Below are 131532 nucleotides of genomic sequence, written 5' to 3'. Positions count from 1 at the left end.
TCCTAAATGTAATCATTCGATTTACATTTCTGAAGCTGTGAAATGTCAAAAAGCTGGGGTATAGATGTTAAAACAGCATTATATGTGAAGGACAGATGGTGTTGAAGGCCCCACCAACCCTGTTCAATAATGGTTGTTCCAGTTTAACGAAGATTACCTGTATTATGCCCCTCGTGAACCAGTTGTCCTCTCTGTTCAAAATGTACACCTTACTATCCTCAAAAGCGTGTCCCTTTTTCTCCAGGTGTAGGAAATCCACCAGTCTTGGCCTGTAGAACTTTCCCTCCTATGTTGGGCCTTTCATTTGTTGAGAGGTGTTTCTGTGCCCAATGTACAGGTGTTTGCATTCTTTTGGCACTTTTCCACTGCAAGTACCGGCTCGGCTCTACTCGGCCCTGCTTGGCCCGGTTTGCTTTTCCACTGCATGGTACAGCATGGTACGGTGTTGGAAGGGTTCGGTACGGTTTGGTATGGTTTGCTTTTCCACTAAAGTAGTACTAAAGTTAAGTGGGTGGGATAACAACGATTCTCTGACCAATCAGTGGCTAGTAGTGACTGCACGCAAAGGATTGTGGGATATGGTACCGGTATGGTACCTCTTGGAACCAAAATCGAGGTGGTACTGTTTTAGAGAGCCGTACCGTTCGGTTCCATGTATTGGAAAAGCGCCGCCGTACCGTACCATACCGAACCGTTCCTACACCATACCATGCGGTACCAGCAGTGGAAAAGCACAAAAGCGAGCCGAACCGTTCGGTTCCATGCAGTGGAAAAGCCCCATTAGACTGCACTTCATATACCAAGTTACTATGCTTGTGTTTGGGTGTTAGGTCTTTGTGATGTATAAGCTTCTGTAGCAGGTGTTGCTGGGTGTGAAAGACATAGGGATGGAATGTTTGTTAAAGATCCTTTTGAGTTTTCTGACACTCCAGCTACATATGGTGTGGGCAGCCTATTGCATTAGGGTGCGCACCCCAAAGCTCAAGCATAGGAAAGGATTTTGCAGCAAATCGCACCTCGCAAATTTACAAGAAGCTTGTCACACAAAAAGGAGCTTCTTTTGCAGCAAAATACATGCATGGGGCAGCCCATTCAAGTAAATGGGCTGCCCTATGTGACACACAGAATCGTGAGAATCATGCTGTCAAAATCGCATGGTAGGAACACTACGTGATAATGTGAACGGGGCCTTAGACTGCCCCCAGTATCTGGTGAAATTCCCACAAGAAGATCTGTCTCCCCACCTTCCTTAGCAAGGAATTGTGGCCATCGCAGACTGAAGCTCCATTAATTTTCATTGCACTCCTACCCCTTCGCACTATATTTCCCCTAATCCTTTGCGAAACATCATCCAGAAGGAAGGGAGGAGTGCTACACTCTGTTCTCTCCACTGTGTAACACTGCCACCATCGGGAGAGATGGGAGGAGGGAGCAGACACGTATGCTGCCCTCTGTGTCCCGCGGTAAGAGCACCGGAGCTCAGCCTGCTCTCCAACAACACAGCTGTAGGAGGGGAGGGGGCACAGCCCAAAAACAGCCACTCTGTACAGCATACATGGCCGTGGCACCTGGTTCGGCTACACTAATGCGCACATGATGATTAGGGTGTTCCCAGGCACGTCTGGCTCACCCTGGGCGCATGCCTATGTGGGCTGTCTATATTCATTTGGTGCTCTTGCTTTACCTTTTGGATGTTTTTGAGAAAATCCCAGTGTCTGGGCAGTCACAAACTTTCAATGCACTTCTGAGATGTCTATGTTTTTTGCACTTTTGAGATGTCTATATTCTTTGCACTTTTGAGATGTCTATGTTCTTTGTCCTTAGGCTCTGTGTTTGTTGTTACCATATCGGCCAGATACTGCAGAGTTCTAGTAACCCTCAGTTTATGGGGAGTAAAAAAACAAAACAAATACTGGTCTGTGTGGCTGGTTTACTGTAGTCTTCATATAGTAGAAAATCTAAAGACAAGATGTGTAAAGTTTTATCTTTTTATTTGTTCAAAAACACCAATGAGCTTTGAAAATTATAACATGCCCCCCCTTCTTTGGTAGGTAAAGTTTGCAACCTGCCCAGAAGACACATCTGGTTCATATTCATCTGGCTGAACACCAGTTAATGCAAACAGGAGTGCAATCCTGCTGTTGGCATACTCATTCAACCCAATTTCAGCCCGATCCATGCCAAATGCAACCCACTATCTTTTTGATCTTGGTGAGGGTGGAGGATACAAGATTGTGGTGCCCCTGTTATTTACCCTTGGCATCCCATACATATACAATATGCTCATCTTTTTGATCTTCATTAAGTGAACTTGGAACAGGTCCTGCTCCTGAGGTTCACAGGGCATACTTACTGTACACTATCTGCCAGTAGGTGAAAGGCCTATTTCTGTTTACAAGAAAGTTGTCTAAGCTTTAACTACGAGTTCTTTTAAAAGGCTAAACTGAATAAAGTGCATTTCCTGATGAGCTGACATTTTCTCATTAGCTTTACAGTACTTCCTACTAGTGTAGGGTAGTAACATTATCTGATATAGTAACTGAAGCTGCTGAAGACTCTAGGGAAGGTAAGCTAAGCAAATTTACAATTGTGTCGGAAACTGCATTCCTTGGTAACATTTTCTTTGACCTTGAGTAGATGAGCTCATCCAGCTGTCTTGATGCATTGGTGATAGAGGTTAAAAATCTTACAGTCATGGAGAAAACCATCATTTACTGTATGGGTCCAACCAGGCCATCATACAACATAGTGTTCTCACTGCATTATGGATGCCTACATCCCAACCAAGCCTGGATTTTGCAGGATTATCCAGCAGTTTAATCCTACACGCCAGTGCTTTAAGTGGCCCAAAAGAGGTGCCGGTACTCTATTATAGCCTATAAATTTTGTCTCCCCCACCCCACATCAGGGTCCCCACAGAGCACCCCCCCTGGCCTGGGCTGGGACTCCGAAGCAGGGGGACTCACTGGCGGTGACTGGTCTGGCTCTGGAGTGGAAAATATTCTTGGTTGGGGCAATTGAGGGGGCGCAGATGTCCAAAATGAGCATACTGGTACGCTAAGGCGCACGGAGAGGTGGCGGTATGCTCATGAGCCATATTTGGAAGTGGGGTACTGAGTACCAGTGCATAACGGCCCACTTAAAGCACTGCTACTCGCCCTGTCCTGTGTACAGGGCTGTGTATTTCAAAAACTGTACCCTTGCACACTGCGGCCACAACTCATATGCAAATTACCCCATGATTTGAATATGAATTAGTGTGTGATTTGCGTGTGAATGATTATTTGGCATGATTTGTATATAAATGCACGTCACCAGCAAATTTAAATGCCAATCCTCCCTGCTACTCATTCCTAAGGATAGCTCCTCCTCGGCTCCATTCACATTGCACAGTGGACAGGAGGATCTCATGTTGCTGCTGCATCTCTGTGTGGAATCTGTTATGCACTCCTGAGCCCTGCACGATACATACTATGTTGTGCATAAATACTCCTGACCCCTGCCTGATACGCACTGTTGTGCATATACTACTACAGACACCTGCGCCCTGTGTGTTATGCACTCCTGAGCCCTGCACGATACACACTATGTTGTGCATATACTACTACAGACACCTGCGCCCTGTGTGTTATGCACTCCTGAGCCCTGCACGATACACACTATGTTGTGCATATACTACTACAGACACCTGCGCCCTGTGTGTTATGCACTCCTGAGCCCTGCACGATACACACTATGTTGTGCATATAATATTCCTGGCCCCTATGTGTTATGCATTCCAGAGTCCTACTCACTATGTTGTGCATTTAATGCTTCTGACAACTGCACTCCCTACGCTTGGCTTTTTATGACATACTTTTGACCGCTTTATTCAAAGGACGTTACTCCTGTAGTTTTTCTTGAAGGTAGACTGTCTGCAAGATCATCTGTAATGGCACAATTTGTTTTTTTTTTTATATGTAACATTACAAAATGGATGTGTTTCCATGAAATGATTTATGTTTGATGAGAGTTAAAGCGTGCTACAACTGCTCTACAATGGAAAGTGACAGAATAAACTAATTTTAAGGCACCGCAACTGCCTGCTAGTGCATTTGAGAAGCATTACCATAGACATTGCAGCTCTCATTTAGATCAGTGGTCTCCACACGGTGGCCTGGGGGGCCAAAAGTGGCTCTTTGATTGCCTTTATCTGGCCCTTGGGGCACTATTCCATCAACTGACACCAATGATGGGGCACATTTTGCCTACTGACACCATCAATAGCACACTATTCTTCCCATTGATACCAACAATAGGGCCTTATTTCTCCCATTAAAACCATGATGGGGCAATTTTTACCCCCACTGGCCACCTAAAGCCTGAAGGACAGTAAAATGGCCCTTCGCTTAGGAAGTTTGGCGACCCCCTGGTTTAGATCATCACATTTGATATAGCTGCTCACAAAATCATAATTGTTTTTGCAGAGAGTAAGGGGGTTTCTGCCTCATGCTGGCAGGGAAAAGGCTTTTCTACTCAGACTATGGATGCTTTCTAAAGAAAATTAACTGTAACACTTTAACCACCTCCCACCCGGGCCATTGTAAATATACGGCCAGGTGGGAGTCTCCTCCTTCTGATCGGACGTTCCGGAACGTCCTTCAGAAGGAGAGAGATCGCGCCGCCGCGGGCACGCGCAGCGGCTCAATCTCAATGTGCCTGTGTCCCTAGGACACAGAGCAACAAGACTCGGCAGGAGGGCCCTGTGATTGGCCCTCCTGATCACATGACGGCTGTGTCCAATCACAACCGTCATGTAATGTCAATACAGCCGTTGTAACGGCTTCGATCTCTTCTCCTCCTGACAGATCCTGTCAGTGAGGAGAAGAGAAGAGGATCGATTCTGCAGCCGGGGTGATCAGTGAGTATTTCTAATTACTCACTGATCACAGGGGGGGTCTGTGCTGGTAATCAGATGATTGATTACCAGTGCAGCCCTGGGGGGAGGGGGTGCCACTAGAGCCACCAGGGATGCCCACCCATGACCACCAGGGATGCCCACCATGGCCGGCAAACAGGGCTCAGAGAGCCTGCCAGTGGTGCCCCCCTATCAGTGCTGCCCACCAATGACATTATCAGTGATGCCCACCAGTGCCCGTTATTGCCATCTATCAGTGCCACCCACCAGTGCCCATTATTGCCGACCAGTGCTGCCTATCAGTGCCCATCAGTGCCCCCCATCAGTGCCGATCAGTGCCGCCCATCAGTGCCACCTATCAGTGCCCATCAGTGCCGCCGATCAGTCCCCATCAGTGCTGCCTATCAGTGCCCATCAGCGCTGCATATCAGTGCTATCTATCAGTGCCACATATCAGTGCTGCATATCAGTGCCCATCAGTGCTGCATATCAGTGCCACCCCATCAGTGTCTCCTCATCAGTGCCTGTCAGTGCGGCGTCATCAGTGCAGGAAAAAACTTATCTATTTACAAAATTTTATAACCTAAACAGAAAAACTTTTTTTTTTTTTCAAACTTTTCGGTCTTTTTTTATTTGTGCACCAAAAAAGAAAAAACCTGGCGGTGATCAAATACCACCAAAAGAAAGTTCTATTTGTGGGGAAAAAATTACATAAATTTGGTTTAGGTACAGTGTTGCATGACCGGGCAATTGTCATTCAAAATGCAACAGCGCTAAAAGCTGAAAAAGGTGGTTAAACACCTAATTTGATGCACCTGGAACATATTTAGTGGATTTAAACTAAAAGTTCAATTCGGATTTTTAAACGGTCTAAGCAAATGAAATGCAGCATATCCTAAAAATACGCTGAAATTACCTTAAAACTGTAATGCTAGTTATAAGTGGACTAAGCAGAATGCTGTATGCCAAGCTGGGGCTTTGCACTGTGCATATACATTTTGATGGCGAACCTTTTTGAGTCTGAGTGCCCAAACTGCAACACAAAACCAACGTATTTATTTCAAATTGCCAACACTGCAATTAAACCTGAATAGAAACATAGAATGTGTCGGCAGATAAGAACCATTTGGCCCATCTAGTCTGCCCAATCTGGCCCTATCTTATATGAAGGATAGCCTTATGCCTATCCCATGCATGCTTAAACTCCTTCACTGTATTTGCAGCTACCACTTCTGCAGGAAGGTTATTCCATGCATCCACTACTCTCTCAGTAAAGTAATACTTCCTCATATTACTTTTAAACCTTTGCCCCTCTAATTTAAAACGGTGTCCTCTTGTGGTAGTTTTTCTTCTTTTAAATATGCTCTCCTCCTTTACCAAGTTGATTCCCTTTATGTATTTAAAAGTTTCTATCATATCCCCTCTGTCTCTTCTTTCTTCCAAGCTATACATGTTAAGGTCCTTTACTGAGGCTTTGTTTTTTAAAACTGTTTTGTAAAACCATCTTTGGTTATGCTGTGCGTATTTGACTGTTGAACGCATGTGTATGGTGCCTGGGCCCTTGAGTGTGTTTTATAGGGTGACAACATTGTCTATCCTTTTTTTTATGGTGTTTGGAGGACTGTCATAATACAGAGCTGTAAGGCTAGGTTCACACTACGTCGCTCCGACTTCGGGGGCGACCTGTGAAGTAGCGTGCACCGCGAATTTGGCACAATTTGCACGGACTTCATAAAATGAATGTCTATGCAAGTCGCCTCCAGGTCGCCCCGAAGTAGTACAGGACCCTTTTTCTAAGTCGGAGCGACTTGTGTCGCTCCTATTAGAACGGCTCCTGCACCGCACAATGGGAGCGTGACGGACCGCGACTTGTCAGGCTGACAAGTCGCGGTCCAAGTCGGACTAGTGTGAATGCGGTCTTATCCTATCACTGCTCCTCATCATGATACAGCCCACTGATTTCTGATGTGTCCCATGTTCATCCCCACACATCACCGCACACTCTAATCTGTTTATTTTCCTCTTACTGTTCCTGATGCAGACACCCAGCCACCCCGGGTAATGATCGCCCACCCCAGTAGGAATTGCAGTAAGTTCATCTCTCACCCGGCTCCATCTCCTTTTGGTGGTGCTTGTGATCGCCCTCTTCCTACTGCTGCCCCTCACCAGATCCCAGCACAGAGGGACCCCAGAACCCCCCTACAGCCCTGTGTCCTGCTAACAGAGCAAGTGGCATTGGCCATGGGGTAACTCCATCTACATTTATCTGCTCTTCTTGCCCCTGTGCTATGGTACTATTGATGGAGGTCAGATGCATTCTATTATAGATGGTCCACCAGACCTCAGTACCCCCCTATAGCCGTGTTTGCAGGTATTATATCATGGCAGCACCAGGGTGTCCAGTCCATGTGGCCCACAGTGGGAGGGCCCCCAGTGAGAAGACCCAATGCTGGGCCCCTATTGAGATACTCACTAGGAGTCCAGCAAAAATTGGCAGCCTCCTCGGGGCTGTTGGTTAAAGTTGTATCCAGCGCTCCCTCTAGGCGTCCAGCTCCAGCACATCGTCCTCCATGTCCTCCTCCACCTCTTCACTGAGCATCCAGCTGGGGGCGCAGGAGGACATGAAGAGGTGAGAGCACAGGGCGAGACTGACATAAAGGGTTACTCATGTATAGGATTAGGGAGATGTGAAAGAGATGACCAGTCAGTGTGCGCTCACGTGGCCACAGAGAGGGCTCTGCGTGCCATGGGTTCGCCATCACTAACATAGGATAACACGATATGCCCAAATAATTATTTATTTTTACAATCCAGGCAATCCTGATATTTTGCTGGTGTTATTGTTCTGTAATGATATTAGGAGCAGAGTTTGTAGATTCAGCTATGAAAAGGGCAGAGTGTCAAACTAAATCCACTAAACATATAAATAGATTTTCCCAACATATGTAGATCCTCGTTGAGCCATCCTTCCATTAGCCTCAATATTAGAGAGCATTCCTTGTGGCAGCTCCATGCAAAGTATCTCAGCACAGAGGAAAGGTTTACAGCAGAAACCTAAATGCCTGACATTTTACCTTAAACTCTATACGGACCTCTGGGGAAAAGCCGTGAGTTAATCACACAGGCGGAGAATTGAGATGTCTGGGAGCATTCCGAGCACAATATATAAGATCCCACTGTTTCCATGGTTGCAAGCAAGAAAGATTTGGAATTTTTGCCAGTTTTAGAAACCATTACCAGGTGCAGATTGGTGGGGGGAAAAAAAAATGAAAGTGGAGATCTCCTTAAAGCTTTGTTTCTATATATGCTACAAGGGCAACTATAGAGGCGAACGATTCTACAGTAGACCTCATTCACACATTGCTTAAGGGGAATGCTGGCTCCCCCTCGTAATTTAAAAAGGGCGATTCACCTGAGGAAATGCGTGTTGCGCGTAGGGAAACCCATTCACTTGCAATTTTTTGGGATTTTTATATGTGCGTTTTGTTGCGCGGCAAAATCACACTGCATTTGGGGTGTCCTTCAGGATGAAATGGCACCCAAGCATACGTCTTGCCAAGTTTTGGAATCCCAAATCACCTGTATGTGAACGGAGTCTTAAAATGTATTTCCACTTTTGTAGCCAAATTGGAATAACACCTACTTTACATTTGTTACATTTTATATAGTAGAACTAAAAAAATAAATAAAATTGCAGCTTACCTTTTCAAGAGGCCCTATTCTGGAAACCCAACTTTGTTCTCCATGTTTATGAGGGAGCTGAGGGGCTGTGGTTACCTTGATTAAAGTATACGTTACCCCAACAATTTTATATTTTCTCTGTACTTAGGTTAAAAAGTATCCTGTTCTCGTTTGCATGGCTTCTTTGTGTGAAATAACTGGTGATCCTGCCAGTACCCTTGAGATCCTATTTTGAACTGATCACACTAGGCATGAGAGCACATCCATCTCAGTGTGGTCACTTTTCTGGCTGTCCTGGAAGAACAGCCTTCCTGTCCTCCAATGATCAGACTGTTGCTGACACACCCTCCTGCAAAGCCATTTACTGGAAGATAAATGTCCGGCTGTTTCTCCACCCCCAGCTCCCTTATGCAGGTTAGAAGAGAGGTCATGTGATCACTTCTAAATAATTAAAAAAAAAAAGTATTTATAATTTTTTTGTCTGTACTGTGCTGGCTGATCCTATCTAGTTGTAAACTAGATTTGAACATGGTCTTTCCTAACAAAGAGTTAAGCCTTGTACACACTAGTTTTTCTTTTTTTTTTTGTTCAACGTAGCGGGTTTGAACGAAAAAAAAAAAAAAAACTGACAGCCCAGGTCGGAGTTGCTGTACTAAAATTCCAAAGCTAGTACAGCGACCTCCCCTGCTGCACTTTTGTCTTCGGACAGGGGGATTGGCCGCTGTTGATCGGGTGCTGGTCAAAAGACCTTTTTCAGTCATGTCCCTATCGGCCTGTCGAACCGGCTGTCATTAACAACGGGCCGAATGTGGGCCAGCTTCTATTGAACCGGCCGATGCCGCTCAACATTCAGCCCCTGTGTGCTAGGCTTTAAACATCTGGAAGATGGGCTTCTCCGTTTTATGTTAAGGAAAGGAAGCTCAGCCAGTACTTCGCTTTTCTAATAGGGTAGATCACACTTAACTTGAGAAATGCTTACAGTCACCCATGACACATTCTCCAAAGAAACAACTAAAAAGAAATATGTAAAAAAAAAAAAAAAAAAAATAGGCATGTTGTGTAAAAGGAAACACAAACATAAAACAGGGGCTTCTCAAAATAAATATACACTTAAAGTGAACTAGTACTTTGCCCATGCAGACAAAAGTAGCAAGTTCACCTAACTGCTGCCCTCTCCAGGATCACATACTTATCTTACCTTTTCCTATTAAATGGTTACTGAATCCACAGCAGTAAAATCAGTCTGTATACGCCGTAAAGCATGCTCGTTATACTCACTGTGGAACCTAAGGTGTTAGTCATCTGCATTGTGTAAAAAGGCTGTTTGATCCTGTCTTCTCTGATCCTCCACTTCTTCCACTGTCCCCATTCCATCTCCTGATAGAACAGAACTTCACATGCTCAGTTTGGTGTGTTTTGATAGAGTTTTTTTTGCCCCTTCTTTGGAGTGCATGTGATCAGCACGGAGCCAATCAGCACTGTCCAGACAGCCTTATAGGACAATCAGGGGAGAATGAAAGCTCCTCCTACAAGCTTTACCAGTACTCTGCTGGACACTGATGGAAGTCACAAGACTGCTATATACTGCTGATGAGAAAAGGTATTTAGCAGTTTATAATTACTAAAATAATTGCATTTCCATGTTCTGTGTACGGTGGGAGACCAGATATAGTGAATGCAGGGTCCTGGGTTTAGTAACACTTTAAAGGATTATGGTACTCCAAAAAAAAAAAACATGTAATGAGACACTTTGTATGTTTCTTTTTTCTTCACTTTAACTACTTCCCGCAAACTGACCTACCTGTACATCAGCTTGAAGAAGTGGTTGTACCGGGGTGATGCCTGCAGCTAGAGGAATAACCCCGGTACCCTTTTTTTAGAGCTGGTGCACGGCTCCCTGGCGATAACTCCCACCGTGGGACCCGAGTGACCAGCCAGCTCGTCCGCTGGCTGGTCAGAGTCCCGAATGAAGTCAAATTCGGCTTTCATCGAGTCTCCAATTAAGTAACCTGGAAGCGATGACACGTCACTTCTGGTTTACTCGGCTGGCAATGGCGCAGATTTTAAAAAAGTTTTAGTATTCAAAAATGCTGACTTTTAAGTGCAAAGGAGGGGTATGGGGTCTTTTAGATCCCATATCTCTTCATAAAGAGTACCTGTCACTGCCTATTACTGTCACATGGGATGTTTACATTCCTCGTGACAGCAATAAATTATCAGATTAATTTTTATTTTTTTAAGGAAAAAAATCAATAGGAAAAAAAAATAAAAATTAATATCGGCCCATCCCCCGTGTGCTCACGCACCAAAGAAAACGCATACGTAAGTCGCGCCTGCAAATGTAAACTACAGGCATACCCTGTTTTACGTACACTCACTTTACGTACACAGCCTGGTCAGCTTGGCATGGCACTATTCCCAGTTTTTAACATTGGCGTCTATGGGAAATCTTGGTCAGTTTGACATGGCACTGCTCCCAAACCATAAGTGACAGGGATACCAAACTTAGGGAGCACTGAGAGGGGACCCAGGACTACAACATTTTCTATTTGTGGCCAGCCAGCTTGCCTAGGTATTCTACCATGTCATAGTCCTAGATCCCCTTAACATGCTCCCCAAGCTTGGTGTCCTTGTCACTTATGGTTTGGGAGCAGTGCCATGTCAAGCTGTATTGCTTCACTTTAAGTACATTTTCGTTTTACATACATGCTCTGGTCCCATTGTGTACTTAAAAGTGGGGTATGCCTGTATGTTCAAATCATGCATGTGAGGTATTGCCGCAATTGCCAAAGCAAGAGCAATAATTATAGCAAAAGACCTCCTCTGTAACTCTAAACTGGTAACCGTAAGATTTTTTAAATCGTCGCAGATGGAAATTTTTAAATACCGTAATTTGTCGCCATTCCACGAGTGTGTGCAATTTTAAACTGTAACATGTTAGGTATCCATTTACTCAGCGTGACTTCATCTTTCACAATGTACAAAAAAAATTGGGCAAACTTTACGGTTTATTTTTCTTTTTTAATTCAGTGACGTGAATTTTTTCCGTAGTCTAAATAATCCTTCAGATGTTTCGGCCTGGGACACAGGGAAGCACCAAATTGAGGTCCCAAGGCGGCATTGGGGACCGCACTGGAGGAAACAAATGTCGGACACCCAAGAAAGGTGCGCAGCAGGGAGTGTGTGGCCAAAGGTCATTGGAAGAAGACCGCCAAAGCCAAAACCTGGGCCTTGATGGTACTCCAGGCCAATTTCGTTCAACCCCCCGTTGAAGGAAAATCAAAAATCGGAGCCACTGAGAAGGAGCGAGGATGAACCCCAAGAGACTCTCACACCATGCAATGTACGTCTTCCACGTATGATGGTACATCTTCCTAGAAGTAGATTTCCTAGCTTTTAACCACTTCTGGAAGAAGGATTTCCCCCGTTAATGACCTGGCCATTTTTTGCGATTCGGCACTGCGTTATTTTAACGAACAATTGCACGGTCATGTGACGCTGTACCTAAATACAATTGATGTCCTTTTTTTTCCAACAAATAGAACTTTCTTTTGGTGGTATTCGATCACCTCTGCGATTTTTATTTTTTGCGCTATAAACAAAAAAAGAGCGACAATTTTGGAAAAAAAAAACAATATTTTTCACTTTCTGCTATATAACGATCCCAAAAAAATTAAAAAAAATCTAATATTTTTTAACATTTTAGGCCAATTTGTTTTCTGCTACATATTTTTGGTAAAAAAAAAAAATCGCAATAAGCGTATTTTGATTGGTTTGCGCAAAAGTTATTGCGTCTACTAACTACGAGAAAGATTTAGGTCATTTTTATTGTTTTTTTTTACTAGTAATGGCGATGATCTGCAATTTTTAGTGGGACTGCGACATTGTGGCAGACAGATCGGACTCCTAACTGACATTTTTGACACATTTGGGGGGGACCAGTGACATTGCTACAGTAATCAGTGCTAAAAATATGCACTGTTAGTGTAATAACATTGGCAGGGAAGGGGTTAACACTGTGGGTGATCAAGGGGTTAAATGTGAGCCTAGGGGAGTGATTCTAACTGTATTGGGGCGGGGCTTGTTAAATGATCACAGAGACCTTTGATCCTATATAGCAGGATCACAGGAGCTCTGTGATCATTCCAGAGAGAAGAATGGTCAGCTGTGTTTACAACTACTGACCGTTCTCTTTCAGCGGGGAATGATCGCGGGTGTCAGGCGGCAATCGGAGCCACCTGCCCCGTGCATCGGAGCCCCCTAGCTGCAGGCGCGTGAGCGAAGTATACCTACGTGGGTTTGCGCAGGAGGGGCTGCCTGCCGCAGTATAACTGCAGCTGGTGGTCCTTAAGTGGTTAACAGCGTTGGAATCACCGACTTAGATAAACCTCTATCCATCAGCACCTGGCATTCAACAGCCAAGCCAGCGACTGTAAAGCAGGATAGAAGATTGATCCTTGGGACAGCAGAACCTCGCTGAGACCAGCCGCACCAGATCGGCGTACCAAGCCTGGCGAGGCCAGTCCAGAGCCACTAAGATGACCTCGATCTTGCATAGAAGTCTTGGCAGAAGCTTGAGAGGAGGGAAGGCATAAATCAAACGATACTGACCCCAAGGGGCCACCAGCACGTCTGTGGCATCTGCCAGAGGATCCCATGACCGAGCCACAAACCCCTGCACCTTTCTGTTGAGCTGACAGATCCACCTCAGGAATGCCCCACCGGAGACACAACTAATGAAATACCTCCCGATGAAGGGACCACTCCCCCTGGTCCAACGCCTGCCGACTGAGGTAATCCACCTGCTAGTTTTCCACCCAGGGAATGTATATGGCGGAGAGGGCTGGAACGAATCGTTCTGCCCACCTTAGAATGCTGGCTACCTCCTGAGTCGCTAGGACACTTCTTGTGCCCCCTTGGTGATTGACATAAGCCACGGCCGTGGCATTTTCGTTTGAATGCGCACTGGACATCCCTGAAGACGATCCATCCAATGGTTTAGGCACAGTCTGATCACTCGGAGTTTCAAGACATTGATCGGTAGTCTGGACTCTTCCAGTGTCCAGATCCCCTTAGCAGAATTTAGCCCCGAGGGTGCCTCCCCAGCCAGGCAGGCTGGCATCCGTGGTGACCACTGTCCAATAGAAGGGGAGGAAGGATTTGCTCAGCCAAAGCGCCGGAGAACGAAGCCCCCATATCAGGGACTCCTTAGTTCCCTGGCTCAGCCGGATCAAATTGTCTAGAGACTGCGGCGTTTTGTCATATTTGACCAGAATCTCCCTTTGCTGGGACCTCGTATGAAACTGTGCAAACGGAACCACCACGAAGGTAGACACCTATAGGCCCAGCACCCGCATGCAAGTCCGGAGGGATGACTTGCAGCACTCTGGCTAAGGTCGAGTCCAGAGTCAGACCAAGATAGTCCAGCGTTGTGGATGGAACCAGAGCAGACTCCTGAAAATTCAGAATCCAACCGAACTTCCTCAGAGTTCGTATGGTGATTTCCAGGTTTTCCACCAGAGCAGTAGGGGACTCTGCTTGCAGAAGGAGGTTGTCCAAGTAGCCCAGTACCGCGATCCCCCCTTGGCGTAACAACTCTAGCACCAGGGCTAACACTTTTGGGAAGAGCAGAGACGTGACCAAAGAGTAACGCCACAAACTGATAATGCTCCTCTCCCACGGAAAAGCGGAGGAAGCGCTGGTGACCGGCACATATTGGAATGTGAAGGTAAGCATCCTTGATGTTGATAGAATCCCAAAAATCCCCCTGAAACAGGTATGCCACCACCGTGCGAATGAACTGCATCCTGAACTTCTACACCCGCACCAAGCAGTTCAGCGCCTTGAGGTCCAAGGTCGGACGCACCTTGCGCCTTCCTTCCTTCTTGGGAATTGTAAACAGGTTAGAATAAAAACCCTGAAAACTTTCCGAATTCGGAACCGGGACAATCATCCAATAATAGGTCAATAGGTCTTGTACAGCCCCAAACAGACCCTGTCCAAGGACAGATGCAAGTTAAGTTGGAAGGAAAGAACCTTGCCAGTGGACAAGAGTTAAACTTGATCTTGTACCAGGGAAGTCCTCGGGTCCGGAAACCAAGGAAGACATCCCCCCACCCCTGATATGGGTAAGGGCGCATCTTCATGCTGAAGAGCACTGTCTGAAGAAGCCCACTCTCGGCTTGCCAGACCAGGCTCATTTGGATCCTCCAGAAGAGGCCCTGAAAGGCTTCAAGCCCTTGTCAGTTGACTCTGGGGGATGAAAAAACTTCTTATGAACCGAGGCAGGGGGCCCACATCCACAACGGGGTTCCTTGCCCTTAGTAGCCTGCAGAAGAAAAGTACTCTTTCCCCCCTGTGAGACCTTTAATGATGCCATCCAGGGTAGCCCCAAACAGCTGATCCCCTTGAAAGGGGAGATTAGAGTCAAGGCCTTTTTAGTCTGATCCGCAGATCAGCATTTAAACCAAAAGACACGCCAAAAGACCACTGCCAAAAACAGAGAGCCGAGCCACTAGGGGAGCCGCATCCAAAGAGGAATCGCAGATAAAACTGCAGCCCCTGGACCAGCTGGTCTGCCAGCTCAGCAAAGACAGGGGGGAGCTGTTCTCCCTCCAGGTCACGGAGTAAAAGCTTAGCCCCCTCGGTCAGAGTTAGCGACACCAGTGCAATGGTGACTACCGGCCTCCTTAAAGGCTGGGGACTCTTCAAACTGAATCATGGTTTCCTTGTTCAATCTGGAAACCGGAGGGTTCACCAACGGTGGAACAGTCCACTTCTTAATAAGGGACTCCTCATAGGGGTAACGCATAGTAAATCGCTTAGGGACCCCAAGGGGATGCTTTGGTCGTCCCCACTCCTTAGAGACAATTCTGTCAACCCGGGACACAAAGGACTCCAGGACTGCTGTCGGTGCATCGATGGTGGTTGGGACCTGGAGGGCCCGCAGCCTCAGAGAGGGGGTCAGGTGGGGAGATGTGCTCCAAAGTCTCCATGAGTAACCAGGGTGACCCCACAAAAAGTGTAAAACACTGCAAAGGGACTGCTCTGGCAGTACCACCAGGTCACTGATTGTGATGTGTTTTAACTATTTTGGTTTAATTTAATTTCTTTGACTAAGCGCAGCACTTAATATCTATGTACTACTGTGGTTTTGTCTTTAAGACTGTGCTAGCAGCAGTCACATTAGTTTTGTATTTTAGCGCAGATTATTGCACTTTGCTTAGCACCACCCGGTCCCCAGGCACAAGCACTAAGGGATCCTCAGCAGAGAGGGAGAGAACCCCACCAGACCCACCACCCAGCAGAAACAGGCACCTGAGGTCACCAGGATAATCTGCACTCTATGTGTGACGATCAGGAAGTGAAAAGAACTCACAGGCCAGCCCCCGGTGGGGCTATGTCACAGCCGACCTAGCGCGGAGCTGAGGTCTGCATGGGCTCGCTGGCCAGACTTAGGTGAGCACTAGATCTAGATTATCCAGCCCATTGCCCAGTCCCGCAGTTGATTGTAGATCGCACAGGAAAAACCCAGGAGAAAAAAAAATTTGCCAGGACCAGAGATCCTAGCAAGGAACTAGGTCCTTACTCCTGACTAGGCAGAATAAAAACTGAATACCTATAGCAGTGAGAGGGAGTATACCCCCTTGGTCTGCCCATTGGCATAGCCAGATTCTTTTTCTGCCTAGCGTCCTACTCCTGTAAGGGGCACTATAATCCAATGGTTATAAAGATCAGGAGATGTGTGTCAATTAACGAAAGAGAAATACTGATTTTAACTTGTAAACACCATGTGTCAGAAATAGGCCTGGTCCTTAAAGCGGAGTTCCGACCACAAAATCGACATTGTCGATTTTGGGCCATCCGCTTGCTATAGCTCACCTGAAAAAGAAATGGGTAGTTACGATTTTTTTTTTTTTACTTACCTTGTAATTGCAGAAAAATATACTCACCTTTCTTGCACTTCATCCCTCGGCGGCCGCGGCCCGCACCGTCACTTCCGCTTTGCAATGATTCCTGGGAGCTGAATGTCATCGCTCCCAGGAATCAATGCGCCTGCACCGGCCCCGACGTCAGTTCCGGTGTAGGCACGTCATACCTTGCTAAACAGCTTCTGGGCATGCCCAGAAGCTGTGCAGGGATGACGCTGCAGACCCAGAAGTGACGGCGGGGCCGGCATAGTGCATTGTGGGACCGAAGAGGACGCAGAAGAGGATCGCGCTGGCTTCAGCTGCCCACACCTGAGATGGCAGCGCTGGAGAAGAAATTGTAAAAGTAAGTATTTCTTCTAAAAGGTAAGTGCGAACCGGGACAGATCAGAGGCTATCCATTGTGGAATCTACTAGCCCTGACTGTCCCGGGGTATGTTCATTTAAATTTTTTTTCTGTGGCCGGAACTCCGCTTTAAGTGGTTAAAGACAACACTTTAAAAATACATGACAACCTCTTTTTAAATAAAATAAAGGACAATTTATACCCCCTACTATCCTTTTCCTCTATGCAGTATGCATACCACTGATGTGCAATTGGGTATTTAAATGCACTAAAAAGAAATCTACCCTGTTTGTGAAAGCTTACTAGCAAAAATTTCTAAGTAACAAAGTGAAGTTTCCAAAAGAAATAAAGAAAAAACAACAGAGATACAAGCAGCTCTTTTGGTCTTCATATATTTGACCACAGCATTAAAGGTGAAATATAAGACCTTATGTCACAGAGTAATTTTACATGTGAAAGATTCTATGGCAGAACAACAGACTAAGTCAAGCACCTACCAAGCACACGTCTGAAAAAAGTGAAGATCACTCACACAACTCTTCTCACAAACACAAGCACCAGCACCCGTCTTCCTCTACACTCAGTAAGTGCTAGGTGTACGTCAGACATTAAAACACAAAGGCAAAGCCCTTTTCTTTTTTTTTTTTTACATAGACTCAGTACAAATGGTGCATGCAGTTCCCTTCCTTTAACAGATGTACAAAAAATAAATTATGATCAGACAACACAGTTGGCGTTACATTACAAGTGGTCTGAAAAAATGTAAATGATCTCCAGTAACAGCTACTGGTGAACATGCAAATGTGATAGCATCATGTAGGAAAATATTTGCACCTTGGATTTAAAGTACACACAATCTCCGACACTAAAACATATTGAAGGCATCCTTTTTATGAGCTGAACCAGTAACCTCATCGCTAGCATCATCATTTATATATGACATTGCCCTTATTCATCAAACCGCCTGAAACAACAAATTGCTGATTACCCCATAAGCCAGGTCTTCTTTCAAACACTTAAACTGCACCTGATTATCTTTAACGTTATCTGTTTAATCTCTGACGTAATAAGTTATTTTTAAATGTTAGGCTGCATTCACACGGTGAATATGAACAGAGAGTGGATTCCTGTGGCAGGAATCACAGGTACACTATATTACCAAAAGTCTTAGCACGTAGGGTTCAATATTCAGTTGGCCCACCCTTTGCAGCTATAACAGCTTCAACTCTCCCGGGAAGGCTCTCCACAAGGTGTGTCTATGGGAATGTTTGACCATTCTTCCAGAAGCGCATATGTGAGGTCAGGGGCTGATGTGGACAAGAAGGTCTGGCTCGCAATCTCAACTCTAATTCATCCCAAAGGTGTTCTATCGGGTTGAGGTCAGGACTCTGTGCAGGCCAGTCAAGTTCCTCCACCCCAAACTCGCTCATCCATGTCTTTATGGACCTTGCTTTGTGCCATGGTCCAAATATGGTGTGGGGTTGTTTTTCAGGGGTTGGGCTTGGCCCCTTAGCTCCAGTGAAGGGAAGGTTTAAGGCGTCAGCATACCAAGACATTTTGGACCATTTCATGCTCCCAACTTTGTGGGAACAGTTTGAGGATGGCCCTTCCTTTTCCAACATGACTGCACACCAGTGCACGAACCAGGTCTATAAAGACACGGATGCGCGAGTCTGGGGTTGAGGAACTTGATTGGCCTGCACAGAGTCCTGACCTCAACCCGATAGAACACCTTTGGGATGAATTTGAGTGGAGACTGCGAGCCAGGCTCTCTTGTCCACATCAGTGCCTGAGCTCACAAATGTGCTTCTGAAAGAATTGTCAAACAGTCCCATAGACACACTCCTAAACCTTGTGGACAGCCTTCCCAGAAGAGTTGAAGCGTGTTCTAGCGTGTTCTAGCTACAAAGGGTGGGCCAACCCAATAATGAACCCTACGGACGAAGACGCATGGTCATATGCGTGTAAGGTCATATGCTTGTTCTAGCTACAAAGGGTGGGCCAACTCAATAATGAACCCTATGGACGAAGACGCATGGTCATATGCGTGTAAAGGCAGGCGTCCCAATACTTTTGGTAATATAGTGTATATAATTACAGCTGCAGACAGGAAACCTGTGCAAATAAATGACAGACAGCGGCTTCACTGGTAATCTCACATGGAGCAACCTGCAGGCAGGGACAGATGAAAGTTTATGGATGAAGAAAGATTGCATACACTCAGGACTGATCATCTGTCCCAAATTGCACATATTTGATCTGTGTGTGCGGCCGCTGTCAGCCTGTCATACATTTGTACAGGCTTCTCCGGCATAGCTGTTCGCCTATACCTTTGATGCCGGTCACTGAAATCTGCTGCCTGTTCATATTTATCTGTGTGAATGTAAACTGGCCACACAGCTTATGATCTGATTGAACGATCTACTGTAATAGGATTAAGTTACAAGACATGAAACTATCTCAGTCATCAAAACCTTAGAAAATGTGATCAAATGAAATGTTTTAAATGTGTGTATAGTGATTTATACCAGGTTTAGGTGAACCTAGGCTGGCCATACATGGCGTGTATTTCTATTCTGCAACGAAAGAAATTCACATGATTCCCCCATGAACACAGACAGGAATGACAGGGGAATGCCTCCTGCTGAGCAATTGTCTTCTCCTGGCGGGGGAAGGCACCCTCGCCTGGAGAAGACAGTGATTATCGCTAGCGGCCTTAGCAGTCGCAAGAGAGAGTTTATTATCGATCAACTTGATACATTGAGCCTGCTCATTAATGGTTCAAATCTAGTATCTGGCCGGCCTTACTCAATGGAGTCTCATACAAAGTTTATGAAAAGAGTGGATCATAGGCGAGGCCACACTTTATTTCCTGCACAATCTAAAGTTCATAGATTGTACAATTCCATTTCAACATCTGTGACCAACACCTGTGTGCCACTGCTTTATCTTCCACAGTTCTGGGACAGTTAAAGCGGTTGTATCCTCATTAAAATAAAAAAATAAAAACCCTGCAGGAGAAAGGCACAATGAGCTAGTATGCATCGCATACTAGCTCATTATGAAATACTTACCTTAAAACGAAGCCTTGACACGGTCGCCCGGACAGCGCTGAGGGAGCCGTCATGTTCTCTCGACGTCTCTTCTGGGTTCGGCGGCTCCGGCGCTGTGACTGGCCGGAGCCGCGATAACGTCAGTCCAGCGCATGGGAGTTTACTTTCCGGCAAGCAGCCGGCAAAGAGCTCTGAAGGTCCGCCGGACCTTCAGAGCGCATGCGCCGCTGGTGTCAGCGGCTGCATACAGGGCGAATATCTCCTAAACCCTGCAGGTTTAGGAGATATTCATTTTACCTACATGTAAGCCTTATCATAGGCTTACCTGTAGGTAAAAGTTTAATGACGGAGTATACTACCGCTTTAACAGCCAGTCTGCCACTACTGTGTGTCTTTTAACTGCATGGTAGTTTGATGGTATATCGGACAACCTACAAATAAAAGGGTTCTACCTGGGATCCAGACCCAGCCAGAAGGAATCCCTTCGTATTTGATGTCCATAAGGGGAGCAGTTAAAAAAAAACTAATTATCCAATCAGCATGCATTTTGTTGACCTTCTACAAAGATTTTTTTGTTTTGTTTTATTCCTTTTTTACAACACTGTAGCAGTTTTGAGTCTCAGGGCTCTTGCTTTATAAGTGAATGGGGAGTTTGTATAGCACGTACTATAACCATACCTATTTAAACAAAAAAAAAAAAAATTGCAATAATACATCTGAAAATTAAATGCCATCAGAATGCATTGGTAAACACGTCCAATGGCAAACATAAAATAAATGAATTAGCATCTTCAGTCTGCAGAACATCAAGATCACAGAGTTGATAATGTACGATTCCGTTTAGCCCATTTTTTGCAGCAACGGCTTCAGTAAACATTGCCACAACACTCTGTAAAAAGTAGTGACAAGGTAAAGCTGGCAGCATGTGGTGGAGGCACTGAACATGACGGGTGGAAATTCTACATCTCCTCACTGCACACACAGGCTGTATCCCAAATTCTCCTGCCGGCCAATCAAAGTTCAAATGCAGGGAAGCGTGAAGTCTCTGGTGTCAACACGTCTGATAGGAAATGAATAGCGCCAGCCATTCCTGAAAAGAAGCAGAGAGAAACTCTAATTTAGGGGAAGGTAAATGCGTGAAGAAACTGCTAGGCTACATACAAATATTTTATGAATGCAAAATCCAGTTTTAGGACACAAAAGGTTTAATTTTTGACTTACCGTAAAATCCATTTCTCTGATGTACATTGTCAGACACAGATCCTTATCTTCTTGACTATTGGGTTACACTGCCCCCCTACAAGAGTAGGACACTAGGTAGGAAAAAGCTGGACTACGCCTATGGGGCAATCCCCCCAGGGGATATACTCCCACTCTCAGCTATAGGCACTCAATTTGGTTACAAGCAGTGTCAGAAGAAAGCCAATTTACACAGAGGGGTGGGTGCTGTGTCTGTCAATGAACATCAGAGAACTAAATTTTCTCTCTTGTTCATTGATGGACACAGCTCCTGATCTTCTTGACCATTGGGACGTCTCAAAGCAGTGTTAAACATGAGGGGTGGGAACAGCAAGAAAAAAAATTCCCAAGGCTAAACCGTAGCCAACCAGGTAACATGGAGCTCAACCATAAACAACTGGAGCTCATCTGAAAAAACATTACACCCTCAAAGAGGACCAGGTCCTCTAAACAGCAGCCTGCAAAACCTTGCGGCCAAAAGAAGCATTCACAAATGCCAACATATCCACCTTATAAAAACTTTGTGAAAGTGTGCACAAAACGAACAGGTGGCCGCCTTGCAAACCTGCATCACTGACGCCTGATGAGGTCTAGGAAGCACTAAGCACTTGAGTAGAGTGCGCCTTAACAGGGAAAGGAGGAACCTGACCCTTAAGTGAATAGGTCTGAATCCCTGTCTTTCTGATCCATCTGGAAATGGTCGCAGCAGAAGCAGCCAACCCTTTTCGAGGTCCATCCATGAGTACAAATAGTGAGTCTGACTTCCTAAAAGACTCCATAGCTGCCAGGTACATCCTGATAGCCCAAACCACATCCAGGGAATGCAGGCAATTTCCTTAGGATGTTTAGGCCTGGGACATAGGGAAGGCAACACAATGTCTTCATTCAAATGGAAATCAGAGACAACTATTGGAAGGAACGAAGGGCAGGAATGAAGGGCAAGGATGAAGAACCATCAGGTAAGGTGAAGGACTACACAACACCGCCAGCTCCGACACCCTGCGAGCAGTAGTAATAGCCACCAAAAAGGCCACCCCTTTCTGGGACAACGTAAGCAGGGGAACCTCCCGAAGACTTTCGAAAGGAGGTTTCTGAAGAACCGACAGCACCAAATTAAGGTCCCACGGCGGCAATGGTGACCGCACTGGAGGAGCCAAGTGTCAAGCTCCCTGGAGAAAAGGTAGGCACCAAAGAATGTTTGGCCAACGGACGTTGAAATAAAACTGCTAAGGCCAAAATCTGGCCCTTGATGGTACTCAAGGCCAGGCACTGCTCAACCCACAGTTGGAGGAAAGCCAATATCTGAGCCCCCGAAAGGAGCAATGGTGAACCCCAAGAGACTCACACCACGCAATGTACGTCTTCCAAGTACAATGGTAGCTCTTCTAGCCTTTAACAGAGTAGGAATCACCGATTCAGACAAACCTCTATCCTCAGCACCTGGCTTTCAACAGCCAAGCTGTTAAAGCCCGGGACTGTAAAGCAGGATGGAAGATTGGAAAGCACATCTTCCCTGAGAGGAAGTCTCCAAGGAGCATCGGCGATCAGCTGTACCAGGTCGGCGTACCAAGACCAGCAAGGCCAAACTGGAGCCACCAGAATGAGCAGAATCCCTTCTTCCTGCACAGGAGTCTGGGCAGAAGTTTGAGAGGGGGGAAGGAGTAAATCAGACAATACTGACTCCAAGGGGCCACAAAGGCGTCTGTGGCATCCGTTAGAGGATCCTGAGACCGTGCTAAAAACCTCTGTACCTTCTTGTTGAGACGAGAGGCCAACAGGTCCTCCGGAGTACCCCACCGGAGATACAACTGATGAAACACCTCCAGATGAAGCAAACATTCCCCCTGGTCCAACGCCTGTCGAGGTAATCCACTTGCCAATTTTCCACCCCTGGAATGTGTACAACAGAGCGGTCTGGAAAGAATCATTCTTCCCACCTTAGAATACCTGCTACTTCCCGAGCCACCAGGGCACTTCTTGTGCCCCCTTGGTGATTGACATAGGCCACGGCCATGGCATTGTCCGATTGAATGCATACCGGACACCCCTAAAGACTTGTTGTCCAATGATTCAGACAAAGTCTGATCACTCTGAGTTCCAGTACATTGATCGGCAGTCTGGGCTCTGGAAGAGTACAGACCCCTCCCCTTGAGCACAATCTGTGCCAAGGATGCCTCCCCACCCGGACAGGCTGGCATCCATGGTGACAACCTTCCAGTACAGGTGGAGAAATAATTTTTCCCTGACGAAGTGCTGGAGAACGAAGCCACCAGATTAGGGACCCTATCGTACCCTGGCTCAACAGGATCAGATTGTCTAGAGACTGAGGATTCTTGTCCCATTTCACCAGGAACACAAAAGATAGAGAAAAGTGGGGCTTTGCGGGCCAGTGGGAGTAGAAGGATCACGCACAAACCAATTTCTAAAAATATTTTACATTTTATTAAATTTGCCTCTTAGAAAACATGGGCGTATTAGCACATGTTAGCACAAACAACATAACATAGAATAATATTGATAAAATCAAATATAAAGGAGTCATGAATAGAAATACATCCCAGAAGGGAGAAATAACCAAGAGCCTGTATAGGATGGAAAGAGTAGGTCTCTGATGGAATACGATCAATGTAGGTCCCAGCAAGCCGACGCGTTTCGCTCAAGGCTTCCTCAGGGCCTGTGAGACCATAACAGACCGGTATTTCCTTTTCAATGACTCGGAAGATGACAGAGTGGCGACACGAAAAAGCACCAAATATTGTCCCCTTAGTATTTGTGTATAGCCTTCAATGTATACATATATTCACTCATTTATTTTAGGCGCTAAGTGTCCAGCCTCCTGATCACCGCAGTGAGCACCGCTTATTATGCTGAATAGGATGGCACTATGTTATAGCTTGATAGTCAGGACTCTAAAGCTGTTCTGTTGTGGAAGCACGATGGTTACCACACTGGTGGCTGCACTCAATATATTCACCTATCCTTTCCTTTTCCCTTGATCAGGGCCGATGGGATGGTTTATTTGTTATATATATATATATATATATATATATATATATATATATATATATATATGATTTAGACCTGCAGTCCTTCTAGCCTTTTTGCAGTGTATGAATGGCTTCAGGCAGGAACCTGTAATATCATCTCATCCTATTCAAGAACGTTGGGAGGGAGGGATGGTATATCCCGGGTTTAACCGGTCCTTGTGGTCATTCATGCCAGCCAGCCTGCCTAAGTGTCGAACCAGCCACAGTGAACATATGGCGGGCCACAGCCTCTGACCTTCTATCAGCCGGATCTTTAAAGGCCGGGGACTCCTCAACTGGAATTTAGGTAGCTTTATTTAATCTGGAAATTGGCGAGTCAGCTACAGGTTGTACCGTCCATTTTTTAGGCAGGGAATCCTCTTAAGGATACAGAATTGCAAAATGCTTAGGGACCGCAAAAGTGCATTTTGCAAAACCCCACTGTTTTGTGGCAATATCAAAGGAAAGGGGAACACCCTCACCGCCTTGGAGGGCCTGTGGGTGCCAAAAGGGACCAGCGCCTCCAATGCATACTCCATCTTTAAAAAGTTTCACCCACAGCGCATCCACCAGCGCCTTTTCATGCGCAGCTAGAGGAGCAGAGGAATCATCCTCACTATCTGAGCATGCAGACCCAGAAGGGTAACTAGCATCCGCGGTGGCTGAATCAGATCCAGGATCTGATGCAACAGATGAAGCAGGTGAAGGGTGCGGGGCGCTTTTTACTAGCCCATTTCCGCAAGACCAAATCCATCTTGGATACAAAGGACTCCAGGACCGCCATCAGTGCAGTCAGGGATTGTTGGGACCCGGAGGGCCAAGCAGCCTCTGCGAGGGGATCAGGTGGCGAAATGTATTCCAGGGACCCCATTAGTGAAGAGGGGGATCTACACACAAAAAAAAAAAAAAAAGTGTATAACACTGCTAGGAACACCCCCACCGCACTGGCAGCACCACAGGGCTCATCACAGAGCACTTCCGCTGTTACAGCAGAGAGAGGGAGAGCGAACCCCACAAAAAAACTTACCACCACCGATCAGGCACTTACAGCCCCAAGCTTACTGCACACCGTGCAGCGATCAGGAAGATAAAGATCCAGAAGTCAGCACTAGGGGATGAGGCGGGGCTCCCACCACCGAAGTCACCGCCCATATAGCTTCAAAAACATGGCCGCTGCCATTTTCAATGAGAAAACCACAAGAAAATGGACGCCGAGGCTACACAAACATGGCTGCCGATCTACAGAACGAAAGGCTACAAGAAAATGGCGGCCCCGCATGGACCCCAGGAGCTCCTAACACGATTCCAGCAGGAAGGGGGACAGTGGCAGAAGACCCCACCAGGTACCCTCCCCTCCCAAAACGTTGATCGCCTGGTCGCCGGGGCCGCGCCCCCCCCACCCCATCGTCAGCTCAACACCCCAGACTGACTCAAAAGGTATGGCCACCACATGGGAGCGGAGACTGGGGGTGTGGGTAGATGGGGGGGTAACAAGTCCACAGAGGACCACCGAGAAAAAAAGGGGGTGGGGGGAGACGCTGCATGGGAAGGAGGGAAACCCGGGGGTCTGACCGTCCCAGGGGGGGCCCACATCCACCCCAAAACCCTCCAGAGGTAGAGGGGGGACAGCTACTTACCATACCAGGAACAGGGTGGGCACCACCCCTGACAGACCACCACTCCATTAAAAAAGGAGGGGGGGGGGGGATTGTCGGCCAGGAGGAACGCTGAGACTTGGGCCGAGGCAAAGTTGTATGCGCCCTTGCGAGACATTTAACTCGTAGGCCAGCCCCTGTCCAGTGGGGCTATGTCGCGGCTGACCTAGCGCAGAGTTCAGGCCTGCGTGCGCTGGCCAGACCGGGGTAACCCTCTGGATCTAGATTATGCAGTTCTTCGTCCAGTCTGGCAGTTGATTGTAGATTCTCACAGGAACAAAATAAAGATAGAAAAAAGTTAAATTTAAAAGGAATAATAGTGCCTATAGCTGAGAGTGGGAGTATACCCCCTGGGACTGCCCCATAAACATAGTCAAGCTTTTTCCTGCCTAGTGTCCTACTCCTGTAGGGGGCACTAAACCCAATGGTCAAGAAGATAAGGAGCTGTGTCCCATCTATGAACGAAAGAGAAAAACGGAATTTTTGTAAAATCTTACCTGTAAAATTCCTTTCTCTGAGTCCTCCGACAGTCGCCGCCTCCTCATATTCGTCACATATGGGGTATTAGACTTTGCTCCGAAGGAGTAGCTAGGCAACAGAATATGTTAACAATAAAGCTTTTAACATATCCCACCCTCAAGGGGTGGTCCCCTCAGTCAATACCCTCCTACTTCCTGCAACCATATCTCAGTTTTAGTGGAATAGCAGTAGAGTATACAACCAAACCCCAAAAGAGGGGCGGGGGCGGCGACTGTCGGAGGACTCAGAGAAAGGAATTTTACAGGTAAGATTTTACAAAAATTCAGTTTTCTCTTACGTCCTCCGACAGTCGCCGCCTCCTCATATTCGTCACATATGGGGACGTCCCAAAGCAGTGCAAACATGAGGGGTGGGAAACGCATCCGCGCCGAAAAGGCAACGCAGTCTCCGCATCAAAGAAAGGAACCTTACCAAAGGAAGGAAACCAGCTGGGCAACAGCAAAAAACAAGTGCTCAACAGGAGCAACAACCCAGGAAAAGACAAAAAACCAGGGGATACAAAAAACTATCCCAACAGCCAGGAGTCCCCAACAAGGGACCCTATGGAACAGCCGCACTAAGAACCTTGCGGCCAAAGGAAGCATCCGCCGATGCCTGAACATCTACTTTGTAGAATTTTGTGAAAGTGTGCACGGTCGACCAGGTCGCCGCCTTACACACCTGGGCTACAGAAGCCCCATGACGACAGGCCCAAGACGTACTCAAAGATCTAGTAGAGTGCGCCTTCACAGGGACAGGAGGAGCCTTACCCTGCAAAGCATAGGCCTGTTCAATGGTCTGCCTGATCCATTTGGCGATGGTAGAGGCCGAAGCCGCCATGCCCTTCCGAGGACCCTCTGGAAGAACAAACAAGGAGTCAGTCTTACGAAAAGACTCAGTCGATTTAAGGTAAACCCTTATCGCCCGAACAACATCCAGAGAATGCAGTCTCACCTCCTTTGGATGTTTGGGCTTCGCGCACAGCGAAGGTAAGACAATATCCTCATTAAGATGGAATTCCGAAACTCGTTTCGGAAGAAAAGAAGGATTAGGTCGCAAGACCACCTTATCCAAATGAATAACCAGGTACGGAGACTTGCAGGACAAAGCTGCCAGCTCCGACACTCTGCGAGCCGAAGTGATCGCCACCAAAAAGGCGACCTTTTTGGACAACATAGACAACGAGATCTCCCTGATCTGTTCAAAAGGAGCACGTTGTAACACAGATAGAACGAGATTCAAGTCCCAAGGGGGCAAAGGATCCCTCCTAGGAGGAACCAGATGCCGCACACCCTGAATAAAAGTGCCAACCAAGGAGTTGGAAGCCACGGGACGTTGAAACAGAACGGCCAGCGCAGACACCTGACCCTTTATCGTAGCCAGCGCCAAACGCTGATCAACACCCGTCTGAAGAAAAGACAGCACACGGGAAACCGAGTACGTGCGGGGTGAAAACCCCCTGGACTCACACCAGGCAAAATAGGCCTTCCAAGTACGGTAATAAACCTTCCCCGAGGAAGACTTCCTAGCGTTGATCAAAGTATGAACGACCTCTGGAGAGAGACCCTTCCCCTTCAGGACCTCTGTCTCAACAGCCAGGCCGTCAAAGCCAGCGACTGTAAAGCAGGATGGTAAATCGGTCCCTGAGACAGTAGATCGTTTCGAAGAGGTAGACGCCAAGGGGCGTCGACCGCCAGATTCACGAGGTCTGCGTACCAGGACCGGCGAGGCCAGTCCGGTGCCACAAGAATCACCGTGCTGCGTTCCGAGAGTAACCTGCGAAGGAGCCTGGACAGCAACTGAATCGGTGGGAACGCGTACATCAGCCTGTACTGATGCCACGGGGCCACTAACGCGTCTGCCCGAGGGTCGCGCGTCCTTGCCACGAACCTTCTCACCTTGTTGTTGAGACGAGACGCGAACAGGTCCACATCTGGAAGACCCCACTTCGCGCACAACATCTGGAAGACAGCCGGGTGAAGAGACCATTCCCCCTGATCCAGGGTCTGGCGACTCAGATAGTCCGCCTGCCAGTTCTCCACCCCCGGAATGTGAACTGCCGTTATCGCCGGGACATGAGTCTCGGCCCAAGACAGAATGTCGGCCACTTCTCGAGCCGCCCGGGCACTCCTGGTGCCCCCTTGGTGGTTGATGTAGGCCACCGCCGTGGCATTGTCCGTCTGCACCCGAACCGGGCAGCCCTGCAGCCGGTCCGTCCAGCGATGAAGACAGAGATTTATCGCACGTAATTCCAGAATGTTGATCGGAAGGGAAGACTCCCCCTCCGACCAAGTTCCCTGGGCAGACAGAACGCCCAGAACACCACCCCAGCCCGACAGGCTGGCATCCGTGGTGATCACCGTCCACGAGATAGGACGAAACGACTTGCCCCCGGACACCATCGGGGACTGGAGCCACCACAGAAGGTTTCTTCTGGTGCGATGACTCAACGAGATCTGAAGATCCAGAGATTGAGGTCGCCCATCCCACTTGGACAGGATCTCCGCTTGGAGACCCCGCGTGTGAAACTGGGCGAAGGGAATCGCCTCGAAGGCCGAGACCATCAATCCCAGACATCTCATGCACGTCCTTAAAGACGAGTGCGGAACGTCCCTGAGGGACCTGACTTCCTCCTGAAGAGTTCTGAGTTTGTCTTCCGGCAGGAAGACCTTCGCTTGTACCGAGTCCAGAATCATTCCCAGGTAGGGAAGACGAACCGACGGACTCAGCGTCGACTTTGGAAAATTTATTGTCCAACCAAACTCCTGTAGAGTTTGCATCGTGACAGACAGGTCCTCCTCCAGACCCTGGCTGGTCGCAGACCGAACCAGGATGTCGTCTAGATACCCCAGGACAGAAATGCCCTGGGCCCTCAACAATGCCAGAACCGGTGCAAGCACCTTGGTGAAGACCCGCGGAGCCGAGGCGAGACCAAAAGGTAACGCCACGAACTGGTAGTGATCCTCCGCAATGGCGAATCGAAGGTACCTCTGGTGACCTTCGAAAATGGGGATGTGAAGGTACGCATCCTTCAAATCGATGGAGGCCATGAATTCCCCCGGAACCAGGGCAGCCACCACCGACCGCAGGGATTCCATGCGGAACTTGCGAACCCGCACAGAGCGGTTCAGAGCCTTCAAGTCCAGAATTGGACGAACCTTGCCCTCCTTCCTGGGCACGGTGAACAGATTGGAATAAAACCCCCGAAATCTGTCCCGATGAGGCACCGGAACCACCACTCCCTGAGCCCTCAGGTCCCGCACACGCTCTGGAGACAGTTGAAGATTTGAGGGAAAAAATCTGCTCTCCGGCCGAGAGAGAAACTCGATCTTGTAACCAGATCGAACAATTTCCTGAACCCATCTGTCCCGCACACGGGCCAACCAGGGCTGAAGAAAACCGAGCAAGCGTCCCCCCACCCCAAAACTGGGTGAGGGCGCCCCTTCAGGCCGCACTGTTATGGGCTGCAGATCCGGATTGGCCGGACTTCTGTTTACCAGACCAGGGCTTCTTCTGAGAGCCTTGACCTTTGAACGGCTTGCCCTTGTAGTGCGGCCGAAAGGCACGAAAGGACCCCTGAGGGGGCCGAAAATTAGCATGCTTCTTCCCAGAAGCCCCCTTAGCTTTGGGGAAATGGGGCAAGAGAGTGCTCTTACCCCCGGTGATCCCCTTAATCAACACATCCAGGGACTCCCCAAAAAGGCGAGACCCATCATAAGGTAGATTGGCTAAGGTCTTACGTGAAGACTGGTCCACCGACCAACATTTCAACCAAATCAGGCGGCGAGACAACACCGCCACACTGTGCACGCGTGCAGCCAACGGAACCAGGTCCAGGTCCGCATCACACAGATACATGACACCCTGGTGGATTTGATCCACCATATCCAGGGTCGCCGGAGAGGCCGAATCGGCCACTAGGACGCGCCTAAGCATCTGCGTCCAACTTGCGATCGCCTGGGCCGCCATGAGAGAAGCAAACAGAGCCTTAAGCATAGAACCCGTAACAGAATAAGTATGACGGGTAAGAGACTCCAGTCTCCTATCCGTGGCGTCACGGAACACCGGGGAATCCTCTGCAGGAATCGCAGTGGCTTTGTTTAAAACCGCAATTGCGTGATCCACTGGGGGAGGCACACACCACCTTTCATCAGTGGAAGGTGAAAAAGGATAACGCAGCTTGAATCTACTTGGTACAGCAAAAGGTTTGCGTAGATTGCGCCATTGTTCCTTAACAGCGCGCTGAAAATCATCATTGCAGGGAAAAACCTGCGGCGTCCTGCGTTTTCTCTGCGTCCCATAAGCCGCCAAGGCGGCTGGGGGACACACCTCATCCTGCAAACGCAGCGTTTGCTTTATGGAAGCAATCAACTCATCCATGATTGCAAGCTCTTCAGGCGAGCCAGGGGGAGAATTATCAACCCCCTCAACATCAGCCTCCACCTCAGACCCTATTAGATCAAGAGAGGAGCGGGACCCCGATAAGGAGGCCCCTGCCATAACAGCCCTATCACCCTCACCCTCAGAATCAGAGGAAAGAGCAACTCTGGGCCTTTTAGTAGATTGAGCAGCCACCAGCATCTGCACCTGAGCAGCAAGGCCAGCCACAATAGTGGCCAAATCCCCCCCTGGGGGGGAGACAGCGGTCCCCTGGCTTTCCACCAAGGCTGTAGGAAATTTTCCCTCCTGAGAGTCCATTGCCCCTGTAATGCCAGACAACAAAGGGTTAACTGCCCCTTTTAAGCAAGCGCGGCAAGCGCAGCCCACCGCACCACACTCAGCACAATAAGACCCCCACAGGGAATATGCAAACTGAACACAGGCAATGGATAGCAAGAACAGAAGGGTAAAACCTGAGGAGACCCTCGCCGCTGCTGCTGCCTCGATCGGTGTTCCAGGAAAGAGGAAGTGATGCTGCCAGGGCGCTCTATGTAAGCCTATGGAGGCTACAAGAAAATGGCCGCCATGCATGTAAAACATGTGGCCGGAGCGGGAGCAGGCAAAATGGCGTCGTTTGGCGCCGAAACCGCCGCTCCACAGTGCAGTAAAACACACACATTACATTCCAGTATCAGAATACATGTCAGATCGCCGCAGCGATCGCTGTACAGTGCCCAAACATGCCAAAAAACATGCCCCACAGCACACAGCTTCACACACTGATCAGCCTGACACAGACAGTGTCACACATCTCCCCCCCCCCCCCCTGCAGCCCACAGCATGCAGCCGAGAGATAGGGAGACAAGCAGTGCGATTAAAGGCAGGTTACACAGTCCCAGACTGACACCCCCCCAGACAGACAGGTCCCCACATAAATACACTTACCTCACATGGCGTGGGGAACCCGCACAGGCGAACAAGCCGCTGCACATGAGGCAGGGAGAGTCGCATTCAAGACGCACAAAATGGGGGTTAAGAAACCGCACAGCGTCCAGTGAGGTAGCCACCTCACCAATCATCCCTGCACCGAACAGGGATGGGTCGTTCACTGTGCCAGGAGCGTTACCTGGCTGAACGCTCGAAGGCAGACTGGGAAGCCACTGACCCACGACCTGCGATCAGGGGGATCAGCCCGAGACCCAGTCCGCATGATCCTCTTCGTCCGAAGAACTAACTAATGCTGACAAAAATAACAGCTAAGTAAAGGTAGAGAGAAAACTCAAACAAAATTTTAAAAAGAAGAAAGAGTCTGGGGCAGAAAGCCCCAGCACAGAAAAAGCCAGCCACTCCTGACAAGCTAGACATTAAAACTGAGATATGGTTGCAGGAAGTAGGAGGGTATTGACTGAGGGGACCACCCCTTGAGGGTGGGATATGTTAAAAGCTTTATTGTTAACATATTCTGTTGCCTAGCTACTCCTTCGGAGCAAAGTCTAATACCCCATATGTGACGAATATGAGGAGGCGGCGACTGTCGGAGGACGTAAGAGAAATGGGATTTTTGACTTCCTGTAAAATCCATTTCTCTGATGTTCATTAACGGCACAGCTCCTGATCTTCTTAACTATTGGGTTATACTACCCCCTACAGGAGTAGGACACTAGGCTGAAAAAAAGTCTGGCTACGCCTATGGGTAGTCACAGGGGTATACTCCTCCTCTTTGCTTTAGGTACTCAGTTTTGTTACAAACAGTGTCAAAAGAATTACAACTCCACAGAGGGGTGGGTGCTGTGTCCGTCAATGAACATAAGAGAAATAGATTTTACGGTAAGTCAAAAATCCAATTTTTTCTTTCGTTCATTGATGGATGATCTTCTTAACCATTGGGACTTCGCAAAGCAGTGTTAAACATGAGAGGTGGGAACAGCGAAAAAAACTCCCAAGGCTAACTATAGCCATCCAGGTAAACAGGGGCTCAACCAAAACAACTGGAGCTTACCTAAAAAAAAACAAAAAAAAAACAATACACCCTCAAAGAGGACCTGGTCTTTAAACAGCAGCCTGCAAAACCTTGCGGCCAAAGGAAGCATCGGCAGATGCCAACACATCCACTTTATAGAACTTCGTGAAAGTGTGCACTGACGACCAGCTGGCCGCCTTGCAAACCTGCATCACTGACCCCTGATGACAGAAGGCCCAGGAGGTACGGAGCACCCGAGTAGAGTGCGCCTTGACAGGGGAAGGAGAAACCGAACCCCTGATGGAATAGGCCTGAATTGCTGTCTGTCTGATCCATCTGGAAAAGGTCGCAGAGGAAGCGGACAACACTTTCCAAGGCCCATACGTGAGCACAAATAGTGAGTCTGACTTCCTAAAAGATTCCATAGCTGCCAGGTACACCCAAGTGCCCCGGACCACATCAAAGGAATGAAAAGCAATTTCCTTTGGAGGTTTTGGCCTGTGACACAGGGGAGGCAACACAATGTCTTCATTAAAATGAAAATCAGAGACAATCTGAGGAAAAAAAGACGGACAGGGGTGAAGAACCACCTTATCCCAGTGAACCACCAAATCAGGGGGGACGACAGGATAGCGCCGCCGGTTCCGACACCCTGCGCATAGAGGTGAAAGCCACCAAAAAAGTCACCTTCTGGGACAGTGTGAGCAGGGAAATCTCCCGAAGATTCTCAAAAGGAGCCTTCTGGAGGACTGAGAGCTCTAAATTGAGGCCCCAAGGCGGCAACAGAGACCGCACTGGAGAGGTCAAGTGCCTAACTCCCTGAAAATTACACACCAGGGAGTAGGTGGCCAAGGGCTGTTAAAAAGACCGCTAAGGCTGACACCTGACCCTTGATAGTACTCAAGGCTAGTTTATGCTCAACCCCCTGTTGAAGGAAGGTCAAGGTTCGAGCCACCGAAAAAGAGCGAGACCCACACCCCGCAATGTACGTCTTCCAAGTACGATGATAGATCTTCCTAGAAGTAGATTTCCTAGCTTTTAACAGAGTTGGAATCACTGACTCATACAAACCTCTATTCATCAGCACCTGGCATTCAACAGCCAAGCCGTCAAAGCCAGCAACTGTAAAGCAGGATGGAAGATTAGTCCTTGGGACAGCAGATCCTCCCTGAGAGGAAGCTTTCAAGGAACGTTGGCAACCAGCCACACCAGATCGGCTTACCAAGCCCCGCGAGGCCAGTCCGGAGACACTAAGATGACTGGAATCCCTTATGCCTCGATCCTGCATAGAAGACTTAGCAGAAGCTTGAGAGGAGGGAAGGCATAAATTAGATGATACTGACCCTATGGGGGCCACCAGCGCATCTGTGGCATCCACCAGAGCATCCCGTGACCGAGCCACAAACCTCTGTACCTTTTTGTTGAGCCAGGACTTTTTCTCGGACGTACACTATGCTGATTACCGAAAATCGTATTTTCTGGTATCGTATGAGAAAAATTTTCGTGTTTGTCCCTTCTGATAATTTTGCATGAAACATCATGATTGGCCCTCGACAGCTGTGTACCAATGATCAGATTGCTCCAAAAGCGATATTTTTCGTCCAATTTTCTGATCGTATGTACTAGGCTGAAAACTCCTGCAAAACTTATCTGCAAAATAGGTATCCCGTGAAATGTACTTTTTCCAAGCAGGCAAGTTTGAATAAAAGAAAAAGGATCTAAGGTGCACTTATCCTTCTCTCTCCAAATCTGTATGTAAAGTCCCATTGCATGATACCCCATGCTGGGTATGCGTTTATAAACGTTCCCCATGGGAGTCATCGTTCTACACTATGCAGCTACTGGATCTTAATCACTGACAGCTTGGGTCCCCATTCACAATCAAGAACCAATCAGATTTGCTCCTGATCCTCTAATCCCTTTGATCGCTACAACACAGTGATCACATGCACGCTGGAGGCATCACTGAGAAAATAAAAGCCTCCAGTCTGCAGATAAACACTGCCACCTTCAGGCTTCAGTGGCATTTGCAGTGAAATGTGTAATACCTGTAACTGTAATTACATTACAGGAAAATAATATTACTGAAATTGTTATTTACAATAAATAGGAATAAGAATTAAAGAAATTGTACATTTCTGCACATTTGTCAGTGTATGATAAAACACAAACAGAGCAAGGTTTGCTATGCACTACACCTCCACTTCTCTATGTTCAGGCAATTCTTTGAGAAATGTAGTCGGAAACTATTAACAACAGGCAACTTTCTCTAATGAGGTCATCATTTGGAACCCATCATGAACCCCTCATATAAAAAGATTCTGAGAGCTTGCCAACTCATACAAAACAAGCTACTCAAGCTTATAGAAAAATTTGTTTGGAAGGTTGGGGCAAAGGGATTTTAAACGGTACTGTCCTCAGACATAAATCCAAAAGATTTTTATTGAACATATACAAAAACAAACTTCCAATTTAAAATCACAAAAGCACATACAGAGTGTATATAAAAGGGTCCCTCTATGTAGTCCCTTACACCCTTACAAGAAGGTGCTGACCAAAAACTACCTCCGAAAAGGTTGAGAGTGTAGACGTACAAACTTACAGGAAAGTAAGAAAGTGAAATAGGGGGACCACATACTATAAGAGTCGGTTCACACTGGGGCGACACGACTCTGTACTACTTCGGGGGTGACTTGTGCATTCCCATGCACCACGACTTCGGAGTGACTTGCATGGACTTCACATAATTGAAGTCTATGCAAGTCGCTCCGAAGTAGTACAGGACCCTTTTTCTAAGTCGGAGCGACTTGTGTTGCTCCTATTAGAACGGGTCCTGTAGCAGTCAATGGACTGCGAGGGAGCGTGACTTGTCAGGCTGACAAGTCGCCTGAGAAGTCGCGCTAGTGTGGACCGGGTCTAAATGACAATGAAAAACATAAGTACATAATGTATTTTTCATTAATAACAGTAAATCATTGTTTCTACAGTTATTGCAAATTATGTACATCAGGACATTTACCTCGAAAGACTAGTCAACTCAAGCAATAGACCAGAAGGAGCACCAAGGTTATCATCCCCAAACAAGCATGGAAGCAAATCCAGGGGACCCCTATGAATATTGAATATAATGCAGCGTATTATAATATTTGATGAGAATAGGAGACTCCAGTATATTCCCATGAAATATTGAGATGTGGGTACCAATAGATTACAATTAAATGTTCCCTGAGCAATCCTTTTAGTCATTTTACTCAAGCTTATAGTTATAATACCTTCAAAGAGAGAGTAAGGTCTGTCGGGGATTCGGCATCCATGTTTTCCATAATCTAAACACCACTCTGCAAACTAAAAGAAAGAAAACATTCTCACACAAGGGATTGGAGATCAGTAACACATCACAATAAAATGTACATCATTTACCTCATCTATTAAATACTTTAAACCCGGGAAGTTCTAAAAATTCATATTATTAACAAATTTCTTTGCAATAGGCTACAGCCCATTTGACCTGAGAGGCAATTGTACGTTCCGAAAATGTCAGAAACTGAGCTTTTTTTTTTTCTTCGTTTTATAATAAACTGTTGTATATCTTGGGGTTTGCAAGTGGTTTACCAGGATTATGGCTTAAGATATCAGCCATATCCCCACTATTGTTTTGCTGGCTCTCTCATGAAAGCGGTCCGAGCCACCTAAGTGCTTTCCAAAGCAGCGTGAGGGGACGTCCCCCACCGCCGGTGTTTCTCGGTCTCACCGTTTCCGCCGATTCGCTTGAAAAACTATTGGATGGTGCGGGCGGCTGCTAACATGGGTGATCAAAGAGTAGATGCTCTTTGATCGCCTCTATGGTCTTGGAGGATCGGAGCGACGTCATGGCTGGAAATATTTTTTTTGATCTTTTGCTTTTAAAGGTAAAGCAGAGATTTGGGGTCTTTTTGACCCCAGATCTAGCCATAAAGAGGACCTGTCATCCTTATTTCTATTAAAGTTCAAATCACAGTGCTTGATAGAGAAGTCTTCCACCAACAAAGTGCAGATAAGCACACGGCACCTCACTGTGCTCTTGTAGTCTCCTTACCAGATAGGAGATAAGCAATGCACAGGGCTCAAGATGGCTGATCCTCCCAGTATCCAGAAAAGCAGCACAACACGAATCCCACAGGATGGATGTTAGATCTCTGTCCACCAAACCTCCACTCCAATCGCAGTCATATCGAAACAAAAGAGGATCCCATGGTGCAGTACGTTTCAATATACCAAATTAATTTAAAATTATACTCACAAAAGTGCAATAAAAACGAACATTGTGTGCACAAATATTCAGAGTCTTCCAGCATGTCTGTGTTAGCATAGTCACCTGACTAGTTTCGGCAAATCAGCCATCGTCAGAAGAGAATTCGCCGAAACTAGGAGCATGCCCGAATGTCGTCAGGCACGCATACACGCACCTGGGGGCCATACAAACTACTGAGTACCATTTTGAGCTGCTTCAATGAAATTTCAGCAAAATTTCATTGAAGCAGTGTCTTTGAATTCAGCCCTCTGTAGGTTGAGAATTTTCATTTCCATCAAACAATGTGGCATCCTTTCATTCCTAACACATTACCCACTCCATATCAGTATAAAATATCCAGCATAATATTTTTCCTCATTGAGATCGGATGGATTTTCAAAGTGTTCCTTTAATTTTTTTGAGCAGTGTATTATAATAAATAGGCAGTGAAATTAAACTGGGAGCAAAAGAAACGTGGGAAAGTAAAGCCTAAAAAAGACAGCTATGGGAAATAATACCTGCACATTGGACTAGAGAAATATAGTAGATATGCTAGTAATAGAATAGAATATAGTAAATCTACTAGTAAAAAGATAGACTAGGATTATAATATAGACTATTAGGATAGGATTATAATATAGTATTAAATTATTGCAATGTAATGTAGTAAATATACAACACAATCCACTTTCTAACGTAAAAAGTGATAACATTTACTACAGATAAGGGACATGTTGTGCTTCTGAGGAAATGAAGAATAAAGTGTGCACATCATAAACAGACCCCTACCTTATTTTATTATGCATGCGTTGTCATATTAGGCCTGCACTTTGATGCGCTTGTAGCTGAAGGGAAGCCTGCTGCATTTTTAATATCCTATTGCTAGCTGTGAACAGGTTAATGTAACTCCATTTCAAGCAGCCACTACAAAAGCTGGAATTTTTCAGACCCAAATGTACCATGAAAGATCTAGATTTCCCTGAAGAGTTATTGCCTTGATCATAAAATATATTGTATGAGCTCTGAGATGCCATTTACATCTGCCAGGCAGCCCTAAAATGCCTCAGAGCAGCAAAACATTTAGATAGTCATTGCAAATTGCGGAGTGTGGGCACTCCAGGGATCAGAAGGGGGGTCAAGTGCATCGAGATTTTAGAACTAAAGCATAGATACAAACAGGAGAGTTTTCACACCTACATGGCTACAGAAGAGGAAGTGTGTCACTAGAATAAAGTAACAAAAATGTATGGAGATTTATATCAGATCAATCATGCAGAATTGAAATGGCACCAAAGGCTAAGCATTTTAATAACATGTACATCCCTCTTCAGAAACTGCAACTGGTCAATTGATTTTTTTTAACACAAAGCCAGTTTAGACTTACATTCTCTTCAGCACCTTTAGTGTGGCTTCCCTGAACTTCCAGTCAGGCGCAAATGCTTTGCCAGTGCCCAATCACTCGAAGGTACATGCCTATAGTTTGAGGGGTATAAATACACTGCCCGCGTACTGTACTGTATGATTAAGATTAAAGTGGATGTAAACCCTCACATCTACCCAGTGATATGAACAGCCTCACATGATACACAGAGATTAAACAAATCTCCATACATAAGTTTTACTTCTGTCTTCAGCTTTCTACACTGTTTAGAAAGTGAACACAGTGTTAGAATTTTTTCTTCCTGTTCCAACACTGGGTTTGGAGTCTTAGCATATACTGTGTGACAGCTGATTGGAGGAAAGCCACACACACACCCCCTCCACATAGGCAGAGGAAGAAGAGACATGCACAGCTGTGCTGTGAATAGACCAGTTTTCTGCTTGTATATCTCTATACATCCACCCCGACACAAATTTCCAGCTGCTTTTATCTCCTGTGTCGGAGAACTTGTCAGAAGCTATCATAGTGATAACAGAGCAGCAGAAAGACACGGGACTTAGGGCTTTGGAGAGAGATAAGTAAACACTACAGATACCGTATCTCACAAAAGTAAGTACAGCTCTCACATTTTTGTATATATCTTATTATATCTTTTCATGTGAAAACACTGAAGAAATAAAACTTTGCTACAATGTAAAAGTAGTGAGTGTACAGCTTATATAACAGTGTAAATTTGCTGTCCCCTCAAAATAAAACACACAGCCTTTAATGTCTAAACCGCTGACAACAAAAGTGTGTACACCCGTAAGTGAAAATGTCCAAATTGAACCCAATTAGCCATTTTCCCTCCCCGGTGTCATGTTACTTGTTTGTGTTACAAGGTCTCAGGTGTGAATGTGGAGCAGGTGTGTTAAATTTGGTGTTATCGCTCTCACTCTCTCATACTGGTCACTGGAAGATCAACATGGCACCTTGTGGCAAAGAATTCTCTGAGGATCTGAAAAAATAGAATTGTTGCTCTACATAAAGATGGCCTAGGCTATAAGAAGATTGCCAAGACCCTGAAACTGAGCTGCAGCACGGTGGGAAAGACCATACAGCGGTTTAACAGGACAGGTTCCATCCAGAACAGACCTCGCCTTGGTCCACCAAAGAGGTTGAGTGCATGTGCTCAGCATCATATCCAGAGGTTGTCTTTGGGAAATAGATGTATGAGTGCTGCCAGTATTGCTGCAGAGATTGAAGGGGTGGGGGGTTAGCCTGTCAGTGCTCAGACCATACGCTGACCACTGCATCAAATTGGACTGCATGGCTGTCGTCCAAAAGGATGATGCACAAGAAAGCCAGCAAACAGTTTGCTGAAGATAAGCAGAATAAGGACATGGATTACTGGAACCATGTCCTGTGGTCTAATGAGACCAAGATAAACTTTTTTGGTTCAGATGGTGTCAAGCGTGTGTGGAGGCAACCAGGCAAGGAGTACAAAGACAAGTGTGTCTTGCCTACAGTCAAGCATGGTGGTGGGAGTGTCATGGTCCGGGGCTGCATGAGTGCTGCCAGCACTGGAGAGCTACAGTTCATTGGGGGAACCATGAATGCCAACATGTACTGTTACCTACTGAAGCAGAGCATGATCCCCTCCCTACGGAGTCTGGGCCGCAGAGCAGTATTCCAACATAACGACCCAAAACATACCTCCAAGATGACCACTGCCTTGCTAAAGAAGCTGAGGGTAAAGGTGATGGACTGGCCAAGTAGGTCTCCACACCTAAACCCTATTGCACATTGGTGGGGCATCCACAAACGGAAGGTGGAGGAGCGCAAAGTCTCTAACATCCACCAGCCGTGATGTCTTCATGGAGTAGTGGAAGAGGACCTGCGAAACTCTGGTGAACTCCATGCCCAAGATGGTTAAGTCAGTGCTAGAAAATAATGTTTTCCAAGCGTAAACAAGGCCCTAAGGTTTGTTTAGACCAGCTGCAAGCTAAAAAGGAAGCTAATGGTCGCTGTGTAGCAGCAGAAATGAGTGACGCCTTGCCTTTTGCAATGCAAGATACTGTTCACATTTCTTTTGATTTTTAACTTTATTGTAAGTTTACAAATCATACACTCCATTTAGGTCTCTGTGCACTGCGATGCCATCCAGTGCTCTGTAATAGGAAAAACGCAGCATATCTGCATTTTGCACGCACTTCACATCACACTCGCTTTCTGTGCATTAGGGTTATAGAAACCAATTGTTGTCCATGTGCCCTTCCAGTGCAGAAAAATGCCAGTCATTGCAGTATGTGTGAATGAGGCCTTGTTCTTGAGAGCTGGAAGTACTATGTTAAGCAATTAACAAAAGAGTTGTATAGCAGTCACAATCTTTTAAAGTGTATCTATTAGTGATCGACCGATATCGTTTTTTCGTTGCCGATACCAATATTTTTGCCATTGCATATTGGTATCGGCCGATATTTTCGTACATTTAAAAAAAAAATTTTTTATCACTTGACAGGTACTCTTGTGTGGAGGGATCTGGGGGTCTAAAAGACCCCAAACCTCTCCTCTGCACGTAAAAGCATTCAAAACACCACGTTTTTTTTAATCTGGTGCCAGTACCCAGGAGTGATGTCATGACATCACTTCCAGGTTTTCGGCGGCTGTGCAGGCTGGTTGCCCGAGTCTCCCCGTGGGACGGAGAGAACACCAGACAGGAAGTGAGGGGGAAATCTCTCTAACAGTAAAACCAACTAAAGTACAAATGTTTTTTTCAGGTTAAATAGCGGAATGCTAAAACCCATTAGCTTTTTATTATTGTCAGCTTCCATGTTACAGATTGTCCATTACTTCCTATCTAGGAAAATGTCCCCAGAACAGAAACCAAGGGGACATCTTTCTAATGGAGGCCCAGACAGCAGCAAAAACCAGAAAGGGGATTAACCACTTGACCTCCAGAAGATTTACCCCCCCCCCCCTTCATGACCAGGCCATTTTTTGCAATACAGCACTGAGTTACTTTAACTGACAATTGTGCAGTCGTGCAACACTGTATCCAAATAAAATTTTTGTCCTCCCCCCCCCCCCCCCCCAAATAGCGCTTTCATTTGGTGGTATTTAATCACTTCTGTGGTTTTTATATTTTATGCTATAAAAAAAAAAAAGACCGACAATTTTGAAATAAAAAACAAAACAATATTTTTTGCTTTCACACAAAACAAAAAAAAAAAAAAACACATCCAATAAAAAAAAAAAAATGTAAAGCATCTAAATTTCTTCATCAAATTAGGCCAATATGTATTCTGCTACATATTTTTGGTATCCCACTTGCGGACTGTCCACTGTATATATACTGCGCCAGGGCGGCTGCTCCGTGGCAGATCACGTACCTAGTACGTGATCTGACACTTTCAGGTCTGGGGCGTGTTCCGCCGGTGACCCTATCCCGCTGTGATCACACTCTATGGCCACCGGCACCCACTGATTACACAGTACACAGGCAGAATTGCTGTTATGTCAGAAGGGAAGGTATTGATCCTGTGTTCCTGCAGGGATTTATTTATGTTTTTTTTTTTACACATGTATTGCTTATAATAGTAATGTTCACTATTAGAAGCAATAGTTAGCTGTCATGAATGGCTTTCCATTCATGACAGCTTGATTACTATTGTGATCTGTGATTGGCTACAGCTGTTGTGCTGATCCCATAGCGATCACGTTGTACCATTGCTGCTTAAAGCAGCTGGGTACCAGGACCCGCAATCAGCTGTGTCATGTACGTGATTGTGCCTGGCTGTGCCGCCCATCCGCCTGCAGTAAAATTACTGTGGGCAGGACAGCAAGTGATTAACTTTTTCTGTTTGCAAGATTTGCCTTCTATTCCTGTCCTGATAATGCAATAGGAAGAGGAAATCGGAGGGGTAATCTCCCTTTAGACAAGGTGTTCCCACTGGAAGATTTCCCATAACTTCCTATTCCTGCGACAAGTAACATTTTAGAGTTCCCTGCAGTTTCTGTCCTGGTTATAACAGTCACCAGAACAGACACAGAAAGGGTTAATTTTCCCCAGCAGAGCCACAGACCGTAATAAAATCCTGACAAGGGTTTTAACACTCTACCCTAAAAAAAAAAAAAAAAAAAGTAAGGCAAACACTCCTATTATAGACCATATAGGTGAAAAATACTGTACATTGACAGGTACAGCATCAACATCAGAGAAACATTACCTTGCAGGCTCTGTAGAGATATTTCTTGTCCTGAGTGTGGTGATACAGAGACAGGAATGCATATCCATTCCCTGAGGTTCCATGACAGATGCCATATCCTTTCCGTAATAATCCTCTCTGCCAGATGACATCGCTGCAATCCATAGCATCTTTCAAGTACTTCTCATCTTTGAAAAGCTAAAACAAAATTTAGTGGGGGTTACACTTTCAAGTAAAGTAAAAATATACTTTTCAATGTTATTATTTAAAGTTTCCGCATATAGAAAAATATTACAAGGCACATGCCCTGGCTGCATGTGTGTACTGTCAGTTGGAGTGGGTGATAAAGCACCCCTACAAAATCTCCATGGCCCAAAAGTAGCTGCCGAACAAAATTCTACCACATTTCCGTCTGCAGTGAAATAGTGTGGGATTATTTCTATGTAGCTGGGCCACTGAGTAATCCTGCAGCTGCATTTGCCGGTAGGGATTGCTTAGATCCGGCCTGCTGGCCAGCCCAGTCAATCCACAGCAGACTGATACATGCCCTCCAACTCTCAGACTTTGCACCAACCAGAGGAAGCAAGTGCAATGGAGTTTGTGCTACCCTGACTGCCTGCGTTCTTTATTACAGGGCGTCTACAACTGATACAAGTACTCCGATTGTATTTACTTACCCTATTGTTGCTGCTGGGGGGGGGGGTTATAGTTACTGGGTGGGATATGGTTGCTGCAAGGGGGTCTATAAAAGGGTCTATGCTGGAAAGTAGGTAGGTAGGAGGGTCAGAGACAAGGGTTACCAGAGGGGGATGGGGTGTACCTGCACTTACTTAAGAAAAGCCACATATAAAAAGATATAAGACATTCAACAAGCATACAAAAGCACTGGAATTTACCGTGATCCCCATGTTGAGTATCTAGCAAGCTATCAGGTGATTTATCTTACTCTCCTAGTAAAGGGAAGCCAGTGGAGCTAAATAAGCCACTAGAGAACAGCTGTCTGGAGAACTAATGACTCCACTAGGCCTGCTAACTGGATCACACACATGTATGACAGCCACATGCAAAGCTGTATAAAAACTACCCTCTGCTTGCCAGAGTATCTGAAGCAACTAGCGAGCTGGTGAGTGGAGAATGTGCAACCCCACTGATTGCAAGATTACACAAATGCCACATATTAAAGTGACGGACCTAAAACCATATTACAGTGATGGACCTAAAACCATATTACAGTGATGGACCTAAAACCATATTACAGTGACGGACCTAAAACCATATTACAGTGACGGAGGTAAAACCATATTAAAGTGACGGACCTAAAACCATATTACAGTGAAGGACCTAAAACCATATTACAGTGACGGACCTAAAACCATATTACAGTGATGGACCTAAAACCATATTACAGTGACGGACCTAAAACCATATTACAGTGATGGACCTAAAACCATATTAAAGTGACGGACCTAAAACCATATTACAGTGACGGACCTAAAACCATATTACAGTGACGGACCTAAAACCATATTACAGTGACGGACCTAAAACCATATTACAGTGACGGACCTAAAACCTAAATTTCATGTCCTATTACATGATGAACCTAAAACCAGTTTTACTATTTTGACATGTGCTAGTAAAACTGTAAATACCATCACAATCACCTATCCAGGTGAATTAATCCTGTTTTCAGGACAAATTGGGCTTTCATTTTGTAAATAGTAATGGATATCTCCTGATGTTTTTGATCACTAAAGGAAAACTGGCCCAAAAAAAAAAATATATATTTTTTTTTAGAAAATTAGCTGTATATTTTTTTGCTGTCACCATAACTTACAACCAAAGAACCCCCCCCCCGAAAATAAAAATCCTACTACTCCTGACGAATGTAGCAATACCACCTACGTGTATGTTATTTGTTGTGTGTATTTATAGTAAGCCCCAGAAACAATAGTATGCATTTCCCATTTTTTTTTTGTACCTAAAAAACACTGATACTGACCCCAACCCAGACCTAGAACAACTTGGATTTTAGTTGCTTTATCCTAATTTACATATACTTTCATTGTTTATACTTTTCTCTTCTAGCAAGCAGAAAAAGACACAAAGTATCTTTCTCTATTCAAGAGGAAAGAGTACAGGGGTGAGCTGTGCAGTGAATGACCACTGTGATAGCTAATAATTACAGGTTATCACAGCAACCATATCATGGAGAGCAAGTCCTCCTGATGATTAGTACAAGACTCGGAGCCATAAGTGACAGCACTTTCTCAATTTGGGGAACACACAGTGCAAATTGCTCTCAGCAGGAACACAAAAAACATGCAGCCCCACATAAAAAAACCCCACTTCAGTGAGGCTGCCTATGTGTGTGAGCACGAAAGGGACGGGTATATGTATATATATCACCCTTAGTGTTTCAGAGTAGGTCAATTTAGTTTAGCTCCTCTAGGCAGAGGATCTGGGGGTTAATTTATCTGTGCTTAGCTGTGCAGAGATGGGCCGGGCCCCAGTTGCTGGCTTCTAGAACTTGCTGGATAGTTCTGGAACTTAGAGGGTGGAGGAACAGAGGCTAAAGCCTGAATATTTATGGGGTTTCCACCAACCAAGGAGGTAAGGCCCAGAAGGTGGGGAAACAGGCTATAAATGTTCAGGAGGCTGACAGTGAGGGAACAGAGTCCAGGGACCAATCACCGGGAGGGACCCCTGTGCACTGGCCCCTGGCCAGAAGGAAGGACATGAGAGGGAAAGAGAAGGTGCAGTTGAAGTGTCACCCATTTACCAGCCTCAGCTAGCCTTAGCTGAAGCCATTCTGACAGACAAGGTTCGACCAGTGTAGCAGAAAGTCTGTACAGCACCCTCTTGGACTCCAGGTTTCACCAAAAAAGGGAAAAGAAAAAGAAAAGAAAAAAAGAGTGAGTAACTTCCTTTTCATCATACTCCAAGCCTGGATAGAGGGGACAGCAAGATGGAATATTTTGCTTGTCCATAGTCAAGGCACAGCTTAGTGCTAACACAAAGCCGTCAAAAGCTACCCCACACCTCTAGCTTGGGTAAGTAGCAGCCAAGTGCATTAGCATTTCTCCAAGAAGCAGCACCTGCATTCTTCAGTTGGAGCTTTTTGTTACTTTGCATTCACACTAGTCCGACTTGGACCGCGACTTGTCAGCCTGACAAGTCGCGGTCCTCACGCTCCCATTTTGCGGTACAGGAGCCATTCTAATAGGAGCGACACAAGTCGCTCCGACTTAGAAAAAGAGTCCTGTACTACTTCGGGGCGACCTGGAGGCGACTTGCATAGACATTCATTTTATGAAGTCCGTGCAAGTCGTGCTGCATGCGACTTCACAGGTCGCCCCCTAAGTCGGAGTGACGTAGTGTGAACCGAGCCTAATAGTTGCACCAACAATCCTACGGATGGACAGCATCGTTGACATAAATACTTTTTTTTTTTTAATGATAAATATTAAATAATAGAATGATAATAAAATTTGAGTGTTTACTTTTCTATGTCATGGCCTTAGGCAGGGGTCAATAAACTTTTTACATTTGCCTATCGCCGTATCATCACCCAATATATCCTCATATCCCCTTCGTCAGATCATGAAGGTTACCATCATCAGTCATATTAGGTACCAGCAAGTCTTCATAAGATGTCAACTTTTTTTACTTTACATATGGATAGTGACAGAACTAACAGAAAAAATAGATTTTTCTACTCCCTGTACAATCCTTTTCTTGTCGAGTGGCACAATTAAAAGACAATTGGCTTATACTGTTTCCTACAAGAGGATTTGGACAATGGCTAACAAAAAAAAGAACCCTCTCACTCGCAGCATGCCTTAGTTTTGTAACAAGCAGTGCTGAAGCAAGATCATGAATTTAGAGGCGTGAGATCAGTGTCCATAATGAACTTCCAAGAATAGGATTTTACTGGGCACATGAATCTTATTTTCTCTTTCTTATTCATGGAGGGATTCAGAGACAATTAGCATGTCCATTAGCAGTTCAACTAAGGGTTGGGCAACACGGCAAATTAAACACTTATAGGTCCACTAACAAAACCATAAAACTAAGAACTGCCTGTGGCTCAAAGAGCGGCCTGAACATTCACCAGGTAAAAGAAAAATACTCAACATAGAAAAATTACAAAAATGGTTAAAACTTTTTTTTTTTTCTTTACTTAACCACTTAAGCCCCGGAAGATTTTACCCCCTTCCTGACCAGGCCCTATTTTGCGATTCGGCACTGAAGGACTTTAACAGACAATTGCGCGGTCGTGCGACGCTGTACCTAAACAAATTTGACATCCTTTTTTTCCCACAAACAGAGCTTTCTTTTGGTGGTATTTGATCACCTGTGCGATTTTTTGATCATGCGCTATAAACAAAAAAAGAGCGACAATTTTGCAAAAATAACAATATTTTTTCAAATTTTTTTTATATGAAATTCCCCCCAACAAAATGTAAAAATCAAAATTTTTTAACATTTTTGGTTAATTTGCTTTCTGCTACATATGTTTGGTAAAAAAAAAAAAAAAAAATCACAATAAGCGTATTTTGATTGGTTTGCCCAAAAGTTATTGCGTTTACTAACTAAGGGATAGATTTTTGTTGTTTTTTTTTTTTTTTTAACGAGTAATGGCGGCGATCTGCGATTTTTTTTTGCGGGACTGCGACATTGCGGCGGACAGATCGGACCCTTGATTGACATTATTGACACTTTTGGGGGTACCAGTGACATTACTACAGTAATCAGTGCTATACATAAGCACTGTTCCTGTAAAAATGACACTGGCAGGGAAGGGGTTAACTTTATTAGAGAAGGAGGGGCTAAGTGTGTCCCTAGGGGCGTGTTTCTAACTGTGCAGGGATGTGGCTGTTTGTGTAACAGCAGAGATCTACGGTCCTACATAGCAGGACCGTATGATCTCTGCTGTTACACAGGGGAGATAACAGGCGGCTTTGTTTACATTAGCCGCCTGCCTTTCTCCCTCTGTAACGGACGATCGCGAGTGACCAGCGGACATCGGGTCCGCCGGTCACTCGCGCGGAGGTGTCCGTGAATGAGCGGGGCGCTCCTCCAGCGGCGCGCGCTCGCCACCTATAGGCTCACAGGCGAGTGACTTACCGGTACGTCACTTTGCCTGCACGGGGCTGACCGCCGCATTTTATGTACTTGCGGCGATCTGCAAGCGGTTAAAAAAAAAAAACACATTCACCCTTCTAGGACACTAGCAAAAAAAAAAAAATAGGCATGCTGTGAGTGGGAGAGGTTTTATTAGGCTGATCACTTTTTTTTTCTGTTTTGTTTGCAAGTGCAAATAATGTCGGCGGCAGGATAACCCAATTATCTCTGCATCCCGTGTCTCTCAGGAAATAAACAGGATTATATTTATTATTGGTTTATTTATTATATTTATGTAAAACTGGCAAACCACAAATACACAAGCTACATAGAACTGGGTTGCCAAACATGTTCTTTTATTCAGAATAGGCCCCCTATTTTTAAATACAGAATAATGAGAGATAACTAGAAATTTGCTCCTCCGATACCACTCTTCTTCCGCTACTGTAATCTTCCAATGCCACAGAAGTTAAAGTGATCGTAAATGATCACCTTGTAAAACAACCCATTAAAGTTTAAAATAGAAATGAAAAGGCAAAGCATTTTTGTATATATATGAACAAAAAAAAAAACATAATACCTTTTTTCCCTTTTTTTTTTTTTTTTAATAAATGATCACATTCCCTCTGTTCTCAGCTGCATAAGAGCTGGGGGAGGAGAAGCTGTAGCATACTGCACTTCCCAGTGAATGGGAATGTGCAACAGGGGCGTGTCAGGACAAGTCTGATCATTGGAGGACAGCACACCGAGTTCCCAGCATAGCTAGAGAACTGACCACGGTGTGTTGCCCTGCTTAGTGTGGTCATTTTATAATAGGAAAGCTGTGGGACTGGCAGGAACACCAGGAATTCCACATAAAGGAAGCAATACAAAGAGAACAGGAAACTTTCTCATATAAGTACATGGTACAGCAGGCACATATCAGGAATATGAAGTGTTGGAGTAAATGCTTAAATAGAGCCAAGAGACCTACAATATGCACTCATCAAGAGTGTATACTTTTTCCCTCTTCTTCCAATCATAGAAGCTACATTATAGCTAATATGGATGAAATGTGATCTATGCATGGAGGATAGGTGGATGAATGAATGATCTGCCTCCACCATTCATAGAAGCTATAGTAGTGGAGTAGGAATGTTGAGGAACTGGAGGACAGAAGGTATCAAGTAAGTCTGCAGCCAGTAATAATTGCCTATAAACAATATCCCTTGTGCTAATTTTTTTTAAAAAACCTTTAGACTTTAAAGAATCTAGCCAACTAAAGCACACATATGATGGTATCATTAATGGTTAGGCTGTTAGGAAGTTTTACTATGCTGGTATCTTTATTACACATTTTTTTCTGTTGCCATAATACATTTATGAGAAATTCTAAATTTGGTATTTATAGAGAGTGTTTATGAGAGGTTTTCAAACATCAGCGCATTGTAACACCATAAGCAAATAAAAAATGAGAACATCTACAGTCCTACTTAAAAAAAAAAAAAAAGAAGGAGGGGAAGAAAAAAAAAAAAAGAAGAATAAAAAAAAAAAAAAAAAAAAAAAGAAGAAGGAGAAGGGAAAAAAAAGGAGGAGGAAAAAAAAAAGGAGGGGAAGAAAAAAAAAATAAAAAAAAAAAAAGGAGAGAGGAAAAAAAATAAGAGGGGGAGGAAAAAAAAAGAAAAGAAGAAGAAAAAAAAAGAAGAAGGAGGAGGGGAGAAAAAAAAAAAGAAGAAAAAATAAAAGGAGAGGGAAAAAAAAGGAGGAGGGGAAGAGAGAGAAAAAAAAAAAAGAAGAATAAAAAAAGAAAAAGGAGAGGGGAAAAAAAGGAGGAGGGGGAAAAAACAAAATAAAGTAGGATTTCACAGACTTATTGTAGATCCAGGTTTCATCTTCTCACTTGGACCTCTTAATTTGGTATAATGGGTCATTCCAGGGACACAAACACTAGTGTTTAGGTTGACCATTGTACCCTCTGTTCTATTTGTCTGGCTGCTAGAAATAAACTATTATGTCAATTAATTAAATAATGGGGCGCACCTCACTTTCCAAGTGTCAGAGGTGCTTTGTAGGCGATCTTAAAGAGACCAGACAGTGCGCTGATCAATTTTATGCATAAACATGCATTTGTATAATGCGATTTAATTGCTTTCCGCACAGAAACAAGCGGCAGAGTATGCGAAGATAATTACAGTCTTCATGGCGGCAGCTAATGAACTAAATCTGGGTCGCAGAGCTCTGCACGGCTGTCATTCCAATAAGAGATGTGCCAAGCTGTGGGAAACCTGTTGGCAACGGTGTTAAATTCCCTAACAGGATTTGTTAGGCACGGTACAGAAATATCTGCATTAACATAGTTAGCTAAAAGATACACAAGGGTTTGTTTTGCTACACAGCAGCCAATTAACATGATCTGCTCAACGGTACTAAATCTTAGAAAAATCCTTAAGAGTAAGATTAAATTCTTCATTGTTTCATTAAAGTAGGTTTGTTATTTGACACAATGCAATTTTTCTCACTACATGGAAAAAAAATAGAAAATCAGAATAGAAACATGGGCCCTGCAATTGCCGACTTGTTTTACAGGTATAAATCTCTTGTTCCATCACCATAGGGCTTCTGTAACCACTTCAGCCCCGGAAGGTTTAACCCCCTTGACCAGGCCATTTTTTGTGATACAGCACTGTGTTGCTTTAACTGACAATTGCGCGGTCGTGTGACGCTGTACCCAAATAAAATTTATGTCCTTTTTTTCCTATAAATAGAGCTTTCTTTTGGTGGTAATTATTATTATTATTTTTTGTTTTGCGCTATAAAACAAAAAAAGACAGACAATTAAAAAATAAAATAAAAAAAAAATGGGATTTTTGACTTACCGTAAAATCCATTTGTCTGATGTTCGTTGATGGACACAGCTCCTGATCTTCATAACCAATGGGTTATACTGCCCCCTACAGGAGTAGGACACTAGGCACAAAAAAAAAGTCTGGCTATGCCTATGGACAGTAACAGGGGGTATATTCCCTCTCTCTGCTATAGGCACTCCGTTTTATTACAAGAAGTGCCAGAAGAATTACAACTCCACAGAGGGGTGGGTGCTGTGTCTGTCAATGAACATCAGGGTAACGGATTTTACGGTAAGTCAAAAATCCCATTTTCTCTTTTTTTCATTGATGGACACAGCTGCCGATTTATCATAACCATTGGGACGTCCCAAAGCGGTGTCAAACATAAGGGGTGGGAACAGCAAAAAATTCCCAAGGATAGACAGTAGCCAACCAGGCAACAGGAGCTCAACCAAAACAACTGGAGCCCACCTGAAAAAAAAGCAATAAACCCTCAAAGATGATCAGGTCCTCTAAACAGCAGCCTGCAAAATCTTGCGGCCGAAAGAAGCATCCGCAGATGCCGACACATCCACTTTATAGAACTTTGTGAAAGTGTGCACTGACAACCAGCTGGCCGCCTTGCAAACCTGCGTCACTCTCGCCTGATGACGGAAGGCCCAGGAGGCACTGACCCAAGTAGAGTGCGCCTTGACAGGGAAAGGAGGAACCTGACCCTTGATGGAATAGGCCTGAATAACCGTCTGTCTGATCCATCTATAAATGGTCGCAGAGGAAGCAGACAACCTTTTACGAGGTCCATCCGTGCGCACAAATAAGGAGTCCGACTTCCTTAAAGACTCAGTAGCTGTCCAGGTACACCCTAATTGCCCGGACCACATCCAAGGAAAGAGAAACAATATTTTTTTTCTTTTCTGCTATAAAACATATCCAATAAAAAATGTAAAAAAAAAATCAATTTTCTTCATTAACCACTTGCCTACAGTGCACTTTCACCCCCTTCCTGCCCAGACCGATTTTCAGCTTTCAGCGCTCTCACACTTTGACTGAGAATTACTCAGTCATGCAACACTGTACCCATACAAAAATTGTGTCCTTTTTTTCACACAAATAGAGCTTTCTTTTGATGGTATTTGATCAATACTGGGTTTTTTATTTTTTGTGCTATAAATAAAAAAAGACTGAAAATATCGTGAAAAAACGCATTTTTCTTTGTTTCTGTCATAAAATTTTGCAAATTAGTCATTTTTCTTCACACATTTTGGCCAAAATTTATACTGCTACTTATCTTTGGTAAAAAAAACCCAAATAAGTGTATATTATTTGGTCTTTGTGAAAGTTATAGAGTCCACAAGTTATGGTGCTATTCATTGAAAATTGATCACACTTGATCACACCTGATGTACTGAAGGCCTATCTCATTTCTTGAGACACTAAAAGGTCAGGAAAGTACAAATACCCCCCAAATGACCCCTTTTTGGAAAGTAGACATTCCAAGGTATTTAATAAGGGGCATGATGAGTTTTTTGAAGTTGTCATTTTTTCCCACAATGCTTTGCAAAATGAAGATTTATTTTTTTTTATTTTTTTTTTTTACAAATTGCCGTATTAACAGGTTATTTCTCTCACACAGCACATGTATACTTGCAACTACACCCCAAAACACATTCTACTACTCCGCTTGAGTATGGCGATACCACATGTGTGAGACTTTTTCACAGCCTGGCCACATACAGAGGCCTAACATCCGAGTAGCAGCGTCCGGCATTCTAGGAGCACAAATTACACATATCATTTCCTGACAACCTATCGCACTTTTGAAGGCCCTGGAGCACCAGGACAATGGAAACCCCCATAAAATGACCCCATTTTGGAAAGCAAACAGCCCAACGTATAATTTTTGAGGCATAATGAGTCTTTTGAATATGTCATTTTTTTCCACAAGTTTTTGGAAAATGTGGAAAGAAAATGAAAACACATTTTTTTTACACAAAGCTGTCCATTTATGCAATATTTCTAACACATCGCATGTACATAGCAAAACTTGCACCCCAAAATACATTCTGCTATTCCTCCTATGGCGATACCACATGTGTAACACTTTTTCACAGCCTGGCCACATACATAGGCCTCACATCCAAGTAGCGCTTTACACAAAGTTGTCCATTTATCCACTTTAAGACTGGGCCTATTTTTGACACTTGGTGTTTACAAGCTAAAATCATTTTTTTTGCTAGAAAACTACTTTGAACCCCCAAACATTATATATTTTTTTTTAGCAGAGACCCTAGAGAATAAAATGGAGATCGTTGCAATATTTTTTATCACACCATATTTGCGCAGCAGTCTTCCAAATGCGATTTTTTTGAAAAAAATTCACTTTTTTGAACTAAAAAATAAGAAAACAGTAAATTTAGCCCAATTTTTTTCCATAATGTGAAAGATAATGTTACGCCGAGTAATTAGATACCCAACATGTCATGCTTCAAAATTGCGCATGCTCACAGAATGGCGCCAAACATTGGTACTTAAAAATCCCCATAGGCAACATTTTAAAAATTTCTGCAGGTTACTAGCTTAGAGTTACAGAGGAGGTCTAGGGCTCAAATTATTGCACTCGCTCTAACGATCGCGGCGATACCTCACATGTATGGTTTGAACACCGTTTACATATGTGGGCGGGACTTGCGTATGCGTTTGCTTCTGCGCGCGAGCTAACGGGGACAGGGCGCTTTAATTTTTTTTTTTTTTTTTCCTATTTATTTTATTTATTATTTTTTTATTTTTACACAGTTTAAAAAAAAAAATGTTTTGATCATTTTTATTCCTATTACAAGGAATGTAAACATCCCTTGTAATAGAAATAGGCATGACAGGTCCTCTTTATTGTGAGATCTGGGGTCAAAAAGACCTCACACCTCACAACTACACTAAAAAAGAAAAAAAAAAAAAAAAAATTGTTGAAAGAGGAAAAAAAAAAAAGCAAAAAAAAAAAGCTGCCCTTTAAACCGGTTGCTAGGCAACGTCTTTTGACGTAGCTCCGGTCCTCCAAGACCATAGAGTTGAGTGAGGGCCATCTTGCCCTCACTCGACTTCCTGTTTCTGAGGATCCGGGACCGGATAGTTTTCCCCGCTGCCGGCGGGTCCGGTAAGCTGGGAAAACGTCTGGGACGCGGCAGGAGGGGGGGGGGGGCACCTCTTCCCCTGCACCGTAAGGGTAATTCCGCGGCGAATCCGCCACTGGGACCACCCTTATCTGAAAGCCGACCGCCCGCCGTTTCAAAAAATACCGGGGTTATGGGGGTTATCTGCTGCCATAACCCCAGTATTTAGCTTTTAATGGCCGACGCATATTGTTAGGCGGTCAGTAAGTGATTGCATGTATATGGCAAACAGGTGACGATGACTGATGGGGTGACAGGTGACGATGACTGATGGGGTGACAGGTGACGATGATTGATGAGGTGACAGGTGATGATGATTGATGAGGTGACAGGTGACGATGATTGATGGGGTGACAGGTGACGATGATTGATGAGGTGACAGGTGATGATGATTGATGGGGTGACAGATGACGATGATTGATGGGGTGACAGATGACAGTCACTGACGGGGTGACATGTGACGATGATTGATGGGGTGACAAGTGACGATCACTGATGGGGTGTCAAGTGACGATGACTGATGGGGTGACAGGTGACGATGACTGATTGGGTGACAGGTGACGGTGATTGATGGGGTGACAGGTGACGGGCGATGGTCACTGATGGGTGACAGGTGACGGGCGATGGTGCACGGCGGCACTGATGGCAGTCTCTGGTGACCGGTGAACTTTAGGCTATGTTCACATGTGAGCGTAGCGATCACGGGCAGAATCACTGCGATTCTGCCCGTGATCCAGAAATCATTGCAAATTGCGGGGCGCCTGTGCGTTGCCCGTGATTTGCAATAGCACCCCAAACGCTGTGCGATGTTGCCGCCATTTCCGCCTGCCGAATCGCGGTAACATCGCGCAAACAACGCATGACGCCCCAAAGAAACTCTTGTACCTTTTTTGGGCGTCATGCGATGTTTGCGCGATGTTACCGCGATTCGGCAGGCGGAAATGGCGGCAACATCGCACAGCGTTTGGGGTGCTATTGCAAATCAGGGGCAACGCACAGGCGTCCCGCGATTTGCAATGATTTCCGGATCGCGGGCAGAATCACTGCGATTCTGCCCGCGATCGCTGCGCTCACATGTGAACGTTATGGGTGTCAATTTCTGGGCACTGATGAGGTGACTGTTGGGTGACAGGTGACAATGGGGGGGGCTGAGGACTGTGTGGGGACCTTTATTAGTGTGACTTTTACTTTGTTACATGTGTACAGAGCAGTAACTCACCATTTCTAGCTCTTCTCCCCTCATACTGGAAACTGTATGAGGGGAGCAGAGCTAGTAACACTGAGTTACTGCTCTTTGTTTACATTTTGTGATCGGCTGTGAATGGATTCACAGCCGATCACATAGTAAACAGTCGCTGTCAGTGACTGTTTACTACCGCCGGTGACAGCTGTGTTCCTACGGAACACAGTGCCACCGACACGACCGCGCTGCGCGCTCCCGATCGCGCATGCGCGGTCATCTGGTGGGCGCCTTCATTGTGATCGGCTGTGTCATTGGAACACAGCCGATCACGTGGGAAACAGCCACGCCCATTGGCTGTTTCCCCCCTGCCGGTGACGGGGGGTGTCCCGGGGACACCCCGACACCGGCAGTGCAGGGCGGCGCGCAAGCGATCGCGCGCCTGCCCTGCTTAAAGTGCCGCCGTCATATGACGGCGGCCCAGGATAATGGTCGCTCCGCTCCGCCGTCATATGACGGCGGGCGGGCGGCAAGCGGTTAATTTAGGCCAATTTGTATTCTGCAACATATTTGTGTTACAAAAAATCCCAAAATGCGTATATTGACTGGTTTCCGCAAAAGTTATAACGTCTTCAAACTATGGGATAGATTTAGAGACTTTTTTTTTTGTTATTGTTTTTACTAGTAATGGCGGGGATCAGCGATGGTGAGCGGGACTGCGTTATTGCGATGGAAATCTTACACTACGTGACAACTTTTAGGGACCAGTGACACCAATACAGAAATCGGTGCTTACTGCACTGTCACTGAATAAATGACACTGGCAGGGAAGGGGTTAAAACCAGGGGCATTTAAAAGGTTACCTGTGTTCCCTGGGTGTGCTTTCTTACTGTGTGGGGGATGGATTGACTGGAGGAAGAGACACATCTGTGTTCCTGATTAGCAGGAACACGAGATCTTTCTCTCCTTCAGACAGAACAGCAGTCTGCCTTGTTTACATAGGCTGACCGTCGTTCTGTCTCTCCTACGAAGGATTGGCGGGTCCTGCTGGACCCGCTGATTGGCTACCCCTGTGTTCAATCACAGTGGGAGTGTGGCTATGGCGCCACGCGGGCGCCCCAGAACCGACAACATTAATCAGGAACAGGTACGTTTGCTTAAGGACCACCCTGCCGCAATAAATGTACGTGGGGCAGTCCTTAAGTGGTTAAAAGGCTCCTTAGACTGCTGCTGTGTTATGCTGGCCGTACACTATACGAAAAATCGTTCAAATTTCTTTCCGAAAAACGAACACTCGGCAGCGAGAGCAAATGATCGTGTCACCATGTAATGACTGATAAATCAACATAAATGAATCCGTTTTTTTTGTTCGTTTTTTTCACATATGCCTAGTGCAAACAGTTTGGATGAGAAACACATTACCCTTTCAATTTATCGTTCGGAATAACATTTCCGAAATTGTCCGTTTTTCGGCTCAAAAACGTCACAACCAATTAGTGCCCATTAAAGAGGTTGTAAACTCGTATAATTTTTTTTTTTTTTTTTTACACCCTGCAAAAGAAAGACATAATGAGCTAGTATGCATCGCATATTAGCTCATTATGCAATACTTACCTCAGAACGAGCCCCCGCCGTGCCGCTCACTCACCTCTATGACGGGCGACATGTCTAGTCGCCCGTCTTCCGGGATCGCGGCATCCGGCCATCTGATTGGCCGGAGCCGCGGTGACGTCACTCCCGCGCACGCGCGCGGGAGCCGACAGTCACGGCACGGGGCTCTGAAGGAACGGCACGATCGGCCGTTCCTTCAGAGCGCATGCGCCAGTGACGTCACTGGCGACATGTAAGGTAAATATCTCCTAAACGGTACATGTTTAGGAGATATTTACTGTACCTATAGGTAAGCCTTAATATAGGCTTGCCTATAGGTACAAGTTGTAGAGGAGGGTTTACTTCCTCTTTAACAGGCCCAAAAGCGAACAAACTGTCCAAATGACCAAATTTTGGCAGATTTTTCGGAGAGTGTATGGCAAGCATTAGTCTACGCACATATATTGTCAAGTGCAGGGCAAGGCACATTGACTGCTATGCAAAAGGGTTCAAGGGCTTGGAATGAATAGTCAAAGCAGGTGTTCCAATATTTTGTTGATTTGCTTGTTCAAGGTCAGTGACTCTCAAGTAGTAAACAATGGACAATGAGGCTTGGTTCACACTTGTGCGATGCGGGAAGGCTGCGAATTCGCAGCCTGTTCCCGCATCGCATCCGCACATCTGGCAGTTCACACTGCCATATGCGATACGCAGGGGGTGTCAATTAAATGTTAACGACACCCCCAGTTTGATCGCATATCGCAGTGCAATCTGACACTTCGCACAGGATCGGATCGCACAAGTGTGAACCACTGTGCGATCCGATCCTGATGCGGCTGAAAAAAAAGGGTCCTGTGCGTCAAAGTGTATGGCTGAATTCGCATCCGCACCTCCGATCGCATGTAATGAAGGAGCAGTGCGCTCCGAATTACATGCGATCTCCGCAGCCGCAATAATGTGAACCGGCACGGAGTCTGGGTTTACACTAATGCCATGCAAATGGGTGTAATTCTCATGCAGATTTTTGCTGGAGTTCAGTGTGATTTTGCATTGCGATTTGTGCTAAAGACAGTGTGATTGTATTGCGAATTTATTGCGTTGTCGGACACTAGACAGGAAACAGGAAATGAGGAGGGGGGAAATATGTAAAAATCTACACAGAAAATTAAAATAACAGTATCCGCAAGGTACTTTTAAAAAACAATGTAGCAGGTTTATTTATTTTTTTTCTCGGGAGAGGGGAGGGATAATTTGATCCCCTCATTTTCTTTTGTTGTATATTTCCTTCTATCTCATTATATCTCCATTTTCTTTCCCCTTCTCTGATGCCCCTCCAACTTAACCTTTAGAGTTCCGGGCACAAAAACGATATTTTTTTTTTGTGCCCGTCCGCTAGTTCAGCCTAACCTGAAAAGGAATTGGATAGTTAGATTTTTTTTTTTTTAAAACTCACCTTGTAATTGACGATCGTAAATACTCACCTATGACAGCTTCCTCCTCCAGCGCCGAGGCTCTCCCCGTCACTTCCTGCCTCGCAATGATTCCTGGGAGCTAAACGTCATAGCTCCCAGGAATCAATGCGCCGCACCGGCCCAGCTCGTCATTTCCGGGCGACGCCGCATTCCCCTGCTAAACAGCTTCTGGGCATTCTGGGACACGAAGACGCGGAAGAAGACAGAGAAGAGGACCGCGCCGGCTTCAGCTGCCCACAACCGAGATGGAAACGCTGTGGAAGAAAACTTCTAAGTAAGTATTTCTTCTAAAAGGTAAGTGCGAACCGGGACAGATCAGAGGCTAGCCATTGTGGAATGTGCTAGCCCTGACTGTCCCGGGGGTATGTTCAAAAAAAAAACGTTTCTCTGCCCGGAACTCCGCTTTACCTTTCTTTTCTCTTACATTCCCCTTGGCAGATCCTACAGTTAATGATATGCTTTCCGCATTCATTTGAAAATCTGTTGTTAGAGAAATCCTCTCATCTGGATTGTAGGCCTCTGGAATTGTTGTGGTATAGATAACCCTAAAAATTAATACAGGGAAGGTTTGTATTGTCTCTTCTCTTTGAATATGTGAAAAAACATACATCCCCTCCCTTCCCTTTTTTTTTATTTTATAAGTGATCACGTTTCCTCTGGTCTCAGCTGCACAAGCGCTAGGGGAAGAGAAAAAGCAGCACACTGAGCTTCCCATTGAATGGCTGTGGGGGGGGGGGGGGGGGGGGCATTGTTGTCATGGCTTTATCCCAGCCCCAGGACACGTCTGATTATTGGAGGACAGCAGGCTGAATTGCTAGCATAGCTAGAGAACTGACCAAGGTGTGCTTTCCTGCTAAAGCTGGATACACACTATACAATTTTCATTAGATTTTTTCCTTTAGATTTACCAAAACCATATAATATGAGGTCAAACCTAAACACTTTAAATTTGTATGCAATCAGGCAGGCCCTTGTACTACATAGTTGAAGGTAAATCAAACAGCAAAAGTTGTATAGTGTGTATCCAGCTTTAGGTTCACATTTGTGCGATCACAGAGATCGCATGTAATTCAGAGCGCACCGCTCCTAAAATTACATGCGATCTCTGTGCAGTGCAAATTCAGCCATACAGTTTGTATAGCTGAATTCGCACCGCAATCACACATCAAGATATGCGATCTTATCTGGGGGTGTCGTTAACTTTTAATTGACACCCCCAGCGTATCGCATATGGCAGTGTGAACTGCCAGGGGTGCGGATGCGATGTGGGAACACACACTGTATATTCGTAGCGTTCCCGCATCTCGCAGAAATGTGAACCAGGACTCAGTGTGGTCAGTCTTTAGAAAGGAAAGCAGAGGAACTGACAGGAACACTAGGGGTTTCACACAAAGGAAGCAATACAAAGAGAACAGGATACTCACTGCTGTATTTAGGCCGACAAGGCCTAGGCCTAGGGCGGCATTTTGCAGGGGCGGCAAACCCCCCCCCCCCCGCATGAAAAAAACCTCCCTAGATCCGTTGCACTGGCTGCTAAAAAAAAATAAAATAAATAAAAATGGCCGTGACCGGCACGACATGCGCACTGCGCATGCGCCGCCACTGCTCGGGAAAGCCCGTACACGTTCGGCTATTCCCGGGCAGGTGGCGCATGCACGGTGACGTAATGGCGCCGGGAGGCGCCATGTTTAAATGTAAGGCGCCTCAAGGTAAGTGAGACTCCTCCGCAGCAGATGCAGGTGCTGCAGGCATGGTACAGGAGATTCTCTTGTACCATGCCTGCAGCACTGCATCTCCTGTACCATGCTGTCCACATCCCTGCATCTCCTGTACCATGCCCACAGCACTGCACCTCCTGTACCATGCCTGTACCATGCCCGCAGCACTGCACCTCCTGTACCATGCCCGCAGCACCGCATCTCCTGTACTATGCTGCCCACAGCCCTGTATCTCCTGTATCATGCTCGCAGCCCTGCATCTCCTGCACCATGCCCGCAGTACCAGCATCTCCTGTACCATGTCTGCGGCCCTGCATCTCCTGCACCATGCCCGCAGCCCCTGCATCTCCTGCACCATGCCTGCAACCCCTGCATCTCCTGCACCATGCCTGCAACCCCTGCATCTCCCGCACCATGCTTGCAGTCCCTGCACCATGCCCGCAGCCCCAGTATCTCCTGCACCATGCCCGCAACCCCTGCATCTTCTGCACCATGCCCTCAGCCCCTGCATCTCCTGCACCATGCCCGCAGCCCTGGAAGATTTCCCCCCTTAATGACCAGGCCATTTTTTGCGATTCAGGACTGCATCATTTTAACCACTTGCCGACCGCCACAAGTAGATATACTGCGGCGGTCAGCCCCTCACAGGCAAAGTGACGTATATATACGTCACTAGCCTGTGAGGCTCTGGGGAGCGAGCGCGTGCCGCCGGAGGCGCGCTCCCGCACGTGTGACTGCTGCAGAGGGAGAAAGTCAGGCGGCTAGTGTAAACAAGCCGCCTGTCATTCTCCCCTGTGTAGAAACACTGATCATACAGTTCTACTATGTAGGACCGTTGATCATTGTTCCTACAGCTCAAGCCACAGCCAATCACAGTTAGAATCACGCCCCTAGGGACACACACAGCCCCTCCCTCTCAAATAAAGTTAACCCCTTCACTACCAGTGTATTTTTACAGTAACAGTGCATATGTATAGCACTGATTACTGCAGTAATGTCACTGGTAACCTCAAAAGTGTCAAAAATGTCAGTCAAGGGTCCGATCTGTCCGCCCCAGGAGCCTGCAGAGCATTGCACCGAGCTCAGCAGACCATACTGCGTACAGCTTTCTGCCCGTATCCCTGGTGTGTTTGAAAGCTGTAGAAAGCGTCAATGAAAACGCTCATCACCACTCTAGCAGTTCATTGAGAACTACAAGCTGTCTGCCGCTGTGGCAGATGGAACTTGTAGTTGATTCATTCAGTCACAGATTCTTAGACTTTAGGGAAATCTGGACTTTGGTTAGACATTAATAAAAATAACGGAATTTTTGTAAAATCTTACCGTAAAATTCCTTTCTCTGAGTCCTCCGAGAGTCGCCGCCCACTCACACAGTCTTCACCAATGGGTATTGACCTTTTCTCCGCAGGAGTAGCTAGGCACAAGACTTGTTAGTAACAAAGACTTTTAGCATAGACACACCCCTAGGGGCTGTCCCACTAGTCAATACCTCCCTGCACCAGCATTCCCAACTCAGTTTGGTAGCATAGCAGTAAGAGTACACAAAAACCCCAAAAGAGGGGCGGGGGGCGGCGACTGTCGGAGGACTCAGAGAAAGGAATTTTACGGTAAGATTTTACAAAAATTCAGTTTTCTCTTATGTCCTCCGACAGTCGCCGCCCACTCACACAGTCTTCACCAATGGGATGTCCCAAAGCAGTGTAGACATGAGGGGTGGGAGACGCAGCCGCAGAAAGAGCAACGCAGTACCCACATCAGAGAAAGGAACCTTACACACAGTAAGAGAACCAGCTGGGCAACAGGAACGTGCTCAACAGGAGCAACAACCCAGGAAAACAAGTAACCCAGGGGTAAAACACCCCAACAGCCAAAGACCCAAAAACAAGGGTCACTATGGCACTGCCGCACTGAGAACTTTACGGCCAAAGGAGGCATCGGCCGATGCCTGAACATCCACCTTATAAAACTTGGAGAAGGTGTGCACGGACGACCAAGTCGCCGCCTTACACACCTGGACCACTGAAGCCTGATGCCGGAAGGCTCAAGACGCACTCAAAGACCTGGTAGAGTGCGCCTTCACAGGGAAGGGCGGAACCCTTTCCTTCAAGGCATAGGCCTGCACAATGGTTTGTCTGATCCATTTGGCGATGGTCACAGCCGACGCCGCCATGCCCTTCCGAGGTCCCTCAGGAAGGACATAGAGGGAATCCGACTTGCGAAAAGATTTAGTGGACGACAGGTAAACCCTGATCGCCCGGACAACATCCAAGGAATGCAAGGCAACTTCCTTAGGATGTTTTGGCTTCGCGCAGAGCGAAGGCAAGACAATGTCTTCATTAAGGTGAAAATCCGAGATCACTTCTGGAAGAAAGGACTGGTTAGGTCGCAAGACCACCTTATCCTTGTGAAGCACCAAATAGGGAGAGCTGCAGGACAACGCCGCTAGCTCCGACACTCTGCGAGCCAAAGTGATCGCCACCAAAAAGGCAACCTTTTTGGACAGCAGAGGTAACGAGATCTCCCTGAGCTTTTCAAAGGGAGCGCGCTGTAACACGGACAGAACCAAGTTCAAGTCCCTCCGAGGAGGGGCCAAATGACGCACCCCTTGAACAAAGGTGCGAATTAATGAATTAGACGCCACAGGGCGCTGAAAAAGAACAGCCAGTGCAGAAATCTGGCCCTTTATCGTGGCCAGCGCCAAATGCTGGTCCACACCAGTTTGGAGGAAAGCCAGCACTCTCGACACCGAGTATGAGCGAGGGGAAAACCCCCTGGACTCACACCAGTCAAAGTACGCTTTCCAAGTACGGTAATAAATCTTCCCCGAAGAGGCTTTTCTAGCCTTGATCAAAGTAGGAATGACCTCAGGGGAGAGACCCTTGTCTCTCAGGACCTGGCTTTCAACAGCCAGGCCGTTAAAGCCAGCGACTGTAAAGCAGGATGGAATATCGGCCCTTGAGACAGAAGGTCTTCCCGGATCGGCAGGCGCCACGGAGGCTCGACTGCCAGATGAACGAGGTCTGCGTACCAAGACCGGCGAGGCCAGTCCGGTGCCACCAGAATCACTGTGTGCTGTTCCGAGGCCAACCTGCGAAGGAGCCTGGACAGCAGCTGAATGGGAGGAAAGGCATACATCAGATGATACTGATGCCAGGGCGCCACCAACGCTTCCGAGGCGTCCGCCCGAGGATCGCGCGTCCTTGCCACGAACCTTTCCACCTTGTTGTTTAGACGAGACGCGAACAGGTCCACATCTGGTGAACCCCACCTCGCGCACAACATCTGGAAAACCTCCGGGTGTAAGGACCATTCCCCCTGGTCCAGGGTCTGGCGGCTCAGATAATCTGCCTGCCAGTTTTCCACCCCCGGTATGTGTACTGCCGTTATCGCCGGGACGTGAGTCTCGGCCCAAGACAGAATGTCGGTCACTTCCCGAGCCGCTCGGGCACTCCTGGTGCCCCCTTGGTGGTTGATGTAAGCCACTGCTGTGGCATTGTCTGTCTGAACCCGAACCGGACGGCCCCGAAGTCGTCCCGACCACTGGAGAAGGCAAAGCTTTATCGCTCTCAATTCCAGAATGTTGATCGGAAGGGAGGATTCCTCCTTCGACCAAGTTCCCTGGGCGGACAGGTTGCCCAGGACACCACCCCAGCCCGACAGGCTGGCATCCGTGGTGACCACCGTCCAGAATAACGGACGAAAAGACTTGCCCCCCGACACCGCCGGGGACTGGAGCCACCACAGAAGACTCCTTCTGGTGCGGTGGCTCAGTGAGACCCGCAGATCCAGAGACTGAGGTCGCCCGTCCCACTTGGCAAGAATCTCCGCTTGGAGACCCCGCGTGTGAAACTGAGCAAAGGGGATCGCCTCGAAGGCCGAGACCATTAACCCCAGACACCTCATGCAGGTCCTGAGTGATGAGGATCGGCTGTCCCTGAGGGACTTGACTTCGTCCTGAAGCGTCCGGAGCTTGTCCTCCGGCAGGAAGACCTTCGCCTGAACAGAGTCCAGAACCATCATCCAGTGAAGGCGAACCGAAGGGCACAGAGTCGACTTCGGAACGTTTATGGTCCAACCGAACTCCTGAAGTGTCTGCACCGTAGTGGACAGGTCGTTCAACAGGCTCTGACTGGCACTCGACCTTAACAGGAGATTGTCCAGATATCCCAAGACCGCAATGCCCTGGGCTCGCAACAGGGCCAGAACAGGCGCCAGAACCTTGGTAAAAACCCACGGAGCCGAAGCGAGACCGAAAGGTAACGCCACGAACTGGTAGTGTTCCTCCGCAATGGCGATTCGAAGGTACCTCTGGTGGCCCTCGAAAATGGGGATGTGTAGGTACGCATCCTTCAAATCGATGGAGGCCATGAATTCCCCCGGGCTCAGGGCAGCCACCACTGAGCGCAGGGATTCCATGCGAAATTTCCGAACACGCACGAAGCGGTTCAGAGCTTTTAAGTCCAGGATCGGACGCACCTTGCCCTCCTTTCTGGGCACAGTGAACAGATTGGAGTAAAACCCCCGAAATCTGTCCCGATGAGGCACCGGAACCACCACCCCCTGGGCCCGCAGGTCCAGCACCGCTAGGTGCAGATCCCGCAAACGCTCCGGAGGCAGTTGAAGATTCGAGGGAAAAAATCTGCCCGCCGGCCGAGAAAGAAATTCGATCTTGTAACCTGATCGAACAATTTCCTGAACCCATCTGTCCTGAATGCCGAACAGCCAAGGCTGGAGGAAACCGCGCAAAAGTCCCCCCACCCCAGAAGCGGGTGAGGGCGTCACTTCAGGCGGACGCGGAGTGGGGCGCAGAACCGACTTGTCCGGACTTCTGCTTACCTGCCCACGGCTTCTTCTGGCTGCCTTGGCTTTTGAAGGGCTTGCCCTTGGACTGCAATCTAAGGGCACGAAAGGACCCCTGAGAGGGCCTAAAAGTGGAGTTCCGCTTGCCGCGAAAGGAATTGTTCTTCGGATTCTGGGGCAAGAGAGTGCTCTTGCCCCCAGTGACTCCTTTCACCAGAGTATCCAAAGCCTCGTCAAAAAGGCGAGATCCAGCATAGGGAAAATCCGCCACCGTTTTGCGAGACGATTGGTCAGCCAACCAACTTTTCAGCCAGATCAGTCGACGGTTAAGCACCGCGACACTAGACAGGCGTGCAGCCAAAGGGGCCTCATTCAAGGCCGCATCGCACAAATACATGACCCCCTGATGGATCTGGTCCACCATAGCCAGTGTAGCCGGTGGGGCAGAATCAGCCACCAGGGTGCGTCTGAGCACCTTCGTCCAATCTGCCACCGCCTGAGCTGCCATAACCGAAGCAAAAATAGGTTTGAGCATAGAGCCCGCCACCATATACGCGTGACGGGCAAGAGACTCCAACCTCCTGTCCGTAGGATCCCGGAAAACCGGAGTATCCTCAGTGGGAACTAGGGTAGCCTTGTTCAAAACGGCCACAGCGTGATCCACTTGGGGCGCTACACACCAGCGCTCGTCAGTGGAAGGTGCAAAAGGATAAAGCAGTTTAAACCGACTGGACACTGTAAAGGGCTTCTTTAAAGTGCGCCATTGCTCATTTACAGTGTGATGAAATTCAGCAGGGCAGGGGAAAACCTGCGCCGATTTGCGGGTTCTGTGTGTCCCAAAGGAGGACACCCTAGCTGGAGGAGTGGGCTCATCCTCCAGGTGCAGTGTGTCTTTTATAGAAGCTATCAGCTCATCCATGAGCGCAAGCTCTTCAGGCGAGCCAGGGGGAGAAGTATCAACCCCTTCCACCTCCGCCTCCCCCTCAGACCCCAAAAGGTCCAGAGATGAGCGAGACCCTGAAAAGAGGAAATAGATAACCTGGCTCTTTTTTGCAGAACGTTCAGCCATCAGCACCTGCATCTGTGACACCAAAGATGCCACTACAGTGGCCAAATCAGACCCCTCGGGGGGTTGAAGCATACCCCTGGTCCCCCACCAGGGCCGGGGGGGAACTTGCTATCCTGGGAATCCATGCCAAAACCAAGTATGGAACAAAAAGGCACTGGCCCTTTAAAGACCACGGCGAGCGCAGCCCACCGTATACTCACTGTATGCACCGACCCCCACAGGGACAGAAAATACTGAGTTAGGAAGGATAGCACAGAGAAAACCTGGAGAGAGCACTGCAGACTGCTGCCACCGATCGCTGTCCGGAGAAAGAGGAAGTGATGGCGTGAGAGGCTGAACTATATAACCTATGGAGGCTCAGGGAAAATGGCTGCCCGGCAGGATTGAATGGAGGCTACAGGAAAATGGCAGCCGACATGTGCTCGGATCGAGCGCCCATGTCACCACAAAAATGGCGCCGACTGGCGCCAAAAGCACACCGCTCTGCGCCGTGTACAAGGCTCAGGGAAAAGCCGCAATAGCCCACAGCACAAAGAAATGGCGGACCGCACGGCGCACAGCCGTAGCGGTCGCCGCCACACATGTCTGCACTCACATCACCCAAAAGGTAACACCGGAGCGAGAGGGGTCCCCGCCACAGCAATGAATAAAGATCTTAACCCCCGCAGGGATCACATCAGGGAGCCCGCACACACAGACATGGGGGGAACACACAGCCACAGACTGACACCCCAGATAGAGGTCCCCACATAGAAGGTGCTTACCGTACCGGATGGCGTGGGGAACCATCTCAGAACGACAAACCGCTGTCCTATATGACAGGGAGTGCCGTAGCCGGGAAGCAGGCGACCGCAGCACACAAGTGCAGAAAGCGTCCAGTGAGGTAGCCACCTCACAGGCTGCATCCCCGCAGCGAGCAGGGATGGGTCGTTCATGGCGCCAGGGCGAACCATAGCAGAACGCTCGATGGCAGGCTGGGGATCCATCTGACCCTCAGCCCTGGAGACGGCCAGTCCGATACCCAGCTCCGCATGATGTTTCTTCATCCGAAGATCCCTAACTAAGAGCTGGCAAAATAACAGCTAGTAAAGTAAAGAAAAAACACTTTGAAATAAAATCAAAAAAGGGTAGAAGGCTGAGACTGAAGCCCTAGCACAGGAAAGCCTGACTACTCCTGAGCTAGGCAAAATCAAACTGAGTTGGGAATGCTGGTGCAGGGAGGTATTGACTAGTGGGACAGCCCCTAGGGGTGTGTCTATGCTAAAAGTCTTTGTTACTAACAAGTCTTGTGCCTAGCTACTCCTGCGGAGCAAAGGTCAATACCCATTGGTGAAGACTGTGTGAGTGGGCGGCGACTGTCGGAGGACGTAAGAGAAATTACTTATTTCCACATTCTCTTTGCTGTGATTCATGATAGGGGTCAGCTACATTAACAAATAAAATCCCTAAGGAGCATTAAATAAACCCAGTGTTGACAAAGCTTTATTATTCACACAAATTAAAATACACTGAAAGGCTCCTGTAAAGATCCAGTTAAGCTGCATATTCAGTTACTGTGTTATGCACAAGCATAAAAAAAAAAAAAAAAAAAAAAAATCCTTCATTAGTGTCTCACTGGCACCCCTCCCAGACACTGCAGCTCACATTGGGAGGGTTTTAGTAGCAGAGGCAGTACTGCCAATCAAGAAAACAATGGGCAAGACCAGATGCTGCCAGCTGCTACTTGAAGTGACAATGCTGACAGCCATGCCCCATGCAAAATCACATCCCACTGTAGTGCAAGCAGGCTCAGCCTACATAATAGGGATAATCTTTCTTAAAAGTCAGGAGCATTACAGCAGTGCTTTCACCTCATCACAAGAAACTGCATGTAGTGGACTTCACTGGAAACATCAACATATTTTTGAGACCTTGCAGGGGAACTAAGCTACAACTAAGTGCAGATGCCCTTATAAATAAAATGGCCCTGTTGCCACAGAGTCACTAATAAAAAAAAAAAAATTCCAGTTCTGTAACAGAAGCCCATCCAATCATACTTTTCTGAAGGCCTGTCTTGAACCAGCACCACTTTAGTCCTTACCAGCTACTACAGGTATTTCGATCCTGAGCCTTTGGGCCCAGGGACCTTGCCAGAGAAAATGTAAAGATCACAAGGAACTCCTCAGTTGTAAATGGAGTTTGTAAAGTTTTCCGTACTCAAACGGTCTAGTTGGGGCAAGTGCCGGCTTTGAAATATAATCATATCATTTGGAGCACCTCGAGGGGGTATAAGGTTCACTTGCTGTTTTACAAATGTCTGAGCTATGTGCCAGGCACTGAATTTTAGGTATAAATGGAACGTGCCAGGGGGGTCTGCTACATTGTTACTATACTCGTACAAAGCCTGGAGTGTACAGTCTATGATTTTTGATATGACTGACTGATCAACTTGTGAAGTTGTAGGATGTGCAGTTTATGTAGGTCATAGAGCACCTTGGATAAGTTTTGTGAGACATTCAATCCCCACACATTGAAGGAGCAAAAATTAATGGTGGTCATGATGGATGGAAGGGCAAGAGATTGATCCATGACATGCTATAAGCTTCAAAGCTGGAGCCACATTAGGGAAATACCAGGCAAAGGGACTTCTGCCATCACCCCCAGCTATTATCAAGCAAAATGAGAGCCTATCAAGGGAGTGTGGGTTGCTAGTTTGCCATGTGGGCTACAAGATGCAAATTTAGATGTTGGTTCCCTATGTTCCACCAGCTGCATGCATCCTCATTTTCTATCATATAGCCCCCCCCCACCCCCACCCCAACTGTCTATACATCCGATCAAGTATTAGAGGTAAAGATAGCACAAGGACTATAGAGCATCTCAATGAAGCTATGCTCATCGAGTAGAGAAGAAGCATGTCTAGAGTTGCCTTCATACAATTGGCAACCCCCTTGGTGTTCAGGTCAGGGTCTAGTCAGATACGATCAGAGTGTCACCGCCTATGGTTGACTGTAATACCTTAATAGTGGCAGTTTGTGAGTGTCACTGCCTGCGGTACGGCTGCGGTAACAGAAGAGAACCATGTAGCCACTCTGATTCTAGAAAGGGAATAGATGCTGTTAGCCAGTGCCGGGATCCTATGTAGGAAACATCTGTAAGGGGCGCTCTTTCCTCCCTAACAGTCCAGAAATGGTGAAGACCATTATAATCTCCATACAACAAGAAGAGACTCAAGGGTAGAGCACTGGTTAGTGAGTGATGGGGAATGGGCACCTCTGAGGATTGGAGACCTATCGGACCAAATGAGAGGCTGAGCAAGCCTTCAAAAAAAAAAAGCTCTTGGAGGTTTAATAGGTCGGAAATAGAATAGGAGCCAGACATATCTTAGGACAAAGGACACAAGTTTATTACCAATTCACCTGGAATAGGCGGTCCTAGTGCTACTGGGTTCAGTCAGGGTTCCAACTCCAGTGGCTGCAGGTCTAGATTCCTCAGAAAATCATGCAAATCACTGGGGGTATGCAAGATGAATGCTTGGCTGTTCTTCCATACAAGAACATAAAAACAGATATCCCCAGCAAAAGGGATCCTACAGCCCTCATTAGGGGCCGATGTGCATATCGTTCGGCCAAGGTTCTCTTGGACATATCTGGGTAGACAGATCTGCATCCCATCAAAGTCAACAACCCCCTTTTCTCTCGCTTTAAGAGGAATTTCCTCCATCAACATTAAGAAGTGAATTCGGCAGAGTACATCTCTTGGTTTAGAAAGATTAGGGTTGCCAGTGACAGGGTTACCCAGCAATGTATCAAAGATACCCAAACAGTTAGGAATAGGTCATCTGGCATGTAGCCTCCTGGATACCCCTCAAGCCAATGTTTCTCCCGTTTTGGTCCTCTAGGTCGATGTTTCTCAACCATGGCACCTTGGGGTGCTGTGTGCACTAGACCAAGTTTACCCTGGATCAGAGATGGGTGAGAGGACTTGGTGATGGGAGGTCTCTGTGGTGATAGGGGATTCTGATGTAATGGGGAGACTGTAATGGGAAGAGGGGCTTTGATGTGATGATGGCCTCTGCCAAGAAGGGGGGACCTCAGACGTAATAGGGGGAATCTTTGAGGGGACCTCTGATATGAAGTTAATGTCATCAAGGCAGTTGTGTGCATTGTCCCAGGCGCAGGTTTCCCATTGATAAGCAACGTTTACGTTTTTTACATTTTAGACTGGAGTGCCTTAAGACTTTTAAAAGGTGCCATGACTGGAAAAAAAAAAAAAAAAGGTTGAGAAACTCTTCTCTAGGTATTTTGAGACCAAAGAGCTAGCAGCTGACTGTGATGTTCTTTAGCCCCCCCCTTTTGATGTTGTGTGTGCAGGGTAAGGATTGACAGGAGCACTGCCTCACTCAATCATGAAATCCCTGGAGACCACTACAAAGCTCCTCCATATTGTTTCTGTGGTTATTCTTCATGTTCATCAACATGTACTGTAGGTCCAGCTTGGTAGGGAGAGGGGAGAAATACTTTTTATGGAAAGCATGAATTTCATGCGTTTCCCTTACCTACATAAGCTGAGGATTCTCGTAGATGGCGAGTTCTATGTCCACTTTGCTGATCCAGGGAGTCGATGGGGGAATAAGCTTCGGAGTCCCCACATGCAGGCGTCACAGCAAAGGGAATTACGGGAGGCTAAACTCTCTCCCCACCTATGGAAAAGGTGCCTATGTTCTTTTATGGCTGCTAGTACCCTGTGGTTTCTATTTATAGCACTTGCTCAAAGTACTGAAAACAAGAGTTTTTATGGGTTTCATGTGCATTAACATGGGCCAGGAGCTCCAGAAAGCATGCCTTTTATGGCCATTAGCAAACCAGCTCCATTCTCAAAGCTCTGTTTAAGGTTTTACTATTAAACAAAGCTCTACACTAGGCCAAAGTTCTTTTGTTTTGTAGTATATGGTGTATTCTCCTCTCCACACAGAGCTGCAAGGCTGAAAATGATTGAGAAGTGTCTTAAGGATAATTTTAGTAATCTTAATACAAATTGCTTAAAAGTATTGTATGCATTTTACTTGCCTACATTATCTACTTTTTTATTTTATTCTGTAGTCAGTTTCAGGTTACTACTGGCAGATTTGATAGCAAATAATATAAACACACTCTCCAACCCTGAGCTTTTAGAAAAAGGTGGTTTGATCAGGCACAACTGATAATGTTTTCTTATCCACTAAATGTGAACTCACCTTATGGGCCTGAATGAGCATGTGTATTACTCCAGGAGCTCCATGACACCAGTGCACCAGCCGATCGGTCTCATTGCTTAATGATGAAGGATAATTACCCGACCTAAATTTCTTGTGACGGACGTAATCGATGCATGGCTTCACGAGTTCTGTCAGTGTCTCTTGTTCTACTTTTGCCAGAGGCTGTAGAAAACAACATATCTACAGTATATATGTATATACATATATTTATAATAGTAAGGGCTGGAAACACAAATTGCATTGAACTCATGAATGTGCATGTGTCTCTGAATGACTGCTGCAAGATCACGGTCTGCACATCCTAAGTAAAGAATATAAAGAATTCAGTGTTCCTTTAAAGTGCTGTTATATTCTGGTATACTGTATCTCTTCTACTAGCATGCAATAAAGATAACCATTCTTTCTTAGAAACTAAGCCTGAACTGGTACATTGTATAGTGTGCAGGAACCTGACAAGCACCTATTTCCAGATTAGGTTTACAGTAGGCAATTCTGTGCATTCAATTACTATATTGCTTGGCTTCCTATACGGTGTGAAAACTAGACAAAAGAAAAAAATGGGATTTTTGACTTACCGTAAAATCCATTTTGCCGATGTTCAGTGATGGACACAGCTCCTGATCTTCATAACCATTGGGTCATACTGCCCCCTACAGGAGTAGAACACTAGGCAGAAAGAAGATGGCTATGCCTATGGGCAGTCCCAGGGGGTATACCCCCTCTCCCTGCTATAGGTACTCAGTTTTGCTACAAGCAGTGTCAGAAGAATTGCAACTCCACAGAGGGGTGGGTGCCGTGTCCGTCAATGAACATCAGGGAAATTGATTTTACGGTAAGTCAAAAATCCCGTTTTCTTTTTCATTAATTGACAGGCAGCTCCTGATCTTCATAACCATTGGGATGTCCCAAAGCAGTGTTAAACATGAGGGGTGGGAACAGCAAATAAATTCCCAAGGCTAAAAACAGTAGCCAACCAGGCAACAGGAGCTCAACCAAAACAACTGGAGTCCACCTGAAAAAACAAAACACCCTCAAAGAGGATCAGGTCCTCTCAACAGCAGCCTGCAAAACCGTGTGGCCAAAAGAAGCATCCGCAGATGCCAACACATCCACTTTATGAAACTTTGTAAAAGTGTGCACCGATGACCAGGTGGCCGTCTTGCAAACCTGGGTCTCTGATGCCTAAAGACAAAAGGCCCAGGAGGCACTAAGCGCCCGAGTAGAGTGCGTCATAACAGGAAAAGGAGGAACCTCACCCCTGATGGAATAGGCCTGAACTACTGTGTCTGATCCATCTGAAAATGGTCGCAGAGGAAGCGGACAACCATTTCAGAGGCCCACCCGTGAGCACAAATAGTGAGTCTGACTTCTTGAAAGACTCCGTAGCTGCCGGGTACACCCTAATTGCCCGGACCACATCCAAGGCATGCAAGGCAATTTATTTTGGATGTTTAGGCCTGGGACACGGGAAAGGCAACACAAGGTCTTCATTCAAATGATAATCAGAGACAACCTTTGGGAATACCGACGGAAAGAGGCAAAGAACTACCTTATCTCTGTGAATCACCATCAGGTGAACGACAGGAGAACGCCGCCAGCTCCGACACCCTGCACACAGAGGTAATAGCCACCAAAAAAAACACCTTCTGAGACAGTGTAAGCAAGGGAATCTCCTGAAGAGATTCTCAAAGGGAGGCTTCTGGAGGACCGAAAGCACCAAATTGAGGTCCCAAGGTGCCAATGGAGACCGTACTGGAGGAACCAAATGTCTGACACCCTGAAGAAAGGTACGCAACAGGGAGTGTGCGACCAAGGGTCGTTGGAAGAAGACTGCCAAAGCCGACACATGGCGCTTGATTCAAGGCAAAATTTTGTTTAACCCCCTGTTGAAGGAAGGTCAGGGTCCAAGCCACAGAGAAGGAGCTAGGATGAACCTCAAGAAACTCACACCACGCAATGTACGTCTTCCACGTATGATGGTAGCTCTTCCAAAAAAGCTAGCTTTTTAACAGTGTAGGAATCATCAAATCATATAACCCTCTATCCTTCTAACACCTGGCGTTCAACAGCCAAGCCGTCAAAGCCAGCGACTGTAAAGCAGGATGGAAGATCGGTCCTTGGGACAGCAGATCCTCCCTGAGAGGAAGCTTCCAAGGAATGTCGGCGACCAGCCACACCAGATAGACGTACAAAGCCCAGCAAGAACCGTCCGGAGCCACTAAGATGACCGGAATCCCTTCTGCCTCAATCCTGCGTAGAAGTTGTGGCAGAAGCTTAAGAGGAAGGAAGGCATAAATCAGATGATACTGACCTCACAGGACCACGGCCGTGGCATTGTCGGATTGAATTCACACTGGACATCCCTGAAGGCGATCCGTCCAATGGTCCAGACACAGTCTGAGCACTCAGGGCTCCAAGACATTGATCTGTAGGTTGGACTCTTGCAGTGTCCAGAGCCCCTGAGCAGAAATATTGCTAAAGACGCCTCCCCAGCCGGACAGGCTGGCATCTGTGGTGACCACTGTCCAATACAGGGGGAGGAAGGATTTGACCACCAGAAATGACGGAGAACAAAGCCACCGTATCAGGGACTCCTTCGTTCCCCGACTCAGCCGGATCTGATTGTCCAGAGACAGCGGAGTCTTGTCCCAATTGGCCAGAATCTCCCTTGCAGTGACCTCGTATGGAACTGTGCAAATGGAACTGCCTCGAAGGTGGACACCGTCAGGCCCAGAACCTGCATGCAAGTCTGGAGGGATGACCATCTGCTGGACAGCAGGAGACGAATTGCAGCCTTCAATTTCTAGAGTTTGTCCAGAGGAAGGAGCACTCTGGCTAAGGCCGAGTCCAGAGTCAGAGTCAGACCCAGATAGTCCAGAGCTTTGTGAACGGAACCAGAGCAGACTTCTGAAAATTCGGATTGAGTGCCAAAAAGGAACCTGCGGCTCTGTCGCAGCTGCAACTGCATCCTCCATCTTTAAGGTCTCACGCACAAATACAATCAGTGCATCCACCAGTGCACTTTTGTGCGCAGTTACAGATGTTGAGGAATTATCCTCACTAACCAGGGGATTCCGGGCACGTAGTTGCAGACCCAGCAGGGTGACCCACGTCCGCGGCGGCCGAATAGGATTCAGGATCTGATGAGACAGGGGAAGGCGGAGGACGCTTTTTGCTAGCCTGTCGCCCAAAAGCCACCTCCACCCGGGACACAAAGGATTCCAGGACCATCATCAGTGCATCAATGGATGGTTGGGACCCGGAGGGGCCCGCAGCCTCAGAGAGGGGATCAGATGGGGAGATGTGCTCCAAAGACTCCAAGGGGGACCCAAAAAAAAAGGTGTAAAACACTGCAAGGGACAACCCCTACCATGCTGGCAGCACCACCCGGTCGCCAAGCACAAAGCACTAAGCGATCCTCAGCAGAGAGGGAGAGAACCCCACCAGACTCACCACCCAGCAGAAACAGGCATATGTAGCCACCAGGATAATCTGCCCTGCATGCCCGGCGATCAGGAAGTAAAAGGATCCTGGAGTCAGCACCAAGGGATGAGGAGGGGCTCCCACCGCCGAAAACGCCGCCCAAAGGGATCCACTGTCATGGCCGCCGCTATTTTCAACGGAAACCCACCACAAAATGGCCGTTAGACTACACAAACATGGCCGCCGTGCATAAAAACACAGAGGCTACAACAAAATGGCGACACCATTACCCAGGACAGATCCCTAGGCCTTAAGGACAGACCCAGGCAGGACGGGGGGCCCTGACAGGAGCCCTCAGCAGGTATAACCCCCCCCCCACCCCATAGCACCCTACCACCACCCCAGGAGGTAGACCAGACAACTCAAAAATCCAGGAGATAAAATTTCTATCTAAAAAGAAAAAGTCTGCCAGGACCAGAGATCGTAGCAAGGAACTAGGGCCTTATTCCTGACTAGACAGAAAAAAACTGAGTGCCTATAGCAGGGAGAGAGGGAGTATACCCCCTGGGACTGCCCATAGGTGTAGCCAAATTTTTTTTCTGCCTAGTGTCCTACTCCTGTAGGGGGCAGTATAACCCAATGGTAATGAAGATTAGGAGCTGTATCTGTCAATGAACGAAAGAGAAATTAGGATTTTGGTTAACCTGTAAAATTCTTTCCTTGGACTACTCACCAGTTTATATTCATGACTACTTGCTGCCACCTTAAGGGGAATGGACACTGGCAAATTTAAGGTCCCCAAGAGACAGATGATGCCATACATGAACACTGTGTGAAACTCTACACAAAGACTTTAACCAAGGAATTAGATGTAATAGGCCTCTGAAAATGCACAGCCAAGGCTGAGATTCAGACATCTCCACACTAGGCTGTTGGGAAGAAACTTCTGAGCTTCACACTTTCCTGGAGGTGGACTTCCTAGCCTTGGGGAGGGTAGGAATGATAGAATATGAAACACCCTGTCCTTCCGGACTTGCTGGATGGAAGAATGGACCCTGCAATAGCAAGACTGGTCAATCTAGAAGAGTCAATGACTCATTTGCTAAGAGATTTACAATGTCTGCAAACCACATTTGTCCTGGTCAAGCATATGTGATCAGAATCACTAGAATGCCCTCGGCCTGCATCCTGCATAACCTGTGAGAAAGCAATTGAAGTGAAGGTAAGGCATAGATCAGTAAAAACCATTCCAAAGAGGCCAGATGATCAGGACGCAAACGTACCCTCTCTCACATCTAGCATCCCTTGGCGCAGACAAATCTGTGCGGCACCTCCAGGTAGAGAGCCCATTTTCACAAATTCAGCTGCTGATGGCTGAGAAAATTTGCATACCAATTTTCTACGCTTGGAATGTGTACAGTGGAGAAGGCTCAAACAAAGCTTTGCCCAGGACAAGAGGAGGTCTGCTTCTTCCTGGCAGACTCCTTGTCCCCCTCCATTGACACTGTCCATAGAGCCCTAATAGCAAAAGGACCAGTGTATGGGAGCTAGCCGTATCGCCCACAGTTCCAGCATGGTGACTGGCCGACAATGACCACCATGTCCCTGAACTGTCTCCAAAACTACTCCGCAGGCTGGCCTCCGTTGTCAAGATTGTCCAATCCATCAGAGGTGAGGATTTTTTGTTATCCAGCATCTGCATGCATATCCACTATTCCAGATTCGATCTGGTATTGGGGGTCAGATGCATTGGCAGATCTAGGAATTCTGTTAAAATAAGCCTACCATTAAAATTATAGACTGATCACTTCTTTGTCAGTGGGCAAACATACAAAATCAGCAAGGGATCAAATACTTTTTTCCCCATACAGTACCTGAACAACATCGGGGTAATAAAAGATCACCGGGCACAGCGTCACCCAGGGTTGCCTTCTCACACCAGATGTAAACCTCCAACTGCTGTACTATCATGTTGCAAACATGGGTTTAAATCATGTGGTGAGGAAGCAACATACCACCTCCTCACTATCTGTCAAACACACTCAGATCGCTTTTCAAAAGGAACACAAGGGCCTGCTGCACTTGTGAATGGGCCCTTATTTGCATTCAGCAGCAGCATCCTTCGGGCATGCTCACACAAAGTTGGGGATTTGTAAAACCCTGTGGTTGAGTGGCGCTTTTACCGCCCGCAATCCCTACCCAATTTATTTGCTGAGGCAGCAGCCAAAGATGTACACATGCCGCAGCAGGAATTAAGCCCCCTGTTGCTTTTGGTGGGTTCTACCGCCTGCCAATCATGACCCATTCAAGTAAATGGGGTCACTCTGTAAGCACCCTGCAACTGCATGATTCTGCAGGGCCCAAGGGGTTAAAGCAGGTGGTGAAAAAGCAACCTGATGCTGCCTGCTTTAACCCCTTGTTTGCTGTACTGCACAAGGTTGCAGGGCCTTTTCAGAGCGGTGTCATTCAATTGAATGGGTCATGCTTGGCACCCACCAACTATGACGGCGTATAACTCTTGCATTGGCTGCAACATTTGTACACCCCTGGCCACTGCAGCTAAAGGGTGTGCGGTAAATATCTTATTTATGGCATTTTACCACCCCCAAACTACAAATGTAAATTAACCCCCTACTGTTCTGAGCCCCCTAGAAGGTTGCTTTCACACTGATGTGCTGTAGTTTACCTGCACCGCGGGTGCAGTGCATCTACCACTGCACCCACGGTGTGGGTAAACCAAAGAGCATCAGTGTGAAAGCAGCCCTATATTATTATAACCAGTGTATTGCTTCACATTGACCTGAAGATCTCTTCTTTTCTGCTGCTGGCACCACTCTAGAGACCACTAACCAGCACAAGAGGTGGAGTGTAGTTGATATTATTCAGCCCGGAACAAGAGCCAGCACTACAGAGGAGGCATCGGCTTATGCGGCTCTTGCTCCCTACTATAGCTTCAACTTTTTAAGTAGTCCCTCTGCATTGCACTCTGTTTGATGCTCTGTGATGGCAAGCTCAGACCACGATCCACCAGCCTCCTGGCAGCGATCTACTGGTAGATCGCAATCTATGGGTTGCTGACCTCCACCCTAAGGGAATTGGCAACTCAGCCTAGGCCAGAACACTTGTGTGGCAGCAACCCCCAAAAAGACAAGTGCCCCTGAACTTGCTGCACCCAGATGAGCAAGTGTCAGTGCAGTTAGCAATGGTTGGAGGCAGGATGGTGCAGACTCAGAGTAGATTCTGTGGAGTCAGTGTGGGGGGGGTTCAGAGAAACACATCTATAGGAACCAGAATCAAAATGGTGCCCGCAAAGTACCAGATTGCCTCTTCACACTGCCATTGCTTGTATAGCACCCCATAGGTAAGCATAGTTAGCTAAAGCCTCCATAAATCCAGGCGACACTGCCTTGGGGGGGGGGGGGGGGGCGGTATTTCCACAGGTCAGTACACAAAAGAAATTCACTAGCCCATGCTGCATTGCCATATCAGGCCCAAACTTCACCCATTACTGAAAGCATACCCTGCAGGGCCTTTGGGGACTTGACACTGCTCCAGGGGATTATTGCCATGGAACTGTAGCCCACCCAGGTCAATGTGGCCACTAGGTACACTATACACCAGGGGGTGCTGCCCACAGGGTCCAGTGTCGTAGACATTACAGTCCATCCAGGTACAGTCTCTTTTGACCTGCTGGCCATAGTGACCAATCCATATAGCACCAACCACTGACCCAGGAGGGCTATAAGCAAACCCCCCCCCCCTCCTCACCAAAAAAAAAGAGCTTCAGAGAAAAACAGCACAAAATGGAAGCTTAGCTGAGCTGAGAAGGGTTATACCAGGAAAGGAATCCTGTCCTTTTTTTGGGCAGTGTCCAATCCCCTGAAGGTAGCAGGATTTGGGCAGTGTCCAATCCCCTGAAGGTAGCATCATAATCCAAGTAGTCATGAATATTACCTCTTCTGTGTTCTGTGACATACAATTAGGAAATTAGGTTGTACCTAGCTAGTGAATAAAAGGACCTGATTACTAAGGAAAATTTTGCAAGGCTTTTTAAACAAAGCTGTATGACTCACCTGCATGAGCATGTAGTAGATACCAGCCAGTCCATGTGCTGCTCCTACATACTGCTTCTTGTGCCACTGATACAGCAGTGGACAGCGCTCAGTCTTATGCTCTTCATTTGATAAGTTTTTCCCAGACTCTATGATGGCATCTACAAGCTGAAGTCAGGAAGAAAACAAAAAAAGAACAAAAAAAAATTATTTTTAAAAATATATTTAACCTGGCAAAACTATGCATCTTATAGTATTGTTATTTTGATTTCAGCATTGAATAATGAAAATGAAGGATTGTTGAATCAATCTGCTTTGTCCAGAGTTCTTAGCTGACTGTGCCCATAAGTGGCAGATTGCTGTTCTTTAAACCATGACACTTTTGTCACCATGTCTTTTTGCTGCAGTAGTGGCAGGCCACCTCATTATACCACCTGACCCAGTAAACGGCTTTCCCACCACCTGCAATTCAGCACCAAAGTTTTTACTGGGCTCTTAGATTCAGTCTTTGTAGGACAAGGTCAAATAGCCAGTAGTAGAGAGGAGAATGCCAGCCTGTAATTTTTTGTCAGCAGAGCTGACACTTGTTGGCTTTTTTCACTCAAAAAAAACCCTGAGGACATTCTGTATATTACACTGACACTCACATCAGTCCTTACAGTACTATTGTGACAAAATGTCAACAAAGGAAATTGCCTGCATGTTGATGTAACATATTAGCAAAGCTAATGTAGGCTGTACATTTGTAAATATATAGCACAAGTTGGATTGGCTTGATGGGCACTTCTTACGTACCATACGGTCAAGCTGCTCCCACAACAGCTCAATAGGGTTGAGATCTGGTGACTGTGCTGGCCACTCCATTACAGACAGAATACCATCTGACTGCTTCTTCCATAAATAGTTCTTGCATAGTTTGGAGGTGTGCTTTGGGTCATTGTCCTGTTTTAGGAGGAAATTGGCTCCAATCAAGCGCTGTCCACAGGGTATGGCATGGCGTTGTAAAATGGAGTGATAGCCTTCCTTATTTAAAATCCCTTTTACCTTGTACAAATCTCCCACTTTACCAGCACCAAAGCAGCCCCAGACCATCACATTACCTCCACCATGCTTGACAGATGGCGTCAGGGACTACTCCAGTATCTGTTCACTTGTTCTGCGTCTCACAAATGTTCTTCTGTGTGATCCAAACACTTCAAATTTAGATTCGTCTGTCAATAACACTTTTTTCCCAATATTCCTCTGTCCAATGTCTGTGGTCTTTTGCCCATCTTAATCTTTTCCTTTTATTGGCCAGTCTCAGATATGGCTTTTTCTTTGCCATTCTGCCTAGAAGGCCAGCATCCCGCAGTTGCCTCTTCACAGTGGACATTGAGACTGCTGTTTTGCAGGTACCATTTAATGATGCTGCCAGTTGAGGACCTCTTAGACATCTATTTCTCAAACTAGAGACTCTAATGTACTTGTCCTCTTGCTTAGTTGTGTACCAGGGCCTCCCACTTCTCTTTCTATTCTGCTGTTCTCTGAAGGGAGTCGTACACACTGTTGTAGGAAATCTTCGGTGTCTTGGCAATTTCTCGCATGGAATAGCCTTCATTTCTCAGGACAATAGACTGTCGAGTTTCAGAAGAAAGTTCTCTTTTTCTGGCCATTTTGAGAGTATAATGGAACCCATAAATGCTGATGCTCCAGATACTCAACTAGCTCAAAAGGAAGGCCAGTTTTATAGCTTCTCTAATCAGCTACCAATTGCACAAGGGTTTTGTATTCAACAATTAGCCTTTTAACAGAATTAGCTAACACAATGTACCATTAGAACACAGGAGTGATGGTTGCTGGAAATGGGCCTCTGTACACCTATGTAGATGTTCCATTGAAAATCTGCCGTAAAGTATCCACTTTTCAAGTCAGAGTTTCGGTCTTTTCCTCCAAACAGATTCCCGTAACCTTTTCAGAATTTCAAACAATATTGGTTGACCATTGTACCATGTTCTATGAACTCGTAGAGAAATATCCCCTTGAGATAAGCTTTTGCGGCTGTTGGCTGTAAGTTCTCAATAAATTACCAGGGAGCTGTTGATCGCTCTCGGTAGTTCACTGAGTTTCCTGTCATTGTGTAACTGCCTGCATGCATTGGGAGGTATGGGTAGACAGCTACACATTTAGCCTGAAAAGTGTAAAGCAGCAATAACTAAAATTTGTCTTCACGGGTTCAGATATGCTTTAAATAGAATATAGAAAAAGAAAAAAAAAAAAAACTACACCCTTTAAAACAAGCCCTCTTTCGGACATGACCATAGTTGACATTTTCTGGAACTAACTGGGAAGAAACAATGGGGCCTCAATTGATACTTTTTATAGGATATGATATAAAGTGCAGCACCAGCTTATACAACAGATATCTCTAGTAATCAGATGATTATATCACTGCAACTGAAATGCAATTTTTTTTCTATTCTGTTATGACCTACATACATCTGACATGGCCTGAAAAGATTTGCCATCAACAGATAAAATAATGGCAGCAGAAGAAGCATAAGAAAAGTATGACTGATGTGACAAATAAATGGCTAGATACAGTACTCTGGTATACTTGTGAAGCTAAAAAGCACATTTAATCAAAAACTATTGATGAGGGTTAGACAGAAGAAGGGAGGTGATTTTAGTGGGCAAAGTTACTCCCAAATTAATAAACTACTGTCCAATATTATCATCAATAGGATTGAAAAATATATATTTGTTCAAATAAAGAATGATATAGTTTTACCGAAACAGATTTTTTTGTTTTGGTGCCACATCCCTGAAAACAATTGAAGCAAAAAAAGGATAAATGGATGGGACTTTGGAGTCACCAAAGGATTACAACCACAACCATAACCAGTACAAAAGTTTATTTTACATCAGGATTAAGAACAATACAGATAAAAAAACATAAATCCCTTGCACATCTGAATCATCTGTATATACAATAACACGTGTACCCCAAAAACACCACACTAGAATGGAGTGTAGAAATGCACCCCGACGTGTTTCAACAAACATTGTTTTCTTCAGGGGGTGATGCACACAGGGTAGGGTAGGTTCTATAAAAGACCAATATATTAGCAAGACAGTATAGTACAAAATACAAGATTTCATATAATGCACTTTTTTTTCCGGTGCTGCATCATTTATGTAAACATTGTGAGTGGTTACACATTTTTTACTCTACTTATTTGGTATTTTTTATTCAGTGGTAATCTGTCCCTTGCATTTTCTCCCTCTTTGTATATGTATGGGTATGAGCCTCGCACTGTCCTAAGAGTTATGGATGTAGATACCCTTGATGCTGCTTGTACCTATTACTGTTAACCGTACAGTGGAAGAATAGAGAAAAATGGGGGGAGGTAACAACTCACATAAAAATTGCCGTTCTGAGCGGTTTGTATTCAGCTGCGGGTCTAACTTTCGCTGCTATGCCCTACGCGTTACGTCACGTTCACTCACGTGACTTCTCCTGGAGATCCCCTGAAAAAGTCACGTGAGCGATCGCGACGTTAACGCGTAGGGCATAGCACCGGAAGTGACGTACGGAACGCGGAAGTTAGACCCGCAGCTGAATATAAACCGCTCAGAACGGCAATTTTAAAGCGAGTTGTTATGATTTTTATTTAATAAATTGATCGGTTTGAATATACTACACTATATCGGCCCCTTATTTTGAGATCCGAGGTAGTACCGGAGGGCCCTCAACTCGGTCCAGATGAGGAGAAGTACACCACCATCCCTCCACCACATACACCCTAAGAAGGAGAAGAGGAGAGAACAGATCTTTTATAGATCTAAAAGGCGTCATACCTGAATATTTAAGGTGAACGTTTAGCACACCCACAGGTGAAGAGCACCACAGGGCACCCTCAACTATCACTAAGGTGTAAAGGTGGAAGAAAGTTCATAGAGATACCTGGAAGAGGATAATCAGCGCTCTATGTTTTTTGATACTTTGGGACACTTGAGCACTTTTTATTACATTTGGCACCTTATTTGATGTTGTATAATATAGCAACAGAATATTTTGGTTTAAAATTGCACTGAACACTTTATTGGCACATTTTTATATTTATGTAATTTCTACTGCACAGAATATCACGTTAAGCACTTCAGTGCCGGTTCACACTATAGCGTGTGCGGCGATCGCATGTAATATCGCAGTGCACTGCTCCTTCATTACATGCGATTGGATGTGCAGTGCGAATTCAGCCATACACTTTGTATGGCTAAATTCGCACTGCACCCGCTCAAAAGTCGCACATGACCCTTTTTTCAGCCGCATCAGGATCGGATCGCACAGTGGTTCACACTTGTGCGATCCGATCCTGTGCGAACTGTCAGATCGCACTGCGATATGCGATCAAACTGGGGGTGTCGTTAACATTTCATTGACACCCCCTGCGTATCGCATATGACAGTGTGAACTGCCAGATGTGCGTTTGCGATGCGGGAACAGGCTGCGAATTCGCAGCCTTCCCGCATCGCACAAGTGTGACCCGGCACTTAATATATTTGGTATATTTATTTACAGTCGGATATTTATATATTTTTTCCTTTATTGATATTGAACATCACCACTTGAGCACTATAATTATTATTGATATGTAGAATGTATTTGTTATCGGTTATTTGAAGACATATAGGAATTTTTTTAGAATTCTTTTTATATCTATTATCAAGTTTTGAATATTTTAAAATGATCACTCACATATTTTTATTAATACATTTTTTCACTACTATAAACAATACAATTAACCTTTGAAGCGCGGTACCTATCCCCATTTTTCTCTATTTTCTCCCTCTTGTTTCAGTTGTTACCTTTAAGGCCTTAGGGACATTGCATGTGCGAACTGGCTTTGTTATCAATGCTGCAAAAGTATGTATACATCTTATTTTTGCTCACGTTTGTGCATTATATGGAATCTTGTATTTTGTACTATACTATCTTGCTAATATATAGGTCTTTTAAAGAACCTAGCCTCTTGTGCATCACCCCCTGAAGAAGGCAATATTTGTTGAAATGCGTTGAGGTCCACTTCCACACTGCATTCTAGTGTGGTGGTTTTGGGGTACATGTTTTATTGCATATACAGATGATTCAGATGTACAAAGGATATATACATTTTTATTCTCTGCATTGTTCTTAATCTTGACGTAAAATAAACTTTTTTTTACGGTAGTAATTCTTTAATGCCTCCAAATTCCCATCCATTATCCTTTTTTTGCTTCAATTGATTTTTTGTGAATTTACAATAGTTTCATAGAGGGATGTGGCACATAAAACTGAGCCAATCTGTATGAATGTTGATCTACTAGTGATTGTAAACCTAATTTTATTTTATTTTTTAAAAGAATAAACATTTTATACTTACGAGCTCTGTGCAATACTAAGCCCCAATCCTCCGGTTCTCAGGTCATCCCACCAGTGCTCCTCCTCTTCTCAGTATGCCACCATACAAAGCCACTTCCTATTCCCGAGCCATGCTGTCTGTGCCTACTAACTCAGACTGTGCAGCTCAGTCCCGCCCCCTCGTCACGGGATTGGATTGACAGCAGGAGGAACCAATGGCTCCTGCTACTATCAATCTGCCCTGTGAGGACAGAGTGAGCAGAGAGAGCCTTTGTTCTTAAGCTTTGTTCTGGACTGAGATTGGGTTGGGATACGGTAAGTATAAGAGGGGACTGGGGTCTGGGAGCTGCACACAGAATGTTAATTACCAGAATGCATTAACCACTTAAGCCCCGGAAGATTTTACCCCCATTCCGACCAGGGGGTATTTTGCGATTCGGCACTGCGTGACTTTAACGGAGAATTGCGCGGTCGTGCGACGCTGTACCTAAACGAATTTGGCGTCCTTTTTTTCCCACAAACAGAGCTTTCTTTTGGCGGTATTTGATCACCTGTGCGATTTTTTGATCACGCGCTATAAACAAAAAAAGAGCGTCCATTTTGCAAAAATAGCAATATTTTTCCCTTTTTTTTATATGAAATTCCCCCCAAAAAAATGTAAAAATCAAAATTTTTTAAAATTTTCGGCCAATTTGTTTTATGCTACCTATGTTTGGTAAAAAAAAATCGCAAAAAGCGTATTTTGATTGGTTTGCGCAAAAGTTATTGCGTTTACTAACTAAGGGAAAGATTTTTGTCATTTTTGTTGGTTTTTTTTTTAACGCGTAATGGCGGCGATCTGCGTTTTTTTTTGCGGTACTGCGACATTGCGGCGGACAGATCGGACCCTTGACTGACATTTTTGACACTTTTGGGGTTACCAGTGACATTTCTACAGTAATCAGTGCTATACATATGCACTGTTACTGTAAAAATACACTGGTAGTGAAGGGGTTAACTTTATTTGAGAGGGAGGGGCTGTGTGTGTCCCTAGGGGCGTGATTATAACTGTGATTGGCTGGGGCTTCAGCTGTATGCAGAGTGATCAACGGATCTACATAGTAGATCCAGATGATCAGCTCTCATACAGCGAGGAGAATGACAGGCAGCTTGTTTACACAAGCTGCCTGACTTTCTCCCTCTCCCCCGCCGATCGCAGAGTGGCCGGCGGACATCGGGTCCGCCGGTCACACGCGCGGGGGGGTCCGTGACCATTTGGGAGCGGGAGCGCGCCTCCGGGGGCGCGCGCTCGCTCCCTAGACCCTCACAAGCTAGTGACGTAGCCCTACGTCACTTTGCCTGTGAGGGGCTGACCGCCGACGTAGATAGTCGTGCGGCGGTCGGCAAGTGGTTAAAAAAGAAGTATTGGATTGGCTCTAACACTGAGAACCAAGCGATCTAACACCACCGATAGCTCAGTTCTCACAGCTCCCTGAGCAGAGAGCTGGTGACTGTTAGTCACCACTGTCTGCTCTGCCTCCCCCTCCCTCACTGGATCGCTGGGCTGTGGAGGGGGCGGGAACGGCCGGCTCGCTGAGAGGCTGAGCCGGGTGCCAGTCGAGGCATGTGGGAAGATCCTGACCATATGGTTGTGATGCTTCCCAAGCCTGGACCAGCTTTATGACTTCAGCCAACAGCGGGCTTCAGCCAGCTGTCTGCTGAAAACGGGTCACAGGAGTGCAGAAAAAAACTGCACTCCTGTGATTAACAAGGTAAAAAAAAAAAAAAAAACTCTACCTTTACAACCACTTTAAATTCTCAAACATGAATTTCAGGAAACCTAACCTGTGCCCTGTGATTCCAGAGATTTTTATAAAGTATGTCTGTCAACATCTGCATGTAAAGAATACAAAGATACGGGCTGCAGGCCCAAGGAAGATCCAAAACAAAAAGTAGTTGACCGCACTCAGGATTAAGATGAAAACATGGAAGTGTTTATTCCTCACCACAGGTAACAAACTTGACAGTACATCACAGGAACAAGTACATTGATTGGAATTGGAACAAGGAATTGCAGATGCAGACATTCAAGCAGCGGACCTAATGATTGGGCATGAAAAGGTCAATGTTACTGACACTCCCTATTGCTCATTTAGTTTATCTTTGAGTTGCCCTCTAATAACTGAACCAAAACTCTAGCCAAACAGCTGAATTTAGCAATGAAATACAAATATGTTGGTATTTTACCCAAAAAACCCCCCAAAAAACTTAAAATTGCATGCAGCTGTTATTAGTTCAAATAACCCGGTGTAACGTTAACGTTGTAACCCCTGTGACATCCCTGAACTCGGCTACTAAATGTAAAAGCAACGGGTGTAATAAAATATAAATCACGGAGATCTCCGCTCTGTGATTTATATTTTCATAGACCCGCTGCCGCTTTTACATTTAGTAGCCGAGTTCAGGAATGTTACAGGGGTAGGAGCGGAGATGATTTCGTGTTGCAGCCGAGATGTTTTAATGTAACCGCGGCAACAGCTGATGCGGTGTAACGTTACAAAACACTACCCCGTGAAAATTCCCTACCCTCAGGAGCTTCGAGCATGCGCACTGCTAAGCTGCTCAGCTGTTCAATGACGTAGGTGCACCGGAAGTGACGAGGGTAGGGAATTTTCACCGGTAGGATTTTTTCACGGAACACCGGTCACCCTAATTAGTGAAGAAACGACTGTATACAGGGGTATCCGATATATATCATGCTTGACAAAATTTTGATGGCACCCAGATCACCGGTCTACAATCATTTAAATGACATTGCACTCTATTACATGAGAATGACACTCCCACACTAAGTCTGAATTTTTTGAGGTGCAAAAAAATTGTGCTATAGGTGTTAATAAAGACTCACAGTGCAGACATCTCCATGCTCGGACTTGATTTATGGTGCGCAGGGGAATATTTATCATAAAGACATGTTTCAGGTAGTTATACAATCAGTGTTTAAAAATCAATTTAACCATTCTCAATAAATACATACATAGACCAAAAACCCGCAGTTCTATTTAAAATGTTTTCAGTTCAGAAAGTGTAAAGAATAAATTATTAAGAGAAACAAAAAAAACAAACCTCTTTAATAGTAGCCTGAGGTACAGTATCTGGACCAATCTCCGAGTTTAAATAAATCAACGCATACAGGTAACCAGCTCTACCATACAATAACTCATCTGGAAGCTCAGGGTCTGTGCTCACCACTCCTCGGTGTAACTGCAGCAATCTGAGCAGGAAAAAAAAAGGGTAAAGACACAGGTATGTTTTCATTTTTTTTTTTAAAGAGTAAAAGGCATACAGTGACTTGGACAATGCAAACTTGATATAGTTTTTATTGAATGTCCAAAATAAAAAAAGTTTAAAGAGGCTCTATGGTCACAGCATACAATTATGAACTGTTATTTCAATGCTGATGTTATAAAATTAAATAGTTATCTTTGACAACTCAATATAAACTTACTTTAAAACTCTTCTTTCATATTATGAGTGCTGCATGTCTGCACTTTTTCCACAACTTTCTGTAGTTCCTGTATGCTTTGCATCTTCTCCTACTATTCTTACTTTCATTTTGAAAGGACTACATATCCCATGGTACCTTGTTACCTGCAAGCTCCCAGAGGTGTTCTGTTGGATTTGGGTCAGGCAAGTGTGGGGGCCATTCAATGGTATCAATTCCTTCATCCTCCTGGAACTGGCTGCATACTCCTCGCCACATGTGGCCAGGCATTTTTGTGCACCAGGAGGAACCCAGGACCCACTGCACCAGCTAGGGTCTGACAATGGGTCCAAGAATTTCATCCCAATACCTAATGGCAGTCAGGGTGCCATTGTCTAGCCTGTAGAGGTCTGAGCATCCCTTCATGGATTTGCCTCCACAGTCCATTACTGACCCACCACCAAACCAGTCATGCTGCATAATGTTCTCCACGGCTTTGCCACACCATTTACGTTAGTTACATGTGCTCAGGGTGAACCTGCTCTCATCTGACAAGCACAGGGTGCCAGTGGTAGACCTGCCAATTTTGGTGTTTAATGGCAAATGCCAATGGAGCTTCACAGTGCCGGGCAGTGAGCACAGGACCATTAGAGGACATCAGGCCCTCAGGCAAACCTTATGAAGTTTGTCTCTAGCTGTTTGGTAAGAGATATTCAAATCAGTGACCTGCTGGAGGTCATTTTGTAGGGCTCTGGCAGTGCTCATCCTGTTCCTCACTGCACAAAAGGAGCAGTCCTGGAACGGTCCTGCTGATGGGTTACAGACCTTCTACGGGCCTGTCCAGCTCTTCTAGAGTAACTGCCTGTCTCCTTCAATCTCCTCCAAGCTCTTGATACTGTGCTGGGAGACATAGCAAACCTTCAGGCAATGGCACATATTGATGTGCCATCCCGGAGGAGGTGCAACCTCTTTAGGGTCCAGGTTTAACCTCATGCTACCATTAGTGAGACTGACCCTAGCCAAATGCAAAACTAGCGAAAAACAACCTGAAGAGAGGAGTAGAGAAAAATAAATGTCAGTGTCCTCCCCCTGTAAAACCATTCCTGTTTTCAAGGTTTTCTCATTGTTGCCCATCTAGTGCACCTGTTAATTTCATTAACACCAAAGCAGCTAAAATTAACATTCCCCTCTGCTACTTAACTGACCAGATCAATATCCCAGGAATTGAATTGACTGTATGGTATACTCTGATTTAAAAAATGTTCCTTTAATTTTTTACTAGTGTATTTAACAAAAAAGGAAATTTTGCCTTTGTATAAGCAACAGATCCTGCAAAAAAAAAAACCACCGTGCACGTCTACAGATTTCCTTCAAGCAAAGCTGTTGTAATGTGGATAAATCCCCCATCTAATTCTTTTGATGACTTAATTACTTAAACTGCATTGTTCAGCACAAAGTGCCAGCTCCAGCCAACACACACACACTATGCCAGCTTCTGAAATCCCCCCTCCCAATGGGACGTTGTCTGCTTTTTAAGTAAAATCATTCTTCACCTCTCATTTCCATTAGCAGAAGCAGAACTGGTTAGAGGTAACATAATATATTCATGTCGCGTCCTGCCATGAGGACTTGTCCTAATGTAACTAACCTTGCAATAGGCTACAAATAAGACCTGCATCAATTTAACCACACTCTCATTAATATGCAGCACTGGGGAAATGAATGCATTTAGTCACATAATTAGCACAGTCAACAAAGAACACGTTCAATCAATCCAAATTAGGCAATAATAAATTACAAAACAACATTATTATGGATGCGAAGGTATGGTCCGTGTAGCTCCTTTCTCTGAATTAAAAACTGTTAATATCAGCTCACATCCTACAGTAAATCATATTCTGAACATAATTGGAGTCATAATCAAAAAAAGTGTGTACACTGCAGACATAGAATCTAATAATAATGGATAGAAAGTACAATTTGGATTACACAACCACTAGCTTATTAATACATATTCATACGCCTTTAACTTGAGCCAACAAAACAGCTTGGTGAGCCATCTTTGACTCGCAACATTTGCAGCGAATTTAATTCTATCATATGGTGTTATCACACATTCGATTATAAAAAGGATTTTTAGAACTTTACACCATGTCTAGGTTTGCATCAGATAAATCTCACCCTCAAGTTTTAATAAAATTAATTCTTTTTTTATAAAAATGGAAAGGTCCTGTAATCTTGTTTATAGTCATTATAGTAGAGTACTGAAGTATGCACGAGGGAGACCTACACTCGCTGTTCAAAAAAGGATGCATACCAAAAATCTTACATGGAACAAAAAAACATATGTACGTATACTTATTTATATACCACATTGATTAAAATCAGTGGTATTAAAATTATATTTTAACATATCTGTATAAATGTTACAGAATTGGTGACAACTACCCTTGAAAAAGGCTCAAGAGGAAGCCGAAACGCGTAGGGACAAACGCAGGAGAAAACTTTCTGACCAACAGAGATTTATCCTAAATTGTCACCAATTTCACATATGTCACGCAACTTTCTAACCATGGACACCTCTTCACTTGGGTCTATAACCCAACACTAATAACCATGTACTCACTTGTACCATATCTAATATAAGACATTAAATATCTTTATTTTTTATATAATTGATTTATCTGCACAATTATTACTTGCCTTTAAAGTCCCATCCAACTTGGCTTGAGGTACCAACCCCCTCACACATATCTTCCAGGGACGATGGCAAAACCCACACCTCTAATAGGCTGATAGTGATCAAAATTTGTATATGGTGAGCCATCTTTGACTCGCAACATTTGCAGCGAATTTAATTCTATCACATGGTGTTATCACACATTCGATTATAAAAAGGATTTTTAGAACTTTACACCATGTCTAGGTTTGCATCAGATAATTCTCACCCTCACGTTTTTAAAAAATTAAACATTTTTCATAAAAATGGAAAGGTCCTGTAATCTTGTTTATAGTAATTTTAGTAGAGTACTGAAGTATGCACGAGGGAGACCTACTGTAATGAAAAAAATAAAAGCAGGAACACGAAAATGATTTATAAAGAGGAAGTAAACTTCCATCTTTAAGCTTTACATAAAAGGTAAGCCTATAATAAAGCTTACTTATAGGTAGAGTAAATATCTTCTAAACATGCACTGTTTTAGGAGATATTAAAAAAAAAACACAAGAGAAGGGCGCACCGACCTAGTGCAATATCATAAGACATTTATTGAAAGATTAAAACACATGCCACACATAGTACTCACAAACATGTGCCAACGGTGAGCATGGGAAAGATGTATTTTTGTGATCTGAATACCTCCAGAAAATAAGTACTTTTCGATAAAGCGTCTGTGGTGACGATACTGACGCGTTTCAAGGGAGAACTCTCTTCATCAGAGCCCTCTAATGGCTCTGAAGAGGGTTCTCCCTTGAAACGCGTCAGCCTCGTCACCACAGACCCCTTCCAGTCCTGCTTTATCGTAAAGTACTTCTTTTCTGGAGGTCTCCGGATCACAAAAATACATCTTTCCCATGCTTACCGTTAGCACATGTTTGTGAGTACTATGTGTGGCATGTGTTTTAATCTTTCAATAAATGTCTTATGATATTGCGCTACGTCGGTGCGCCCTTCACTTACATTTTTAGGTTTACAGTTTGTATGGATACCCATCATCCTGAGAGGGCGGCAAGATCCTAGAAGCCATTTAAACAGCTGTCCTTTTTACACAGCACTCAAGCGAAGGAGACGGTATTTGTCTTGTTTAGGCGATATTTACTGACCTAGCAGCCAGTTACATCACTGGCGCATGTGCTCTGAAGGAACTGCCATCTGTGCCATTTCTTCAGAGCAGTGTGCTGTGACTGGCGGCTACATGGCAGAGTAATGTCATCACGGCTCAGGCCAGTCAAAGAGCCAGAGCAGAAGGAAGACCGGGTATCGATGGGCATTGCATCGCTGGAACGCTTCGTTTCAGGTAAGTTCAACATAATGTGCTAGTATGCGATGAATATTAGCACATTTTGCCTTTGCCTTGCAAGTTAAATAAAAAAGTGCAGCAGTTTACAACCGCTTTAAATATTTTCAGAAATATTAAAATGTATGTGACCTTGCAATGCAGTCCTTGGATTCTGCTTGGTTTTGTAGCTTGTGGTGGACTACAGCTCCGACAGCAAGAGGTCCAGCATCCCCACAAAGGAAAGTAACTCTTCTGCCATTCAAGTTCCTCAAGACTCTTTTCACATAATCAAGAGAACGCTGCAAATAGGTTTGATCTGGAGTGACACGGTACAGTTGCAGGTACAAAAGAGCTACGCCTACAAAAGAAAATGTTTTGCAAAAAAAAAAAAAAATTATATAGGATACAGTATATATATATATATACACACACACACACACACACACACACGTACATACACGTGTATATATATATATATATATATATATATACACACACACACACACACGCGTACGTACATACATACACACGCACATATAATAGGCAAAAACAGACAGCACAGCTACTGTATATTGAAGATATCCCGGACAATTTTAACCCTGAGAATGCACTGTAGCACATCTGAAGGAAACATCTTTACATATTCAGGCCAATGCTAACCTACAAAAACAACCTGGAGTATATCTAAGCCAGTACTAACCTGAAGAACCAACCTAGCATATATCCAGGACAGGGGGACCCTAGAGAACAATTTGAATTTAAGACAGTAATAACCTTGAGAACCCCTTTGGAATATTTCCAAGACAGTGCAAACCTAGAGAACTCACCTGGAGTATACCTAAAATAGTACTAATCTAGAAAACCGACTCGGAGTATATCCAAGAAAGCAATAACCGAGAACTTGTCTGGAGCAAATACTAGAAAAAAGCCAAATCTTCAAAACTCATCTGATGTATATCCAAAACAGTGCTAACCTGCAAAATTCATCTAGACTTCTAGAGTAGTTCCAAGACATTGTTAACCTAGAGAACTTGAACTATATCCAGGACATTGCTAACCTAGAGAACTCATCTGCACTATATCTAGGGCATTGCTAACCTAGAGAACTCACCTGCACTATATTCAGGACAATGCTAACATAGAAAACTTACCTGCACTATATCCAGGACATTGCTCACCTAGAGAACTTCCCTGCACTACATCCAGGGCATTGCTCACGTAGAGAACTCCCCTGCACTATGTCCAGGGCATTGCTCACGTAGAGAACTCCCCTGCACTATGTCCAGGGCATTGCTCACCTAGAGAACTCCCCTGCACTATATCCAGGGCATTGCTCACCTAGAGAACTCCCCTGCACTTTATCCAGGGCATTGCTCACCTAGAGAACTCCCCTGCACTATATCCAGGGCATTGCTCACGTAGAGAACTCCCCTGCACTATGTCCAGGGCATTGCTCACCTAGAGAACTCCCCTGCACTATATCCAGGGCATTGCTCACGTAGAGAACTCCCCTGCACTATGTCTAGGGCATTGCTCACGTAGAGAACTCCCCTGCACTATGTCCAGGGCATTGCTCACGTAGAGAACTCCCCTGCACTATGTCCAGGACATTGCTCACCTAGAGAACTTCCCTGCACTATGTCCAGGGCATTGCTCACGTAGAGAACTCCCCTGCACTATGTCCAGGGCATTGCTCACATAGAGAACTCCCCTGCACTATGTCCAGGACATTGCTCACCTAGAGAACTTCCCTGCACTATGTCCAGGGCATTGCTCACGTAGAGAACTCCCCTGCACTATATCCAGGGCATTGCTCACATAGAGAACTCCCCTGCACTATATCCAGGGCATTGCAAACCTTGAGAACTTACCTACACTATTATCCAGGGCATTGCTAACCTGGAGAACTCACCTGCACTATATCCAGGGCATTGCTAACCTACAGAACTCACCTACACTATTATCCAGGGCATTGCTAACCTAGAGAACTTACCTACGCTATTATCCAGGGCATTGCTAACCTAGAGAACTCACCTGCACTATATCCAGGACATCGCTAACCTAGAAAACACACCTGGAGTATACAGTATCCAAGACATTGCTGACCTAGAGAACTCACTTTCACTAAATTCAGGACATCACTAACCTAGAGAACCCACCTGGAGTATATAGTGTCCAAGACATTGATAACCTAAAACCGGACCTCCAGTACATCCAGAACAGTACTAATCTAGAGAACTCACCTGGACTATTTCCAATACATTACTAACCCCATGTGAAGTGCTAACAAGCAAGTTAGTAAGAATTTAGGGACTCCACTTGGAGAATATCGAAGAAAGTAATAACATGGAAAACCCACCTAGAGTATATCCAAGATGGGACTAACCTAGAAAACCCACCTAGGGTATATTTAGGACAGAGCTAACCTAGAGAACCCACTTGGAGTATATCCTACTATAGAGTACCTGTCCAGAGTATATTCCAGACAGTAAAACCCTAAAGAACCCACCTGTGTATCCTGTGTAGGCAGAAACATCATGAGGGTCTGCGGTCTTTAGTCCTTCTTCCATTTGCTGAAGCAAGTCACTGATTTTCATTTGGATGCGTTCTGTGAAACGTCCTGTGATCTGTGTGAGAATAGAGTTTAATTAAAAAAAAAACACACTTTATAAAAGTCTATGCAAACAATCCCGGATTGTGTCTAAATCATAAGTGAGGCAAGCCCCACATTTGATTAAAGATACAGTATATACAGTATAGGACTGATGTTTATCTATATTAGGAACAATAGTATACAAACCCATGTATTATAAAGTACATCAAATTGCTGCAATAAACTCGCCCTACTACATAGATTTACAACAAAATTTGAGCCAAAAAGAACAAAAAAAAAAATGAATAGTCAATTAAAAAAAAAGGTAAAATAAAAAAAAAGCAGGTTTGCTTTAATATTCATCTTCAACCCAGAGCTGTGATCTGCAGCACTTCTTTTCCACAAAAAGATGTCTTCGTTCTGATGGCTAACATCATTCTACCCACTCTCCCTGAGGACAGGCTTTCCTGGACCCACCCAGTCTGTGATTGGCCAGTGAAAGGACAAGAGGTACAGTGAGAAGATCATCTCTATGCCACTATCAGAGGATTCCGGGCGCGTTGTTGCAGACCCCGCAGGGTGACCCACGTCCGCGGCGGCCGAATCAGATTTAAGATCTGATGAGACAGATGAGGCAGGGGAAGGCGGGGGGTGCTTTTTGCTAGCCTGTCGCCCAAAGACCACCTCCATCCTGGACACAAAGAACTCCAGGACTGCCGTCAGTGCATTGATGGATGGTTGGGACCCAGAGGGCGCTGCAGTCTCAGAGAGGGGATCAGCTGGAGAAATTTGCTCCAAAAACACTCCATGAGTCACCAGGGGGATCCCACAAAAAGTGTAAAACACTGCAAGGGACAAACCCCACCATGCTGGCAGCACCACCCGGCACCAGGAACAAGCACAAAGCGATCCTCAGCAGAGGGAGGAGAGATTCCCACCAGTATAAACTGCACTCTACGCGTGGCGATCAGGAAGTGAAAGGATCCATGAGTCAATACCAGGGGATGAGGAGGGGCTCCAACCACCGAAATCGCCACCAACAGGGCTCAACTGTCGTGGCCGCCGCCACCGCTATTTCAACGGCAAACAACCGCAAAATGGCTGTCGGACTACACAAACATGGCCGCCATGTATAGAAACACATAGGCTACAACAAAATGGCGGCTTACAGGGACCAAGGAGGGAACCCAGGCCTCAAGGACAGACCAAGGCAGGACAGGGGGCCCTGGCAGGAGCCCCTCACAAGGTACAACCCCCCCCCCGCACAGTCAATCGCCCGGCAGCGCGCTCCCCTCAGCCCCTATTATCCAGCATAGCGACCTGCCCCCACCCCAGGAGGTAGACCAGACCACCCAAACAGCCCCAACATATGTGGGGGGGGGTAGGATGGGGGACAGTTACCAAACCACCCTGGGGGAGAGGGGGGGCAGCTACTCACCATACCAGGAACCAGACGGGCACCGCTCGGGACAGAATCCCTCTCCATCAAAATGGGGGGCTGTCGGCCAGGAGGAACGCTGCGACTCGGGCCAAGACCTCGCAAGGAGTTTACCTCGCAGGCCAGCCCCCGTCCAGTGGGGCAATGTCGTGGCCAACCTAGCGCTGAGCTGAGGTCTGTGCTTGCACTCGTTGGCCAGACTGAGGTGACTACTGGATCTAGATTATCCAGCCCGTCGCCCAGTCCAGAAAAAAAGTTAAGTGCTGTGAATACTTTCTGAATGCACTGTACAACAAGAGATGGTCAGAGGTGTTGTTGGAGACTGGGACCATGCTTTGGAAGACAGCCTGAATACCCATGAGACTGCAGGAGATCACTGCTACGACAGCCCTGCATAAGTCAACACTTCTACATGTGCTCTCACTACAGCCCTCCTACGCATCACTTTTGTCACATTCCAAATAGATCTTTGTAAGATCCATTTTTAAAAACAAAAAAATAAAAAATTTAGAAAAAGAAAAAAACAAGGTATGGACAGTACAGAAAGATATTGTGAAAGATAGCCCAAACCAATAACTTCTAGAAGCCAGCCTTGGGCCTCATTCACGTGACTAATAAGCAGATCCTTGCAGACAGCTGTGGCAAGTAAAGGCCCGTACACACGTAGCAATTGTCGGCCGTAAATATTCGGCCACCGACCGATTGGCCGATTGTCGGCTTGTTAGTGTGATGCTTCCGACAACCGACTGCGACTTTTCGGCCGAACAGAATCTGGTGTGCAGGCATTAAAATTTTTGTTGGCCGTCACCAGAACGGCCGATTGTTCGCCAGTCAGTACAGAATTCGGCCGATAAACAGCAGATGAGCAAGACTGGGCATGCTCAGAGAAGAAAAAACACACGGAAAGTTAACCATCACATGACATCACTTCTGCAGTCGGCTGTTGTTGGCTGACAAAATTCGTGTGCAGTCTTTAGCACTTTTCACCCGACAGGACAGCACCGGACAAAAGATGGCCGATCGTTCGGCCGACATTCGGTACGTGTGTACGGGGCTTTAGTCTGTACAAAGCAATCGCAGGCTGTTAGGCACGGTGGCTATCTGTATGCAGGATGGATACAAATTGATATTTTTTGCAAAAAAAAAATAAAAAAAATAAAAAAAATAAGTTTTTGTTTAAATAGAATTCATTTTAATAAAATGCTTTTTGGAGTAAAAATCTATCTTAAGACAGTTTTCTTTTTAAGATACATTAATAATTTAATTTATTCAGCATGAAATGAAGCTCAGTTATGTAGCATGAGGCTGTATATTCTACAATATTTAAATTTTTGGTTAACTTATTCAATGCTCAGCTCTGCAAGCTGAGATAACATGCACTGCATTGATGCATTCGCACAATTTCACACTAACTACCAGCAAGAATGAGTCCTTACATTTAAAGAGCACCTGTCATTTCAGATCCATCATGGCAGCGCCTGTTAGCGGGGCATCCACTCACGTGTTTGCTGCCACGTCCCTCACCTTGTGTCACTGCCGCATCACCAGCCTTCCCAAAAGTGAATGGGACTGTCGGTGAGTCAACAGCGGGTCTGAAACGACAGTTGCTCTTGAAAAATTAGGATTTCAATCGAGTTGATTTAAATCAAGCTTTTTTTGCAAGTGATTTAAATTGTGGTTTAAATCAAATCCACTTTGTCTGCATGTATTCGCACACCCAGCGGTTACCTGCGGCTAGGGACAGATAACCGGCGCTGGACGCTATCTGTCTTCACCAAGGGCCAGTCATCTGTCTCCAGCCTTAGTGCTGGATGTGTAGACAGCCATGGTGCTGGACAGCCAGTCATTGCTTTGTACAGGCCCCCCAGCTGCAGCTGTCCACAACCACCACGCACTACCCAGATGTATGATTGAGGCCTTAGAGCAGTGATGACGCACCCCAGATGTTTTGGAACTACATTTACCATGATGCTCATGCATTCTGCCGTGTAGTTGAGCATCATAGGAAAAGTAATTCCAAATCATCTAGGGTGCCAAGGTTCGCCATCACTACCTTAGAGCTAATTCACATGAGTGCCCTGGCCATACATCACCCAGATCAGTGAATTTCCTGCAGCAGGTACTTACATTTTGCTGTGGCTGCTCAGCCTTTACAGGTCATTGAAAAGCTCTCCAGCTGCACATGGAGTGATTTTCTACACCCAATTAAAGTGTTACTAAACCCAGGACCCTGCATTCACTATATCTGGTCTCCCACAGTACACAAAACATGGAAATGCAAATGTTTTAATAAATATAAACTGCTAAATAGTACCTTTTCTCATCAGCAGTATATAGCAGTCTTATGACTTCTAGCAGTGTCTGGTTAAAGCCTGTAGGAGGAGTTTTCATTCTCCCCTGACTGTCCCATGAGGCTGCAAGACCCCCGACCCTCTGTCTGGACAGTGCAATACACACTACACCCTAGCAATACACACTAAACTGAGCATGTGCAGCTTTCCCACAAGGCTCAGTATTATCAGAATATGGACTGTGGAAGAAGAAGAGGATCAGAGAAGACAGGATCAAACAGCCTTTTTACACAATGCACAGGAATAACCCTCTTAGGCTCCACAGTGAGTATAGCATGCATGTTTTACTGCATATTCACATTGATTTAACTGTTGTGGGTTTAGTAAAAATGTAAAGTGGTTGTAAACCTAAACATATACCCAGTGAAGTGACTGGCCTTGTGTGATACATATAAATTAAACAAATCCTCCTACATAAGTTGTGCCTATTTACCTGCAGCATTCTCTTCTCTACATCTGTTCAAAGTGGTGAATTATAAAGCTTGTCTGAGTTCAGAAAAAAGGGGATGGAGAGCAAGGACAGCTCTGAGAGCTGATTGGAGGGAAGGGACACACCCCCCACCACTCAGCTTACAGGAACAGATCTGAGGCTGTCAATCTACTTGAGATACCTCCCCCTTTCACATTTTTTTTCTCTTGGTATCATTAAAACTTTTCAGAAGTCACTCATGGAGACAGCAGAGGAACAAAGAAGAGAACAGAAATTACACTTAGTGCTCTTAACTGAGACAAGTACACACTATAGATATATATGCATTGCTTTATTCATATTTTATGTCTGAGGTTTACAACCACTTTCACTTCTTGCCGACCACCCCAAATACATTTACTGGGGAGCGGAGGCTCCTGTGCGCAGAATCACTTCCAGGTCTGGGGCACGCACATGTGCCGCCGGCAACCCGCTCCCGCTGTGATTGGACACCCTGGGCCCCTACTGATCGTTTGAGGCACAGGCAGATCTGCCTATGTAAACAAAGCAGATCACCATTCTGTGACAAGGGAAGGTAGAGATCCTGCGTTTCTGCTAAGCAGGAACATGGATCTCTGTCTTCCCACAGTACAAGCACCTCCCCCCACATAGTTAAAAAGCACTCCTTAGGAGCACATTTAACCCTTTGATCACCCCTGACGTTAACCCCTTCCCTACCAGTGTCATTAGTACAGTGACAGTGCATATTTTAAGCACTAATCACTGTATTACTGTCACTGATTCCAAAAAGTGTCAGTTAGTGTCCGATTTATCTGCCGCAATATCGCTGCACAAGTCGCTGATCGCTGCCATTTACTAGTACAAAAATAAATAAATAAATAAAAACTCCATAAATATATCCCTAGTTTGTAGAAGTGATAAGTTTTGCACAAACCCAATCAATATATGCTTATTGGGATTTTTGTTACCAAAAATATGTAGCAGAATACATATTGACCTAAATTGATGAATAAATTGGATTTGTCACTTTTTTTTTTTTTTTTTTATATCTTTTATAGTATAGTAGAAAAGCAAAATGCTCTAGAATTTCCTGGTAGAGGGCTGCGCTGACTTTGGACTTGATAAAACACAGTGGACCAACACCAGCAGATGACATGGATCCCCAAATCATCACAGGCTGTGGAACATTTTGCATTTCATTTGGAAATCAAGGTCCAAGAGTGTGGAGAAAGAGTGGAGAGGAACAGAATCCAAGTTGCATGAGGTCCAGCATAAAGTTTTCACAGTCAGTGATGATTTGCTATCTTGGCATTTCATGGCCTTCAAAACTGTGATAGGTAGTAAGGAGTGAAATCAACAATTTACGCCCTTAGAAAGCCTGAAGGTGGCGATTGGTTTTCGGGGTCCTGTACGTGGCTAGACTGTCGAAAAGTCTCACAAATGGGGTATCCCGGTACTCAGAAGCAGCATAATGTATTTTGGGGTGTCATTTCACATATACCCATGGCATGTGTGAGCAATATATCATTTAGTGACAAGTAAAACAAAAAAAAAAAAGAAATAATTTTCCTGAAACTTGTGCCAAAATATAAAATATTCCATGGACTCACCATGCCTCTCAGCAAATAGCTTGGAGTGTCTACTTTGCAAAATGGGGTAATTTGGGGGGGTTTTGTGCTATCTTGAAATCTCAGGGCCTCTGAAACTGTGACAGGTAGTGCAGAGGTAAAATAAGCAATTTACGCCATTAGAAAACCTGAAGGTGGGGATTGGATTTCGGGGTCCCGTCCACAGCTAGGCTCCCCAAAAGTCTCACACATGTGGTATCACTGTACTCGGGAGAAGCAGCAGAATGTATTTTGGGGTGTCATTTCACATATACCCCTGGCATGCGTGAGCAATATATCATTTAGTGACAACTTTGTGTAAAAAAAAAAATAATAATAATTTTCCCAAAACTTAGGGCAAAATATAAAATACTCCATGGACTCAATATGCCTCTCAGCAAATAACTTTGGGTGTCTACTTTCCGAAAAGGGGTCATTTTGGGGGTGTTTGAACTGTCCCGGCATTTTATGCTTAATCTTAGCCACACATCACCCACTCTTCTAACCACTTAAAAACCAAGCCTTTTTTGGGACTTTTTGTTTACATAAAAATATATATACATTTTTTTTTTTTTTTTTTTTTTTACAAGAAAATTTCTTTGAACCCCCAAAACATTATATAATTTTTTTTTTAAGAAGAGGCCCAACAGAACAAAATGGTGGATGTTGCAATTTTTTTTGTCACACAGTATTTGCGCACATATTTTCCAAACGCAATTTTGCGGGAAAAAAAACACTTTTTTTATATTTAATGCAGAAATACACTATATAATTCCGAATTGTTTGGTAAAATTTAAAAGATATTATGCCGAGTACATAGACACCAAACATGCCATGCTTTAAAAATTGCACATGCCCACATTGCAGCGGCAACAATCTACGTACGGTTTTAAAAGCCTTTAAAATTTTTTACAGGTTACCACTTTGGACTTACAGAGGAGGTCTACTGCAAGAATTACTGCCCTCGACCTGGCGTTCGCGGCGATACCTCACATGCATGGCGCAATTGCGGTTTACATATGACACTAGGCCAACGCTTGTGTGCGCATTTGCGCGCAAGCACGTGGGGACAGGGGGGCTTGATTTTTTTTTTTTTTTGATTTTTTATGTTATTTTGACACCTTTCCTTTCATTTTTTTTTTTTAAATCATTTTTATTGTTATCACAGTGAATTTAAATATCCCCTATGATAGCAATCTGTAGTGACAGGTACTCTTTTTTTAAAAAAATTGGGGTCTTTTAGACTCCAGATCTCTCCTCTGACCTTAACACATCTGACCACACCAAAATTGGTGTGATAAAATGCTTTCCCAATTTCCCAATGGCGCTGTTTATTTCTGGCGAAACAGAAGTCATTAAATGCTCGTAGCTTCCGGTATCTTAGGCCATAGAGATGATTGGAGCCATTCTCATCTCCAATCAGCTCTATGGTTAGATAACTGAACCACCGACTGCACTTTCGGGTTAACCGGTGGGACAGGAGAGCCCGAGAAAAAACACAGAAGGCGTTACTGCATGTAAAAGCAGTATAGCAGCCAATTATCTGCTAGGATTGCTTTTACATGTAAGCCGACCGCTGGCTGTAAAAAACGATACCAAGGTGATGCCTAAATCTGCAGGCATCATCCTGGTATAACCTCTCAAAGTCCAGCAACGTAACAGTACATTGCTGGTCCTTGTTTGGCATATATTGTAGTTTTTTTTTTTTTCATGCAGCCTGTGGGCTGAACAAAAAAAAGAGAACCTAACAGAAATCACCACAGGAATATTGTGTAGTATACACACCATTAACCGCCCAACAACCAAACCCACTGATTTAATGGTGGGTATACATGACAATATTCCACGTATACCTAAAGGTATTTTAACTGCAGTGGAGAAATCAACCTACCACAGCTGCTGCCATCAAAGGTATCCATATATGCTGAGCGCAAACGCTGTTTGTGTCAGAATATATAAAATCAGTGTGGCAGCCGACGGATACCTGCAAGAGAAACAGGTTAACAAAAGAATGAAAAACAAAGTACAGTAAAAGTACAATAGGAAGTGTAGAACAACATAAAAATAACTTAGACGACAACTATTTTTGGCTTTTTTAATGTTTTTTTTGTAATTTTTATTTTATGTTTTTATGTATTTTTTTTTTTTTTACACTTTTTTTTTTCTTCAACGTTAGAGTTCCAGGTTCCAGGATAGGGTCTCTTAAAATGACGATAGCCATCGAACATCTTTTGAGACCCTGTGTAAATGTGCCATAAACTGTGCCGTGCTGTACCCTACGCTAATAATCCACTAGTGTGTGGTAGCGATGGAAACAGTCACCGTGGCAAAGACCAGGTCGGTCAAGACAGTCAGGAAAATAATTATGGGTGTCACGCCTAAATCCGCGCTTGCTGCAGACACGGCATCTTTTTTGGGGGTATTTTTGGGTAGGGGTACTCGGGAGGAATTCCGGAAAATGCCTCTCATGCAGCCGGCTCACTGCATCTGGTTGGGGAAGTTGGGCAGGAGCACCGGCTGGATACAGAAGGGCTCTGATTATCTCTTCTTGGAATTGAAAGAAGGATAATGTTCCGGCAGACGTTTTGTATAAGACAAAAGGCGTTGTAAATAGCCAATTGAAATAGGTATACAGACACTTTTTTGTACCAGCGTCTGGCCTTACGGGCAATTAAGTACGGTCCCATCATCTGATGGTAGTCCACCCCTCCCATTTTACGGTTATAGCCGTGGACACAGAGGGGCTTCTCAACAACAACACCGGTGACCGTAGTTATTTAGACTGCCGTGTCTAGGTGAATGGAGGACAGAAAGAAAACGTTCCGTTTGTCCCTCCCATCACTGCAAGCAATTCATCGCACCTCAAGCAGGCTCTCTCTCCCCGGACTCAGTGGGGCATTTACTAGCCATTGGGGGAAGCCCCGTCGATTAGATCGCACGGTGGCACAAGCGCCAATTTGCAATTGAAAGAGGTATCTAAAAAGTGGCACGCTTGAAAAAAATTGTCTACGTACAAGTGGTACCCCTTTCCGAATAAGGGTGACACCAAGTCCCAAACTACCTTACCGCTGCTCCCTATGTAGTCTGGGCAGTCGGGGGGCTCCACAGTGCTATCTTTTCTCTCGTAGACACGGAATCTAACTGTATAACCTGTGGCCCTGTCACAGAGCTTTTACAGTTTGACCTCGTATCTGGCACGCTTGCTGGGGAGGTACTGTTTCATAGCAAGGCGGCCAGTAAACTTTATCAGGGACTCGTCAATGCAGACATCTTGTTCGGGGGTAAACAAGGCTGCAAACCGCTGATTGAAGTGGTCTACGAGGGGCCGAATTTTGTGGAGCCGATCATATTCAGGGTCTCCCTGAGGACGACAGAGTTCATTGTCGTTAAATTGCATGAACCAAAATATTTGTTCGTATCGAATCCTGGACATAGCAGCAGAGAACATGTGCATTTGATGAATTGAGTCAGTGGACCAATGTAACCGCAATTCATTCTTTTTTGTAATGCCCATGTTGAAGGATAGGCCCAGAAAGATTTTAAAATTGGGAATCGTTATAGGGGTGAATCTGAGTTGGCGGCGATGAATTGATGTGCGTATAAATTTGATTGATCCACAATAGATCTGTAAAGATCTTCAGTGAAAAACAGCTCAAAAAAGTTAAGGGGATTAAAACCAGCTGTTTCCACTCGAATTCCGGGTTGGGCAGTGAATAGGGGGAAGTACTGGTGCTGTAGAAACTGTGGGCTGCCAATTTGGATATGCCAGCGCTTCATTGAGGACATTATGGGCTCTACGGGCCTGTCTTCGAATACGCGGTGGCTGCGGGCCACTACTCGTGCTAGCCACTGCACCAGCTTCAACTGCACTTATGGGACTTGCCACGTCACCAAGTCTTACTGCAGTGCTGGTTTTACTAGGTCCAGGGTGTACTAGGCCCCTCGTGCTTGCCAGATCACAAGAAGTGTGAGCGGCACTAGTACTGGCACTCTGCTGCATACGAGAAACATCCGGTTCTTGCATCTCAGCAACTCCAGAATGGGGTCGGGTATGCCTTACCTTAGCAGGGACCACTCCATCGTCGGAGCTATCTGTCAGGGAGCCGCTGCGGTCTACAGGTTCATATACTGACCCTGATTCTGCCAGTGAGGCTTCTCCATCGCTCTCATCTGACATGGCCAGTATACTGTAAGCCCCTGCACTACTGTACCAACTTTTGGACATTTTAGTAACTAGATTTACCGGTACAGTAGTGTAACAGGTAAAAAAGCACCTGGTTGTCAAGGACTATTTGGTCCCTACAAAAAAAAAAAAAAAACTGCTAGTGCTAGCAGAGATCAGGCCTGACTCTGCTAACGCAGCAGTTTTGTGTGATTTGTGTTTTTTGGAAGTGACAGTAATCTATTGATTACTGCACTTGCCTGGGTAGGGTGGGCTGGGCGGAGGGGCTAAACGCAGGTGCTGGCAGGAATCAGTGCTGATTGTGCAAACACTGCGTTTTGGGAACACGAAATGATGGGAACGCTAGTATAGTTCTGATCAGATCAGATATTGATCTATTCAAACACTATACTAGTAATGGAGGTGTGTGTGTGTGTGTGTGTGTGTGTGTGTGTGTGTGTATGTGTGTTAGTGTACTTGACTCTAACTGATGCTAAATAACGGTGGTGTGGTGGGATCCTAACGCTAACTAGCCTAAGTAGCGTCACCCGTGACACTAATATAGTGATCGGTAATCACTGTATATAGTGAACACTGTGACAGGGCAGTGAAGGGGTTAACTGGGGGAGATCAAGGGGTTAAACCTTTATAGGGGATGTATGGCGGGTGGCCTAAACCTATTTGGGCCTAGCGCAAATTAGGGTCACAAGTGACACTAATATAGTGAGCAGTAGTTATCTGATATACTGTATATATTAGTGCACTGTGTGATAGGGAGTGAAGGGGTTAACTGGGGGAGATCAAGGGGTTAAAAGTTTATTAGGGGATAGATGGCGGGTGCCCTAACCCTATTTGGGCCTAGCACAATCGCAAATTAGGGTCACAAGTGACACTAAATACAGTGATCAGTATTTACCTATATACTGTATTTAGTGCACTGTGTGATAGGGAGCGAAGGGGTTAACGGGGGGTGATCAAGGGGTTAAAACTTTATTAGGGGATAGATGGCGGGTGCCATAACCCTATTTGGGCCTAACGCAAGCACAAATTAGGGTCACAAGTGACGCTTATACAGTGATCAGTAAAAGATCTGTATACCACTGTATATAGTGTTCACTGTGAGGGGTTTGGGGGGTGATCAAGGAGTTAAATGTGCCTATGTGAGGAAGTGTCAGTGTAGTGCTTGGTGGAACTCACGTTTTTGATGCTTCTTCTTCTCCTGGAACCGAAAGGGCTCCAGGAGGGAAAATTACATCACTTCCCCTGCCTGTGTTTACATTACACAAGCAGGGGACCTGATGCCATTGGCTAGAACCGATCACCAGATCCAGACCAAAAATCATTGGTCTGCATCTGGTGACTGATCGATTCTCAGCCGAATCAGACCAGGATCGGCTCGCAGGGAGCGCGCCCTGCGAACCGTGATCGCGCCTGACGTAGGTCTATGTCGCTAGACCTACAAGAGCCGCTTTGCCGCAGTACTGTCAATGTAAGCAGTCGGCAAGTGGTTAAAATGATCAGATAACAAATCAAATATATTTTATTTCCCTTCTCTTTGATTTGGATTGAATGCAGTCAAACTGAGTCGATCGGCTGTGGACGAAACATCATAGATTGTGCTACATTGATCAGCAGCACTAAGATACTTAATTCGTGAAATTGATTGTATTTTGATCAATCAGATTATAGGACACTGAGATATGATCAATAACCCATGAAAGAATCTTCCAACTAGATGTTGAAATCCACTTCCCTGCGTGTTTTATATCAACCAACCAAATGTGCATTCGACTACAGATCAATTATTCCTATCAGGATCGGAAAATAAATCCATCATTTATCAAAGCATGTATGCCCACCATAGAGCCCACTATACACAGTACTATCTGGCCATACAACCTATGCAGTGATGAGCTGGGACATGTCCAGGGTAGGATCAGAGCCCACCAGGAAACTGTCACCTGTACCGATCAATCATATGTGGCTAGGACAATTCCAGCCCCCATGTAGTATATACCTTATATAGCCACTTCAAGACCGCAATATGTAATTACGTATACAGTATCTCACAAAAGTGAGTACACCCCTTTTGTAAATATTTTATTATATATTTTCATGTTCAACACTGAAGAAATTACACTTTGATACAATGTAAAGTAGTCAGTGTACAGCTTGTATAACAGTGTAAATTTGCTGTCCCCTCAAAATAACAACACACAGCCATTAATGTCTAAACCACTGGCAACAAAAGTGAGTACACCCCTAAGTGAAAATGTCCAAATTGGGCCCAAAGTGTCAATATTTTGTGTGGCCACCATTATTTATCAGCACTGCCTTAACCGTCTTGGGCATGGAGTTCACCAGAGCTTCACAGGTTGCCACTGGAGTCCTCTTCCACTCCCCCATGATGACATCACAGAGCTGGTTGATGTTAGAGACCTTGCGTTCCTCCACCCTCCGTTTGTGGATGCCCCACACATGCTCAATAGGGTTTAGGTCTGGATACATGCTTGGCCAGTCCATCACCTTTACCCCCAGCTTCTATAGCAAGACAGTGATCGTCCTGGAGGTGTGTTTGGGGTTTGTTATGTTGGATTACTGCCCTGCGGCCCAGTCTCCGAATGGAGGGGATCATGCTCTGCTTCAGTATGTCACAGTACATGTTGGCATTCATGGTTCCCTCAATGAACTGTAGCTCCCCAGTGGCGGCAGCACTCATGCAGCCCCAGACCATGACACTCCCACCACCATGCTTGACTGTAGGCAAGACACACTTGTCTTTGTACTCCTCACCTGGTTGCTGCCACACACGCTTGACACCATCTGAACCAAATAAGTTTATCTTGGTCTCAGAAGACCACAGGACAGGATTCCAGTAATCCATGTCCTTAGTCTGCTTGTCTTCAGCAAACTGTTTGCGGGCTTTCTTGTGCATCATCTTCAGAAGAGGCTTCCTTCTGGGACGACAGCCATGCAGACCAATTTGATGCATTATGCAGCGTATGGTCTGAGCACTGACAGGCTGACACCCCACTCCTTCAACCTCTGCAGCAATGCTGGCAGCATTCATACGTCTATTTCACAAAGACAACCTCTGGATATGACGTGCACTCAACTCCTTTGGTCGACCATGGCGAGGCCTGTTCTGAGTGGAACCTGTCCTGTTAAACCGCTGTATGGTCTTGCCCACCGTGCTGCAGCTCAGTTTCAGGGTCTTGGCAATCTTCTTATAGCCTAGGCCATCTTTACGTAGAGCAACAATTATTTTTTTCAGATCCTCAGAGAGTTCTTTGCCATGAGGTGCCATGTTGAACTTCAAGTGACCGGTATGAGAGTGAGAGCGATAACACCAAATTTAAAGAGATTGTAAACACATAACTTTTTTTTTTTTTTTGCAACCTGAAAGAGAAACCCATAATGAGCTAGTATGCATCGCATACTAGCTCATTATGAAATACTTACCTTAGAACGAGCCCCGCTGTCCCACCCACTTACCTGTATGACGGGCGTCATGTCCAGTCGCCCGTCTTCTGGGATAGCGGCATCCGGCCATCTGATTGGCCGGAGCCGCGGTGACGTCACTCCACGGGGCTCTGAAGGAACGGCACCAGCGGCCGTTCCTTCAGAGCGCATGCGCCAGTGACGTCACTGGCTGCATGTAAGGTAAATATCTCCTAAACGGTACATGTTTAGGAGATATTTACTGTACCTATAGGTAAGCCTTATCATAGGCTTACCTATAGGTAAAAGTTGCAGAGGAGGGTTTACTTCCTCTTTAACACACCTGCTCCCCATTCACACCTGAGACCTTGCATGACACCGGGGAGGCAAATTGGCTAATTGGACTAAATTTGGACATTTTACTTAGGGGTGTGCTCACTTTTGTTGCCAGAGGTTTAGACATTAATGGCTGTGTGTTGAGTTATTTTGAGGGGACAGCAAATTTACACTGTTATACAAGCTGTACATGTTCTACTTAACATTGTAGCAAAGTGTCATTTCTTCAGTGTTGTCACATGAAAAGGTATAATAAAATATTTACAAAAATGTGAGGGGTGTACTCACTTTTGTGAGATACTGTATATATACAGTCAGGTCCATAAATATTGGGACATCTACACAATTCTAATCTTTTTGTCTCTATACCCCACCACAATGGATTTGAAATGAAACAAAAATGTGCTTTAACTGCAGACTTTCAGCTTTAATTTGAGGGTATTTACATCCAAATCAGGTGAACGGTGTAGGAATTACAACAGTTTGTATATGTGCCTCCCACTTTTTAAGGGACCAAAAGTAATGGGACAATTGGCTGCTCAGCTGTTCCATGGCCAGGTGTGTGTTATTCCCTCATTATCCCATTTACAAGGAGCAGATAAAAACTCCAGAGTTAATTTCAAGTGTGCTATTTGCATTCAGAATCTGTTGCTGTCAACTCTCACTATGAGATCCAAAGAGCTGTCACTATCAGTGAAGCAAGCCATCATTAGGCTGAAAAAACAAAACAAACCCATCAGAGAGAGAGCAAAAACATTAGGTGTGGCCAAATCAATGTTTGGAACATCCTTAAAAAGAAAGAACGCACCGGTGAGCTCAGCAACACCAAAAGACCCAGAAGACCACGGAAAACAACCGTGGTGGATGACCGAAGAATTCTTTCCCTGGTGAAGAAAACACCCTTCACAACAGTTGGCACGATCTCCAGAAGGTAGGTGTATGTGTGTCAAAGTCAACAATCAAGAGAAGACTTCACCAGAGTTAATGTAGAGGGTTCACCACAAGATGTAAACCATTGGTGAGCCTCAAAAACAGGAAGGCCAGATTAGAGTTTGCCAAACATCTAAAAAAGCCTTCACAGTTCTGGAACAACATCCTATGGACAGATGAGACCAAGATCAAATTGTACCAGAGTGATGGGAAGAGAAGAGTATGGAGAAGGAAAGGAACTGCTCATGATCCAAAGCATACCACCTCATCAGTGAAGCATGGTGGTGGTAGTGTCATGGCGTGGGCATGTATGGCTGTCAATGGAACTGGTTCTCTTGTATTTATTGATGATGTGACTGCTGAAAAAAGCAGCAGGATGAATTCTGAAGTGTTTCGGGCAATATTATCTGCTCATATTCAGCCAAATGCTTCAGAACTCGTTGGACGGCGCTTCACAGTGCAGATGGACAATGACCCGAAGCATACTGCGAAAGCAACCAAAGAGTTTTTTTAAGGGAAAGAAGTGGAATGTTATGCAATGGCCAAGTCAATCACCTGACCTGAATCCGATTGAGGATGCATTTCACTTGCTGAAGACAAAACTGAAGGGAAAATTCCCCAAGAACAAGCAGGAACTGAAGACAGTTGCAGTAGAGGCCTGGCAGAGCATCACCAGGGATGAAACCCAGCGTCTGGTGATGTCTATGCGTTCCAGACTTCAGGCTGTAATTGACTACAAAGGATTTGCAACCAAGTATTAAAAAGTGAAAGTTTGATTTATGATTGTTAATCTGTCCCATTACTTTTGGTCCCTTAAAAAGTGGGAGGCACATATACAAAATGTTGTAATTCATACACCGTTCACCTGATTTGGATGTAAATACCCTCAAATTAAAGCTGAAAGTCTGCAGTTAAAGCACATCTTGTTTGTTTTATTTCAAATCCATTGTGGTGGTGTATAGAGCCAAAAAGATTTGATTTGTGTCAATGTCCCAATATTTATGGACCTGATTGTATGTGGCAACTTTGAAGTTGGTTACCAGTGTTATGGCTGAAGTTATCAGCCATAATCCAGATTTTTTTTTACACTCTGCGATTCTTTTTCCTATAAAAGAAATCCAGGTGGCTGATTAGCCACTGGATCACTATTAGAAGCAGCACACAGTACAGGTGACAGCTTCCTAATCTGGACATGCCCCAGCTCATCCCTACAATCTCCGTACAATTAAACCTTACATCTACCAAGATCATATACTATGAAGACCTACCTACACCATCTTAACAGGAAAACCCTTTTGCCACATACTAGTTGGAAGATCTAAAGGAGATTGTACAATCAGCATCAGATCTGAATCCCCAACTGGTCCAAGACCAAGATGTCAAATCAGTGAGCTTAAAGATGGTTGTAAAGCCTCAAGGTTTTTCGCCAAAGGCTCCGTTTACACTATGGCGTGTCGGATCGCGGGCGGAATCGCCGTAAATCTATCTGCGATTCCGAATTGCTGCAATCTGTGGGAAGGCTTTGGCATCTTTGTCATTTTCAATAGCACTCAAACTGTGGCGTGATTGTCGTCCGACAAATTGCTGTAAAATCCCATAAACAGAATCGCGGGATGCTTGTTTTTTGGATGACAGTTGTCCCGCGATTCTGTTTGCGCGATTTTACCATGATTCCCTGGGGGACAATTGCTGCAAAAATCGCACCGCAATTTAAATGCCACTGAAAAAAAAACGGGGATAGCAAGGGCGTCCCACGATTTGCTGTTGTGGGCAGAATCGTGGTGATTCCGCCTGTGATTCAGAACGCCATAGTGTGATCGGAGCCTTAATGCATTCTATCTATGCATTAAGGTGAAAAACCAACTGTGCTGCAGATTCCCCCCCCTTCCTTTTTCTTACCTGAGCCCAATCAGATCCAGCGACGTGCATGAGCGCAGTGGCTCCAGCCGCTGTCTCTCCCCATTGGACAGATTGATAGCAGCAGGAGCCATTGGTTCCTGCTGCTGTCAATCAAATTCAGTGACACAGGGGCGGGGCCGAGTCCTGCTGTCTGTGTCAATGGATGCAGCAGCGGGACTCGGGAGCGAGCCCGCACGGGTGCCCCCATGGAAAGGGGCCTTCTGTGGGGGCACTTAATGATGTGGAGGAGCCTGGAGGGCCAGCAGGGCACCCCAGAAGAGGAGGATCTGAGCTGCTCTGTGCCAAACAATTGCACAGAGCAGGGAAGTATAAACAAAATTGAAGGTTTACAACCACTTTAGCCCTCATTCACACTGAACACGTTTTGAAATTGTGTGACTTCAAAGGCGCATTTCAGACTGACTTCGGGGGCGACTCGAAAGACATCTGTGCAGGTTCATACAGAGATGTCTATTGAAGCCCCCACTGAAGTTGCCAAAAGTAGTGCAGGAACCACTTTTGGAAATCAGTGCGACGCTGCAAAGTCCATGTTGCACCGATTGGAATGATCTGAACAGTACACATTGGAAATTATGGAGTAAGACTTGTCATGTGACTTTGCAGTCACAAGTCGCAGGACAAGTTGCACAAGTGTAAAAGAAGCTTTAACCTCCTGCCGTCCGCGCTACAGCCTATATACGGCTGCAGCGCGGACTCGAATTTTCGGGAGGCCGTTTTTAAACGGCCTCCCAGTGACACGCCCCCCGCGCGCTCCCGCGAGCGCGCATCGGGGGGAATCTGTGTCGGCCGTGTCCCTTGGACACAGCCGATCACAGATCGTGGTGAATGGCCAATCACAGCGGCCATTCACCACGTGATCAAGCCGTCCAATGAGAGATGATCTCATATGTAAACATATGAGATCATCTCTCATCGCCGGCGCTCCTTCCTCACACAGAGCCTGCGTGTGAGGAAGGAGGGAGAGCTGCACAGCGCCGGGGACACAGAAAAAAGTAATCAGGGCACCGATCACCAGTGCCCTGATTACCAGAGGTACACCAAACACACCTGCAATGCCCACAGTGCCCACCATCAGTGCCCCCCATCAGTGCACACAATCAGTGCCCATAGTGCTGCCAGTCAGTGCCCATCAGTGCCTGCTCATCTAGGCACTGATGAGCACTGACTGGCAGCACTATGGGCACTGAGTGTGGGCACTGATGGTGCTGCTCATCAGTGCTCATCAGTGCCGCCCATCAGTGCTCATCAGTGCCACCCGCCAGTGCCCATCAGTGCCGCCCGCCAGTGCCCATCAGTGCCGCCCGCCAGTGCCCATCAGTGCCGCCCGCCAGTGCCACCTCTCAGTGCCCGTCAGTGCCACCTCTCAGTGCCCAGCAGTGCCGCCTATCAGTGCTCATCAGTGCCGCCTATCAGTGCTCATCAGTGCGGCATATTAGTACCTCCTCATCAGTGCCACCTCATCAGTGCCCATAAGTGCCACCTCAGCAGTGCCCATAAGTACCACCTCATCAGTGCCCATCAGTGCAGCCTATCAGTGCCCATCAGTGCCGCCTCATCAGCGCACATCAGTGAAGGAGAAAAATTTATTTATTTTCAAAATTTACTCGCAAAAAATAAGAAAAACTTTTTTTTTTTTCAACATTTTCTGTCTTTTTTCTTTTTTTTTATAAAAAATAAAAAACCCAGAGATGATTAAATGCCACCAAAAGAAAGCTCTGTTTGTGTGAAAAAAATGATAAAAATTTTATATGGGTACAGTGTAGCATGACCGCGCAATTGTCATTCAAAGCGTGCGAGCACTGAAAGCTAAAAATTGGTCTGGATGGGAAGGGTGTTTAAGTGCACAGAAGGCAAGTAGTTAAAGAAACCCACAATCTGTTTGCAAAACACAGCGTGATTTACAGAATCTGGTCACCCGGGATCACGCACTCAAGCACCCCAGAGAAACTGTATGTAACTTGCACAGGAATGTACTGCGATTTCTGTGCCAATTACATGGAGTGTCCCGCACCACATCAGTGTGAACCCGGCCTGAATACACCAATCAATCAACGTACAGATCGCCTTTGGGACCCACCTAATGATGGCCATACACGTATAAATTTTCGTTCAGGAATTTTCGTTTGACTTTCTAATCGCTAGTGGGGTTCAAATCGATGTCAGTTTTCAACTGCAGTGACGGAAATATTCCAAGGGGTGGGAAAGAAAACTTTTCTCGATCTAAGGAATTTTCGGGCAGTGTACAGTATCTCACAAAAGTGAGTACACCCCTCACATTTTTGTAAATATTTTATTATATCTTTTGATGTGACAACACTGAAGAAATAACACTTTGCTACAATGTAAAGTAGTGAGTGTACAGCTTGTATAACAGTGTAACTTTACTGTCACCTCAAAATAACTCAACACACAGCAATTAATGTCTAAACCACTGGCAACAAAAGTGAGTACACCCCTAAATGAAAATGTATACATTGGACCCAATAAGTCATTTTCCCTTCCTGGTGTCATGTGACTCGTTAGTGTTACAAGGTCTCAGGTGTGAATGGGGAGCAGGTGTGTTAAATCTGGTTTTATGGCTCTCACTCTCTCATATTGGTCACTGGAGGTTCAACATGGCACCTCATGGCAAAGACCTCTCTGAGGATCTGAAATAAGAATTGTTGCTCTACATAAAGATGACCTAGGCTGTAAGAAGATTGCCAAGACCCTGAAACTGAGCTGCAGCACAGTGGCCAAGACCATACAGCGGTTTAACTGGCCAGGTTCTACTCAGAACAGGCCTTGCAATGGTCGACCAAAGAAGTTGAGTGCACATGCTCAGCGTCATATCCAGAGGTTGTCTTTGGGAAATATACTTATGATGAGTGTTGCCAGCATTGCTGTAGAGGTTGAAGGGGTGGGGGGTCAGCCTGTCAGTGCTCAGACCATACGCCGCATAATGCATCAAATTCGTCTGCATGGCTGTCATCCCAGAAGGAAGCCTCTTCTAAAGATGATGCACAAGAAGGCCCACAAACAGTTTGCTGAAGACAAGCAGACTAAGGACATGGATTACTGGAACCATGTTCTGTGGTCTGATGAGGGCAAGATAAACTTAATTGGTTCAGATGGTGTCAAGTGTGTGTGGCAGAAACCAGGTGAGGAATACAAAGACAAGTGTGTCTTGCCTACAGTCAAGCATGGTGGTGGGAGTGTCATGGTCTGGGGCTGCATGAGTGCTGCCGGCACTGGGGAGCTACAGTTCATTGAGGGAACCACGAATGCCAACATGTACTGTGACATACTGAAGCAGAGCATGACCTCCTCCCTTCAGAGACTGAGCTGCAGGGCAATATTCCAACATGATAATGACCCCAAACACACCTACAAGATGGCCACTGCCTTGCTAAAGAAGCTGAGGGTAAAGGTGATGGACTGGCCAAGCATGTCTCCAGACTAGGGCTGCAACGACTAGTCGACGTAGTAGACTACAAAAAATCGTCGACGTGCGTGAAAGGCGTCGACGCGTCAACACGTGACGTCACACGCCCCCTGGCCGGCCACAGCGCCGCACAGCTCGCCAGATCAGAGCGATACCTGTAGGTAGACGGGCGGGGAGGCCCTGGAAGCCCCAGCTGTCACAATAGAGTCGGCCGCATCCTCCGGGAGATCGCAGCTCTCAAACCACAGCGGCACAGCCAATGATGTCACGGCCAAAACCCGCAGCCCGCCCCTTCCGCAGCCACAGGCCAATGAGAGCTGCCGGACATCAGCATGAAGCGGCCATTCACAGAACTGAACCGCAGATATCCTACCAGCCCCGCCCACTAGTGGAGATGGCAACACAACACCCACCGCCCGGACACACCCACCTAACAAAAGCAGCACATGACCCCATCCACTCATCACTGCAGAGATCTGGAAGCTGACCATTTCCCATGGCAACGCCAGTCATTGTTCCACTACAATTTTCAAGGCAGCATGTTGACATTGGAGCAGATGTAACAATCACCTGGGCCATGCATCCTCCAAAAAGCTGACTACATACCATACAACCTGACTGTAGTGTACAACCGCACTGTAACGAGCTTGAAGGAGGTTGTACAATCTACTAACTATGTAGAGCAAGTACCTGTCTTGAATTGGATACAAGAGTGATTGGGTAAATTAAAAAAAAAAAGTATGGTTTTTTTTTTTTTTTTTTTAGATAAAAAAAAAAAAAAAATCGTACTGCCCCAGATGGCTGCAGCACTGATCCAAGCTGCATCTGTTGTCTGCCACCTGAAAGACCGAAATAAGCTTAACAGAGTTGTAAACCCTCTTTATATAAAAAACAACAAAACGTGATTATACTTACCTGCTCTGTGCAAAATGATTGCAGAGCAGCCCCGATCCTCTTCTGGGATGCACTGCTGACACTCCGGGGCCCTCCTCAGGTGCCCCCACAGAAAGCCTTCCATGGGGGTACCCGTGCAGGCTTGTTCCCGAGATCCCCTGCTGCATCCAATGACAGACAGCGGTACTTTGGTCCGCCCCCCACATCACTGGATTAACACTGGATCAATGGCTCCTGCTGCTATCAATCTGTCCAATGAGTAGAGAGAGCAGCTAGAGCCCCTGCGCTCATGCACATTGCTGGATCGGACTCGTGAGAAAATGGGGGAACCTGCAGCATAGAAGGTTTTTCACCTTAAGGCATTAACACCACTTTATGACCATGTGAAGGAGGCCTGAAAGCAAAGCAACAAGCTAGAATACCTTATTTCTTGCTCTAGAAGCTCCCCTGCAACTGTGTGCAGGGTCCCCCAAAGCCTCTAAGGCCCCTTTCACACGGGCAACCTCTGATCTGCGTTTCAACAAGGGATCCGCTTGTGAAATCCCTTGCTGATCAGAAAATAAAGAGGTCTCTGTATTAATTACAGGATTAATTAGCTAATCAAAAAAAACACTCAATTAAGCAAAAAAAATAAAATAAAAATAATCGTTAGATTAGTCGACAGACAAATTAATCGTTAGTTGCAGCCCTACTCCAGACCTAAACCCTGTTGAGCATCTGTGGGGCCTCCTCAAACAGAAGGTGGAGGAGTGAAAGGTCCCTAACATCCACCAGCTCTGTGATGTCATCATGGAGGAGTGGAAGAGGACTCCAGTGGCAACCTGTGAAGCTCTGGTGAACTCCATGCCCAAGACGGTTAAGGCAGTGCTGGAAAATAATGGTGGCCACACAAAATATTGACACTTTGGGCCCAATTTGAACATTTTCACTTAGGGGTGTACTCACTTTTGTTGCCAACGTTTTAGACATTAATGGCTGTGTGTTGAGTTATTTTGAGGGGACAGCAAATTTACACTGTTATTGCCGATTCACACTGTTTCCCGACTTGTCAGGCAACCTGGTCGTCTGACAAGTAGCAGTCCATGCTGTGCAATAGAAACCATTCTAATAGGAGTGACTCAAGTTGCTCCGATTTAGAAAAAGGTTCCTGCGCCTTTTTTTTTGGAAAGTCGGAGCGACTTGCATTGACTTCCATTATGTGAAGTCGTTGCAAGCCGCGCCGAAGTCGCGGTGCACGGGAGACGGCATTAGTCGCCCGAAGTCGGGTCAGATCAGTGTGAACCGACACTTATAGAATCTGTACACTCACTACTTTACATTGTAGCAAAGTGTCATTTCTTCATTGTTGTCACATCAAAAGATATAATAAAATATTTACAACAATGTGAGGGGTGTACTCACTTTTGTGAGATACTGTATATGGTTATCGTTAAGAAATTACATTCATTTTGAAATTGAATGTTAACAGTAAAAGACATTTTTTTGAACAACATTTGTCCATTCATCAAATTTTCAAAGAATTTTCATTCCACGAATCTTCTCACCCATAAATTGATACGTGTATGGCCAGCATAAGCAGTGACAGTAGTTGGTCTCAGGGTTACCATACACATTACGAGCTGAGCATACAATCAACTTTCAATTTCCTAAAACTATGTAATATGAGCACCTCCCTAGTTGACGTGAAAGAAGATTGTACAATCAGATGGTATAGTGTATGGGCAGATCGCTCAGTGTATGGGCAGATCGCTCAGTGTATGGGCAGATCGCTCAGTGTATGGGCAGATCGCTCAGTGTATGGGCAGATCGCTCAGTGTATGGGCAGATCGCTCAGTGTTTGGGCAGATCGCTCAGTGTTTGGGCAGATCGCTCAGTGTTTGGGCAGATCGCTCAGTGTTTGGGCAGATCGCTCAGTGTTTGGGCAGATCGCTCAGTGTATGGGCAGATCGCTCAGTGTTTGGGCAGATCGCTCAGTGTTTGGGCAGATCGCTCAGTGTTTGGGCAGATCGCTCAGTGTTTGGGCAGATCGCTCAGTGTTTGGGCAGATCGCTCAGTGTTTGGGCAGATCGCTCAGTGTATGGGCAGATCGCTCAGTGTATGGGCAGATCGCTCAGTGTATGGGCAGATCGCTCAGTGTATGGGCAGATCGCTCAGTGTATGGGCAGATCGCTCAGTGTATGGGCAGATCGCTCAGTGTATGGGCAGATCGCTCAGTGTATGGGCAGATCGCTCAGTGTATGGGCAGATCGTTCAGTGTATGGGCAGATCGTTCAGTGTATGGGCAGATCGCTCAGTGTATGGGCAGATCGCTCAGTGTTTGGGCAGATCGCTCAGTGTATGGGCAGATCGCTCAGTGTATGGGCAGATCGCTCAGTGTATGGGCAGATCGTTCAGTGTATGGGCAGATCGCTCAGTGTATGGGCAGATCGCTCAGTGTATGGGCAGATCGCTCAGTGTTTGGGCAGATCGCTCAGTGTTTGGGCAGATCGCTCAGTGTATGGGCAGATCGCTCAGTGTATGGGCAGATCGCTCAGTGTTTGGGCAGATCGCTCAGTGTATGGGCAGATCGTATAGTGTATGGGCAGATCGCTCAGTGTATGGGCAGATCGCTCAGTGTATGGGCAGATCGCTCAGTGTATGGGCAGATCGCTCAGTGTATGGGCAGAAGGTATAGTGTATGGGCAGATCGCTCAGTGTATGGGCAGAAGTTATAGTGTATGGGCAGATCGCTCAGTGTATGGGCAGATCGCTCAGTGTATGGGCAGATCGCTCAGTGTATGGGCAGATCGCTCAGTGTATGGGCAGATCGCTCAGTGTATGGGCAGATCGCTCAGTGTATGGGCAGAAGGTATAGTGTATGGGCAGATCGCTCAGTGTATGGGCAGATCGCTCAGTGTATGGGCAGATCGCTCAGTGTATGGGCAGATCGCTCAGTGTATGGGCAGATCGCTCAGTGTATGGGCAGATCGCTCAGTGTTTGGGCAGATCGCTCAGTGTATGGGCAGATCGTATAGTGTATGGGCAGATCGCTCAGTGTATGGGCAGATCGCTCAGTGTATGGGCAGATCGCTCAGTGTATGGGCAGATCGCTCAGTGTATGGGCAGATCGCTCAGTGTATGGGCAGAAGGTATAGTGTATGGGCAGATCGCTCAGTGTATGGGCAGATCGCTCAGTGTATGGGCAGATCGCTCAGTGTATGGGCAGATCGCTCAGTGTATGGGCAGAAGGTATAGTGTATGGGCAGATCGCTCAGTGTATGGGCAGATCGCTCAGTGTATGGGCAGATCGCTCAGTGTATGGGCAGATCGCTCAGTGTATGGGCAGATCGCTCAGTGTATGGGCAGATCGTTCAGTGTATGGGCAGATCGTTCAGTGTATGGGCAGATCGTTCAGTGTATGGGCAGATCGTTCAGTGTATGGGCAGATCGTTCAGTGTATGGGCAGATCGTTCAGTGTATGGGCAGATCGTTCAGTGTATGGGCAGATCGCTCAGTGTATGGGCAGATCGCTCAGTGTATGGGCAGATCGTTCAGTGTATGGGCAGATCGTTCAGTGTATGGGCAGATCGCTCAGTGTATGGGCAGATCGCTCAGTGTATGGGCAGATCGCTCAGTGTATGGGCAGATCGCTCAGTGTATGGGCAGATCGCTCAGTGTTTGGGCAGATCGCTCAGTGTATGGGCAGATCGCTCAGTGTATGGGCAGATCGTATAGTGTATGGGCAGATCGCTCAGTGTATGGGCAGATCGTATAGTGTATGGGCAGATCGCTCAGTGTATGGGCAGAAGGTATAGTGTATGGGCAGAAGGTATAGTGTATGGGCAGATCGCTCAGTGTATGGGCAGATCGCTCAGTGTATGGGCAGAAGTTATAGTGTATGGGCAGATCGCTCAGTGTATGGGCAGATCGCTCAGTGTATGGGCAGAAGGTATAGTGTATGGGCAGATCGCTCAGTGTATGGGCAGATCGCTCAGTGTATGGGCAGAAGGTATAGTGTATGGGCAGATCGCTCAGTGTATGGGCAGATCGCTCAGTGTATGGGCAGATCGTTCAGTGTATGGGCAGATCGTTCAGTGTATGGGCAGATCGTTCAGTGTATGGGCAGATCGTTCAGTGTATGGGCAGATCGTTCAGTGTATGGGCAGATCGTTCAGTGTATGGGCAGATCGTTCAGTGTATGGGCAGATCGTTCAGTGTATGGGCAGATCGCTCAGTGTATGGGCAGATCGCTCAGTGTATGGGCAGATCGTATAGTGTATGGGCAGATCGTATAGTGTATGGGCAGATCGCTCAGTGTATGGGCAGAAGGTATAGTGTATGGGCAGATCGCTCAGTGTATGGGCAGATCGCTCAGTGTATGGGCAGATCGCTCAGTGTATGGGCAGATCGCTCAGTGTATGGGCAGATCGCTCAGTGTATAGTCAGATGGTATAGTGTATGGGCAGATCGCTCAGTGTATAGTCAGATGGTATAGTGTATGGGCAGATCGCTCAGTGTATAGTCAGATGGTATAGTGTATGGGCAGATCGCTCAGTGTATGGGCAGATCGCTCAGTGTAAGGGCAGATCGCTCAGTGTATGGGCAGAAGTTATAGTGTATGGGCAGATCGCTCAGTGTATGGGCAGATCGCTCAGTGTATGGGCAGATCGCTCAGTGTATGGGCAGATCGCTCAGTGTATAGTCAGATGGTATAGTGTATGGGCAGATCGCTCAGTGTATAGTCAGATGGTATAGTGTATGGGCAGATCGCTCAGTGTATAGTCAGATGGTATAGTGTATGGGCAGATCGCTCAGTGTATGGGCAGATCGCTCAGTGTAAGGGCAGATCGCTCAGTGTAAGGGCAGATCGCTCAGTGTAAGGGCAGATCGCTCAGTGTTTGGGCAGATCGTATAGTGTATGGGCAGATCGTATAGTGTATAGCAGTGACAGGTACCTTGCCATCCTTATCGAAGGGCAGATCCAGCTCCCCATGATCTCCGGATCCCTCGGCTCCTTCCCCCTGCTCGGGGATCGGCGGTCGGTAATCGGGGAAGGGGTTAACGAAGGATCGTTCTTCCATCTCCGCCTCCCCCCCGAACTGCAGCCTGAGTCTCTTAGACATGCCTTCTCCCATCTCCTACAGAGAGCCGGCGGGGACAAAACACACAACTCCCGCAACGCCAATGTCTGCTCTGTGCTCACTTCAGCGACTCCCCCTAGTGTCCGTCACCGGGATCTACCACTGATCACACCATCAGCCATCCAACCTACTCCTGTGTGCATCAATGGTCAGTGTCAATCAGGATGACATTGTGCAGTGCTGGTGACAGCAATCCAACCTGATCATTCACATTTCACAGCACTACATAGAAATAGGAATTATTTCAGAGTAAAAAAAAAAAACAATAAAAAACAACAACCTGCAGGCACAACTAATACAGATTGTTTTTAAGAATTCCACTTTTTTCAGATCAATTTAAAGGTCATAAGGCAATAAAAGGAACGGCGTAATGGCATTCAGTGGCTTGGCAGGGCTTGTAGACGATGTGCCAATAACAGATTGTCTTTATTCCTACAGGCGCTGGGCAGGATTCCTGGCACATGAAGGCAGGATGGAATTGTGGTGACAAAGCAGAATCTCACTCAGCAGACATCACACACTATGCTCCCACCGACGCTAAATTCTCCTCCATAGCCCTAAGTGCAATTCATCTGGGAAACAGCCAAGCACGCCCCTTTTGGGGTCGTTGAACTCCAATCCGGCGGTGACAGAGAGAGACAAATGTCCCCGGGAGGTTTGATCAGTTCAATCGGTCCGCCTAGTTCACCTTTCCATCACGGAAAACCAATTCCGGATCCGAAATCCTTCTGCAGAATCCATCCGTCATCTGAACAGACAAACAGAATAGGTGGAAGTAGTATACGATGTATATATGGTGTACCAATCTTCTTTCCGGAGATCGCTGGATACTTCTCACTGTTGCATCGCAGGCTTGTATTCAGATTGCTATCCCTAAAGCTTCCAGCAAAAGAATAGGAAGGAGAAAATGCCTACTTCAGTGTCGTTCAACCTCCATTTAGTACGCTTTACACCGTCAGATCAGCAGCTGCTCCGTCCTGCTCATTCATTCATTCACCTTGCCGTTGTAAGAGAAAAAAAAAAAAGCGAGCCCTGCGGATATGTAAAATAGGATGCATAAACTTTACACACATACAAAATAGCTGGGAAAATCAAAGAAGAATCCAGCCACAGCTTTTTGTCTTTTAGCGGCTGTGTTGAATTTGTGTTCCCTCGCTGTGATCCACAGATGAATAAATGGGTAGAGACAGACTCATGGGAGGGAGGGCAGCAGCCACACACACACTGCTTCCCATTGTCATACACAGCGCCTGTCACCAGACTGTCACAGAATCACCCGCAGCCAGTGTACGAGGAGCACAACAGTCACGCCACAGCAGATGTTGCCTTTGTAATAATCCTAATTCGCTCTACTGCTTTCTTATTTTTACCTTTCCAGATAATAGCTGGCTTGTGCTGTTAGTATTCAATTGAGGGAATTAGCTCCAGTGCTTTTGGAGCACATGACTCTGGCTCTAAGGGCAGTGCAGCAAAAGGTGCAGATGGCTACAGCATCCGCAAATCCATTGGGATGTGACAATAGAGCCAGAGCTGTGTCACTGGACAGCCAGAACACATTTCTTTTTTGGTGAATAAACAGAAATAAAATATTTTACAAGGGTATCCATGTACCCAGTGGCGTAGCGTGGGTTGTCAGCACCCGGGGCAAGGCAAGTAATTTGCGCCCCCTAACCCGACTTTGAGGTCACAAAAGTGTGAAAGGGGCCTTCAGTAATCAAGGTATAGTGTGCCCCCTTTCAATGCAGAGTGACCAGCGTGCCCCCTTTCAATGCAGAGTGACCAGCGTGCCCCCTTTCAATGCAGAGAGACCAGCGTGCCCCCTTTCCATGCAGAGAGACCAGCGTGCCCCCCTTCAATGCAGAGAGACCAGCGTGCCCCCTTTCCATGCAGAGAGACCAGCGTGCCCCCCTTCAATGCAGAGAGATCATCGTGCCCCCTTTCAATGCAGAATGACCAGCTTGCCCCCTTTTAATGCAGAATGACCAGCGTGCCCCCTTTCAATGCAGAGAGACCAGCGTGCCCCCTTTCAATGCAGAATGACCAGCGTGCCCCCTTTCAATGCAGAATGACCAGCGTGAGATGGCATAGGCGAGGCTTGGCTTGCAACGCCCCCCCCCACCCTACACCAATGGACAGGTGAGGAACAGTCCAGCCCTGCCCCGACCTGCCATTTTCAGCCATAGGGCGGCCGCGCTGGACTTATCCCAGCCTAAAGATAGAGGCAGCTGCAGACAGTGTGTGTGTCAGAGTCAGACAGACAGAGTGACACTGCGAATGCGCCCCCCCCAGATGTTGCGCCCGGTGCGGCCGACCCCACCTGCACCCCCCACGCTACGCCACTGCATGTACCAGATCTGAAACCTCAACTAGTCAAAGTCAATTTTTATCAGATATGACTAGAGGGCACCAAAAGCAAATTGTAATAGGTTTGGCCATCGTATTAGAACATTTTCCCCTCATAGACATTCATTAATAATAAGGGCCAGTCAGATTATAGTTACATAGTTAGTGAGGTCGAAAAAAGACATCAGTCCATCCAGTTCAACGTACATTTCTTTTTTGATGAAAAAAATAAATGAAATATTTTACAAGGGTATCCATGTACCAGATCTGAATCCTCAACTAGTCAAAGGTGTCAATTTTTATCAGATATGACTAGAGGGCACCAAAAGCAAATTGTAATAGGTTTGGCCATCGTATTAGAACATTTTCCGTCATAGACAATTCATTTATAATAAAGGCCAGTCAGATTATAGTTGGCCTACAGCGGCCAAACAGCTATAATAGATTTATATTTTTTGAATGGAGAAGAAAAGAAATGTCATACAATGATATCCACACACCAAATCTGAAACCTCATCTAGTCCAAGGTGTCAATTTAATCAGATTTGACCAAATATGACTAGAGGGCACCAAAAGCATATTGTAATAGGTTTGACCATTGTATTAGAACATTTTCCCTCTTAGACATTCATTAATAATAAGGGCCAGTCAGATTATAGTTACATGAGTTAGTGAGGTTGAAAAAAGACATCAGTCCATCCAGTTCAACATATGTGTGTTTGTGTTGGTCTACAACAGCCGATCAGCTATAATAGATTAATATTTTTTTGAATGGAGAAGAAACGAAATATCATACAATGATATACACACACCCAATCTGAAAACTCATCTAGTCCAAGGTGACAATTTAATCAGATTTGACTAAATATGACTAGAGGGCACCAAAAGCATATTGTAATAGGTTTGGCCGTCACATTCGAAGAAATTCCATTATAGACAATTGATTTATCATAAGGGCCAGTCAGATTATAGTTGGCCTACAAAAGCCAATCAGCCATAACACAATCATATATATTTTTTTTTTAATGGAAACTAAGTTAAAAATTATAAAATGATATCCACACACCAAATCTGAAATCTCATCTAGTCCAACGTGACAATTTTTATCAGATTTTACTAAATATGACTAAAGAGCACCAAAGGCATATTGTAATAGGTTTAGCCATCGCATTAGAACATTTTCCATCATAGACAGTTAATTTATTATAAGGGCCAGTCAGATTATAGTTTACCTACAACAGCCAATCAGCCATAACAGATTCATTTTTTTTTTGAATGGAGACGAAATTAAATATTATAAAATGATATCCACACACCCAATCTGAAACCTCATCTAGTCCAACGTGACAATTTTTATCAGAGTTTACGAAATATGACTAGAGGGCACCAAAAGCATATTGTAATAGGTTTAGCCATCGCATTAGAATATTTTCCATCATAGACAGTTAAATTATCATAAGGGCCAATCAGATTATAGTTGGCCTACAACGGCCAATCGGCTATAACAGATTCATTTTTTTTTTGAATGGAGAAGAAATTAAATATTATACAATGATATCAACACACTCAGTCTGAAGCCTCATCTAGTCCAAGATGACAATGTTTATCAGATTTGACCAAATATGACTAGCGGGCACGAAAATCATATTGTAATAGGCTTGGTCATCGCATTAGAACATTTTCCGTCATAGACAATTCATTTATCATAAGGGCCAGTCAGATTATAGTTGGCCTACAACGACCAATCTGATATATTAGATTGATATTTTGTTGAATGGAGAAGACATTAAATATTATACAATGATATCCACACACCAAATCTGAAACCTCATCAAGTCCAAGGTGTCAATTTTTATCAGATTTGACCAAATATGACTGGAGGGCACCAAAAGCAATTGTGATAGGTTTAACCAACGCATTAGAACATTTTCCGTCATAGACAATTATTTTTTAATAATGGCCAGTCAGAATTTACTGTAGTTTGCCTACAACGGCCAATCAGCTTTAACAGAATCATAATTTTTGAATGGAGAAGAAATTAAATAATATACAATGATACACATACACCAAACTTGAAACCTCATCTAGTCCAAGGTGACAATTTTTATCAGATTTGATCAAATATTACTAGAGGGCACCAAAAGCATATTATAATAGGTTTGGCCATTGAAATAAAACATTTTCCATCATCGACAATTAATGTATAAAAAGGGCCAATCTGATGATATTTGGCCTGCAATGGGCAATCACCTATAACAGATTTAATTTTTTTAAATGGAGAAGAAATGAAATAATATTAAATGATACCCATACACCATATCTGAAACCTTAAATAGTCCAGGTGACAATTTTGGCAAACTTGACCAAATATAACTAGAGGGCATCAAAAGTATATAGGTTTGCATTAGAACATTTCCCATCATGGACATTTAATATATAATAAGGGTTAATCCGATTATAGTTGGTCTGCAACGGAAAATCAACTATAATTGTATTCACCTTGATGAAAGAAGAAGAACTGAAAAAACGGTATTTATACACTAGATCTAAATCCTCAACTAGTCCAAGGTGCCAATTTAGTATCCGATTTGACAAAGACTAGTAGTGAGCATCAAAAGCATATTGTAATAAATTTGATTATTATATTTGAACATTTTCCATCATGGACATTTAATATATAATAAGGACCAAATAGATTATAGTTGGCCTACAATGACCAATCAGATATAATCAATTTCTTTTTTATGAAAGGAGAACAACTGAAATATTATACATGGTTATCCATGCACCAGATCTGATACCACTACCAGTTCAAAGGGACAATTTTTATCAACTTGGAGAGCATCAAAGGCATATTGTGATAGGTTTTGCCACTGAACTAGAACATTTTCCTTCATGGGCAATTAATATATAATAAGGTCGAATCAGACTGTAGTTGGCCTACAATGTTTGATCAGCTATAACTAATTTATTTTTGATGAAAGGAAAAGAACTCAAATATTATACAACAGTATCAATGCACCAGACCTGAATTCTAAACTAGTCCAAGGTACCACACCAAATTTGTCCAAATTCAACTTGAGAGAAACATTGAAATAGGTTTGGCTATTGCATTAGAACATTTTCCAACATAAACATTTATTATATCATAAAGACCAATCAGAATAGTTGTAGTTGGCCTACAATAGCCAAATATAATCAATGTATTTTTGATGAAAGGAGAAGAATTGAAATATTTGACATGGTTATCTATTAACCAGATCTAAGACCGCAAACAGTACCACGTGCCATTTTTTATCACATTTGACCAAAGACAACTGGAGAGCATCAAAAGCATATTGTAATAGGTTTTTCCACTGAACTAGAAGATTTTTCCACCATGAAGTGCCAATCAGACTGTAGTTGGCCTACACTGGCCAATCAGCTATAACAGATTTCTTTTTGAGGAAAGGAGAAGAGCTGAAATATTAAACAACAGTATCTATGTAGCAAATCTGAATCTTCAACTAGTCCAACGTGCCAATTTTTATCAAATTTGACCAAATACACCTAAAGGGCATCAAAAGCACGTTTGGCCATTGTATTAGAACATTTTCCAACATGAATACTTTATTTAATATATAATAAAAGCAATCAGATTATAGTTGGCCAACAATCACAATTAGATATAACAGATTTCTTTTTGATGAAAGTAGAAGAACTGAAATATTAGTCAGGGGGTCCATTTACCGGATCTGAATCCTCAACTAGTCCAAGGAGCCAATTTTTATAAAACCTGACCAAAGACGAATGGAGAGCATCGAAAGTATATTGTAATAAGTTTGACCATCGCATTAGAACATTTTTCATTATAAACATTTCATTTATAATAAGATCCTTAACATTGTAGTTGACCTAATTTGGCCAGTCAACTAAAACAGATTTAATTTGATGAAAGGACGGTATTCATGCACCAGATCTGGATTCTCAACAAGACCCAATTTTGATCACATTTGACCAAAGACAACTGGAGAGCATCAAAGGCATATTATAATGCATTTTGCCATTGCAGTAGAACATTTTTAATTATGTACATTTAACATAAAATAAGAACCAATCAGAATATAGCTGACCTACAATGGTTGATTAGAACCTGCAAAGAGCAGTACAGGCTCTATAATTCAGTGAACACCCACCTGCTGTAAATGGCAAAATAATTTTTAGTAATCATCTTGAAATGAAATGAATACTTCAGATTCCGCATGGAGTAGGTGAGCCTCTAGAAGCTCCCGCGGTGTGACTCCACAAAACTGCATTTAAAACCTGCCCAAAGCCTCCTGCCTGCCTCCATCCACCTATACCGGCTTGGTGAACCCCCGGGACTCGGTGATGACCCTTCTCTTCTGTTCCGATGGAGCGTTTCTTAGAAAAAGCCGCACCGCGGCCGCCGCTGGGCCCAGCACAAATCGAGGCAGCGGTCTCGGCCTGTACCGGCACCCTTCCGGACGCTGCAGCCATGGACACATCTTTGTTGCCAGCAGACAACCCCCAGCAGCCACACTCTGCTACCCCTTCTCCACAAGACCCTTCCACAGATAGAATAGCTCAGGCTGTGGTAGCCCTGCTTACACCCACCATTGCGGCCTCTGTGGAGCGGGCTGTTGCTGCTGGCATGGCCAGTATCAAAAAGGAGCTGGATGCTCATTCACACCGCTTAACAGAGGTGGAAAGTCGCCTCTCTAATGTGGAAGATGAACTCTACCAATTTCAGGGTACGGAGCAGTCTCAAGACAAACTAAACCATCTCATTATGGACAAGATTAGGAGAACAGATCGCGCCGGAGCAACCTTAGATTTATTGGGGTCCCGGAAAACATTGCGCCCTCAGCCATCCCTGAACTGTGTGCTAGGAAGATTCCTGCCGCCTTGGGCCTGCAGGGTACCTGCGTAGTGGAACGGGCTCATAGAATGGGTCTCTATTCTGAGGAACGCAAGACTCCTCGCCCCATTATCGCAAAGTATTTAAATTATGCGGACAAATCTGCTATCTTACAAAAGTTCCGCCAAACTCCAAACTTCCAGATCGAAGGCATGAAAATTCTTATATTTGCTGACTACTCTGTTGATGTCGCAAAAAGACGTAAAGCTTTCCAGACCGTATGCTCTAAACTTCATCAGGAATGTTTGAAATTCACCTTGGCCTATCCGGCGACATTACGCCTTCGTGCCCCAAACGCAACCAATTGTCCTTCCAAGATCTGGAAGAGGCAGAGAATTTTGTCCGCTCGATTCAACACGGTGAAATGAAATGAATAATATTAACCAGAGACCAGAAACTTAAACAGTGAAAAAAAAGGTTTTTCTCTAATGTACTGTAAGTGGTCAGTAAAGAACAGACCCTCTTGCATTGGTAGCTCATGGAAAATTGCCCCCTTGTACAGGTGATCAGTGTAGGTAGGAGATCAATTCACCGCTTTCAGCGTTCACAAAAGTAGGCACTGAGTTAAATTTACAGATTTTATCACATTTTCCTCTAATGCAGTATAAAGTCTTTAGTTTTTTCCAATTATTACATCTGCATACCAAGCATCATTAGTCCAGCAATCTATTTTCCCACAAATGATGTGCTGGTTCTATGGTAAATCTGCTGCTGCAATTCTGGCAATGGATACTTCTTTGCAAGGAAGGAAAGAGACATACTCACATTCAGAACCATTACTCATAAAAGGTGAGGAACATCAGATGGGATTTTGAAGCCAACACTTTAACTCCAGGAAAAATAAACTGTGTGGTCAAGAAAGACACTATCCAGTGTAGGAAAAAGATCACAGTCAGATACTAGGGAAGTTCACAATGTTCACAAAGAAAATAGCATTAAGTCGGGTTAGTACCCTGGGCAGGATCCAGAACAACTGGAAGACATCATGTGCTTACAAGGTAAAGGAGCATGAGGAACTGATGCCTGTGGATATTGCAGGTCACAAAATCTCTCAGGAGAGAATAGGGTTTAACCACTTGGGTACGTCACTAGCCTGTGAGGCTCTGGGGAGTGAGCGCGCTGTCCGCCTGGGCACTCGCGATCGTCCGTTAGAGCGGGAGAAAGGCAGGCGGCTGATGTAAACAAAGCCGCCTTTCATTCTCCCCTGTGTAAGAATGGTGATCATACAGTTCTACTATGTAGGACCGTTGATCACTGTTCCTACACCTCAAGCCACAGCCAATCACAGTTAGAAACACGCCCCTAGGGACACACACAACCCCTCCCTCTCAAAAAAAAAGTTAACTCCTTCACTGCAAGTGTAATTTTACAGTAACAGTGCATATGTATAGCACTGATTACTGTTGTAATGTCACTGGCAACCCCAAAAGTGTCAAAAATGTCAGTCAAGGGTCCGATCTGTCCGCCGCAATATCGCAGTCCTGCAAAAAAAATTGCAGATCGCCGCCATTACGCGTTAAAAAAAAAACAACAAAAATGACAAAAATCTTTCCCGTAGTTAGTAAACGCAATAACTTTGCGCAAACCAATCAAAATACGCTTTTTGCGATTTTTTTTACCAAAAATATGTAGCATAAAACAAATTGGCCTAAAATGTTAAAAAATTTTGATTTTTACATTTTTTTGGGGGGGAATTTCATATAAAAAAATGTAAAAAATATTGTTATTTTTGCAAAATTGACGCTCTTTTTTTGTTTATAGCGCATGATCAAAAAAATCGCACAGGTGATCAAATACCACCAAAAAAAAAGCTCTGTTTGTGGGAAAAGAAGGACGTCAAATTTGTTTAGGTACAGCGTCGCACGACCGTGCAATTGTCCGTTAAATTCACAGAGTGCCGAATCGCAAAATAGGCCCTGGTCAGGAAGGGGGTAAAATCTTCCGGGGCTTAAGTGTAAGTACACCAAATATCACAAAGGGTATAACTGTTTATTATGGAAAGGGGGCTCCCCCACACAAGGAGTCTCGACATTCAATGGGATAAGATTCTCAAGAGTATGGTGCTACCAGGGTCAGGAATCAGGGATCACAGGCTGAGGAGTACCCTAACAAACCTGGGAAAAAAGCAAGCTTGAGTGCCATAATTCCTCAAAAGCTAAAAAAAAGGAGCTTCATTCATGGGTCTAGAGTCAAAGCTACAATTGGTAGCCTGAGCATCCAGACTGCAAGGTGATAAACCTTCAAGGGACCCAGCTAAAAAATAAGTCCATTATTAAAAAATAAAAGGAGTGTACCTTGCTGCAAAGGGCTGTCCAAATGAGGTAGATGGCTTCTGGCCTTGAGATCTGTGGCTCAAATGGGAGGTAGACTGTGATCATCTACAAAGTACTGCTGTAGTAGCATATGAAGAAAGGGGATGCTCCACCCCATACCAAAATCTCCTGCACTGAGGAAGGCGCACAGCCCGAGTATTGATGGCAGAACCAAATATACAGTATCTTACAAAAGTGAGTACACCCCTCACATTTTTGTAAATATTTTATTATATCTTTTCATGTGACAACACTGAAGAAATGACACTTTGCTACAATGTAAAGTAGTGAGTGTACAGGTTGTATAACAGTGTACATTTGCTGTCCCCTCAAAAACTCTCAACACACAGCCATTAATGTGTAAACCGCTGGCAACAAAAGTGAGTACACTCCTAAGTGAAATCGTACAGATTGGGCCCAACAGTGTCAATATTTTGTGTGGCCACCAGTGGCGGCTGGTGCTCACAATTTTTGTGGGGGCGCAAACAGAAAAATTTAATAGGCATTGCTTTGCGGCAAATAGCGCTGTGTGAAAGGGGACTTCAGTAATCAAGGTATAGTGTGCCCCCTTTTAATGCAGAATGACCAGCGTGCCCCCTTTCAATGCAGAATGACCAGCATGCCCCCTTTCAATGCAGAGAGATCAGTGTGCCCCCTTTCAATGTAGAGAGATCTGTGTGCCCCCTTTCAATGCAGAGAGATCAGTGTGCCCCCTTTCAATGCAGAAAGATCAGTGTGCCCCTTTCAATGCAGAGAGATCAGTGTGCCCCCTTCAATGCAGAGAGATCAGTGTGCCCCCACTCAATGCAGAGAGATCAGTGTGCCCCCATTCAATGAAGAGAGATCATCGTGCCCCCATTCAATGCAGAGAGATCATCGTGCCACCATTCAATGCAGAGTGACCAGCGTAGCATGCCATGTCCCCCCCCCCCCCCCCAAGACCAGTGCACTTACCTCCCGCAGCGGCGGCTTCTCCTCAGTCCCCTGGCGTCTCCTCGAGTCCTCCCACCTCCTCCTCAACCAATGGTATGGTTTTGCGTTTCGGCCAATCAGGAAGCGGGTCTCGGGACCCGCTTCCTGATTGGCCAGGAGGAGGATCCGTGTGACAATAGCGAATTTTCATTCGCTATTGTGACACAATGGGTGTTCTCGGGGCGCACTGCTCTGCGCCCGGGTCCACCCTTTTCTGAAGCCTATTAGAGCCTCTGGCTCTAATCAGGTGACTCAGAAAACAAAAAAACCCATTGAACTCCATGAGTCCGGCGCCCTGCATGCAGATTAGGGGGCTGGACACATGGATAGGGGGGGCGGCGCCCCTGCGCCCCCAACGCACCGGCCGCCACTGGTGGCCACCATTATTTTCCAGCACTGCCTTAACCCTCTTGGGCATGGAGTTTACCAGAGCGGAACAGGTTGCTACCTGAGTCCTCTTCCACTCCTCCATGATTACATCACGGAGCTGGTGGATGTTAGAGACCTTCCACTCCTGCATCTTACGTTTGAGGATGCCCCACAGATGCTCAATAGGGTTTACGTCTGGAGACATGCTTGGCAAGTCTATCACCTTTATCCTCAGCAAGGCAGTAGTTGTCTTGGAGGTGTGTTTGGGGTCGTTATTATGTAGTAATACTGCCCTGTGGCCAAGTCTCCGAAGGGAGGGGATCGTGCTCTGCTTCAGTATGTTACAGTACATGTTGGCATTCATGGTTCCCTCAATGAACTATAGCTCCCCAGTGCCGGCAGCACTCATGCAGCCCCAGACCATGACACTCCCACCACCATGCTTGACTGTAGGCAAGACACACTTGTCTTTGTACTCCTCACCTGGTTGCCACCACACACACTTAACACCATCTGAACCAAATACGTTTATCTTGGTCTCATCAGACCGCAGGACATGGTTCCAATAACCCATGTCCTTAGTCTGCTTGTCTTCAGCAAAACTGTTTGCGAGCTTTCTTGTGCATCATCTTTAGAAGAGGCTCCCTTCTGGGATGATAGCCATGCAGATCAATTTGATTCCATGTGCAGCGTATGGTCTGAGCACTGACAGGCTGACCCCCCACCTCTTCAACCTCTGCAGCAATGCTAGCAGCACTCATATGTCTATTTCCCAAGAACAAACTCTGGATATGAGGCCGAGCACATGCTCTCAATTCCTTTGGTCGACCATGGCGATGCCTGTTCCGAGTGGAACCAGTCCTGTTAAACTGCTGTATGGTCTTGGCCACTGTGCTGCAGCTCAGTTTCAGAGTCTTGGCAATCTTCTTATAGCCTAGGCCATCTTCATGTAC

General features: G+C 45.5%; 1 protein-coding gene across 1 annotated transcript; it reads right to left on the bottom strand.

Annotated features, from left to right (window-relative positions):
* Positions 1-20274: 20274 nt before the first annotated feature.
* On the bottom strand, positions 20275-120847 carry LANCL2 (LanC like glutathione S-transferase 2). Its single transcript, XM_082259852.1, has 9 exons — positions 119480-120847; positions 93529-93646; positions 91170-91377; positions 86664-86811; positions 78200-78346; positions 70683-70865; positions 42544-42720; positions 35957-36029; positions 20275-20995 (listed from the first exon to the last, which is right to left on the bottom strand). Exons 1-9 carry the CDS (start codon positions 119657-119659, stop codon positions 20919-20921), a joined length of 1311 nt encoding a protein of 436 aa, XP_082115978.1. The 5' UTR covers positions 119660-120847; the 3' UTR covers positions 20275-20918.
* Positions 120848-131532: the final 10685 nt, after the last annotated feature.

Source organism: Pelophylax lessonae (genome assembly GCF_965119305.1).
Source record: "Pelophylax lessonae genome assembly, chromosome: 5".
Lineage (NCBI taxonomy): Eukaryota > Metazoa > Chordata > Amphibia > Anura > Ranidae > Pelophylax > Pelophylax lessonae.
The sequence above is the reverse complement of the archived record's forward strand: the minus strand, read 5'-3'. Positions and strand labels throughout refer to the sequence as shown.

What these genes read in the sequence shown, in the direction of transcription:
- LANCL2 (XM_082259852.1), bottom strand. Translation starts at nt 119,659, where the DNA reads ATGGGAGAAGGCATGTCTAAGAGACTCAGGCTGCAGTTCGGGGGGGAG. An exon ending in TGCCTACACAGGATACACAG is followed by an intron (nt 91,378 to 93,528) that starts GTGGGTTCTTTA and finishes TTTCTTTTGTAG; the next exon opens with GCGTAGCTCTTTTGTACCTG. An exon ending in TCTACTACATGCTCATGCAG is followed by an intron (nt 70,866 to 78,199) that starts GTGAGTCATACA and finishes TGTTTTCTACAG; the next exon opens with CCTCTGGCAAAAGTAGAACA.